The sequence below is a fragment of the Hevea brasiliensis genome, chromosome 15 (genome assembly GCF_030052815.1).
Source record: "Hevea brasiliensis isolate MT/VB/25A 57/8 chromosome 15, ASM3005281v1, whole genome shotgun sequence".
Lineage (NCBI taxonomy): Eukaryota > Viridiplantae > Streptophyta > Magnoliopsida > Malpighiales > Euphorbiaceae > Hevea > Hevea brasiliensis.
In genome coordinates, this window is record NC_079507.1 from 49262494 (window position 1) to 49406672 (window position 144179).

The 144179-nt window shown below is 33.3% G+C and overlaps 7 protein-coding genes across 13 annotated transcripts; 2 read left to right on the forward strand and 5 right to left on the reverse strand.

Annotated features, from left to right (window-relative positions):
- Nucleotides 1–23596: 23596 nt before the first annotated feature.
- Nucleotides 23597–30198, reverse strand: LOC110649252 (uncharacterized). Of its 2 annotated transcripts, XR_009144102.1 has the most exons (10): nucleotides 29901–30184; nucleotides 28813–29040; nucleotides 27656–28718; nucleotides 27268–27332; nucleotides 26754–26815; nucleotides 25582–25685; nucleotides 24789–24861; nucleotides 24442–24622; nucleotides 23850–24151; nucleotides 23597–23754 (listed from the first exon to the last, which is right to left on the reverse strand). XR_009144102.1 is itself a non-coding variant. In XM_021803749.2 (9 exons), the coding sequence occupies exons 2-9, from the start codon at nucleotides 29009–29011 to the stop codon at nucleotides 24066–24068; spliced, it is 1833 nt and encodes a 610-aa protein (XP_021659441.2). In that variant the 5' UTR covers nucleotides 29012–29040; nucleotides 29901–30198; the 3' UTR covers nucleotides 23597–24065. The 2 variants fall into 2 exon arrangements, 1 of the variants encoding a protein (XP_021659441.2); XM_021803749.2 differs by having other exon boundaries at nucleotides 23597–24151; nucleotides 29901–30198.
- A 7242-nt stretch (nucleotides 30199–37440) lies between these two features.
- Nucleotides 37441–47316, reverse strand: LOC110648887 (peptidyl-prolyl cis-trans isomerase PASTICCINO1). Of its 4 annotated transcripts, none has more exons than XM_058136177.1 (21): nucleotides 47138–47316; nucleotides 46914–47026; nucleotides 46730–46814; nucleotides 44326–44395; nucleotides 44017–44114; nucleotides 43554–43676; nucleotides 43302–43334; nucleotides 42622–42680; nucleotides 42434–42515; nucleotides 41976–42134; nucleotides 41143–41200; nucleotides 40689–40837; nucleotides 40457–40554; nucleotides 40244–40313; nucleotides 39839–39898; nucleotides 39659–39715; nucleotides 39095–39163; nucleotides 38898–38975; nucleotides 38067–38168; nucleotides 37913–37984; nucleotides 37441–37794 (listed from the first exon to the last, which is right to left on the reverse strand). In XM_058136177.1, the coding sequence occupies exons 2-21, from the start codon at nucleotides 46973–46975 to the stop codon at nucleotides 37519–37521; spliced, it is 1860 nt and encodes a 619-aa protein (XP_057992160.1). In that variant the 5' UTR covers nucleotides 46976–47026; nucleotides 47138–47316; the 3' UTR covers nucleotides 37441–37518. The 4 variants fall into 4 exon arrangements, with proteins under 4 accessions (XP_057992160.1, XP_057992162.1, XP_057992161.1 ...); XM_058136179.1 differs by having other exon boundaries at nucleotides 37441–37826; nucleotides 47138–47314; XM_058136178.1 differs by having other exon boundaries at nucleotides 47129–47313.
- A 10426-nt stretch (nucleotides 47317–57742) lies between these two features.
- Nucleotides 57743–61225, reverse strand: LOC110648883 (pentatricopeptide repeat-containing protein At1g32415, mitochondrial). The gene has a single exon (XM_021803248.2). The coding sequence runs from the start codon at nucleotides 61223–61225 to the stop codon at nucleotides 58988–58990; it is 2238 nt and encodes a 745-aa protein (XP_021658940.2). The 3' UTR covers nucleotides 57743–58987.
- A 163-nt stretch (nucleotides 61226–61388) lies between these two features.
- LOC110648885 (transcription factor MAMYB) lies at nucleotides 61389–62593 on the forward strand. Its single transcript, XM_021803250.2, has one exon. It carries the CDS (start codon nucleotides 61389–61391, stop codon nucleotides 62370–62372), a length of 984 nt encoding a protein of 327 aa, XP_021658942.2. The 3' UTR covers nucleotides 62373–62593.
- A 3003-nt stretch (nucleotides 62594–65596) lies between these two features.
- On the reverse strand, nucleotides 65597–69949 carry LOC110648888 (phosphoacetylglucosamine mutase). Of its 3 annotated transcripts, none has more exons than XM_021803254.2 (9): nucleotides 69808–69949; nucleotides 69454–69716; nucleotides 68924–69043; nucleotides 68624–68766; nucleotides 68275–68523; nucleotides 66882–67300; nucleotides 66633–66808; nucleotides 66272–66368; nucleotides 65597–65897 (listed from the first exon to the last, which is right to left on the reverse strand). In XM_021803254.2, exons 1-9 carry the CDS (start codon nucleotides 69866–69868, stop codon nucleotides 65740–65742), a joined length of 1686 nt encoding a protein of 561 aa, XP_021658946.2. In that variant the 5' UTR covers nucleotides 69869–69949; the 3' UTR covers nucleotides 65597–65739. The 3 variants fall into 3 exon arrangements, with proteins under 3 accessions (XP_021658946.2, XP_021658948.2, XP_021658949.2); XM_021803256.2 differs by having other exon boundaries at nucleotides 69454–69726; nucleotides 69808–69938; XM_021803257.2 differs by lacking the exon at nucleotides 69808–69949 and having other exon boundaries at nucleotides 68887–69043; nucleotides 69454–69598.
- Nucleotides 69950–92144: 22195 nt separating this feature from the next.
- LOC110648882 (uncharacterized) lies at nucleotides 92145–96233 on the reverse strand. Its single transcript, XM_021803246.2, has 2 exons — nucleotides 95946–96233; nucleotides 92145–94562 (listed from the first exon to the last, which is right to left on the reverse strand). Exon 2 carries the CDS (start codon nucleotides 94445–94447, stop codon nucleotides 92498–92500), a length of 1950 nt encoding a protein of 649 aa, XP_021658938.2. The 5' UTR covers nucleotides 94448–94562; nucleotides 95946–96233; the 3' UTR covers nucleotides 92145–92497.
- Nucleotides 96234–121551: 25318 nt separating this feature from the next.
- LOC110642879 (uncharacterized) lies at nucleotides 121552–122201 on the forward strand. The gene has a single exon (XM_021795062.2). It carries the CDS (start codon nucleotides 121627–121629, stop codon nucleotides 121912–121914), a length of 288 nt encoding a protein of 95 aa, XP_021650754.2. The 5' UTR covers nucleotides 121552–121626; the 3' UTR covers nucleotides 121915–122201.
- The last annotated feature ends 21978 nt before the right edge of the window (nucleotides 122202–144179 follow it).

The following is a 144179-nucleotide window of genomic DNA, read 5'->3' on the forward strand; positions in this document are numbered from 1 at the left end:
TGTTCAAAAGGACGGAAAAAAATATACAGACAAGAGGCAGTAACTATAGTGGAATAACTCTGAAACTTAATTCAGTTTGTTACTTTGCTATTTTTTTTGGTGTTTTCGTAGAAAAAACTTTTGAAACTAGGTTTCTGAAGTGTTTTCTTACAAAAGGGATTCTTGAATACTGAAATTTTTCATTTTCAGTTCGTTCATTATCCTGTGGCACTCTCACTTTCTGTCTTTGTTATCCTCTACTTCCATGCATATTGTCTAAGCTCAACTCCACTCAAGCTTGGTTATTTTGACCTGTTTACATTTTAACAAAGAACACTTCATTTCGAGGCAAACCATAGTCCTCCGGCTGCCAACCTGCAATCTTGCTACTTTTTGCGATTCTGTGGTTAGTTCAATAGACTCGACTCCCTACAGGTCAGTGTTAATATCGCCATTTTATTAAGTCTAGTTCTAGTTTCACGTATTTCCTTTTGTCCTCTTTCTTATGCCTGTTGTTTTCTTTAAGTTCAAGTCACGCTAAAAAAAATACAAAGGAAAGAGATGCTCTAGTTTACTCCCGTGCTGGCTAACCCACACTTTTGTTAATCTTTATTATTTCTGAACGCAAGTCATTTAGTCCCGAGTTACGTAGAAGTAGCTAGGCAAAATGTAGGTAAGTGTGTTTAAAGTGTCTCTTTAAAAAAGAGGGTCTAAATAATACGTCAGGGAAATAGCAAAATTGAATCACTAGGCTGACATGGAAGGCGATCCGGCATAATGCCATAAGGCGGAATAAAAAAAAATCAAAACTCAGATAAGTAAAGGGGTACAGATAGGATACTGGTAAAGTGACCTCAGGGGAGGTCAGCAAAATTCAGTCCGGCGTCCCTCATTTAGTCTCAAAATACCAACGAGTTAAAAGAAGTCTTATTTCGACCTTTGGCACCTTTAAATACTAGAACTCTTAAACTTAGACTCCTATGATATATGGCTGTGTCCAAATTTCGAAGAGGTCGGAAGAGAGTCTTTATCCGTTACTCAAACAAAATTTTTAACAAATAGTTTAAAAGAGATCGGAGGAGAGTTCTTATCCGGTTCTCAATCTAAAATTTAAAATAAATACTTAATATAGATCGGAGGAGAGTTCTTATCCGGTCTCTACTCAAAATTTTAATAAATATTAAATAGAGATCGGAGGAGAGTTCTTATCCGGTCTCAACTCAAAATTTTAATAAATATTAAATAGAGATCGGAGGAGAGTTCTTATCCGGTCTCAACTCAGAATTTTAATAAATATTGAATAGAGATCGGAGGAGAGTTCTTATCCGGTCTCAACTCAGAATTTTAATAATTATTGAATAGAGATCGGAGGAGAGTTCTTATCCGGTCTCAACTCAGAATTTTAATAAATATTGAATAGAGATCGGAGGAGAGTTCTTATCCGGTCTCAACTCAGAATTTTAATAAGTATTAAAGAGTTTGGAGAAGAGTTCTTATCCAATTCTTAAATTAAATTTTAATAAAATATTCCTTTCAAATAAAATTAACATACAACAGTAACTCACTAAGATTGTCTCATTTACTTATGTATCTGGGTGATCCAAATTTAGTAAAAAATCAAATGTTCCTTTAATCAAAAGGATCAACATGTCCATTCAAGCCCTCCTAACTAATGCAAAATTAAATCTACTTACCCTTATTAAGGGACGAGGTGGGGTGCCTAACACCTTCCCCACCCGTTTATGGACCCCGAACCTAGAATCTCTCTCTTGAAGTGGTTTCATTTCAATCTATTTTCACAAATGGTTTTCTTTAGTTTCCCTCAAAACTAAGGTGGCGACTCCTCACTCTTTCCCACTTCGGTGAGGGTTCGTTCAGGCGACCGCAGAACTCCTTGCGACATTCGTTGGGACCCGATCCTTCGGGGGTAGTCACGGCTTGAGTTCTTCGCTGGGACCCCGATTTGATTTATTAAGCGAAAGTCCGGCTTGAGTTCTTAGCTGGCACCATGTTGGATTTAAGAGAGCTGTATAGGGGATCAGCTCCCATATATTATGATTGATATTACTGGGTGTGTGAGTGCTCCAAATTACCTTTTTGTTGTTATGATGTGATAATATTGCTGATGTTGCATTTCACTCCACAGGGTGCATTAGTTTTAGATAGTTATAGAGATTATGGTTAAAATTGATATTTTACTCTCTAAGTCGAACGCTCACTCCTGTTCAATATTTTTCCAGGTCACAGGAGGAGTTATTTTACAGAGCAACCTGTTTTTTTCTTCGCAGGTTTAACGTCGATTATTTAATTGTTTTACTATCTTTTCTAAATTTAAAATCTAGAACTCCGCATGTGTTAGTAATAGTGTGGACCTTATTAAAAATTATATTAAGTTAAATTTTTGAAATTTATAAATGAAGAATTGTATGGTATTTAAACAGTTTGTAAATGAGGTAACAGGGTTGAGCTGGGCTCCCTTGATTTTAGTTTCTGGAAATTTATGGGTTAAGTTAGCTCAAAATATAATTATAACAGTTTAATTTAAATTATTTTATATGCATATTGGGCCTGGTTATGGATTTGAGGAATAGTTAGGCTTACTACAGGCCTCGGGGGCTTTAAGCTGACCCAGGTCCTAGTGTCGGTTCGGCCCATAGGTTGGGTCGTGACAAAGTTGGTATCAGAGCTTAGGCTCTAGATTCATGGGAAATAATATAAAAGGGAGTGTAAAAAGGAGTCTTGTTAGGATGTTACATGCGGAGTATAGGATTCCGTTTTGTCTTTTCTGTAATTCTTTGTTTCTAAATTCTGCGTTATATCTCGGGAAATATAAAAGTACCTCAGTTAGTGTCTTGATTTTCGTGGAGTACATAGAAACATGATATAGATTTAGCAAACTTATTGAGGTCTACCTTGGAAACACGTACTTCAACAAATACTATATTTTTGTCAGTATGGGTTTAAATGGTGTGCCATTTCGTGCAAGGCACGAGTACATAAAGGTGAGTCTTGAAAGTACAGTTGCCCTAGATAAGGATGAGTATACCACTGCTGGCAGTCATCAGTGGATGACCCAGTCATATTAAGTTTATGATAATAGAAAATTCAAGAGAGATAAGAGATTAAGAGACCTAGTCGGTTAGGACGTATCGTAGTAACTATACAATGTTCTCAATGTCTGCTCTGTAAGCTGCAGATTACAAGACCGACATGAGATTATTGTGTAGAGCTGCGTGCATCCCCGTGGTGCTCCATGATGAAGGTGTTTGCGAATGGCTTCTGTTTTGGTATAGTTATGCCAGAACAGAGTTTTATATCTGCAAAGGAGTTGGGAACTCCTGGTTAGGGATCTAGAGCTAGAATATCGAAGGTCGCAGTTGGGTGATAACTAGAGTCAGTGACTCAGTTACAATAGCATGAGCTAGAGTTACAGTAAGAGTTGCCATCAGACCAGAGGTTTCGGACTAGTTGCAAAGTAAAGGTGACACCTATAGAGTGAGACCATCTAGTCTTTGGTATGGAATTTTGGATGGTTTTTGCAAAATGACAAACGTTTTGCTTAAAGCTTAGTGAGAATAGAATACCTTGTGTGTATTAGCAAGGTGTAAAGTACAACCCTCCTACCTAGGGAAGGTCGAAACTATGAATTGGTGATTCACAGAGCTATTATATGATAGGAGAGTCATTAATTTGACATGGTTTGGGCAAGGTGGTAAATGTAGTACCTTTGTTGCAGTAAGTTAGGGTATAGTCCTATCTTTTCAGAAGGGATAGAAGGTTATTACTAATAATGGTGACCAACCAAATAGTGCCCCAGATGGGACTGTAGAGTGTGGTAGAGAGTAGTTGGCTCGGGTATCCTGCAGATGATACAAGTTCCATTATAGGAATCATATATAATCAGATCACGATGTATGTAAATCCTTTGAATTGGATGACGGGTTTGGGTGCCCAGAATCTTAAGTTTTGGCTAATTGAGTAAACATGGAAAATAATAATAATAATAATAAATAAATAAAATTATTGTAGAATCAGTTCTCGAGGTAGTAAGGGTATTATGTAAGCTAAAGGATAAGAATAGAAGTCATACGATAAAGGTATGACTGTAATTTCCTGAGTTCCTTTCTAACTTTATATTATTCAAAACAATAGTATAATCTAATTATAATAGTGTTAAGAGTAATAAATTAGCGAAGATAAATCACAGAAGACCAATGGCTAGAGAAAGTGCAGAATGAAAGTTTGGACAATTGATTGCAGATGCAATATAATCTAAATGCCAATGGAAGTACTAGCTAGAGTGGTCAAAGGACCAAATCTGAGTAGCACAGATATGTGATAACGCGGTAGAGACTCTAAAAGATATAGTCAGCAAGTACAACTATCATGTTAGGAAGAGGAATGGAACTAGGGATAGAATAGTCAAGTTTTATTTTGGGATAAGACAAAGGAAATAAATGAAATGACAACCTGAAGAGCGCATAATAAAAGGAACAAAGTTAAGATATAGGGTAGGCTAAGTGTTATTATTGGCAAGGTGAATGACAAGGATGGAGAACTCAAAATGGGACCATATTAGTGAGAATAGTGATGGAGGTGTGGAATCTAGTAATGTGATACTCATAGTAAGATGTAGTTGAGGTAGTGCCAGGGGCTAAAATATGGAGCTTGGAGTTTCTTGATTGGATCATACTCTATCTATTCCCTATTTCTAAAGTGAAGTGGATAGCAATGGGGCAAGATTCTTTTAACTTGTTAACAGTATCAAGAAGATTAAGCGAGGAATACAATAATAATGAGCAAAAGCTAGAAGGTGTGCAATGGTATTGCAGACTATTTAATTAGGCAGAGAAAAAGAAGCTAGTAAGCAGTAAGTTGAATAAAAGTTAATCTAAAGGATCAAATAGGTATGATGAGTGGAAAGAATTATAGATAATGACACATAGGCTTTAGATTAGACTTTTGAGATAGTGAGAAGGTAGTTAGAGGTTCATTATGAATGTCAGGCAAACATTTTTAGTGTGATCAACAGAATCACTTCGTAGTGAAGCAATAACGACAGGACAACAGTAGGGGTAGAATGAAAAGTGACAAAGTCTGGGTGGTTATAAATCACTAGAAAGTTAAAGGATCAAATTAATGACCATAGATAAGGGTGGAATTAGTGTTGGAAGAATCTATTAGTAAGAGAAATCTTTCAGGAATCAACAAAAGTTAAGGGCATAATATAAACGATGATAGATATGAATCATAGGTCGAGTATAAGTAAAGTTAATAAATTATAAAATATTATATCAGGAAGGACAATGGTACGGTAAAGGGTTCATGTAGATGATGCATTATGGGTAGAGCACAATTGTGGTAGGAGATGATGAAATTTGGAGAGAAAGACCAAGAAACATAGGTTAAACGTTGTTATATGGACAATCGGGCGTAATTAAATATAAGAGGATATTTTTCTTTCTTTTCAAGTTTAGCTTGTGCTTTTGGTTCTAGAGGGTTATATAAGGAACAGAGACTGAATCAAGGAGACCTAGTTATTTGAGAGTTTGGTAGGCACCAATTCATACACAATTTCCTGATATGAGAATGACAGTAAGTGCATACCTAGTGTTAAGCATGGAAGGACGATCAGAGTAATGACAGGAGTCAAATTGAGTTTGCTACTAAGGCTTGTGACTATTTTAAATTATGAGCTGGAGGAAGTGCTAATTGCTAATGAGTTACAGTGAATAGAATTGTTGCTAATGGGAAAAGTGGAGACTGAAGTTTGGAAAGCTATGGGCAGTATATGTGATTATATTAAGGAGAATGAACATGTGAAGTATTTTGTTTAGAATTAAGGCATGGCACACATTTCCCACAGCCGTGTTAGTTCAGATGGAACTTATAGTTTCTGGGGCTCATATCCATCCAGGATAAGCAATTTCCTACTAAGGCGGGTAGGGAATGATAATGTTCTGATAGTTAGGTTGGAAAAAGGGGATACAAGAAAAATTTTCTATGGTTAACTACAAGTGTTACATAAGGTGAAGAATGTGCTGGTAGGAGTAAATCGTAAAGTTAGAATTCCCGGAGTAATAGAACTAGTAATCAAGATAAGACTCAGAAATAAGATGAAAGTTAAAGTTGATGATGGGATGGACATCCTTGAAGGAAAAAGGTGTAAGGGTGAAATAGGATTAAGATTAAGGAATAAGTGTAGCAGGTCGAAAAGATATCAACAATAGCAGAAATAGGAAAAGGAAGTGGATAAGATCCAAAGGATAGGAAGAAAGCTCGATAGAGCTAGTTATAATGATGAGGATAAGGAGGAATAGGTATGCTAGGAACACACTAAGAGATGTTTAAAACAAGTTATTATGAGATGATAGATTAAAGGAGTAGTAGAGCCTCGATCTAAGTTCTAATGTGTCAGAAGTAGGCCACATACTAAGAAGCTAAAGGAAGAAGTCTAGATATTTCCATTCCAGAGAAGGATTGAGAATTGATAAAGTCGCATGGATTGAGTTATCAGGGAATATAAACACTTTTGTTACCTAGAAGGAGAGACCCAGTTTACTTTCCAATGTTGATAAATGATACACTTGACCCTTGGAGGAGACTCTACCTGACTAATTACATAAGATGGATAGAGGTTGGTCTAAGTACCTTAGTAATGACACAAAAAAGATTAAAAATTTGAAGTATCATGGGAGTGAGAAGATTTATAGGTATTGACCACTGAGGTCATAAGAAGAGTGAAGATCTCAAGCAAGATGCCTGGTTTAGGTGCTACAGGAAAGCTACTCATAGGATACCATGGAATAAGGAACATAAGTTATGTCATTGGGGAACAGAGATTATTGAAACAAAGGAATGATGACTGAAGTCACCAAGAGACATGTTAGGGCGCAATAAAAGTGAGGTAAGCACCAAAGTTAATTGAAGTTATGAGACATCAAGTCAAGAACAGTGAGGTATGGCGAATACTTGAAATGTCAGAAAAATGGTCAATGAATAGTTACAAGATAAAAGCCCTCTAGAAAGAGATGATGACAAATAGGATACTATAGTAGAATCAGAGAGCGGTAGAATGTCATATATAATATACGAAGAGTTTGAAGAATAAATGTTTTACTAATCTCTGAATAGTTGGAGGAGTAATGATTGCACTTGTTCTAATAATCTTCTTTTCTTATTTCTTTGTTTATTCGAAAATTCGAGGATGAATTTTTCTTAAGGGGGGAAGAATGTAACATCTAGAAAAAAAAAAAAAGAAAAAAAAGGGGGGGGGGGGAATGGGACTTTGGCGTGTGACAGTGGGTTACCATTGTCACAGCCAGCTTTTTTTAAAAAAAAAAAAATGTTGAAAATCGGGAGGCGGAACCCCCCCCCCCCCCAATTTTCTCTTCTCTCCTCTCCTTCCCTCTCTTCTTCTTTTTCTTTCTTTCTCCGATGACCGGCCGGCGACCTCCCAAGCGGCTCCCCACCCGGCTGCGACCCTCCGGCGACCAGAAACGGCGGCAAGAGAGGGAGAAGAGAGAGAAAATGCGCGCACAGTGGGCAGCGGCTTTCCAGCGTGATTCCAGCTTCATCCGACGTCCGATCGAGGCGATTCAGGTGGCGTTGGAAAGCTGAGCTTTCTTTTGATACCAATTTTGCAGCAAATGGAGATCGGAAGAGTGAGATATGGAGGAGAGAAGTTTCAGGTTTTTCAAGCTTTTTCGTCAGATCTAGGGCGATCTGACCGTTGGATCGATGATCTGAGACCACTTATGGACTGAGGAAGAGGAGAGGAACATAGTGGTATGATCAGATTCGGCAAATGTCGCCAGCGACCGGCGGCCGACCACCGTGCGCTGTGGTTCCGGCGGTGGCTCCGGTGGGCTATGGAGATAATTCAACTTCCAAAGGCTTCCTGATAAATTTTTGGAATTTTTGAGACACAGATAAACTTCGGGTAAGACAATTTCTATTATTTCTCTGTCTGTGGAGCATAAATATAGTGTTTCTTAAACAGAAAAAATTGGAGAAAAATTCTAAGAAATATATATGATGAAAGTAAAATTATTTGGAGATATTCTATGGTGTTTGTTGAATTTTTGAGTGATTATAGAATATTTTTGAAAATATAGATGGATTTTAGTTAGATTTTTAGCATATGGGCATATAAGATTATTTGACATCAAGATAATTAAATTTTATATAATTGGTTGAAACTTGAGGATGGAGGTTTAAATATGTGAATATTTAATTGGGTTGAATTAAGAATATGTTAGATGTTGAAAACTTATGGAATCGAGTAAAATTCTTGAATAAAATATTCATGGTTGATTAGAAAATTTCAATTCATTTTGAAATAGCCTTATAATATTATTAAGGACCGCGGGGTAAAATTTTAGAATTTTTAGAGCTTGTTTGAGTGGATATTTGAAAAATGTCAATTATAGGGACTAAAATGTAATTTTTAAGATTTTGAGTATTGTCTGATTTGGAGGGCCCAGGAGGGGCCATGTGATATTGATGAGATGTGATTGTAGAAATTGAGAATTTAGAAGTGTTATTTGAGCCTTTTTGTAGGTTGGGTAGGTCCCAGGTATAGGGAAAACTCTGCCGGATTTCCGGCATGAATTAGGTTGTCTATTGCCTATTTAGAGTTTTATTTTGACTTAGTACTAATAAATTTATAATTTAATTATTAGGTGATCGATGTCAGCTATTTTCCTGCATCCAGCAGCCACAATAATCATCGGTGTACTGTGAGTAAAATATTAATTTTAATTGTAATTTCAATATTATTATATGTTCAAGCATGCCCATGCATCACCTATATGCATATATCTATGCAGTTAGACTCTAGGCACGTTTTATATTGCATTCACAACTGTTAAAGTGCCATGTATGTTGTTGTGGTAATTTGGAGCAGTGTGCGTGCGTTGGCGTGCGTGTGATGTGGTGTTGGCTATGGATAGGACGGGTAGTCACGGCTTGAGATCTTCGCTGGGACCCGATCCTTCGGGGGTAGTCATGGCTTGAGTTCTTCCCTGGGACCCCGATTTGGTTTATTAAACGAAAGTCTGGCTTGAGTTCTTGGCTGGCACCAGGTTGGATTTAAGAGAGCTGTATAGGGGATCAGCTCCCATATATTATGATTGATATTACTGGGTGTGTGAGTGCTCCAAATTACCTTTTTGTTGTTATGATGTGATAATATTGCTGATGTTGCATTTCACTCCACAGGGTGCATTAGTTTTAGATAGTTATAGAGATTATGGTTAAAATTGATATTTTACTCTCTGAGTCGAACGCTCACTCCTGTTCAATATTTTTCCAGGCCACAGGAGGAGTTATTTTACAGAGCAACCTGTTTTGTTCTTCGCAGGTTTAACGTCAATTATTTAATTGTTTTACTATCTTTTCTAAATTTAAAATCTAGAACTCCGCATGTATTAGTAATAGTGTGAACCTTGTTAAAAATTATATTAAGTTAAATTTTTGAAATTTATAAATGAAGAATTGTATGGTATTTAAACAGTTTGTAAATGAGGTAACAGAGTTGAGCTGGGCTCCCCTGATTTTAGTTTCTGAAAATTTCTGGGTTAAGTTGGCTCAAAATATAATTATAACAGTTTAATTTAAATTATTTTATATGCATATTGGCCCTGGTTATGGATTTGAGGAATAGTTAGGCTTACTACGGGCCTCGGGGGCTTTAAGCTGGCCCAGGTCCTAGTGCCGGTCCGGCCCATAGGTTGGGTCGTGACAAAAATTAGCAACTAAATAATGTGTCTTAGTTTATAAATTCAATAATTACTTAGGCTTAATAAAGTCCTAAAAGGAAAATACACAATTATTACTGTAACGCCCTCACTTTAGGATAGTCCGTACGTTTTACTGTTCCGGTAATCAATGTCTGACCGAACAGCTAGAATGTCTAGAACTATATTTAGACCAGAGTGAGGAGTCATCAATAGACCAAATAATGGTAAAAAAAAATAATGGAAAAATTTAGGAAAAATTTTAGAAATGAAATACAACAAAGTTAAATGAGCCGGTGCCCTGGTGATGGGTGACCCAACGGGAAGTTGTGGTGAAGACAGCGAGTAGCCCTAAACCCAAGAGAAACCCAGTGAAATAATTTCTGGGATGCTAGAGAAGAGTTACGGCACCCTAGGTAGCATTAGAATGGCAAGAAAAGGTTAGAAGAATTTTTAAGATTGGTACAGACAGTTTTGGCTCTTTAAGCAAAACGGAAAGCATTTTGGTCATTTCGCCTTCAGAAATAATTTTTGACCAACTTGTTCATTTATGTAAGTGAATTATATGATAAAAAATATGAATAAATATTGCTAAAAATTAAATTGAAAATGAGTAGAAAAGAAAATGAATTAAAATGGACTTATGACATCACTATGATGTCATTAAAAACTCTCCACCCAATCACAATTTTACAAAAAAATTAAAGGGATAAAAATGAAATTTAAAACACAAAAATCAGCCCATCTTCTTCATTTTGCTAGCCTTGGCCGGTTCGTCTCTCCCATCCTCCATAGCTTTGTTTTTTCAAGCTTTGATTTGCTTAATTTCACACCATAAAACCCCTTCCTATCTTCACTAAAATTTATCCTTACCACTAGAGCAAGCTTGAGGCAGCAATTTGAAGAAGAAATTGAGAAGAATTACAAGTTAGTGCTATATCTCTCCATTTTTTCTTTAAATTTGAAGTTAGGTGTATGGATTTAGTTAGAAATTTATGAAATTAGAAGAACATATCCATGTATGGACCAATTAGAATTTTCAGTAGCCTTAGTGATGGAAGTGTTGATGAGTTTTGAATGAATTTAAGTTGTATATGGGTGGTCTTGAACATGAGTATGAGACTTAAACATCATTAAGTATGTTGAATTGATGTATGTGCATGAATTGAAATTTGAGAATTAGGGTTTGAGGCATGAAGTTAAGGTTTTGTTCATGTGTTAGTGAATGGAAGTCCTAATGGTCAATTAGTGACCATTTGGCTATATTTGATGAGGAACTGAAGTGATTTATGCCAATGGAATTGAGGTTAGGTATGCTGCCTTAGATGACTTGCAGGGCTGGATATGAGTCCAACAAGTTTGGGCAGCTGTAACTTGAGAGATGTAAGTTCAATTGGTGCAAAGCCAATTGGACATGAAACTAGACACATAATGACACAACTTTGATGAAAAAACCTTGCCCAGAAAACAAGCTTATGATACCTTAAAAATTGACCAAATCCTGGTAACACACAAGCTGTCCCTGGGAAATGACCAAATGAACAGTATTTGTTCATTTGGCCATAACTCAGTGTAAAAATATCTAAATGACCTGAATTTTATATCAATGGAAATATTAGACAATTTAGAACAACTTTCATGAAGAACATAACTCCAAAGTTTGACCAGAACTTAATAAAATTGTCTACTAAAGTTAGGACACTAAAACTGCCAGAATTGGTTCTACCCAGAAATTCTGGGTAGGAAGCAATCCGGCCAGCCCTAAAGAAATTAGCATACTTGAGCTAGAAAACTCCAAATGGAGTGATTCGAAAAGGAAAATTAAACTAAACACAATAAGGAACAACTTTGATTAAGAATATTTGGCCAAATTCTTACTATAGAATTGCCTAATGGAACAGTGAACTCTAGCACCCAAAACTGAAATTTTTGATTTATTTCCTATTGGTTTGAAGTATTGATTGGCAACAAATGCCAACACTTTTGTGAACCAAAATGTGATAATTTCATGTGGTTAGAACTCATGTAACTATTATGTAAGAGAAAGTCAACTTTTTGAATAAATAGTATGTGACTAGTAACCTCAAAGACATAAGAAATAATAATAGAAATTAATACCTTGCATCATTAATGGCATATGAGAAACAAGAAGAATGTTTTGAGTATAATGGTTTATGAGAACCATTGATGAGAATTGTGATGAGTATGAATAACATAATGAATGAATAAATGAATCATATTAATGTATGAATGAGACATTAGTTCTCATTGTTGTAGAAAGGAATAATACTTTGAGTACAATAGTATAGAAGGATAATTGATGTGAATTGCGATCATATGAATGATCAAATGAATGTATAAATTATAATGAATGCATAAATTATGTAGAATTATATTTTAAAAATTTATACTTCCGTTAGGAATAGAATTGAAATATTATAAATTAAATAATGAAATAATAGAACATAACAACACTTAATGGTACTTATGTGCCCATGTATTGCCTAGACACGTGTGTCAGATTGGATAGATTGGCATGCCAATAGGGTATTATTTTAGCAGTACTGCGTAAGGCTTTATGCCCGCACTCATGACTTTTATGCCCGATTATATGTTATCATAGCTTTTAGCCATACTGATATTGTCACGACCCAACCTATGGGCCGGACCGGCACTAGGACCTAGGCCAGCCTAAAGCCCCCGAGGCCCGTAGTAAGCCTTAACTATTCATTTACCCAACTCTAAGGCCCATTTGGGCCCAATTTCAAGAAACCAACCGGACAGAGTCCAGCCATAAAATGGACCTACCAACGGGGAGTTTTTGACTCACCCGACCTGTAAACACAATAAACAATCCATTGGGGAGCTCAGCTCACCCTCCACATACTCATATTATCATAATGATAAATGGGAGCTCAGCTCCCTCATCCAGTCCATCAAACATGCATATAATAATTTTACAGGTCCACAATAATAATTTAGTTTACAGACCCAAATCAAATAAACATTTCTAACACATGCGGAAATTTTAGGAGTTTATAGAATTACACAAACATAAATAAATGACCTGCGAGGGAGAAAAGCAGGTTAACCTCAAAAATATCCTCCTGTGGCCTGGAAAAATATTGAACAGGAGTGAGCGTTTGACTCAGAGAGTAAAATATTAATTTTAACCATAATCTCTATAACAATCTAGAACTAATGCAACCTGTGGAGTGAAATGCAACAGCAACAATATTTTCACATCATAACAGCAAAAAGGTAATTTGGAGCACTCACGCACTCTGTAACATCAATCATAATATATGGGAGCTGATCCCCTATACAGCTCTCTTAAATTCAACCTGGTGCCAGCGAAGAACTCAGCTCGGACTTCCACTTAATAACCAAATCGGGGTCCCAGCGAAGAACTCAAGCCGTGTCTACCAGAAGGACCGGGTCAATGAAGATCTCAAGCGTGTCTACCCGTCCTATCCATAGTCCACACCACATCACACGCACGCCAACGCACGCACACTGCTCCAAATTACCACAACAACATCCATGGCACTTTCACAGTTATGAATGCAACATAAATCATGCCTAGAATTTATCTACATAGATATATACATATAAGTGATGCATGGGCATGCTTGAACATATAATAATATCGAAATTACAATTAAAATTAATATTTTACTCACAGACTTGACAACGGTCCTTTGTGGCGGTGGCGGAGGAAGAAGGTCATCGGCTCACGACAATTACATTACAAATTTTTAATATAAATGACTCGATACAATCAAGAAAAGACCAAATCGTCCTAAGTCGTCAGAAAATCCAGTGAGTCTCCCCTATACCTAGGACCTACCCAACCTGCAAAAGGGCTCAAAACACACTTATATATTCACAATCCATATATCCACAACTCAATCACATCACACAGCCCCTCCTGGGCCCATCAAATCAGTCATTCATCACAATATGTAAAATTTCAATTTAGTCCTTATAATTGATCATTTTTGCAAAAACTACCCAAACAAGCTCTAAAAATTCTAAAACTTTGCCCCGCGGTCCTTAGCAAAATTACTAGGCTATTGCAAAAAGAATCATAATTTTCTGAGCTACCACGAATATTTTATGGATTTTTAATCCTATTTAAGCACTAGAAAATTACGAAAAAGCAAGGTTCGGGTTTACCTTTGCCGATTCCGACTTTGGGAACGCGCTCGGGATATCTGAAAATGGGGGGGTAGCCAAAATCTTGGTCCAATTCGGAGACTTTTCCGGTAACGGGTCTGTCTAGCCCGAAATTTGCAGATCCGGTCAACTGTCGAATTTCCGCGAATTGAGGATACCTACACGAAGCCCACAACACGGGGGTTAGTACATAAATTTTTCAGAATTTTCTAAGCTCATTTAATGCTCGAAAAGACACTGCAAAGTTCCATGGGACCCACCAAAAAACGGTGTCGAAAAAATTTGAAATTTATGTCGCCGCAAAGCTCTCTGGTACTCTCGGTTTTCTCGTGGGATTCACGGTTTGTGAGAAATCTAGCCCGAAAGTCAAAATGGGCTAAAACTTCTCGGGCAAAAATTGGACAAACCGCTATATGGATTTCGGTGTTCTTGGTGTCTATGGAAAGCTCTCGTCGAGTAGATGATTTAAGACACAAGACCCGGTCCAATTGGTGGCCGGATCGGCCAGATTTTGGTCGGGAAGTCGAAACGTCGCGCGCGCGCTGCGCGTCCCTTCAGAGGCCGTTTTCCGACGTTCCCGGCGGCGGCCGGCCGTGGGGGAGGACCGAGGTGAGGCGCCGGCGAGGTGGGATGGTAGGGGTGGTGGCGGCGCGACAAGGGGAGGAGGGAGGAGAGAGAAAAGAGAGAGAGAAGGGAGAGAGGTCGACGCGCGCGGGAGGAAGAAGGAAGAAAAAAGAAAAGGCCGGTCCGATTCGACCGGTCCGATCCGGTCCGGTTCGATTCGGCCTGTCCGATTCAGGATACAAAATTTTGAATTTTTACTTTGCCTCGGGACCGAAAACGAGGTCCAAAAATTCTGAAAAAATTCCAGAAAACTCAGAAAAATACGTAGACTCCAAATATATTTTTAGTTTTGCCACGTGGTCTTTACATTAATTTTTAAAAATCATCAAAGTTTATATTTTAAGAAAATCGAACCCGATTTTTAAAAATCCGAAAAATCTCAAATAATTTCTTAAAATTTAAATAAAATTAAAATACCAAAAATACTCATAAATAATAAAATTTAAAATCTTGGGGTGTTACAGATATGTTATCATGGCTTTTAGCCATACTTATTGCATACGTGGTTGACGTTCCGTATTTCACTTCCCATGGTATGAACGGCCCGAGGCACCGCTGTGTCTAGTGCTAACGACCCGTGTTTGTTGGTTTTACAACCACCGCAAGTGCACGGATCGCTAATAAGTAATAAAGTGATGAGTCGAGTATCGTTCCCACGAGGACCATGTTGAGTACCAAACTATAGTGATTTTAATTATCTAGACGATTGAATTGTAGAGAAATAATGATTATATCTAAATTGAAAGAAATAAAATCTAAATAATTAACTAAAATAAAATACTAATGGATGAAGGCATTCTAGAGCTAGGGGTTCACACTTCAATCAATTATAGAATCAATCTGATTCATTCAATAAATGGGAGATTATTACTTTGATGGAAATTAATCCTAAGTTATCTTAAGTCCTCTCTCAAGGCACTTAAAGTGTATTTTAATTAACATAAACCCTACTTTCGTGGTGATTAAATTAATTAAAACCCTTTAAGATCTTTGATTAATTTTGGAACTCCACAAAGGTCATCAGCCTATCTCTAGGTCAAATTTCCTAGGTTCAAAATCCTGATTTTCTAATATTAATCTTCACCTTTAAGTCCTTCAATTAATATCTATAATCAATACTAAGTGGGTACCAACACATAGCTTGCATTAAGATCACAAGAGATTGAATCAAAGAATAAAATACCCAATGTATAAAATCAAACCAGATCCATAATGAAATTGAGAGTGCTACACCCTAACCCTAGAATAAAGAACCTACTCACCCATGGTGAGTTTTATAATCAAGATTATAAAAAGATAAAGAGAAGATATGAGAAGAAAATAGAGTGAAAGAACCCAGAAAAAGAATTGCAGTCTTGGACTTTTGGAACTTCAGCTGAAAATCCCTTCTAGCAATCTTGCAGATCTTGTTTCTCCCTTGCTTCCCTTGAGGTTGATGTGCCTCCTTGAATGTAAATTTGCTCTTGAATGTTAATTCTCCTCCTTGGATGCAAATTCTCTCCTTCCCTTCAATTCCTGACTTGTTCTATTTATATCTGGTGTAAAAACCCTAATTTCAGGGTTCTAGAAGAATTAGGAGTCCATCCGGGTCGAGTTGGAGTGAAGAAAAAGTCGCATTAGAATTGCTGTCAGGGGACTTTACACGGGCCGTGTAGTGATACACTCCCTGTGTAAATTTCTGCCACTTCATTTTTCACATTTTCTTCAGTCCAAAGAGTTATATGGGGTCCAGGAAGTTACACGGGGCAAGTTACACGGCCCATGTAATGTTTTTGGCACTGTATTCTTCATGTTTTGACCTCCAAATCTCTTCCAAACTCTTCTTTGATTCTAGAACCACATAAAAACACCTGATAAAATATAAAAATCAATGAATTCAGTTGGATTAATATGTTTTCTAAAATAATAATGAAGACACATAAAAGTAAACATAAAAGAATACTAAATACTAACAAAATGCAATGGATGTTAACCTTAAATGTCTATATAATTTGATGCAATAAAATACCCCCAAACTCAGACCTTTGCTTGTCCTCAAGCAAAATAAAACTTTATAAAAACTCATTGGGGTACTTAGAAACATTAAAAAAAAATAAAAAAATAAAAAAATAAAAAAAACTTAATTTACACATAATTAGACACTCTTCAACCTTCATACCAATTCCCACTTTCAAGGCATAGGGACCTCAACAGTTGCCCTGTAGAACCTCACCCCCTTCATGGTATTTCAACTAATTATTTCTCTATACAAGGCCATTAATAAGTCACAAATAACTTATTTTATCAAGATAGACTTAAGAAATACTTACTTCCCCAAGTTGCCTCTATTGAGAATCATTGTGGTAAGTTTGATTTAATTCCAACCCCATAGGCATATCTCAATTTTCTATCTCCACTAATGTAGCATACACTTTTCCAAATATCAAAAGGTCTTTAAAAGGGTTGTAATAGGGCTAAAGGGATAATGACTTGATTGCCAATGAAAGGTTTTTAGGGAATGCAAATATGAGGATAGCATCTATGCATAAAATATCAAGTATACTAAGTTTATTCTACTGATTTTGTATGGAGAAAAGGAGCTTTTGATTTTTTTATAGTGCCAAGCATGCTTCCATGATACTTATCTTGGGACTTCTTCTTCTTCTTTTCTCTCTCTATTTTTTTTTTCTTTTATATCCCTTTTGTCCTCTCCCCCAAACTCATTACTTTTGCTGAGTTGGAAAGGCAAATTTTTCTTTGATTTCAATTGCACACTTTCACTCTTTCTTGAGTTCTACATCCTGTCTCCACATTATTTTTGTTGCACTTAATATACTTTTTACTTATGCATTTAGCCTCCTCAAAAGGGTAGGATAGGTGTTTAGGCTAGGGGCTAAGTAAATAATATGGGTAAGCAATAAATTCTAAGGGATAAATATAGGCTTCAAATTGGCTACAAAGGATATATATTTTAATTAAGGGTGGTTAAGGCTTAGTAAGGTTATATCAAAGAATACCTTAATCATCTCTTCATCAAGCATATACTAGGATTTCGCCTTGATAGGTCCAAGAGACATGTTCTAGAGCTGGTGAGGCATTTTTAGGTTTGCTTGTATTTCAAAAATTTTCTCCTAATTTTGCATGTTCAATGTAACAGATTAATGGCTATGAAGGGGTTTAACTAGTTTAACTCCACTTAGGTGATTTAGCTTTTCACAAACAATATATTGAAGCCTTTTTGCCCATCCAGTTACCTTCATTCCTCTTTCCTAGAGAGTCTAATCATTAGCTCATCAAGGTTTTAGTTATAATTCTAAGTTAAAAGCCTTTTCAAAAAGTCCAAAATTTTCAAAATTTGCAAAAATTTTCTAGATTTTTGACACACAAATATAATAAAGATATAATAAGGTGATGAAATATAATATATAAATGCAATGCATGAAATGCACCCCCAAACTCAAATTTGATATTGTCCTCAATGTCATCAAGATATCATAAAGAGGTCAAGAGCAACATCATAAATGTAATAACAAAGAAAAGCTAATGGATATAGAATACTCCCCCTTGAAGCGTGCCTTCCCTTGAAGATTCGTATGATTGTTCCCCATTGCTCCTTCAAGTGCTTCTTGAAACTACAAAAAGAATAATCATCAAAACAAGTTTGGAAGGGTGATAAAACAAAATAAATAAAAAAATGCAAATATTAAATTTAAAACTTGGGTTGCCTCCCAAGAAATGCAAATTTAAGGTCTTTAGCTTGACCCCTTTTAGAATTGCTGATCAAAAAGCGGTTTTTGCCCATAGTAGTTGTCATGTAACACCATATATGGGTCTTGATTTGTGGTACCCTCAAGATTGGCAAGATTTGGAATAAGATTGCATATAGCACGAACAACACATGGTTTAGAGTTATATGCTTGGGAAGAGGACTGTTTTAGCTCATAGAGGACATATGATAATGTAGGAGGTGTCCATGATAGAAAATGGTCTTCTGGTAGTGTATGTGTAAGCATCATTAATGAACTTAAATTGATAGTCTCATCAATTTCTTCATTCACCACCTTTATCTCTTATTTGTCTTTATGGAAGCACTCTTCCAATGATCCCCTAAGTATAAAGGAGTTGTTTCCTTCAGCTCTAGGTTCCACTTGTTCTTTAAGTAACTCCTGTTCTTGTGGGAATTATACTAGTAATTCATCTTCAAAGGAATTTTGTTATTGAATCTCAACTTCTTCTCTAGGTTCAAATTCCCATGAAGCTTCTTCATTCTCCCAACTTTGTTCATATAATTCCTCTTCATAAAGTGGTAGCTCATTGTTCACCATTAGGTTGTCAAAATTTTCCAATGGAGCTATCGCCTCTTCAAGTCCCCCACTCTTCTCTAATTGTAATGGTTGGTGTGGAATGTTAGGCTGATAAATGTATGGGGGATATTGATGACTCCAACCCTGCAGTGAAGGATCCCAATGCCAATGATAATCAAAATCTGCCATGTCATTCAATAAGTGAATCATATCCTCATGGTTTCTTTGAAGAATGTGATCACTGGTAGCCCAAGCTCCATAATCTACCGAATTCCTTGTCACTTCATCCAAACCATTGTAGAAATTGAGAGTGAGTTCATAATTTTAAAGACTATAATTGGCAAACTGCTCTACCAATTCATTGAATCTTTTCCAAGCATTGTAAAATGGTTCATTGTGTTATTGAATAAAACTTGTGAAGAATTGTTGATGAACATTTTAATGTACCTCACAAGAAAAACAAGTAAAAATAAAATTAGACAAGAAATAAACTATAAAAGAAATAAGAATGTCTAGAGTAATCAAATCACTAATCATTCAATATCAAGCACCGGTCCCCAGCAACGGCACCAAAAACTTGTTTGCTGGTTTTACAACCATCGCAAGTGCACGGATCGCTAACAAGTAATAAAATGATGAGTAGAGTATCGTTCCCACGAGGACCATGTTGAGTACCAAACTATAGTGATTTTAATTATCTAAACGATCGAATTGTAGAGAAATAATGATTATATCTAATTTGAAAGAAATAAAATCTAAATAATTATCTAAAATAAAATACTAATGGATGGAGGCATTCTAAAGCTAGGGGTTCACACTTCAATCAATTATAGAATCAATCTGATTCATTCAATAAATGGGAGATTATTACTTTGATGGAAATTAATCCTAAGTTATCTTAAGTCCTCTCTCAAGGCACTTAAGGTGTATTTTAATTAACATAAACCCTACTTTCATGGTGATTAAATTAATTAAAACCCTTTAAGATCTTTGATTAATTTTGGAACTCCACAAAGGTCATCAGCCTATCTCTAGGTCAGATTTCCTAGGTTCAAAATCCTGATTTTATAATATTAATCTTCACCTTTAAGTCCTTCAATTAATATCTATAATCAATAATAAGTGGGTACCATCACATAGCATGCATTAAGATCACAAAAGATTGAATTAAAGAATAAAATACCCAATGTATAAAATCAAACTAAATCCATAATGAAATTGAGAGCGCTACACCCTAACCCTAGAATAAAGAATCTACTCACCCATAGTGAGTTTTACAATCAAGATTATAAAAAGATAAAGAGAAGACATGAGAAGAAAATAGAGTGAAAGAACCCAGAAAAAGAATTGCAACCTTGGACTTTTGGAACTTCAGCTGAAAATCCCTTCTAGCAATCTTGCAGATCTTGTTTCTCCCTTGCTTCCCTTGAGGTTGATGTGCCTCCTTGAATATAAATCGGCTCTTGAATGTTAATTCTCCTCCTCGGATGTAAATTCTCTCCTTCCCTTCAATTCTTGACTTGTTCTATTTATATCTTGTGTAAAAACCCTAATTTCAGGGTCCTAGAAGCATTAGGAGTCCATCCGGGTCGAGTTGGAGCGAAGAAAAAGTCGCATCAGAATTGCTGTTAGGGGACTTTACACGGGCCATGTATACACGCCCCGTGTAAATTTCTACAACTTCATTTTTCACGTTTTCTTCAGTCCAGAGAGTTACACGGGGTCCAGGAAGTTACACGGGGCAGGTTACACGGCCGGTGTAATGTTTTTGGCACTGTATTCTTCACGTTTTAACCTCCAAATCTCTTCCAAACTCGTCTTTGATTCTAGAACCACATAAAAACACCTGATAAAATATAAAAATCAATGAATGGAGTTGGATTAACATATTTTCTAAAATAATAATGAAGACACATAAAAGTAAACATAAAAGAATACTAAATGCTAACAAAATGCAATGGATGTTAACCTTAAATGTCTATATAATTTGATGCAATCAACCCGTTATCCAGTTTAGTCAGCCTGTGATAGGTTACTTGGACAGTGAAATTTATTAAAATAAGTGAAGAATATTAGCAATTAAAAATATAAGAAATTAAATAAATGAGTAAGACGACCTAAAATAAATTAGAATAGTTATTTAGTAGAAAGAATTGAAATGAACTGAATCGATATTAAGATTTACTTATTATGAAATAAGCTGAGAATTTTAATTATTATGAAATAATTTATGATAACCTAGAAAGTATTGAATGAAATGATAAAAAAATTTACAATAGAGATATAACTTAAATAAGCATTACAAATGTATTTTTTTTATAATAATATAAAGTTAAGAATAATAATAATATTCTTAGAATTTTTGGGGATTGTATATTACTACTATGACTTTAGGAATAAATTGCTTTTTAAGAGAAATAAATTAGAACGAAAGATAATTGATACTAGAAATATTATATTAAATTAGATTAAAATCCAGAGTATCCAAAGTATAATCAATTTCTTTCTTTATTTGTATATATTATTTTTTTTTTTGTTATATTATTGCACCACTAAGCAGAAATGCTTAGCGCGATGGATTTGTTTCCTTCGCGCAGGTACTAAAGATAAAGCCCAGTGGATAGTAGACTGAGATTTTTAGAGTTCGAATCTGCAGAAATGTCCTAAGTACTCAAGGTTGTCACCTCCTCAGCAATGCATGTAGATAGGGCTCACATTAGTCATATTATGTAATTTGTACATTATAATTATTTATTATATTGTAACGAAAATTAGAAAATTGTATGTAATATGCACCTGATGTAAATTATGAATTTATGCAATTAGTTTGCAAATTATGTAAACTAATGAAATTGAGAATTTTGATATATGTAATAAGCAGGAATGAATTTGTACAAATGAGTATGAATTTGAATTACATAATGATTTTTCAAATGATGATATGAGTATAGATGAATTATTGTATGGAAAATATTGTTGAGATTTTTAAACAGGTAAATAGTGAAATACGCCAAACGATAATAAAATAGGGGAAATTCAACTGGTTTCTCCTTAGAAAAATAATTGATATTAAAATATAACGAGAACAAAATTATTAAAGGAATAAAATAAGATAAAATAGGGTACTCCGACATCGAGTGTGACATATCTTGCTCGGCTACACTGTAGTCGGGTGAGGAGTGTCACAATCTCCGAGCAAATTATAAAATTAAAAATGAATAGCATAATTATAATCAATTATATTTTGAGACTAACTAAATTGAATGACTACTTAGGGTAATTCCTGCCATTGAATGTGAACTGTTGTGTTGTATGGTCAGTTGAAGAACTTGGAGCAGTATCAATCTCTGCATGTTTTGGATAAATGGCATGTAAGGGGTCGCCACGATTTAGGAATTGTCGGTTATGATTTTTGAATCATCGGTTTAAGTTTAATAAAATCATGAATTTGAACTAAACTGTCATGAAATGCTTTGGAAGACGATTCCTGGATCACTAGTTTCGATTCAAGCTCCGGTTTAAAATGGTTTGAAGAGCGGTTTAAAAAAAGATGGTTCAAAATAATTTGAAATGTGATTTAGAGACGGTTTAACAACTATTTAGAGGCGATTTAGACAAAAAAAATTGAATAAAAATTTTATTGATTTGAAATTATGTTATATTTGTAAAAATACTTTAATTTTTCTTAGAAATCTATCAATCAAATAAAATAAGAAAATAGAAAATGAAATTAATTTATTTAAAAAAAATTAAGAAGAAAAGACTTAGACTTAATTAAAAAATTAGAGATAAATTTTTTCTAAAAGAAATTAAAAAAATGTGTATAAACTTAATTTTACTTACGTATTCTCTTTGGATTCTTTGGATTTAGACGAATCAATGTTTTAAGTTCTATTGCTCGCCCTTCTTCTAAAAATTGTAAAATAAAATTTAATAATTAAAAAAACACAAGAAAAAAAATAAAGGGTATTAAAAATTTAATTGAATATATAAAATAATAATAAAGTAATTAAAATAGTATTGACAATTTTAGTGAGTATATAAAATAATAAATTAAAGAAATTAAGAAAGTATTAAAATTTAAAAAGAGTGTAGAAAATAATTATTTAAAAAATTTGAGAGTATTGAAAATTAAATAAAATGTAGAGAATAATTGTATAAATAATTTAAGATTTATATAAATGAATTAGAAGTGAGATGAGATATTTATTAAGTTTTTTTTATTTAAACTACCGGTTTAGTTCGATTTGAAACCATTGATTCAATTCAATTTCAAACCGACGATTTACGATTCCTAAAAAAATAGACTTAAACCAAACCGTAACAAGACGGTTTCAATCTTATTCGAAGCCAGATCTAGTTTTGACCGATTTCGATCTGATTTTGACCAAGTTAGTTACGATCCAGTTTTGGTTCGAAATCGAACCCCTTAATATTAGTGAATGACATTTTTATAATCTCATTGCAGTGACTGGGATTTTCAAAAGAATGATCTCACACACTACGAAACCAATAAAATTTCTTCCAGCCACATTTACCGAGTCATAGGCTAACGTTATCAAGATCTCCAATTCACTACAGCCCTGCTGGGTGGTCACATGGCAATCCTCCATCACTACAGCATTACATTATGAGTTTGACTGTCTAATAAATTGTTAACATGAGAAATCTCATGCTGGGCTGAACTTGTTCATGAATTTTATAGATTGTCTATATAATCAACTGAAATAAATAAATAAATAAAAGCAATGAAAAGAACTTTCCCCAAGTAAAATTATCAAACTCATCATGTAACTTGAATCTGGTTCCCATTTAGAATATAGCAATCAGAAGTGAGAAAAAAACTATCATCTTACAATATATGCGACAAATTCACTCCATATGAGCATCATGTTCACTGAAGAGGAGAGGGAGGAGGGGATGGGGGGAGAAATAAACAGAACAATAATCTGCAACAAGTGTGGCCATCAGTCAGAGAACAGATAGCTCATCTATTCACAGTTGATGCAAATGCAGATAAACTCATTAATGAAACTGCAGTTACCTTGATAGTTATTGCATGTCTTCTGCAGTTTAAGCTTGCGATTGATTTTTCATGGATCCAATTTTACCCACCAAATAAAAGCCACTAACCAATGAACCTCAGTCAAGCACTATCCCCAGGCTAATATGGTCTGGAAGAACAATTTGCCAGCTGGCAAAAGTAACATCTTCTTTACCTTCCACAAAGACGAGTATCCTTTTCAATCCACAACTCCAGTCACATATCAGAGACGGACCAAAGATAAGCTTCCCTTTCTGTAGCTCGTTTTTCATTTAGCCTTCGGAACATTTTTTTCTCAAATCCTACAAGACAAACAGCAGAAAAGATCAGTCTCAATAAATACACCATTTATTATCATACATTTGAATTCTTCAACCAGGTTCTCAGGAAGAAGAATCCTCATTTGACCATCAATCCCTCTGTTTCTCAAGTAAGCTGAAATAGGAAACAGCAAGGAATGTGATTGTCATATCAAATATGAGAGGACACCCCATAGCCAGGTGCCCAGGTCCATCACAGACTGATCTTTCTGAATGATAAGAAATAGTGAGAGAAAAGTAAGCAATAAAGTTAACTCAGGAAATGAACCTACCATTACTTCGATCAACCCCATCCCAGTGTCTTCCTGGCTTTATCCCATATCGATTGGGTGCAGCATCTAATCCTCTTTTTATCCAGCTGTGATTGGGAATCTCCTGAGGAATTATAAACCCCGATTCCTTCATCTTCTCACTATCTCCAAGATCTGCAAGAACAGGTCCAGAATGCTTTTTCTGCAACATTTGAAAAGAGTGTAAAAGAATGTTGAATTTGGTGGTATAAAGGTAACTACAATTTCAGTTCCATCTATCAAACTTATCCCAAAATAAATGTAAACCACATCATTCTCAACATCATATTATCTATAATCTCAACTAAATTAACAATCAAGTCAATTACCTTTACCAAATGCGCCATAGGATCACCAAATCTTACTCTCTCCTTCAGCATTTTGTCAAGATCAGGATCATCTCTGCAAAACAGAACACAAGGCAATCAATTGCCATGCACATGAACATGCTTCATTTTGGTTCTTTTAATCAGCTGACTGCATTTCTTTCCCCTAATATTATAGGCACAGAGCAGCCAACAACTTCATCCCTTTCTGTTTCATTTTCTTTTTCTAACCGTTTTTTTATTTTAAATCTCATGAAAACAACAATATTTAGAAGAAAAATAACCCACTACATAGATATAAAGCCATATATTCTTCAAGATGTAGAGAAGGGGAAAGTAACCCTAAAAGAAAACAACTAACTGAACAGGCAAATATAGAGATAATCAAATGACTTTTTCAGTTTCACAATAAATGCACAATGTGTCTGCAACAAAGAAGCCAATTTCACAGCCAAAAAACAAAAGATAAAGCCTATAAACAGCTAATCTTTCCTTGATATCTATTTTCATCCAATGCCTAGAAATCCATCAATGCCAACAACAATGAGTGCTTGTTAACTTCACAGATAATTTAGTTTGCAACAAAGTTTCATTTTTTGATTGATCATCACAATTGCCATGGAATAATATCACAGACTAAGCAATTTGATATAAAGAGTGATAAGAAATCAGAAAGAGTTGTGGTGCATCAAATGGTAGATTCACTGAATAAAATTTTCAAGTTATCTAACAATTATAACATTCCAAGCAATGATTACCACTCAAGTCATGCATTGTTTAGCATCTTTAGTCCTACCTGGTTCGTGCAAATGGTTTGTCCTTCTCTTGTTCTAATTCTTGCAGCCTCGCCTCAGCATCTCGCTTTTGAGCCAAGCCCTTACCCCACTCTAACTTCTTCTCCTGATGAAATAAAACAATAAAAGAGCGCAAGTCACAAGCTTAAAGAACCAAAAATAATAATAAAAATAAAAATGCCCTACAAGCTTGAAGAATAAAATAAATAACAAACATTCAAATGCATTGAGGGAAAAGAACACAGTTGCCAAACCATACAAAATAACTTGTAGCTAGAACTTCAAAAATTATGATGCACATTAATTGCCAAAGTCTCAACCCTGATGCATGTAACTTTTTGTCCTAAGAAGGTTAATCACGTCCCTGGTTTTAGCAACTTCTCATATTCATTTTTTCTCAAAACCTTACTGGTTCAGAACTCCTGAGAAGCTTTATGATAAAATTTTTATTCCAATACCAATCATCTTCAGAAACTTTAAAAATTTTAACAAATTACAATGCCAATTGACACACACACAAAAAAATAAATAAATAAATAATTTTAATATACATCAGACTTTTCACTCATATTTTGTGTACTAAACTTTGCCAAAGCTAAGTTATGATTGCACGAAAAACTGAAGTCAAGCCGTTTAGCCCAGGAGATCAGTTGTGGCCAAATAACTGTGAATTCTCACCACTGTTTGAATGACATAAAATGGTCAGTTTCCATTGATTGATAAAGAAATAAGTGCTGTCTAGCACTTTTGACAAACATAATTGACTTGGTTTCTGTGCATATCTTCTTCTTCTTATTATTATTCTTTTTTTGTATGTTGGAAAAGCCCAATGGCCCGGGCTACAACAGCATGTATTCACTAGAATCCTAATGAACTTACATAATGTAATTATTCATTAAAATAGAAATTCACATCTTGAGAATCTTCTTTTACTTCTTTCAAATTCTACGATTCTGCAAAGCATAAACCTTCAGAAACTGCAAAAATTAATAATTGTACAACAGCCTACAACCCTCAACAATAGTTCAATCTAACAATCAAAGGAGCTCGCTTATCTCAAAGCATCATATAAATCACAAGAAAATAACCATATGCAAAAGATTGTAAATCATAATGATAACAAAAACAAGACAACAGTTTTAGTGATTTGACACTAGCACCACTCAGGAAGTACCTTAGGCTTTTCCTCAACTTTTTGTTTTGATTTCAAATACTCCTCCTTCGATATTCGCTGTCCTGCAGTTTGGATAAGTAAAAACTTTCACAAAGCATACATATATGTACAAATTAAACTTAAACATCTCATGTAGATTGGACATGCTAGATTTCCAAATTTGACATTCTTGTTAAAACTTGTAGTGATGGTAGACCATGAAAGGATTATTAACAAAGTTATTTTAGACATCAAATTCATAATTGCAACTATTTTGGTAGATTATCCTCAAGGTTTATTTTACTTACCAGATCATTGGGATTTTATTTAGTCAACTTTACTATTTCATAGCTTGGTGACTGTATAAAGCTAACAAGCTCCTTTTCATATAGAAATTAGGTTGCTATGAATTGGATTTGAAGTAGGTTTTAATTTTTCATAATGGTATTTTTCTTTTATTTTGAGTTCCAAGTTGTACTTTGTTTTACTTTTGCATCAACGTCATTTAAGAGTGGTTTTTCCCCCCTTAACTAACCTTTCTTATCACGAAATATAGGTTCAGCACCCCGACCACTCAAAGAAGGATCCATCTGTTCAAACCTGCAAAAATACATAAATGCTACATTACAAAATGAAACTTGGATAGTGAGGCATAAAGACCAGCTCCATTTCCTTTCCATTTAGTTTAAAATTTTCATACTATTGAAGGTGAAATAAATTCACAACAAAAAAAAAAAATGAAGTATTTGCTAAACAAATGTCACTTGTGGCGTGCACTTTGATGAACCACGGTTGACATGAGCATTTAAGCAAACTTTGCAATGATGAAGAACAATAATAATTCACTGACCAGCAATGTGACCAAATCAACAGAATAAACTAGCATAGAAACCAAGTATTTTATATGCTTATGAGAGTTTTACCTCAATAAATCATCCCTCTTAGTTTTAGATATCTCCTGCATGATATCGTGGCCAGTAATCAAACCAGTTTTTGGTCGCCCCTTTGAGGAAACAGGATCAGATGGCTCCTGGTTTTTCCTTGTTAGCGAAATGTCTTGATTCAAAGATGCATGTGAGCTACCATTCACAGTTGTACTTGAATGCCTAGGCAAATGCTGAGGAGAAAAATCTGGTGATCCTGATTGCTCAACATTCATTCTGTTTTTCCGTGGGGGTGAAAGATCTGACCCTAGGGAAGTACGTGCACCACCATGAGAAGACCTATGATCAGCTCGCCTTGGATGAGATATACCTGACTCAGGTACTTCAGATTTCCTCCTTTCAGAAGTCTGAGCATGAGATCGGCGAGGAGGGGACATATCAAAATTTTGGACAGGTTCAGGAGATGAAGCATAATGACGTCTACGCTGTTGTCGTGGAGGAGACAAATCAGCATCTTTTCTTTCAGTAAATTCAGTTAGTGGTGAAGATGTGTTGTTCCTTGCCCCTGGCCTACGGCGTGGTGACAAATCAGCATGTGGACTGCCAGAATATTTGTGTTTTGTATCAGATCCAGGAGATGGGGAATAATGACGTTTTCGTCGCTGCCGAGGTGACAAGTCAACAACTTCTCTCGAGGACGGCTTCAAGGATGGGTCTGGTGAAGGAGTATCATTTCGAGCCCTTTGCTTACGAGGAGGTGACAAATCAGAATTCAGATCAGTCAAGTGTGCAGACCTTGTATCAGATTCAGGTGATGGAGTATGGTGGTGCGTCCGCCGCTGCCGTGGAGATGAGAAATCTGCTTCTATCCTACCAGCATCCACAGTCCTCTCTAAAGGCTCAGGTGACGGTGTGTCATACCTCTGTCTACGGGGTGGAGACATATCAGAATTTTGATCAGTGGCAATGGCATGTTTAGGAGAGAGTGAAATCCATCCACTTCCATCCTCAGCAATTGTATTATAAGGGCGTCTGGATCTAAGTTGCTCCAGCCTCTTCATCCGCTTAACTTCTATGTCTTCTTCAACTTGAGGTTTTTCATCTGTGGAACAGGAAAACACACACCTATTATGATAAAAAATTGCATTTTACAGAAGACACAAGATCATCAAATTTTGGGTAATGACTTCTTTTACCTGGAGAATCATTGTCTTCTTCTTCCTCAAGTTTTACTGGCCTCTGCCAAACAGGATCTTCATCCACAACCAAAACACCCGGCCCATCAGGTTTAACTTTCTTCTTCCTCCTTTTCTTTTTCTTCTCTTCTTCATTGTTAGTTTCATAGCGTTTCAAATATTCTTTTAAGGACTTGGTTCCTGAAGCTTCAGCCGCCATAGTTTAGAATTGATACCCTCCCCCAATTCCTGGCATCACAGTTAAACTACATCTCAATACTCATAATAGCCAAACTCATATTTAAAATAAATAAATAAATATGATTTTAAAATTAATTATCACAAAAACAAAATTACATCTCAATACTCATAATAGCCAAACTCATATTTAAAATAAATAAATAAATATGATTTTAAAATTAATTATCACAAAAACAAAATTAACCAGAAACACAACAAAATTAACTAGAAACACAATATTCTCCATTAATTTTATAATTCAATTTCTCTTTGCCTTGATTTCACTCCAGAATAAATTTAAAGTTTAAATAAAGAAGAAATAAGTTGCCTGACCATTCCCCCATATAAGCGCATAGGCACATATAGATCATACTAGAAGGGAGCAACGGTTTTTGTATAGCTTCTACACTAACAATTATAGATGGTTGAAGGAGTTTTCCTTAGAATTCTCCCTATTTCCTCAGGCTTGGCTCATCATATCTTTTTCAGCTAGAGCTTACCTCCTTTGAATTTTGGTAAGCTCCAGCTCAAGCTCTCGTTTATTTAAAATGAGCTTAAGCTTAAATTTACCTTGTTTAGGCTCGAAATTGGGCTCAAATTCAACTCACACCAGCTTATTGAAATCAAAGCATGGAAATTGAAGAGCTAAATGAATAACAAAATTCAACAAAAATGGGACATACCCAACAATTTATACTTTATAGAATCTCAGCCCAAACAGAAACACCATCAATAAATTTTTGGAATAACGAACCAAAACAAATCTATGCAAACTGAAATGAATCAGCAACATCAAAAATTTCCAACAACCATGAATCCACCAAGCATCGGCATCAAAACTATGAAGCAAAAAGTCTTGGAGAGCTTACCTCACTCACACTAAATGGCAACGTATAGAGAAAGGGGAGAGGGATAGGCAACTACTTAGGGCTTCAAATTGGTGAACAAAACCGACGGCGTCGGTGATCGAGAACGGCAATGGTGAATGAACAGCGATGCCTATATGAAGGATAACTGTAAGCCGGCGAAAGAAAGACACGATGACGGCTAAGGAGAACGGCAAGACGACTATGAAGGGAACAACGGTGGTGGAGTCAGAGCTGTGCGGCAATTTAAGAGAGAAAAAAGTAGAATCGATTCCACGGGATGTAATCAATTAAAAAAATGAGTTAATTCTGTTCTAAAAAAAATAAATTAATTCTATTTAAATATAATTTAAAAAATTAAAATAATAATAATAATATATAATTATTGTAATTATATTATTATGATAATATAATTATTTTATTTTTTGTGACATACATATTATTTATTATTTTTATATTAAATTAATAAAAATAAAAATATATTAATAAAAATAAAAAATTATTTTAGTGTAAATTTAACTTATTTATTATTTTGCTAGTTTATATATTTTTTTATTAAATTTTTTTAATAATAAAATGTATGAAGTTATCAAGATTAATCAATTTTTAGTATTATATAATTTTTTATAAAACACATATAATTAGTATGAAAAATTTAAATTTTTTCTAACACAATTTAAGAATCTATTCATATAATAGTAAAATAATTTAATTTAATATAATTTTAAATACGTTGAATTTTAATTATTTTTTATTTAATTTTTTAATTTTATTTAATAAAATTATCTATAATACCCGTATCAATAAGTATTAATATTATTAATTTTTATTTATATAATTTTATATTTCTTATCATATAGATAAAAATTTTAAAAATAAGATTAATAAATATATTAATATAAATAAATTATTTTTAAATAATAAATTAATAATTAAAATTTTCTTGTCATATAAAAAAAATTATTGCTAATAGAATAAAAAACATTGACTTTCATATATTATTATTATTATTAATTAGAATGATTATATTAAAAAAATATATAGATAATTGTTCAAATTATAAAAAAATATTTTATCAAATTAATTTATAACATATTTTTAATTTAAATTTTTATAATTATTTTTTTAAAAGTAAATGTTAAATTTCAAAAGAAAATCATTAAGTTCAAATAAGTATTAATATTATTAATTTTTATTTATATAATTTTATATTTCTTATCATATAGATAAAAATTTTAAAAATAAGATTAATAAATATATTAATATAAATAAATTATTTTTAAATAATAAATTAATAATTAAAATTTTCTTGTCATATAAAAAAAATTATTGCTAATAGAATAAAAAACATTGACTTTCATATATTATTATTATTATTAATTAGAATGATTATATTAAAAAAATATATAGATAATTGTTCAAATTATAAAAAAATATTTTATCAAATTAATTTATAACATATTTTTAATTTAAATTTTTATAATTATTTTTTTAAAAGTAAATGTTAAATTTCAAAAGAAAATCATTAAGTTCAAATAAAAAAAATTCTATTAAATATTGTAATACTTATATTTATAAAGGATAATACAGTCAGAATAAAAAATAAAATAAAATCAGCTATCAGCTATTGAGAAACAATTCTAAAAATAGAGTTAATACAAATTACAGTCGATAGGTATTATATCAGTTATCTATCAGCTATCAGCTTTATTTTTTTAAATTTACCAAATACTCTATATTCTTGGTGCCTATGAGCTATATTAACTGCATCCAACAAATAAACTAAACACTACGTAGTATTCTCAAGAACAGTAAGAAAACTATTTTGCCACTCCTAAATTGATTTCTGTCCACTTGATACTGTTTATATTACTTTCTTTATTTTTATTTTTCTTTTATGAAAAATGTTATTGAATGAAAATGTATAAAAAAAATTCAATATACAAATAATTTGAACGATTAAATGAGTGGGATCCACATTGAAATGAGTAAGATACATTCATTTAACTGTCTATATTTTTTAGTGTACTAAATTAGTGCAAAAATTTTTACACTGAATGATATCATTGTTTCAAATAATATATTTATGAGAAGATTACTATTTACATCCTAAGTTGATTGTTACACAAGAAACAGAAAAGATTTAAGCTAAATGAATTTAGTGGCTTTTTTATTGTTGCTTTAAAGTTATATTGTATTTAAAATTTTGTACTCTCTCTTTTTTTAAATTAACATAGCATATAAAAAATTGACTACACAAAAACTCTAATTATATATTTTATTATTTCAATACATATTTTAAAATTTTTTATTTAATTTAATAAAAAATAATAAATTTCTTTTAAAAAATTATAAATTAATTTATCTTATTTTTTATCTCACTTCTCCATTTATTATTACATAGGCCCAAGGATAGTTATATTTTTTTTACAATAATATATATATATATATATATATATATATATATATATATAGAGAGAGAGAGAGAGAGAGAGAGAGAGAGAGAGAGTGAGAGAGACTCTTTAGCAAACATCATTTTCTTTCAGGTGATTTTTTATTTTATGAAATTTTTAGACTCTTTGATTTTTTATCTTGTTTTTTAATTTTTTAATTTTTTTTTTCTTTTTATTTTTTTAACTTTCATGTAATTAAACTTATTCAATATTTGTATAAAAAGATAATATTATTTAAATATTTTCATATAATTCAAATAAAATCTAAAATTATATATTTAATGCAAAAAGGCTTTTTTTTATCTTTTTTCATAAATAAATATTTTAACAACACAAATTTGTAAAATGTAATTTTTTTAATTGATAATAAACTATATATATATATATATATATATATATATATATATATATATATATATATATATATATACTACTTTATTTTATGATAAAATATTTTAATTCATACATTAATATTATATAATAAAATATCAAACTTCCATTTCATTACAACAAAAATATAATAAAAATAAATTATTATTTTAATTAGTATTATTATATTTATATTATTATTATTATTATTATCTCAAAACGTTAAAAAATTATTCATAGACTTTTTTTATCATACCGATTTAAAGTTTTTTTTTTTAAGTAATATCCACCCAGAATTGTTAATATATTAAATGTGCAAATTTGATTTATAAGTAACAAATAATTAAATTTCTTTACTTTTAATTCTTGATGAAATTTATAATATATTTAATTTATTTTTTTATTAATTTTTAAATATTTTAAAATAATGTGCATATAATTATTTTTATATACTAAACTTATTAATATAAGAATAGTGTTAAGCTATTTTTATATGGATTAATCATTTATTTTTCTTAATCGATGTTATTATTATCTTCTTTCATAATTAGATTTAAAATTAAATATTTTTTATTATTAAATTATATTTCATTTAATATATTATAATAAGTAATTAATTAATATTGTATTATTAACATTGGTTTGTCTTAAAGTAAACTATATATGCATAATTAATATGCAATAGAGTAATATGCAATAGAGTGAAGGAATATAATTTTATTTTAATTGAATTGACTAAGTATTTTAATAATTATTGATAAATAATAATTTTATTTATAATAAATAAATATAATATTTATATTATTTTAAATTAAAATTGAATATATTTTTTATATAAACTTTTTTAATTAAATACATTAATAAAATAAATATAAAAAAAATTCCGCAGCATTGTGCAGGTTTTTGAGCTTGTTACATACTAATTAAATATTTTTTTATAAATCAACCAAATATGATTTTTTTAATACTTTTCCACATATATATTATATTATATTTATATTTTAGTTGGAAATAATTTATATATTAATGCAATAATTAAGAAGTTTAGAAATATACCTATAATTAAAAAATATAAATTTATTTTATATGAAATATTTTTGAAATGTATTTATAAGAAATTAAATTAAAAGAAAACTTCAAAAATATTAATAAAAAAATTCAGATATTTGACTGGCTAAAATTAATTTATTTTTCTTGTTTATTTATGTAAATTCAAATATAATTGTATTAAAATATTTTTATTTTAATAATTATTAGATAGAAATAGAAATACATTAGCATTCATTAAAAAAAAGTTATTTATATAAATAAAATATCTTTTTTTTAAATAATATAAATATTTTTACAAAATTTTATTTGAAATTATGTTATAATAAAAATTTAATTAAATAGAATTTAAATATAAGTAGGACTAAGAATTTTAGATTATATAAACAGTAAAGTTATATAGACAATTAAATTTTAAGTTCTAAGAATTTTAATTTTATATAAATTGTAAAATTAAACTAAAAAATAAAAAAATATAATTGTGAATATTATAAATAATGAAGGGCAATTTGGACAAAGTTAATATTTCTCTCTCTTTTCACACATTTATATATTTTATAAGTATAGATAAAATACCTTTTTATTTTTATAAATAATATAAATCATGAAAATATTTTAAAAAAATTTTAATTTAAATTATATTATATTAAAAATTCAATTAAGTAGGAAAGGGTTTTAAATTTATATAAATTGTAAAATTATATAAACAGTTAAATTTTAAATCATAAAAATTTTAAATTTATATAAATTATAAAATTAAATTAAATAATAAAAATATAATTGTGAATATTATAAATACTAAAGGCCAATTTGAGTAAAGCCATTGTTATCTCCTCGCTTCAAATGTTTATATACTATATAGATTAGGAAAAAGTAAAAAAAAAATATTATTTAATCTCTATATTTTAACGAAATTAATTATTTAATATTTATATTTTAAAAAATATATTATTAGTCCATAAATTATACTTCTGTTAAATTATTTAGTCCATGCATCAAATTTTTCGTTATTCATGTTATTTAAATTATTATTTAATCACCCTATTTTGAAGAAATCAATTAATTGATTCCTGTATTTTAAAAAATATTATTATTTAGTCCATCTATTTTAATGAAACTAATTAGTTAGTCAATATATTTTAAAAAATATAATATTTTGAAAATTATTTTTTTGGATAGCAATAGAAATTTTGCTATGTTTAAATTAAATTTAAATTTATATTTTTTAAAAATTTCAATTTATTGAATATTATTTTTATGTTTTCTCAATTAAAAAATAATTTTCTTTGATTATTTAAAAATTTAAAGAAATTAATTAATTTTTTTAAATAGATAGCTTGTACCATTTTTATCGGAGGATGAAAATAAAGAGAAAATAATGGAGAGTGTAAAAGAGAAAAAATATGGAAAGAGAAAAATAAGGGAGGATAGAGAAGGATAAGAGAGAGAGGGTCAGAGTAGTTTAAATATAAAAAATAATTATAGGATTAAATAGTTAATGAAATTAAATTATAAAGACTAATTAATATATATTTTCAAAATATAAGGATTAATTAATTAATTTTATTAAAAAAAAGTAGTTAAATAATAATTTAATTAATATTATTTAATAAAAAATTAATAAAATGATTAAATAATTTACTGAAAATAAAATATATAAAATTAATTAATTGATTTATAGCTTGTATTTTCTTTTTTAGCAAATATGTTTTAAATTATTAATTATTATTAAATAAAATTAATATGGTGAATACGTATAGTTACACGTGACACTCTTATCGCTGATGTAACAACATGTTAGCACTTTGCATCATGAATTTTAAGTGTGATATGTTGCCAAATATGTCATGTGACGACACACCTACACTATTTTAAAATTGTTAATCGATCATTATTTGAATCACAATTACTAATAAAAAAAATACAACACATTGGTTTAATAAAAGTTATAGTTCAATTTCTTATACATCAAAACATGAAATTACAATGTGTTTTTTTTTTTATATAATTAATATTGATGTAATAGGGTTTATTTATTTTTATTTTTATTTTTAAAATATTTTTATGTCATTTAAAATTAAGTTAATTTTAATTTTAAAATATTTTTAATATAACAATTTATATAACATATAAATTTATTTTAACCATGCATAAATTATGTTTTAGTATTTAATTTTAAAATATTATTTTAAATGTTGTATGTGAGGAAAAGTAAATAGGGTAAACATCAATAATTTCAGTCTTAAAAAATAGAAAAACCTGAAAAAATTAAAATTATGGAGAAAATTAAATAAACAAAATCAAATTATGGAAAAAAAATTAAATTAAATTAATTCGATTTATTAATTTGGATTTCGGCTTAGATTTTTTGGCTTATTTTTATATTATTTTAGACTTAAATTCAATTATATTTCTTGTTTTTAATTCTAATTTTAGATTTAATAACAATTAATTTTTAAAAAAATATTTAATAGATTCAATTCTATGGTTTTTCTTAGAAAATCAAACCACTCTGAATAGATTAAATTTCTCGAAATCAAAAACTGAATTCAACTGATTTGCTAAAAAAAATTAAATCAAATTTCTTATTTGAACCAAAATTTGTTAATCTTTTAATCTTTATTTGGCCGAATACATATTATTGAACTTGTTCTTTTTAACTTATCACAACTTACAAATTTCATGACAATTAAGAGAAATTATTAGGTGCATTCAGTGCTCATGTGCCATCTCTAACAATCATATGAAATTCACTATCTATATTGTAAAAATGACCTACTTTTCTGTGAGAGAGAACACTATTTTTTAATGCTCTTGGTGCATCTAATAATTAGCTGACAATTAAACACAATTTCATCATATTAATTAAACCACTCACAATTAAACATTATTCAGGGAAGAATTTGAGCAAGGCTTCCCTTTCAACTACTCTACATCTTCAATTCCCTTGCCCTTTTCCGAATTGAGCACTCGAAAGTTTAATCTTTAGGAACTTATGTCAATCTGGTGTTTAAGGTTTCAAGCTAAAATGATTGGATGAGGGATTTTGTGCTTTTCTTTATTCAATCTGATTGATGAATGGACTACATCATCTGTTAGTTACCAAGAGATTAGGGCGAACTGCTGGGACTTCTAGTTCAGGAGAATTACAAGTTTAGGCATGCTTTAGTGATTAGGGGATTTAAGATTGTTATTTTAATGTTGATAATGCAATGTACTACCATAAAAGCAAATAGATTGAATTCGAGAACTCACGTACTTAGAAACGAATATAATTTTGGCTCAATATAAATATTATCCATTAAGAATAAATATCTCACCTTATCAGAGATTCTGAATCTCATTCAAATTGAACTTCATTTAAAATAAGAATTCTACTAAATCCTACTATAAAACTGTTATCTTTAGCCAATTTTTCACTCGGTTCCCCATATTAGGCACATTGAAGTTGTAGTTAACTAACTCACCCGGTATTCAGGGTGTTTTCTTAGAGGAGAGATTTTTCTCCATCTTTCTTGAAAGAGATAAAGAGGAGAGAGAGAGGCAGAGTGATCTATTAATGACATGCATGCACGGAACACAAATTACCTTGTTGAGAAGAGGGCAAATTTGTGTTTAATTGTCATGGAGTGTGACAAGTAAAAACGAAAAAGTTGATATGCTCTTGGCCAATATTTATCTCCTCAGAAATGAACTTCTTTTGCTGAATCCAAAAGTACAAGAAGTTGGATCCCAAAACAAATTATTCCATGTCACAATATAGTACATCTTTGAAAACCAAGAGCAGAAAACAGTCTTCTACCAGTAGGCCACAAGTGGGAGAACCAGCCTACTCTAGGTGCATTGGCTGCATCTTGATCTTGAAGCAATGCCTCTTCCTCGATCCCATCTGAATCCTCCTCACCATCTTTCGTCTGATTTTCACTTGTACTCCTCTCTTCTGTATCTTGAGTTCCAACATCTGCGATTTCCCCTGGCTTCTTGTCAAATAGTCCTTTGAATTGTTTACGTGCCTTCTTCTCAACTTCCTGCTTAATAAATGGTAGTCATACAGAAAGATCTAAAACATTAAGCTACCTTGCTATCTCAAATAATATATATATATATATATATATATATATATATATATATATTCATTTAACCTACCTGTTTCTTCTGCTTCAGTTTTTGAAGTGCTGCCGTTGCATCAGGTTCAGATGACTTGTCAACTTTCATCATCTAGCAGCATCCACAAGCATTTTAGAAAATGAATGTCAAGAATTTTAATATGTTCCATTAAAAAGAAAAATACAAGGGACACCTTTTCAAAATCATTTTTTGCTTCCTCAAAATCTCCATCTGTCATGTAGGCCATTCCACGTCGGTACAGAGCCTTTACATGTGCAGGATTTGCATCCAAAACCTGAATAATTTTATGAGGACCCAAATTCAAAGATGTAGGTTGAAAGGAATAATAATGACCTACGAAGTTACAAAGAAAAGAAAGAATGGCATTTGAACACAAACTCAATATTTTAGCAATAAGAAGGGAAACTTTTCTACACCATTAGTCTGCATTGGCATCATGAGCCTGCCTTTGAAACCTATAAGGGATAATCTTAGATGATTACAACATATCACAACATCATCAATTCCTTATTTCTAACTGGAAGCCCATATCTCATATGCTAATGGGGGAACTATGAGCAGAAAAGCCTAAGCTTGAGCTTGATATTTAACTCCAGTTGTGCATCAAATGGAATTCCCCATCCCAAAGACTTGCCAAGCCTTGTGTCCCATATCTGTTTCTAGCACATCCGACTTGCAAAAGCCTGAAACCCTGTATGATTTGTTTTCTTATTTACATCTGATTAAGAAATTACGAGAATTACTGATTTTGTAATCACAGTGACATCCAGCTTACCCATAGAGAAATAATCCTATCACCAAAATACTATTCCATTGGAAGGAATAGCAATCATTTATGCCAATTAAGCAATTACCAAATAAGAAAGAAAAAAGAAAAGGAAAAGGAAAAGGAAAAGGAAAAGGAAAAGGGGAATTTTAAATAAATAGCATAGCAAAATTAACTGTGACCACACTATCAAATCCAGAACATATGAATAGAAACTACAAATCTCCCAAAACATACCTTATTGCAATACTCAATGGACTTTTTGCAATCTCCCATTTTTAGGTAGGATGCAGCCAAGTTCAAATTTAACAAGTTCTTCAAGCATCCAAGAAAGCCAAAAAAAAAAAAAAAGAAAAATCACATGAGCCAAGATACTGAAAATATATATTTCCAAATAGCTTGTTATGGTTATTCTAAGTAGTGAAAAAACTTACTCTAGTATCTACAAAAACCTTCCCTTCTTCATCATCTTGTGGATTTACGTGATTAAATTCCCTAAGTACCTGTTGAGCAGTTGCCAGACAGCATTGTATGAGGACTTGAAAGGTGCACACATACAATCCAGATATTTTTAGAGCCCAAAAAAGGGATCCATAAAACCATTTAAATAGACAGTACACAGCATAATGGCATAAGAAATAAAAATGAACCATTTTATCTTGTACAGCCAATATTATCAAAGACAAGAACTTCAGAATCCATAAAAAAATGGTACTATACATATAGAAAACACATAAAACTTCAAACATTTTCTTCTTTTTTTTTTTTTTTTTTTTTACCTTTTTCAGTTCAATGGGAAAAAAAAAAAAAAAACATGATTCTAGGCAACATCACCAACCAAGCAATGCTAATACACAAGCGTTGCCAGCAAATGGCTTCACTCTGTATTACGAGTTTAAGGCAATGTAAATTCACCTCAGTACAATCCAAAAACATCAAAAGAAAAAGGTAACACTCCAAAGATGCTCAACACATATGACTGGGGGTGAATATATTACCTTCTCATATTTTGCCTTTGCAAGTTCAAACTTTCCTTCTTTGAAGAGCCTGTTTCCCTATATAACAACCACCACAATGTTTCCAAGTTTATATCAACAATCAAGAAATGTGTATATGAAGATGAAGTGATATTACAAGTGGTCAAAGACAGCACTGAATGAATAAATACAATTGCATACTTTGTTTCTAATCTTCTCTGCTTCACCCATTATACTTGGAAAATCCATACCAGTCCAATCCTGCAATAAGAATTCATGTGAACCTTTCTAGTTTCTACATATAGTGATAAAGGAAATTCCTAATTAGTATTTCCAGTTATTCAAAGCTGAATCAAGTCAAAAATCCCATAAACTCATAGCAATTTCCAATATCATTCCAAAGTCCATTCCTGCCCAAAGCTATTGATGGCTAAATGAATGCCAAACAGAAAAACCAATATGGACTGAACAGCTTACTTGCTGACATGCCACTAACAAAAGTAGTTTTCAAAAAGATAAAGACAGCATATTGAAATTCTAACAAAGTTTATATAAACAAATTAAATGGTCTGGCAATTAAAGTGCAGAGAAATATATGTTAGTTACCTTTGGCATCTCAAAACCAAGTAGCTCAATTTCCCATTGAATATGAACACCTTCAGGAACATTAACTGGCCTAATAATAGGGGATTAAAAAAAAAAGGTCACTTCATTTCAGAAGGAATAAAATAAAGTAAGAATAATGCAGCAGTAAGTAAAATCAATGTGTTTCTACTTTTCATAAAACTGGATATGTTAAACAAGATTTTGAAAAGCAACCTCCGGAACTTGTCATAGGCATAATCAGGAGGACAAGTGACAAGAGCTATCTCTCCAGGAAGCATTAAACGAACACACATTTCAAATCCTTCAGGGACCTGAAACACATGCAAAAGTTAAAGACATCAGCTGTGCTGCAAACTACTGATTGAGATTGAGCACAAGAATTTGGGCCAAATATCATTATTTCTACAAACTAGTAAATTGAGCTTTATAAGGAGGAATAACTCACTAGCCCTTCTCCAGAACTGAACTCCAAAGGCTGACCATCATTATCAACTCTTGTATCATAGAAGACCTTCTTTTCCTCATTAAGAAGCATACCCTTGTAATGTACTCGTAGTAGACTGTCATGAAGGGGGCAATCCATGGGAAATTCACCTAATTTTTCAGAACAATTCAGATCCACATTGTATCATATGTAACATAATATTAATAAGCATGTAATTATGCAGATAAATGGTTAGCCAGTTTCCAAATAAAATAAAAAAAAAAGAACCAGAAGTTTTACGTTAACCTAGGATTCTTTTGGATAGAATCTAAATTTATGAATCTGTCAAAGCATCCACATTATATACATAAAGATATCAGACAATAAGTACTAGGAAAATGAACGAGAAAACATCAATCATGTACACGGATACATGGGGCTGCTTGGGTTCATAAATGAATTTATACACACAGACCTCTTCCATCACAAAGCCGACGCTTTATCAGGCGGCCATCTCCAAGCATGTCCCGCACCTGTTAACACTAAGCTAGAGGGTTGAATAACACCATTACGAATTTCACAATTTACCATAGAAGTGAGTGCAATTGTCATAAACAATAAATCAATAAACAAATAAGGTACATGCACATACACAAATATAAACAATATTTAATCAGGATTTGGCTATAAATCAGGCACAAATTAGCATGTTTCCGCCAATATAATTTAAAATGCACATATGTGCATGTTAAGTTCCAAATGCTGTACATATGTGTAAGTCCAGAAAAACTGTATCTCGTCTCCATTAATTATCACAAACATCTTTTAAATTTCAGACACTCATGATAAAGAGGAGCTCATGAGAACATCCATGATGGTCACTGTGTCTCTCATCAACAAACATCAAGGCTCCCAACCAACCATACAGAACAAGGCAACTAATCATGGGTTGGTACTTTGTTTGTTTCATGTCTAGATGTAAACTTAACCACAGTGGACAATCAATGTAAAGAAGTATTGCAATAAAAAGAAGAATGACGGTTAGACATGTATTATGATCACACAAAGACAAGATGATACAGTTTTTCACATCAATTAGAATTTCAGCAAATTGAATTAACAATGAGATTATTATCTAATTATTAATAAAAACTCCTCAACCAACAAATCTCAGTTTTTTTTTAAAACTCCTCAACCAATAAATCTCAGTTTTTTTTTTTAGTCCCATTAATGATGACAACCAAGGAATGAGTATGCAAATGCAAGAGTATACAATGATGATGTACAATCTTGGAGAACTTTGCATACCTGAGTGAAATGGACAAGCTCCACTTCAAAATGAACTTCATCAAAACCTTCCACCAGAGAGAGCAGAGGAGACTCGGTTAAGTACTGGTTGTTAACATATATTACTGCTTTCTCTTCTCGTGACATTGTTCCCATCCCCATTTCAAGGCCCTTAGGTACCTAAATAATTATGAACAATGATAAATACTTTAGATGTCAAAAGCAACGTCCATGAGTACAAAATATTAAATGGATAAAAGTTTCTCCACATTTTATGGCTTAAGATTCTCAAGCTTAACAGATTAATATTCTATGTTGCATAATGAGAAATGGGAATAAAATTACAAACTGATTGTAAAAGATGCACTGAAAGGAAAGTCCAATAGAGGATGTTATTAGATGCAGGAGGCATGTTGCAAACTTGTAATATAAAATATAAAGAAACAAGGACCATAAAAAGTTCAGAGCATGTAACAAACCTCAGATTTCCCAAAAGTAAAGCAATATGGTTCTTGTGTATGTGATAAAATTACTTTCCCATTGCCCGTCTTTGCAGAAATCCTTTAAACAGAACACATTTTCCATGAAAACTTCAGATATTTCATCTTACAGATCAATATAAATGAAAAGCAAAGGGAAAAAACATGGACTAGAAACAAGTTTATACCTAGCCTTTACTTCATAAGGTTCCCTTGGAGATTCCCAGCCCAACCCTTCATTTACTACCTATCCACAAAATAAGCAGATTATATATGACTCAAATTTTGAATATGAATCTGGAAAACAAATTCATGCCATAAGCATCTTTCCTCATTCCAGTACAGTAAAGCATTAGGCCTCAAACCCAGGATATCTACCCAAATTCCCACTCCTTCAACCACATGTACTAAGCGATTTGGACACATCTTCCTTGTTTTACACAGGATTGGGTAACATAAAATTGTTTCAATACCATGCCTGGTTCCTAGTTCCCATGCTTCCCTTCTCTACAATGGTTTAACTTTTGCAGAGTTGTTTTCCAATTTCTCCTTTCCCTTAGCATTTGGAGTCAGGATTATATGCATTGTTATTGCATAGAAAAAGAAAAAAAACCATTCTTGAATATTAATATAGACTTGGCTCTCTAGTAAAACAAAAAATACTTCTTGAGATTCTAGAATGAAAGTACTTTACTCCTAACATGAAATACCAACATGAGAGCCAACAAAACAATCCATTGACCCAGCTCAGGCTGTTAATCCTAACCAAACAAAAGAAAACATCTGCTGGTGCTTACAGCCAGCAGTTAGTAAGGTAGACGAGTAAGATTTATCATAAATATAATTTGATAGTCTACATTCTCAATACCTTCTTTATAACTCCCAAATCATCACTGACAACCTGAAAATTAACACAAATGTGATTAATAACTCACAATTATAACCAAAGACATGAAAATTGCCAATTGAGGAATTTCACAATCACACACAAACAGATCTTCAACATATTCCAATTAACATATAATTTGACATCTTGAAAATTCATATTTTGAATAGAAGTTATATTATGTAAAACTGTAGCAAACAGAAAGGAAATAAATTTAAAATTTAAAAATCTTGCCTTGACTTTAGAAAAGTCTATCATCTCAATCTCAAAATGAAGTTCATCTTCCTGTGGAAAGCTACTTGGAGGTGAAACTGGACAATCAACCTCGCAATAGTGCATTTCAGGTTTCATCTTGAACTGAAACAAAAGATAAGACCAGCTTTTAAAATAATAAAACAAGAAAAAGCAACACAACTAACCTTTATTAAGTAACTTCTCAAAAGTTTTTATTTTCCAAAGTTAAGTTCTCCAGCCCAAGCAATTCTAAAAATGGAAATGCCAAAAAAGATCAATTCGAGTAAACAAAGACACAAGTCAATTCTTTCCACGTGTGCAGAATTTATTTGGTCCACATTTGACCTTTTCATGCATATTTTTTTTTCACACCTAGTTTGTTCATTTTGCCATACAAAGCAGACATATAAATTAACAGAAGCACAAGCACCCATATCAAATTGCAAATTGTAGAAGCCAGTACCAATGCCACTTCACCCTTCAGCATTGTTGGAAGTCCTTCCAGCAATCCTAGTATCATCTTACTTTTTCCCAAAACTTGTCTTATTGGAGTGTCCTTGCCTGTCATATACAAGGATAGGCTTTTTTAATCCAACTACCATAAAAACATAACATACTTTATCATAAAAATCATCTTATTAATGGCTCAAATATTAGAATTAATTAAACCTCAGTATAATACATAAATCTATGAGAAAAAAAACATTTTCTACATGGCAATGCATGTATGAATCATTCAATAACCAACTTGACAATCATGGAATCAATCCACCTCCATATTCCAACCTAGTAGACTCTACAGCAACTCCATCCAATGTTCTAACAGTGCAATGGTATATGACCTGCAAAATGTCAAAAATTCAAAATAGTTAATAACTTCATTAAGAAAAATGTTAGAGCCCAAGATAAATTAGAATTAGGAAATTAGATAAAATATGAAGTTTAATAGAATTTAAATTATGAAGTTTAATAGAATTTAAATTATAAAAATTAATAATTAGAGTCCTAAAAGGATTAGGTTTTAATAGCATATATATATAAATAGTTGGTTGGCCATTATATTGTATTGTAGAGAGCTTATGAAGAGAAGAGTATTGAATTTTGTGAGTTTTGTTTGAGTAACTTGTATGGATAAATAATTAGTAGTTGTAATTATTTTTCCTTTATGATAGATTTGTTGGTTGAGTAAATTTACGCCAAACCACGTAAAATTTTGCGTTCTTTAATTTGTGTGGGTGTGTTTTTCATAACAAGTGATATCAGAGCTATGGTTCAATATGTCAAATATGGTGAACACAAAATTAAGGTTGAACCATTTGATGGGAAAAATAATTTTAGTCTGTGGCTCCTTATACAACAATGATTAATTAAAATATTGAACGAAAAGCAACCGATGACCATTAAAGATGATGATTGGGGACAACTTCAACAAAGGGTGGTGAGCATGATTAGATTGACGTTAGCCCTAGATGTGAAGCACAATATCTTGAAGGAGATTTCGCCAGTTGTTCTGTGAAAGAAATTAGAGAGATTGTATATGTCAAAATCACTTACAAATCGCTTGTGCTTGAAGAATGAGTTGTACCAACTTAAAAATGGACGAAAGTACTTATATGAGAGATCATGTCAATATTTTTAATAATTAATTATCCAATTAGCTAGTGTTGGTGTAAAGGTAGATGATGAATAAAAAGCTCTCTTGCTTTTAACTTCTCTCCCATAATTTTATAAATGATAGCCCTAACAGTTGGGAAGGAGACTTTGAAAGTGCGGGAGGTTACCGCACTGCAGTTATCTTGGATGATGAGGAGTTCAAGAAGATAGGTAGTAACAATGAAGGTGAATCTTTTGTTGCTGACTCTTGTCATGGTAGAAGCAATCACATAAAAACAATTGGAGAGAGAATAGTAAATCGAGCTCGAGACTATAAATAGACCTTGAAGATAGAGAATGCTACTATTGTCATAAGAATGGTCACATTCAATATCATTATATGAAAATGAAGGAAGATCTTGCAGAGTTTAAATAATTTAAGAAGAGTCGCAGGAAAGAAAAAGAAAAAACTGTTACAATTGCAATTAATGATGGTGTTAAAGGTAAATGTTTGAATGCGGATAATGATAAGAAAAAGGCAAAAGATCCATTACAAGATAAGTAGTTAATAGATTTTACTTGCCCATTTCACATTTGCTCAAAAAAGGAGTAGTTCAATGTGATTAAGGAGAAAAAATGAGAGAAAGTGAAGCTAAGCAATAGAAAGAAAATGAAAGTTGAAAGTGTTGGAAAAGTGAAGATCAAGCTGCATGGTGATCGTGTGAAATTGTTCCATGAGGTATGTTCCTAAATTTGAAAGGAACTTAATTTCTTTGGTAAACTGGATTCTTTGAGTTATGAGTATTCAATTCATGGTGGAGTTGTAAGAGTTAGCCAGGTATTCTTGTGATCATGAAAGGTGAGAAGGAAGCATATTGATTGGAAAAATGCAAGTTAAGATAAAAAGCAATATTAATAATCAAGAGTGCAAGGAAGTACCAAGAGAAAATTGACTTTTACAAAAGTGTTGAAGATAAATTCCATTTAACTTGGAGGCAAAGATTGTTAGAGTCCAAGTTAAATTAGAATTAGAAAATTAGATAAAATAAAAAGTATAATAGCATTTAAATAATAAATTTTAATAATTAGAGTATCAAAAGAACTAATTTTAGTGATATATATATATGAATAATTATTTGGGTATTATACTATATTGTACAGACATTATATTGTATTATAAAGAGTTCACGAAGTGGATAAGTAAATTAAAGTTTTATTTAAGTGACTTGTAAGGGTGAGAAAAATAATCAGTAATGTAATTATTTTTCCTGAATGTATTAGTGGAATAAACTTACACAGAAACACGTTTTCTTTAATGTGTGTGGGTGTTCACAACAGAAAAGCACTTGCAATGGATCATTCACATATTACCCACGTCAAAAACTGATACAACCAAAGATGTGACGAAGGAAATTTCTTGAGAAAGTGACAGAAAAGAGATAAGAGCGGTAGAATAAAGAAGAAAGACTAGAGAGAGGATTTCAACAAAGACAAAAGACTAGTTCATTGTATTATCAAGCTTGGGGATACATCAATGATTGTATTAGAGTTCAATTTCTTGAAAAAGTCACAACAAGAGTAACCTGGTCACCATCTGATGGTCTAGCATCACCGCCACCCGGTCTCATCTCAGCTTTCATCAAACTCCCAGGCACAATTTTCATTCTCCTGATTTCCAGAACATATGAATGCTTTAATAAAACTTGTAAAAGGAGCCCAATTCTCGGTTACAAATTTTCCGCTACTTAAAGATTACAATCAAAATACCTCTTCTCGTTTTCAGTGGGCTCTTTCTTCTTCTTTGGTACCATTTCCTCGTCTACAGCCATGGCCGACAAAAGAATTCAAGGAATCAACGAGAAGTATAGATTATCCAATCACTGGGATTACAAACAGAGGAAGCTTATATTAATTCAAAAAAACAAAAATGAACAACATTATGTTTGAAGAATGAGTATATGAAGGATGAATCAAACCCTAACTGAACTCACAGTATCAAATTACAACCAAAGGATGAGTTAATGGAAATTATTGAAAAATTGGGCATAAATTGACTTGGGATAGCTGCAAGGTTCACGCTTCACAACCAAATAAGCGAATTAGGTGAACAGAAATGGGAAATGGAATGAAGGTAGACGACAAATGGGGACTGATAGACCAAAGCTGTTTTATTCTGAATTTCTTACTCCCATAATTGCATAAATAGGATAATAATGATTATTATTAGGAAGTCTTTATTACTTAAAAAAAATTTAATTAATTAAAATTTATTTAATGTTGTAATTTCAGTTATTGAAAAATATTATTTTAAAAATATATAATAAAAATTTTAAATTTTAATTTGAAATATTTAATAATAAAAACTTTAAATATAAAAAATTTTTTTATATTATTTTTTTATAATATTAAGAACAGTATTTTCAAAAAATAATTTTAATTTTAATTTAAATAAACTCCTTGACATTTGATTTAGTGCATATAATTTTTTTTCATTTAATTTCTTTTTATACATAATTAATTTCAATTGAGATGATGCTTATACTATGATAGATACTTAAACTCAAATTTAATTAATATTTTTAAAAATTAAATTTATCTTAAACTCAATTAAAATTTATTTTCAAATATCTAAATTAATTCAAAATTTTATTAAAATTTATTTTCAACTATAATACACAAACCCATTTTATTTTATATATTTTAATTAATAATCTTTATAAAAAATATTTTTATTAATAATTTATATTTAAAAATTTAATAATTTTATAAAATATTTAAATTCTATTTTATATAAAATAAAATATATAAAAATTTATAAATATTATTATAAAAATATATATTTTATATTTAATTAAATATTTATATAAAAAAATTTATTAGAATACGGACATGTAAAACTTGAATCCTACTTATAACCGTCACAGCAAAATCGAACCTGTCTTAATCCATTTATATGCTATCAAATCAGTCTTATTAGGGTTCGAATTAAGTACCCACAAAAATTTAACCAATTGTCATTCCTATTTATAACTTAAAAGTGGATTGGAGTGAAAATAATCTCTCTATTAAGTAGAGAGCTAAAGCAGTATACAGAAAAAAAGAGAGAAAAAAAAAAAAACATTTATCTTTATTCTCTTCTTGGACTTGTAAAGAGGAACAAATGAAACAGAACCAATAAAGATGGGGGCAACAGCAAAGTAGTCCTGATAAAAAATATAGGATGTACTGTATGAGACTATGAAAATCTAAAAAAATAAAAATAAAAATAAAAAAAGAACGAGCTAGTGCACGAAGCATTCCATATTTGTGGGCTCTAAGGACTTTGATAAGGTTGATGTTCGTAGCCTTACCTCTGCTCTGTAAAGAAGTTGTTTCCGTGGCTTCAACCTGTTGCCTCCAAGTAACAAATGAAGTAAACATCAAAGCTACCCTCCTCACTATGAAAATCTATTCTCATGGAAATATTCCTCTTAGAAGGCTAAAGCTTATTCACAGGAGAGAAACAGCAAACACTGATAAATAGTTTTCACTGACAAAGACACATTTTGAGATTGGCTTAAACCACATTATCTAATGCTAGCACAAGATACATGGAAAATCACAAATAGAGAGCTATTTCAATAAAATTGAACAATCAGCAACAGGCCTAATGGTTCTATAAATATGACCAGGCCAGGAAAAGTAAAGATGATAGTGGTAAAGTGGCCAACTCATATTGGTAGAGTAAGGAATATTTTATCAATAGAAAGTTAACTCAAGTAAGAGCAATATAGAAACTGTGATTGATTGTATTAAAGTAATATAAAGGTTTGATAGACTTTCAGCACAATACACCCCTTTGGAAATACAATTCCATTGATGGCTTCCACTATAGAAATAAAAGTCAAGAAAAAGAGATAAAGAAAGATAAAAAATGGCTGGTGACCCAACCCCCAGGATGACTCCTGTGCAGAAACAATTCTGCCCAATTTTTACCCAATTCCTCCACACCTTCTACTCTATTCTTCATTCCTTATATTCTGCTTTGCTCTTATTACTGTAACTGCTTTCAGCTACGTGTCCCTTCCTCCATATTTCTCTCCAACGTCCATTTCCAGCTGTGTAGTACTCTCCTTGTCTATTTGCAGTAGTGTAGTACACTCCTTATCTCTTCCTTCCTTCCTCCTTCTAGTATAAACTTTGAATGGTCTTGGGCCAGAATGAGTAATAGCACCTGGGCCTGCTGAAACAAAAACATCTCTATCAATGCCACCCTGTTGAGAATTAGCCTTGTCCTCAAGGCTGAAATTAGGAAATTGTCCCTTGAAATCAGATTCATCCAACCGGGTTGCTTCATCTACGGATTGTCCTTTCCATTTAACAAGTACTTGTGGCACGATTTGGTGGTTACGAGTGATTTTACGCCTTTGATAAATAAGTTCTGGTTCCACCATAGGTCCTTCTGCTTCCTCTAAATTTGCAGGCAGATCGGTAATAACAGGGTGATCTCCAATGGCTTTCTTAAGTTGAGATATATGAAATACAGGATGGATTTTTGAACAAGTAGGCAGCCTTAGTTTATAAGCAACAGCTCCGATCTTCCCAATTACCTCAAATGGTCCATAATATCGGGCAGCCAACTTTTGGTAAACACGATTGGTTACAAATTGCTATCTATAAGGCCTTAGTTTCAAGAAAACTTTATCTCCAACAGAGAATTGCATATCCCTTCGATGCTTATTAGCATATTTCATCATTAACTGCTGTGCTTTCTGCAAATTAAAGGTGAGCTGCCTTAAAATCTCGTCACGATCCTGCAAATTTTGAACTACTGATTCTACTCTAGTTTCTCCTGGCAGAAACCTTTGTAACACTGGAGGTTGTCGCCCATAAACCAGTTCGAAGGAAGTCTTTCTAGTAGAAACTTGAAATTTGGTATTATACCAATACTCAGCCCAACATAGCCACTTAGACCACTGTTTTGGTTGCTCAGATGAAAAGCAACGAAGGTAGGATTCCAGACAGCGATTCAATACCTCTGTTTGTCCATCCGTTTGTGGATGATACGCTGTACTAAACTTGAGTTGAGTCCCTTGCATTCGAAACAACTCACTCCAGAAATTACAGAGGAAAAGTGGATCTGTGTCACTCACCAAAGTTCTTGGAATTCCATGCAGTTTTACCACCTCTTTAGTAAAAATTTTAGCAACTGACTTTGCAGTGTATGGATGGCGCAAAGGAATAAAATGCCCAAACTTGGAGAGTCTATCCACAACAACTAGTATACAGTCAACACCATATGATTGAGGCAGCCCTGTTATGAAATCCAATGCCACATCTTCCCAAATTTGTTTCGGTATGGGAAGAGGTTGAAGTAATCCCGCTGGAGATTGCGCCTCATATTTGTGTTTTTGAGGCATGCAGCAACATACTTTTGGATTGCTCCCATCATTCCTTTCCAGTAGAAATTCGATGCCATTCGACGATAAGTACGGTAAGCCCCAGAATGACCACCAGAAGGCGTATTATGAAATTCCGAAATTAACTTAGGAATCCATTGAGATTCTGAAGGAATAGCCAACCTGCCCTTAAAATACAATCTATCTTGGATAAGAGAATAATTAGGATGCAACTTAGTTCCACTTTTTAGGTCTGTGATAATGCCTCCTAAGAATACATCAGCTGCCACCTCTTTTGCAATTTCATCCCAATCAGCCCACTGAGGAATAGATATCAATTGCAATTCTACATCCTCCTCCTTGCGTGATAGAGCATCCGCCACCTTATTGCTAGAGCCAGACTTATACTCTACCAAGAAGCGATAACCCATCAACTTAGAAATCCAATATTATTGTGCAGGAGTACTGACCTGTTGGAACAATAGATACTTGAGACTTCTATGATCTGTTCTCACAATGAATTTCTGGCCTATTAAATAAGGCCGCCAATGTTGAATTGCTAGCACCAAGGCCATTAATTCCCTTTCGTATGCTGAACGGGTAATAAACTTATCAGAAATGGCTTTGCTGAAGAAAGCAATAGGCCGATTCTGTTGCATGAGAACTGTTCCCACTCCACTACCTGAGGCATCGCATTCAATAATGAAAGGTAGCGAAAAATTTGGCATGATGAGAACTGGAGAAGAAACCACAGCCCTCTTTAATGCATCAAAAGACTTCTGAGCATCAGAATTCCACTGGAATTGGCCTTGGTTCTCCTTTTTGAGTAATGTCATTAAAGGTTAAGCCAGTTGACCATAGTTCAAAATGAACCTCCTGTAATATCCTGTCAAACCCAAGAATCCTCTCACTGCCTTAACTGTCTTTGGTGCTGGCCATCTCAGTACACTGGATACCTTAGCAGGATCCATCGCCACTCCTTTAACTGAAATTACGTGACCAAGATACTCAACAGAAATCTGCCCCAAGGAACATTTTTTCCGATTTACATGTAAATGGTTCTGACGAAGCAACCCAAGGACTAATCTCAGATGCTCCAGATGTGAATTCCAATCTCGGCTGTAAATAAGAATGTCATCGAAGAACACTAGGACAAATTTTCGTAGATAAACACGAAATATGTCATTCATCACTGCTTGAAAAGTAGCCGGTGCATTCATTAGACTGAATGGCATTACTACAAATTCATAGTGGCCAGAGTGTGTCCGAAAGGCAGTTTTATGGATGTCTGGGGAAGCAACTCTTATCTGGTGATATTCGGATTTCAAATCGAGCTTAGAAAAATAGCAAGCTCCATGTAGTTCATCTAACAGTTCTTGTATCACCGGAATTGGATACTTGTTAGGAATTGTAGATTTATTTAGTTGCCTATAATCCGCGCAAAATCGCCAGTTTCCATCTTTTTTCTTTACTAACAACACCGGACTTGAAAAAGGACTACTACTAGGACGGATCACACCAGCGGAAAGCATTTCTGAAACAAGCTTCTCTATTTCATCTTTTTGCGTATGACCATATCTATAAGGTCGCACCGAAATTGTTCCCACTCCAGGTTATAGTGGAATTTGATGGTCAGCTTGTCGTACTGGTGGCAAGGCTTGTATCTCAGTAAAAACATCATTAAATTCTTGTAAAATATTCTGTAAAGCAACCTTCTGTTCACCATCTAATTCATTCCTAGCTTCTGTAATTTTTGAATTTGATTCCATAGGCCACAACATAGCTGAAACACAACATCATCAGTTTTATGTAAAGAACGCATAGAGACTTGTAACCTATGCAAAGAAGGATCTCCCTGCAACAATATAGTCTGACTATTGGATTGGAATTGCAAAGTCATTTTTCTCCAATTGGCCTGTACATCTCCAAGGGTTTGTAACCAAGCTATTCCCAAAATCAAGTCAACCCCACCCAAAGGAAATACATGACAATCAACACAAATATTGAAATTAATCAAATTTAATTCGACTTGCTTGCACAGACCTGTTGAAGAGATTTTACAACCATCGCCCAATTTAACATTAAAAGTAGGTGTTGCTGAAATAGGTAAATTAAGGAGTTGTACCAGCTGGGTAGATATAAAATTGTGGCTAGCGCCGTTGTCCACCATGACCACTATCGAATGCCCAGCAATACTTCCTTGGAATTTCATGGTTCTCGGTTGTTGTATATGTCACACCTTACCCCTCCGTAAGGCATAACATGATCCCGTAGAATACTTAATGAACTACCGAACTTCATCTACCGATAACTCATTAAGTACCCTACAAGGGATTTTAAAACAATTTCTTACATTTTGGAAGTGGTGAGCATTTTGATAAGAATTAAAAATCATTTATTCAAAGTTTAATTACTAATAAAAATTTTTGTCCATTTAAATTTTGCCGCAAATTTTATAAAAATTTTGACAGAGTTCCCTCTGTATTTTGAGAAACCAGTTCTTCAAATACCTGTAAAAAGCACTTTCAAAAGTTTTCCATAACTCCCAATCTCCAATAAAACTCAAATCAACCCAATTCAAATCACTTCAAAGCAATTTCCACAATTTAATCAAATTTGGTCATCACAAAATTTTTAATACTTCATTAACAAGGCATAAAGCAGAAAATTCATATTTACAAATATTAAATTTACAGAAGCAAACCCAAAATAATATTATTACAATTTATTTACAATTGCTCAATTTACATTGATACTTATGACATTACAGTATTTACATCAAAATAACCACAAGGGTATAAAACAATACCCGTACAAAAGGGATCAAGAAGTTCTTGTCAATCCCGCAGCTCACTCTGCTGCTTTCTCCTTGCTCTTATCTGCGACAGTAAATTAAACTATCGCTGAGTATAAACATACTCAGTGGTGTACAATAAAAATTTAAAATACGATACATAAATCATTTATTGATGAAACATAATTTGAATACTTCACAATCACATTTCACAAATATCAAAGCTCATAACAACTCATTTTGTCAAATAATATATTAAACACAGTTTAGTCAAACAATTTCATAAACACAGTGTTGCCAAAATCATACACAACTTAAGCCATGACACAAAATTTTCGATCAATGCCGCGTTGTACACCACGACAAAGCAATCTACAACCCCATTAATCGAAATCAATGAGGGAGGTGGCTAGCTAGCTAATGAGTACTCATCCGATCTACAACCTCAACTGGCAAGCCAGAGAGGAAGGAAAATAAACGATCTCAACCCCATAAATGGAGGAGAAAATGTGATACTGTCATGCTAAGTGTGAATCCAAAATCAATTTAAAATAATTATTTTCAATAATTTATGATAGATCCCAAACAATTTTCAAAGTCATTTTTATAGTCACAAAGTGGCAACACAATTCATAAATACCACAGCGACTTCATAAAGTATAGCAATTCAAATTTTCAATTGGAAAACAATTACATAAATTTATTGTGCACAAACCTGACTGGAGTCGCCTCTAGGCCTTGACTTAGTCTCTCCGAGCTTCCAAGTCTTTTTCAGCTGAAACACACAATTTCATAGTGTTTCAGTACCATAACTTAACATAAGTCCAAAAATAAATTTAACTTCACTTTAACTAGCTCTATTGCGTTAAATTCGACGTTCTCGAAGTTTTTGTGTTTCGGGTTACTATTCACTACACTATTCAAGTCAAATTATTGACTTTTTAAGGATTAATAGGTATGGGAACTCCAACTTCACCCACATACCACATTTTGGTCACCAAACTTGTTGGTTTTGGTCATTTTTTCAAAGCTTAGGTCATTTTGGCAAAATTGCCAATTTTCGATTTTGGTGCTCCGAAGTTGCACTGTTCCATTGGTCGATCTACTGTTGGAATTTGATAAAACTTCCTTCATAGAAAATGTTCCTTATTGTCTTAAGTGTATTCTCATTTTTGGATCACCTCAATCGGAGTTTTGTAGCTCAAGTTATGGCCAAAATACTATTACTGTTCACGTGCACTGTTCATGCTGAGATTTTGGATTCTGGCAGATTTTGATCCAACTTCGTTCAGTAATTTGATCAAGTTAAGTTCATAATTTGGTCTCACTTTCTTCATATGAAATGTTCTATTATGTCTTATGTTTCCATCGGTTCAAGAACCACCTAAATCAGAGTTTCCTAGAGAGAGTTATAGCCCTTCAAACATTACTGCTCAATGGTAATTCTGCAGAATAGCAGGTACAGTAGTTTAAATTTGCTCAATGATTTTGAAAGGGTTAATGGCATAATTTGGGTTTGTGTTCTTCATGAAAGTTTTAGATCTATATCTTATCTAATTACGGTTAAAATTTCAGGTCAATTTGACCTACCTAGCTCGAGTTATGACCAAATGAACAGTTACTATTCATTTGGTCAGTTTGGTGCAGTGGCAGCCTGCTCTCATTTCACTTTGGTCAATTGTTTTACCAAGTTTTGGTCAGTTTTTTGCCATAGTTCCTTAATGAAAATTGTGCTATTTTATGTCTATTTTCATCCCCAATTGGTGGCATATCAATTGGACTTGTAAAATTCCCGTTTTGGTCCTTCAAAGTAGGTTTGGTCATGCTGCCAGCAGCATGACCATTTGACCTACGAATTTAACTCCCATTCTAATAATTCCCACACATTTCCTTTGGTCATTATTGACCATTTTTCAGTCCATAATTGGTCAAAGATATCATTTATGCATTTCTCCAAAATTTGCCTCTAACCCTAGGCCTCCAAACCCTAATTTCACTACTTTGTTGCAATTAATCACACTTAATGGTTTTAATACTAATCATTCAACTAAGGAAGGTTTCTAAACTCATTCAAATGTATCATATTCATGCAAATCATACTTCTCTCAAGCTACCCAAAAATTCAGTTTGATTCTTCCCCCATATTTGTTTCATTTAGATCAAGTTCTAAGCTCACTTAAATACCTAAACATGCATTTGAAGTAGAAAATTGAAAGTTAGCACACTAACCTTTGCTTTGGATTCTAAATCTTCAATTTTCCTCTCCTTTTCTTCTTTCTTTCTTGTGCTTGAGTTGAGATTGCAAGGTCTAGTGAGGTATTTAAGGGAGTTATGTAGTTTGGGTGAAGGAATTTAAGCTTAGATGTAGGCTTAAATGAAGGATTTTCATGGAGGGTTTATGGGGGAAGGATGGGGCGGCAACCAAGGGAGAAGAAGACCTTTTTCTAATTTTTTTTTTCTTTTGTTTCCTTTAATCTTATCCCTTTTTGAAGACCAAAATTCCCAAATTAATAAAATAATTTAATTAATCTTTTATGACATCATTCATGATGTCATCACCTTTGACTTTTCTAACTTCTTTCTTTTTTTTTTTTCTATTTATTTTTTTCTATTAGTTCTTTAATTTAATTCTCGATCCCGAAATTTCCTTTTCTCCAATTTTATTTGACAGTTAGGTCAGGAGTCAGCTCTCGGGGTCAATTGACCAAATTGCCCATCGCCGGTTCATCCCGGTTTGCAAATAACTCCTTATTTCTTCTGGCTCCCTGACCTAATTATTTGACTGGCTTAACAGCTCTTTTTTGTGATTTTCTCTTTTTCACTGTGTTTATAAGGGTCCTAAGGACCACAGCGTCACTTTTTACGGTTCGAAATTTGAGTTTAAAACGACTTCGTAGTCGTTCCCGAGAAGGTCACCCAACGCTATGACTCTCGGCTCATTTAACTTCTTATGTTTTGTTTTTCTTATTTATACTTAACTAATTGAACATTACTAATTATTTGTGTTTATGGTTTCTCTAGTTGTCTTAAGTATGGTTCTAATCCCTTAATTGTCCGGACCGGCACCGGTCACCGGAACAGTGAAATCTACCAGGCTATGCAACGGGGGTGTTACAGTATACCTCCAACTGAATACAAAGGCAACTCTAGGTGAGAAAAGTGGGCTTCATCTAGCTCCGTTGTAGTACCCATTCCACTAACGTCCTCCATCTCGGCAAATTCCCCTTCTTCCGTTACAAATTCATCTTCTGCACCAATTAAAGCCCTTAATGACTTATTGGGACATTCATGGAGAGGCGAATATGGTAGCTTGCATCTAAAACAGAGCCCTTTTGCTCTAAGCTCTTGGTACTCTTGATGTGAGTATTGTTGAGTGCTTCTGGATTTAGCTTGCGGCGTCATAGATTTTGAAGGAGGCATTGGTAAGGCTAAGGGTTTGTTTGAGGGAGTAATAGACTTGTCAGGTGGTTTATTTGAAACACCATCTTTTCTTGGGTAAAAGAAGGCCCAGAGAAATTTCTTTGAGCAATTGGGCTTGAATACTTCGATCCAGATCCATGAGAAGAAGCTGTCATCCCTGTCCCTTCTCCTTGCATGCTTTTTGCCCTGCCTTTGGAAAAATGCCAGTGTTCCAGTTCCACTTCTCTGGCTAATTTCATTGTGCGGTATAAATCCACTGTATCATAGGACCGTAGCCTCACTCTAATATCCTCTTTTAGTCCACTTAAGAAATATCCCAAACATTGCTTATCTGACATTTCTGGAACTTGAGAAGCTCTAGCTACAAACTCATCTACATATTCAGCAACAGTCCTTATTTGCTTTACAGTAGCTATATGCTCGTATGGGTTTTCAGCAAGATCGTCCCCATAGCGTTGCACTAGTTCTCTTCGTAATTGCTCCCAAGTCAACTGTGGATTGCGTTGTCTCAACCATCTGAGCCAATGTAGCGGTGCGCCTTCCATGCTAACAAGGGCTAACGGTACTTTTAATTCGTTTTGAACACCATGAATCTCGAAATACTGTTCGGTCCTCGCAAGCCATCCTACTGGGTCACTCCCATCAAAAGATGGCATATCCACCTTCTTTGCAACAGTACCAGCATCTTCAAGCAACAAAGTTCTAGCAGTGGGTTTAACAGTAGAAGCGTCTCCTTGTAATGTTGTTTGAGTTGATGGATCTATTGTTTCTCCCACCACAATAGTCGTTTTGTCATTAGCCATTGCTGCTATCATATTTTCCAATCGACTGAATCTCTGTTCTTGGTCTAGGCGCATAGCAGTTATAGCTTCCTCGATGGTACTTACCTTCCTCTCTATTTGTTCCATTCTTCCCTCCATTCTTGTTTTTGGCATATGGATCCAGCAGGTCGAACCACAAATGGTAGAGTAAGGAATATTTTATCAATAGAAAGTTAACTCAAGTAAGAGCAATATAGAAACTGTGATTGATTGTATTAAAGTAATACAAAGGTTTGATAGACTTTCAGCACAATACACCCCTTCGGAAATACAATTCCATTGATGGCTTCCACTATAGAAATAAAAGTCAAGAAAAAGAGATAAAGAAAGATAAAAAAATGGCTGGTGACCCAACCCCCAGGATGACTCCCGTGCAGAAACAATTCTGCCCAATTTTTACCCAATTCCTCCACACCTTCTACTCTATTCTTCATTCCTTATATTCTGCTTTGCTCTTATTACTGTAACTGCTTTCAGCTACGTGTCCCTTCCTCCATATTTCTCTCCAACGTCCATTTCCAGCTGTGTAGTACTCTCCTTGTCTATTTGCAGTAGTGTAGTACACTCCTTATCTCTTCCTTCCTTCCTCCTTCTAGTATAAACTTTGAATGGTCTTGGGCCAGAATGAGTAATAGCACCTGGGCCTGCTGAAACAAAAACATCTCTATCACATATGTAATCCAATTCTCAGTGAAAATGGTGGTATATATGCTACCAGGTTAGACAACTTAACATACATTGGCAAGGTGGATGCCAGTGTTCAATTTTCACTAACGTTAAATCATCTCCCCCAATTGTCAAAAAGTATAATACATTTGCAAAGTATAACCAGATCACCTTTCTCAATTTCTACAAACACACTGCTCTAATGTTTTTTTTTCTCCTTTTGAATTTTTTTTTAATTCTTCAGAATTTCATGTGGAGAATGCAACATCCACTGCTTGACATGTTTCAATATTGCATGAATCATGAGAATCTTGAGAAAAATCCCCAAAAAGAAGTAACTAAACTTTTTCCCCTTTTAATTTCCTGTTTAACAAGCACACTCTTCCAGAAACATTAGAGATCCATCATAAACTGCTGTACATATTGCTTCCAGATCTTCTTTCCTTGTTGGGATTAACACTTCTCAATTTTATACACAAGAAATTATATTCTAGGATTCAAAATCTCTAGTCAGGTTATTGAGATTGTAAATGTACATGGGTCGGCTACTATTATATATATATATAAGCATCCTTCCGAATACAGTGAAAATAAAGGCAACTTGATTCTCCTCCAGTCAACAATGTGTCTGGAAAGTGGAAAGTAAGACTATCCATTCACACAGCTACGTAGCAAAATTCCATTCTCCATGTTGTGGTCCAAACATTGAAAATTTCATACCTTCTATGATCTATCACTAAACTGAAAATTTCTTACCTTCTTCTATGATCCATCACCAAAGTGAAATAAAAATGATAGCATTTCATTCCCCCGGGAGTCTAATTTATCTCCTGAAAGAAACATATTAACTCTTCCATTTTGCACTATCCAACTGCATCCGGGGACCTTCCTCACACCCTTCAAACACATCTCTTTCCTCAAATTTTGTACCTCAATATGTTGGCCACTTGCAGCATAGATATTGGAGAGCAGTACATGGGCAGATGCATTCAGTGGATCCATCTCAAGGAGTCTTGTGGCAGCTCTTTTAGCAATGTCTGCATTTTTCTCACTAAAACGACATACACCAAGCAATGCACCCCAAATAGCCTGATTTCTTTCAACAGGCAGTCCCAAAATGAATTCTTCTGCTTCTTTCACTTTCCCTGCTCGGCCCAAAATATTGATCATACAAATGTAATGTTCCAAACCTGGTTGAATTGCATATACATCACTCATTGCATTATATAATTCCCATCCTTGACTGATGAATCCTGCATGGCCACATGCTGATAGGACACCCAGAAAGGTAATCGAATTTGGATGAGTTCCAGATTCCAGCATGACTTCAAAAACTTTTAGCGCTTCATTTGCAAGTCCGTGATGTGAAAATCCCATGATCATGGAATTCCAAGAAATCAGATCACGAGAAGTCATGTGTGAGAATATTCTATATGCACTATGTATCTCGCCACATTTTGCATACATGGAGATCAGAGAATTATCAAGAATCAAGTCCATGTCAGATAGTGTCTTTATCAGCATACCATGAAATTGCATCCCCTGATCAAGACATGACATTGCACCTGCAGCTCCAAAGAGAATAGCATATGTAGAACTTAGAGGACTAATACCTTGAGTCTGCATCTCTGAGAACAAATAGGTAGCTTCATCAAAAAGCTCATTTTGGACATGCCCTGAAATCATTGCTGTCCATGCAACTGCATCCTTGTCAGGCATGTTACGGAATAGATAGCATGCTTGGGATACATTTCCAGTGCTAAAATATCCATCAACCATTGAAGTCCAAGTGATCTTGTCCCGGACAGGCATGGTATCAAACAAATTTTGAGCCTTTTCCAGTTGGCCAATTCGAATATAACCATTTATCATGCAGTTATAAGACTGGACAATATTATTATTTGAGTTCTTATTAAATATAAAGTGTGCAGAATCCATGAAGCCAAATGAAGAGTACATGTAAGTAAGGCTCTTAGATAACCTGCCATCATAATCATCATGATCTAACCCCTTAATTATCAATTGAGCATGTAACTGCTTGCCAAGACGATGAAATCCAACACCAGCACAAGCATAAGCAAGTGAAATGAAAGTCTCTGCATTTGGTATTATGTGGGTGCTCCTCTTCATCTCAAGAAAAAGCAACAATGCATCTTCATAGAAGCCATTCCATGTGAATCCTCCAATCATAGCTGTCCAAGAAACAACGTTTCTCTTCGGAGTCCTCTGAAACAAAAAATATCCCTCCTCTACTTCACCTGCCCTACAATATCCTGCTATCATGCTTGTCCAAGTAATCACATTCCTATCTTCCATCTCTTCAAATAAGGCCCTTGCTTCCTCTATTCTATCATTCTCCACGTACCCTTCGATCATGGCGTTCCAAGAAACCACATTCTTGACTGGCATCTTATCAAAAACCAACCTTGCATCCTCCAAATCTCCATTTCTGATTAACCCAACAATCATCGCATTCCATGAAACAACATTCCTTTCCGGCATCTCCTCAAACAACCTTCTTGCCTCACAAATCCTTCCTGCATCCGCCAACCCATAAAGCATGGAAGTCCAGGAAACAACATTCCTCTCTGGCATCTCTTCAAACAACCTGCTTGCCTCACTAAGCTTCCCACACCGCAAAAACCCTGACAACATTGCATTATAACTGACAGTATTTCTCTCAGGCATTATTTCAAAGAGCGCTCGAGCTTCATCAATGAAGCCATTTCTCGAGTATTTTGTCAGCAACGAAGTCCAATAAACAATACGGCTATGGGGGCTTCTCTCAGGCATTTTGTTGAGAAGGTTGTTTGCATCTTGAATCCTACACTGGGATAGGCAATGGAGGAGTTGGTACTCATTGATTGTGAACTGAAGGTAATGGGTTTTCGAAAATGTTGTCGGGGAATTGAAAAAGCTAACATGGAGAGAAAAGAAACGAAGGTAAAATGAATTTCTTGGAAGAGAGAATTTAAGGGCTCTGAGACAAAAGGCGGGCATTAACAGGTTTGCAAAAGGAGAAAGTTAAAAGGTTGCTATGAAGTAAAATTTTGTCGAGGGCCGCGTAAGAGTCAAAGCATGTGCCTTTAAAAGGAAAATAACAAAATTTCAGTCACTTTCCTTTCGGGGTCTCTATATCCTCTCCCACTGTGAGCAACCAACCATGGAGTTCCTGGATGAGGACGCAAGACCCAGATTCTTCTTCCAGTCTCGCCCAATTCCTTCTTCACTCACCGATCAGGAAACCCAACAAAACCCCATTAACAAACCCCTTATCTTCATTACAGTTTCCTTCTCTTCCCTTCTATTGCTTCTTTCTGTTCTTTACATCCAAACTGAACCCTTCAAATCTCTCCTCTTTTGGGTCTCCATCTCCTTCATCATTGGTCCTTTTGCCCCGTCTCGAGTCACTGGCGGTGACATTCGCGTCGGTCAAGGCCCAATCGTCGAGCCCCTTGATGAAGAACCTGAAATCGTAACTGAGAAGAGAGCGCCCAAAAAGAGATCGAAAGCGATCAGATCTGAAGAAACTGTTATGGCTCCAATTTCTGCGGTAGAAACGATAAATGGGTCGTCAATTAAGGAAAGAAAGAGAGAAGTTTTGGCAAACAGTGGAAATGGGTTGGTGACGAATGAGGGAGAGAAAGAGTGGAGTGAAGAGGACCTGGAGATATTGAAGAAACAGATGGTGAAGAATCCTGTGGGGAAGCCAAGGAGATGGGAGGTAATTGCACAGGCGTTCAATGGGAAGCATAGAGTGGAGAGCGTGATAAAGAAGGCAAAAGAAATGGGGGAGAGGAAGTTGGAGGATAATGATTCATATGCAAGATTTTTGAAGAACAGGAAACCATTGGACACAAGAGTTCAATCTGAGATTGGTGAAACTAAGAAAGATAATGATGGTGGTGGTGATGAAACTAAGAAAGATGGTGACGGTGACGGTGACGGTGATGATGGTGGAGTGGGGTGGAGTGCAGGGGAGGATATTGCATTGCTAAAAGCTTTAAAAGCATTTCCTAAGGATGTGGCAATGAGGTGGGAGAAGATTGCAGCTGCAGTTCCTGGCAAGTCAAAGGCAGTTTGTATGAAGAGAGTTGCTGATTTGAAAAGGGATTTTCGGAGTTCAAAAGCTGGTGCTGAGAGTTAGATGAAAAGTTGGATATCTTGACTGTTTACAGAATTTTGAATATGAGGTAGCACTGGGGAGGAAATACGTGATTTGATATCTCCTTACTCTTGTTCTTCCCTCATTTTTTTTTATGAGGAAAGTTACTTCAAATACTATTTGATTTTTGTTCCACACATGATGTTTCCTAAATCTGTTGAAACTTGTTATAATAAAACTGAATGCCTATTTGGTTATTGCAATATCTTGGTTGATGAGAGTCATTTGGTTTTCCTCGTCTCTTATGCGTACTAATTATTTTTAGCACACAAACCAGCTTTGCTAGGGCCAGATTCTGTGGTTCTTTTGGCTTCCTTGATGAATATCAGTCAGACTGTTGATCATCTGATCAATTTACTCATTGGTGAAATTAAGTGAATTAATCTTCTTGGTATTGGTTAGGTTGGCTAGCAAAAAATTGCAATCTTATGTTGTTAGGGCAACCATCCTGTACCATATAAAGGATTTTCTACGAATACGCTCACCCTCTTAATCGTTCATCAATTCTCCATACTGCTTCATCTTCTGTTCTGTTAACTGTTGTGCTCCACAGCAAAATTTTATTTATCAGAAGAAAGATAATAGCTTGTTTGCAATTTCTATGGGGAAATTTGCGAGTCTGAATATCAGAATATGGTATTCCAGTAAATGTATTTGCTTTGGTTTAAATATAAATTAACTGCAGCTTTTGATTTTCATATTTAGCTTTCTATTTTGCAATTGCAGTCCATGTAGTCTGCCATATCTTATAAAAACATTCAAAATCCATCATAATGCTTCTTTTTGTGGAAGCTTATGTTGGCTTCATCAAAATCCTGGTGCTCTCTCTCTCTCTCTGCTCCACATGTTAGTCAGGCAACTCACTTGTTCTGTTACAAGCCACTATAACCACAAAGTAGAGTACTGTACTTGAAATCTTTGGTCCAAAAAGGTTGTTTGATTTCTTATTGAACCATGAAAGGGATCCATAGTTGGATGTATCAGCTAATAGATAGAGCCTGATAAACATATAGATGCATTTCAAGGAGAAATTAAAAAAAAAAAAAAAGAGCTTCCATTTTAATTTGAATAATTATGGATTACCCCTTGGTATTGCCATCCTTCGGTACTCACTTTTATAGTTTGCACTGTGTATCAAAACTTGAATACAGGAAGTTAAATTATGTGAAGCTTCCTGCAAATTAGAAAAAAGCAGTTAATTGATTCTGCTAATAGTTATAAAACCCAACAGCTATCTAGATCACAATTAGTACGGGTTGAATTCCCTTTGCTGAGCTTCTTAACCATCCTCCAAGTCTATTTGTTGAATGTTTGGAAAAGATGACTCCAAAGAAAAATGATGCAAAAAGTGGTTTAAGGTTTCTTTATCATCATTGACAATAGCATTCTTCTAAAATAATTTTGTGTCAGGTCATTGAAGGATTGGCAATACGGTTTTCTGCCACTACTTACCATTTGCTTTTTGCAGGGTGGTGGAAGTTAATAATTAGGCATCTAAGGTTGTATTTGAAGATGCATTAAAACTATGGAATAAGGATCCTTTGGAGGAGTTCCTATTGGTTCAGTGGCTTATATGGAGCAGTTCATTGAATTTTTAGGTGATTACATCAGCATGATTAACACGAAATGCTGTCATTGCCTATTATGAGAAATGATAAACTGGTTGAAAACAACACGAAATCATGGGAATATATAAATGCCTATTAAGAGCGTTCTTTTCTGGCCTATCTGCATATTTTCATTTTGGTTTCACTACATTGGTGAAGTCAGTCGGAGAAGGTACAAAGAATTTTTCTTGGAAGATATACGTTAGTTCATTGGGATGATAGTCCTTTATCTGTTCAGATGATGGCTTGTGAGGCATTTAGTTATTATTGAATGTGTTTTGCTTGGTAAAAAGGTGATAGCATTTTACTGCAGAAAGTATTTTATGCAGCATATGTCTAAATAGCTAGGAGACTGGATAGGACATTTATGCATTTAAAGCTTTGTATGGTGCCCTAAAGAGCTTTTGAGATTCCTTCCCTGACTTATTGCAGGAAACAAGGAAGAGTGAACTGTCTAATTATGCTAGAATTCCCTAGTTTCTAATGGAACACTTGATGCTTGCTTTTTTAATAACTGCAGAAAACCAAGATTAGAGAGTAGGTGATTTTTCTCTTTCAATAATAGCAGAAAGCCAAGGTTAAAGATTAGGTGATTTTTCTCATGATGGCACAAGACTAAGAACAAAGGATGATAACACAAGACTAAGAACAAAGGATGATTATTCTTGTAGTCAATATCCAACGCGTGGGTGATTATCCTTTATGCCAGTGTCCTGACTTGAGGAACAGACTTTGAAAAAACAACTAAGATATGAGCTAGCCAATTCAGTTACCCATTGGATTAATTGCTTTGTGTTAGGAGTCCTGCAACATTCCTTTACAGCAAGAATGATATTAATTAATGCCAAAAACTTGCCTGTTGGTTCTAGATTCTGGATTCCATGGAACACCAATATGGCTGATCAATGCATTTTAACAGCGTATATTTAAACCTGTGATTGAGGGACAGGTAACATTATTTTTTTATAATCTCATTATTTTGTTCCATAGTTGTGATTAAAGCTGCATTAGATGTGCTCAATAATCATGGATTTGGATAAATTTCCAATAAGGTGGAGTTTTAAAGGACTTTCTCCACCAAAGAAACAACTCTTCGGCTTAGCTCTGATGAATCAGACCGGAAAATCCTGATTTCTACCTCTAGATTACTGGTTCTTAGTGTTCTTGTTCTCATTCTGCTTGCAGAGCCACAGAGGAGATTTACACATGATAAAACTAATTCAGACTTGTGAAGTTTCCTTTCAATACTTTCAGAAACAAATATCAACTTTTGGCACTTTCAAAAACAAATACCAATCCTGGAATCAATATACAAATCGGTGCATTCAAGGTTCTATCGTCTCTAAAATTTTAATTTTTTAATCGAAAGTAGGTTGGATGTTGGCCCAACTAAAGACTTAAACCCGGTGAAAAGCTTCACTAGGTCTGTTAACTTCACTAGTTCTAGATTTAAACGTTGGCATCTGTAATTTCCGTCCATTGAATTTTTATAATGAAATGAAAATTTTAATAACTCAGTAATTTTCAACATACACATACGTAGGCATGTTTAATGCTAATTTGACTCATTCCATGATCTAATAAATGCACAAATCAAACCCATCTAAACTGCTGTGTGAAATTAAGATGAGCAAAAGTTGGAAAACAATTATTAGACTTACAACTATCCAGTGATCAACGATAAAAACTCCAATTTGACTATATGACAAATTAGTCATTTTGTTTAAAATAAAATAAAAATCCTATCTGGAGCTGCCAAATCCTAGGAACTGGTCCACAAGTTTTGCTACAGAGCTAGCAAGGCTGTCTGCTGCTTCTTGTGTTGATGCCTCTGCATATACACGTATAACATCCTCTGTGCCAGATGGCCGTATGAAAGATCGGCCTTGGGGATATTTGGCTGTATGACAAGTAAAAATCCTAGTTAGTTAATTCAATATGGCACACTCGCCAAAAAGATAAAGGAAAACTAGCAACTGCTACTTAGGAAGTTTCATTCAAGCATGCGTGAAAGCACACACCACCATAGCCACTCTGAGTGGTGAAAAATATAACATGTTGCAAATAGTGCGCACTTCATGGAACTCACTTTAGCAAGTGACATCATTTAATCATAGATTACATGTTTCTGTTTGCTCTATTTTTCTACTCGATGCTCATTACACAACTGTGCATACTATTAATCAAAGGTTGAAGATGCAACAAAAGAATGCACATAAAAATCCTGATAAACAATATGCCAGGTCTAAAACATCAGGTTTCAGAGTATTTTACCGATCTCTGCATTGATGGCATCTTGAATGCCAGGTGGCCTCACAACCATAGTCTCTGCATTTGCTGTTACTACAGCAGTTCTGTCTACGACTTTGACCTGACATCATGGAAGCAATAGAGGCATCAATTTCTGAATTCAAAGGAAAAAAGAAATATCACATGGACCATAATGATTATAAAATGAAGCCACCGAATCTCCTCACTACTTTAGCAAGATTCTTCAATCAGCATTAAAAAATTGGAGGGAGCAGCATTGAGGATGGATGGTATATCATGACAAAGGGAACAAGATGAGAACCAACAAATTAGAAATAGTCTTCCTTAAAAAAATTTTAAAAAAAAAGGACAGTGGGAAACATACCTTAAGCTGTCTGCTTGGTAGATCCTGATAAAGCTCAGCCCAGTTATGTATTGACCATCCCATATGTTGTAAAATGGCTTCTACCAATAGCAAACCACTTAAAGCATCTCCAACAGCCTGGTTGATCAGCTTACTAACAGCTAATAATCTCAAAGCAGCTTTATGCTGTTCCGATTCTGAGTCAAACAAAAATCTCAAGCTTCAGCCTTGCAAATAAGCAATAATAGTGCAAGATTCTATAGAAATAACCTTTATTTTTGGAAGACAACTCATTATATCTGCTTTCCAACCAAGATAAGAAGCATTCTGAGAACAAGATTGTGCCATGGCCATTGGCCTCAAAATAGATCCCAATATCATACCGAGCAGCTTGCTCATGCAAATATTTCACTCCTGTTGGGGTAAACACAACTTCAAGGCCTAACTGTTTGAGGTAATCTGTGGATGCTCCATTTGCATAAGCCGTCTGTATAACACCAAATCGAGCTTGATAGTTGTCACCGATCTTTTCATCTCCCTCCGTGCTAAGAACACTCAATTGCTCCTTGATGAATACAGCAAACAAAGATAGTATCTTGTCACCGTCAACAAGATCAATGACGTTGCTATTACTTGATGGCACAGAAAAATAAACAAGTCGATCAGCATCTCCATCCAAACTTGCACACCTATAAAACATTCATGCAGTTAGCTCCTATTCCCACCAATCAGCATCATAGTCTATATAGATGATCGCATATTATAAAATTTTAAAGTTTCAACACATACTCCCCTTGTTTGGAATGTAAAATTTTGTAAGAATTTAATTCAATTGATTTCTTTTTTACTAATTCTCCTGTTTAAAATGAAAGAATTCAATTTTTTTAACGTAAAAGATTTTTCATTTTAAAAGAAATAGAATTCATGCATGCTTGTGTGAGAATTCTTTTGAATTCTTGCAAATGATTTATTCCAAATAAACCCACTCAATTTGACAGGCCAAGAAGTTAAGAGTTCATAGACATCCTCCATCAACAGCCATAATAGCTATTCCATCAATTGGCAAATATTATTTTATCCTGGTTCAAAACAAAAGCCTTTTCAACAAAAGATAAATCTTCTGCTATTAACTATCTAACAACCATTGATTTACTGCTATTAACTGTCTAACAACTATTAGCCACGCTATCAAGCACTGAATACATGTTGACAAAATTCAAATGGCAACAAATCCATGCAGCCTACTCTTATAATGACAGAAAAAAAGAAAATGACAGTTGCAAAAATGTGAATTGTTGTCTGATTATGTTCCAAAAATGCCTCAGCACAGAAGGGTGATAGGTTAGTACGAGAAGGAGAGAGAAGGGAAAGGTGAAGTCTAAGATGACGTAGAGGGAAATAATATCAAAAGATTTATAAGTCTTGGATTTTGATGCGGACCTCGTGTCTAACAGAGCTGAATGGAAAAAAAAAAAAAAAAGAAGAAATCTATATAACCGACCCCAACTAGTTTGGGATTAAAGCCTTTTTATTTTTTTATGTTGCACCTTTCTTCCTCATCCAACATACTATAAAGCAGGCATGCCAATAAGCAGAGCAAGCAAAACATAAGGATTTTTTTGCATGAATAACAACCACACTATCAAACAATGAGATGGCTGACCTTGTCCCAACATCCTTAGAGCCAAATCCTTGTGGAACAACCTTTTCTTTCTGAACATAATCAGCGCCAACTCCTTCATTGAGTATACCTCCTCCTTTCCCGGAATTGCGAACCTCAATAGGCAAACCATTCAACATTTTCTTTAAAACTTCAATTTTTTCTCCACCAACGCCATTAGCCCCATCTATGACCAATTTGTCATCTATCTCCTGGAATTTTTGTCCATTTGGAATCAAATCAATCAAGCACCTAATAAAACATAAAAACCTCAAATGAAGCCATTTAGCGATGACCTTAATTCATTAACGATCACCTCTAACCAGGAAATACACTTATATCTCAAACAAACCTGAATGAACCAGCAAGCTGCTCATAGTAATCAACTTCAGTTGCTTTCATACCCTTATTTCTAGCACGAACCATCCAGTGTAGCTGTGGAGTCGTTAAAATTCCCATGTCAATAGCAAGAGCATCAACAATTGAATTGATTCCCTTCAGTGAAACAAAAAGCACAATTCAATTCAGACTATTTCTCAAAGAGATGAATTAAAAGGTTCAAGATCACAGCTTCAACCCTGTGAAAAAGGAAAAAAATTAGATGAACACACGCACATGCACAAGTTCATAACAGATGAGGGGAGGGGTATACTTGTTTAGCGGCTTCAAGAAGAGATTCACCACTAGGCCTTGTGTCTCTTCCCAACAATATCTCTGCTGACCGCACTCCATCAAAAGGGATGTTTTCCTTCTTTACAAATTCATCTATCAACTACATAGATAAATAAATAAATAAAAACTAAAAAAAAAAAACAACACATAAGTTCAATCTTTTAATTTAGGCACTAGAAAAAAAAGAACAAAAAATAATGATTGAAGGATAATTAACAACAGCATAAAAACAAACCACAACTCTTAAACCAACATTGCATCAACTAAAGAAAAAAACAAAATATAAGCAGACACAAACATTTCAGTCCCATTCTAGTAGGAGTCAGTTAAAAATTGATTATTTTTCTCTATATTCTGTTAAGCTAAAGATCAAATTTCAATTACAAAATCAGCCCACTTCAATTTTAGCCTTCCTTCTCATTAAGACAGTGTATATGTGGGTCTTTCTTGGACAAAACCATACCATCTCACAATCTCGACAAAAACCTTGTATGGGTATATATTACTGACCTGAAGAAGATGTTGGGGAGTGGCAGCATTGGCGATAGCATCAGCGAAAGGTTCCCAGTCTGGAGTGAGCATACCACCACTTGGGTCAGCAACTTTGATTCCATTATCGCTGGCTTTGTTGTGTGATGCAGTGATCATCAATCCAATCACTGAATGGGTTTTTAGAGATCTAAGAGCTGCCAAAATCCCAACTCTAAACACTGTCGATTGGAGAAGTGATGCGTCTGCCCTGAAACCAGCTGTACCATAGGATAGCCTCACTCCTGCAATGAACTGAAAATGGAATCAGAAACTAACTCTCCAGATCGAAAAGCTGAAAAGAGGTTAAGAAAAATTGTAATTGGGAATTGGGACCATGGGGAGGTGGAAAGCGAGAGGAGGAGTTGAGGATCAGAGATTTTTGATGTTCGTCCATGTCGTTGTTCCCAGGAGACAGTTTGCGTTCTTTGTTTTCTTCAGAAACCAGATTTTTACCTTGTTCCAAAATTCGCCGTCGCTTTTATATTTTTGAAATTAAATAATTTAATCTTCATTTAAGCATTGTCAAGAATAGAAATCTTTTCATCCAATATAGCACTTAATTTAAGTAAAAGGTAAATATAAATATATTTATTCAATTAAAAGAAATTTAATATTTAATTCTTAAATTTTGATAAATTTAATATTTAATTCCTAAATTTTGATGGTATTATAACTTAATTAATGTATTTTGAATATTAAATAATTTAATCTCTATATTTAAAAATTATTAGAATTATTAAAAAAAAATTTCTTACTAACTTTATTTTTATTAAAATTTTGTGAATTTTTCTTATAAAATATAAAAAATTAATTTATTTATAACAATTTTCCTTAATTAAAAAGAAACATAAATGAAAAATTAAATTGTTTAATTTTTAAGTATAAAGGTCAAATCGTAACGTCATCAAATTTAAAGGGTTAAATAGTAATTTTTTTTAATTGAATAAAAATATATTTATTATTTTCATTTAAATTAATAATAATATTAGACAAAAATCTTTATAATTTTGATAAAATTATAAGTGAGAGATTAAATTATTTAATTTTTAAAATATATAGATCAAATTATAACATTAATCAAAATTTAACGATCAAATAATAAATTTCTTACTTTTAAATATGATATTTTACCTCAAAGGCCTTTTCTTATTCTTCTTTTTCTTATATTCATTTGACATCATAAGTACTTAAAAAAAATAAAACTTTTTATTTCTACAAAATGAGAGTCAATCTCAAAGCAAATTACAAAATTAAGAAAATATTTAAAAGTTAGAGGATTGCAATTAAAAAATCACTAAAACGAACACATAAATTTTGATTATTTTAATAAAAGAATCAATTTAATTTAATTTTTAATTAATAATTTATGAAAAATTTAATTTTTCATTATCAACTGAGAGTGATGGAGGTAGAACTCAACTTTATTTATAAAGTTTTATTCACCGACAACTTGTTTGGGAGGAAGTTTTTGGAGGTAATTGATGAGTTTTTAAAGTACTATATCTATTTAAGAAGAAAGTTTTTTAAAGAAGGTAAAGTTGATGTAGTGGGAGGGTTAGAGCAATTAGATCTCAATAATTAGAGTTAGAATAAGGTGATTAGGGTTAGAATAAAAGAAAGTAATTAAGTTTAAAGAAAACTTGTGAATTAAAATTCTGAATTGAAAAATATGATAGAATACAGAAATTAACTATTGCTGTCCTATTTATACCTATTAGGACAAATCCTAATCTTAAATGGAAAAGTATTCCTAATGAAGTAAAATATTTTACTAAATAGGAATCCTAGATAAAGAAGAAAACTAAATAAGAATCCTACATAAAGAAGGAACACTGAGAAAAAAAAACGAAATCCTAATTTAATTCGAATGCTTCTGCATCATTCTCCCCAGGTCAGAGAAAAAGTTGGCTTTGATGAGTAAACCTTGACTCATATATGGTTGGATCAACTAGATTCAACTCTTCTTAAGAAATCCATGTACTTTCATTTGTTGATTTACCAAGCCACATTACCAAGAGTCATCTACAAGGGTTCCCTAGTCTAGATCGAACTTCCCTAACATCCAACACTTCTTCAATAACATCAGCCTTTGCAGCTGGTAGTTCCTGAATTGAAGTATCAATGAAAGATGCAACATCATCAAATCCATAAAAAGGATATAAGTTTGAAACATTAAATATCGGATTAATTTGAAACTCAAGTAGAAGCTCAATTAAAAAGGCATTTGAGCTAATTTTCTTCAACACCTTACAAGTCCTAGATTTCAGGTTGTGGTAAGTTCCTTTAGGAAATCGTTCTCATCTCAAATGCACAAGTACTTGATCACCTTCTTCAAATTCCTATGTACGACGATGTTGTTTGGTAGTAAAAGAATATGTTGCATTGTTGGCTTTTAAGGCAACTTTTACCTCTTCTTGAATCTTCTGAATGTGATCAACAAATGCTTCCCCTTCATCACTTACTCTTGGCAAGAGTAGCAAATCAAGCACATGTTGAGGTTTCAACCCATAAGCAGCTTCAAAAGGTGTCTTCTTTGTGCTTCGATTGACAAAATTGTTATAACCAAATTCAGCTTGGGGTATGACTAAATCCCACTTCTTTGTGTTGTTTCCTACAAGACATCTTAAAAGATTTCCCAAGCTACGATTAACAACTTCTGTTTGGCCATCAGTTTGTGGATGGCAAGTATTAGAATATTTCAATTGTCCCAAATTTTCTCTATATAGTCCTCCAAAAGTACCCCATAAACTTTACATCTCTATCAGAAACAATATAAGTTGGTACACCATGTAGTCTAACAAACTTTTGAAAGAATAATTCAGCAATATGAGTTGCATAAAAGGTTTTAGAACATGGAATATAGTGTGCCATTTTTTAAAAATGATCTACCACAATAAAGATAGAATCAAATATATTTGCTGTCTTTAGAAGTCCCAAAACAAAATCTATATTCCATGGTGCATTTGATTTAGGTAAATGAGTATACAAACCTGTGTTTTAACCACCTCCTTTGCCAAATAAACAAGCTAGACATCTCTTTACCAATTTCTCCACGTCCCTTTGTAACTCCACCATTAGCAACGATTGGCAATCATTGCGAAAATTTTGTCCCTATCGAAAAGTCCTCCAAAACCATTTCCATGACATTGTCTAATAATTTGCTCCTTTAAAGACCCTTCTGGAATGCATAACTAATTTTCTCTAAACAAATAATCTTCATGTAATGTAGAAGGCAAATTTTTAGCTTGTAAGGAATGTTGCAAATCAACAATTATTTTTCTAAAATAAGGATCAAAACTATACTGATTTTTTAATTCCTCAAAACTTGTGACTTGAGTGTTCATAATTGACAAACGTAAGGATCACCTACTTAAAGCATCAGCTACAATATTAGGTTGTCCTTACTTATATTTCAAAAATTACCTTACTAAAATATTAGGTTGTGAGGAATGTTGCAAATCAACAATATCTTACTAAAATAAGGATCAAAACCACACTGATTTTTTAATTCCTCAAAACCTGTGACTTGAGTGCTCATAACAAACAAACGTAAGGATCACCAACTTAAAGTATCAGCTACAATATTAGGTTATCCTGACTTATATTTTAAAAAGAAGTTAAATTCATCAAGGAAAGAACTCCACTTAGCATGTTGATCATTTAGCTTTTTCTGAGACTATAAGTATCTCAAAGCTTGAAGGTCAGAATAAACCACAAACTCACAATAGGCTAAGTAATGCTGCCAATGATTAATTGCTCTTACTAAGGCATAGAACTCTAGGTCATAAGTCGAATAAAATCTCCTAGAATCAGACAACTTGTCACTGAAAAATTCTAGAGGCTTTCCATCTTGACTTAGAACTGCTCCAATTCTTACATGTGAAGCATCACACTCAGCGATAAAGAACTCAAAATCTGGTAGTGCAAGAACTGATGCTTCAATCATCAAAACTTTCACTTATTCAAAAGTTTTTATGCAGATTTAGACCACTCAGAATCACCCCTTTTCATTGATTCAATTATAAGACTAATAATAGAACTGAAATTTTGAATAAATCTCCTATAAAAAGACTCCAAATCATAAAAACTCCTAACTTTTTATGGATTGAGGTGCTGGACCCTCAGTAATTACACAAACTTTTTTCGGATTTGGTTTTAAACCTTCTACCAAAGAAACATCACTTCTAATTGCAGGAAACTACATTTTTTTTATGTTTATATACAATTGTTGAAGTACTTTTAGCACTTGTCATAAATGTTCTGAATGTTCTTCCTTAGTGTGGCTATATATCAAAATGTTATCAAAATATACCACAGCAAAAGAATTCAAGAAAGGCTTGGGTACATTAGCCATGACCCTTATGAATGTACTTGGCGCATTAAAAAGGCCAAATGGCATCCCCAACTATTCGAATAACCCATCTTTCGTCTCAAAAGCTCTCTTCCATTCATCTTTGCGCGGTGATATCCACTCTTCAAATCAATCTTGGAAAACATTTCGAAACCAGTCAATTAATCAAGCATATCTTCCAATCGAGGAATAAGAAAGCGATACTTGACTATAATCTTGTTTATGGCTTAGCTATCCACACATATTCTCCATGAACCATTTTTCTTTGGAGCTAATAAAGCTGGACTAGCGTAAGGACTCTTACTTTTACGCACCAAACCCTTCTCCAATAACTGCTTGACCTGCCTTTTTATTTCATCTCGTTGCATAGGAGGCATTCTATGTGCAGGCAAATTTGGTAAAGTTGCTCTCGGTACCAAATTAATAGCATGTTGAATGCTTCTTAAAGGTGGTAAGTTTTTTGGCCCATCCTCACTAACTAACTCTTCATATTCCTTCAACATCTGGTGGACTTCAATGGGATATTAAGGTGATTTTCCAAACTGGTTAGTTTTTGCCACTTTTTTTACTAATGAATATATGCCTCCCATATCTCTACTTTCAGCTTCAAACTTTTCAGCACTCAAATATCCATTTATGGTGCTGGTTGTAGAACTCTTAGTTACTAATTGCTTTGATACAAAGTGTGCCTCTTGTTGTCTTTGTACAAGGAGTAAGTATTTGGCTTTGTCTTATGAATCATATCATGATCAAACAACCAAGGTCTCCCAACAAGAATGTGCCCAACATCCATTGGTACAACATCACACAAAGTTCCATCTTCCAAGTTACCTCCCATGGTGAATTTCACCAAACATTGAGAAGTTAGTGGTATCTCATGCCCCTTTTTTTAGCTAACCAACTTTGCACGAGTGAAGATGTTTTGTTGTAGGAAGCTTCAGTTTGTCCGCAGCTTCTTTAGATATGATATTTTCCCTGCTTCCTCCATCAATGACAAGATCACCAACCTCTACAAATAACACATGTATGAAAAATACTATGCCTCCTCCAATCTTACTCATCATCTTTGATTGTCATCATCATCACCCTTTGTGCCACCAAGGTTTCAACTTGGGCTGGATGAACATCAATTTCCTCTATCTCCTCATCATATTCATCAAAAATTGGATCTAACTCTTCCTCAAAACTCGGTTAAATTCACTCTCCTTTGAGGGCAAATGAATGAAGTATGTCCCTTCTCTTCACAAGTAAAACATCGGACTTGAGTATTGCTACCTCCTTTAGCTGTAGATGAACCAAAATTAGTTTGTCTACCATAAGGTGCTATACTTTTCTCTTTATTGCTTCTTTTAATATTTGTTGCACCTCTATTGTTTTTTATTATGCACAACAACCTCCTTCTAGTTTTATTGGCCAATTTGATACTCATGTCCAACCCCCAATTATTTTGTCAATTTGTTCATTACTTTCAGATAAACTAACTCGAATTGATAGGTTATTAAATTCTACAATGTACTCTTTAATGAACATGTTGTTTGCTTCAAACAATGGCACTTTTCATACAATTCCTTTGTATAATTAGAACGCAAAAATTGCTTTCATATTTTAGTTTTCATGTGCTCTCAATTGCTTATTTTAGGCTTACCTTGTTGCGCATGTTGCTCTTCAACTCTCTTCCACCATTGAAGTGTAATTCACTTCAATTTAAGCTTTACAAATAACAACTTTCGATTTTCAGCTATGGGTTTCCATTCAAAGTAATTCTCCAAACTAGCTTCCCAATCCAAATAATCCTCTACACGTAACTTTCTATGAAAATCAGCTACTTCATTTTTCACTCCTCCACCATTCAATTCAAGAGCATGTAGTAAATGTTGTTCTAATCCACTTGTACCACTTAATTTGCAAGTCCTACTTCATAAAAAAAGTTCACGTTCTCAATCTCCTCTTCAATCTCAAGATCTTCTTTAATCTCGAGTTCTTTGTGGTTGCCTTCTAGAATCTCCATTCAAGCTTCTATAGGTTCCTGACGCTGCAAGGCTTATACAGCTCGAGTCAAGTCCTAAATCATCCTCTGCATCTCAGTCAACTCTGTTTGTTGGGGTTGATTGCCTCTACCTCGATCTCTGTCTGCCAACCATAATCAGAACTAGAAAAAAAAAATCTTACAGTAATTTAGGACCTTTTTTCGCTTTAATACCACTTGATATAGTGGGAGAGTTATGGCTTGAAAAAAAAAAAAACTAAAATCCTAATTTAATTTGGATGCTCTTGCATCAAAAGTTTTCGAAGGGTTCTAAAACCTCCAAAACGCTCACTTTTTTAACTCACTTTTCAAGCCATTGAATTAGTGGATTTGAAAAGTTTTGCAACCTTACCTTCTATTATCTTACCTTACCTTATTTTATAAAACATTTCCTTACTCCATCCAAAAACATTGTAAGGTAGTTATCCCTTATTCCATCCAAAAACATTATAAGGTAGTTGTTGTGCTGTCTAAATGGGGATATTTTTTCTAGGCTTTATCATGTAGTTCAGTTGTTTCAGCTCTTGTAGTCTTTCATTTTCATCTAGAGAAGCATAATTTTGATGGGTTTGATGTTGGAGTTTCATATGCGTTGCTATTTGGTGCTATAGGATTGCATACAATGTCTCTTCTCATGACCATTTTCTCTTATTGGAGTTGTTTCAACAATTTGGCAGTGATGATTTTTCGCAAATTCCTCAGTATCAAGAGGTCAAAGTGGTGTGGCTATGAGATAAAACCTGTTGTAAAATTGACAGTTCTGGTTACCCCCCAAGAGTAGCTAGTGTGGTAGTATGATCAAGAAAGTCCATCAATACATGAGCAATCGCATGAAAAGATCATTCAATTTACAAACATGGAAACACCCATTAAGAAGTTAGGCAATCTCAACTACAAAATTATTGGTTTCATGGGTCTCAATGACTTTGTAGACGAGATAACACATGTCTTAATTGAGCCATTCACCAAGGAGCTTTGAGAATTCATTTTTAGTGAGCTAAAAAAGAAATCACTTAAAGCAGATGATCTGAAAACCGCCAAGAGGATATGTTCAACCAGAGGAGATTGGGTTTTCCAGGATGTTGATCCATATCAATGTCATGGCTTAATGCCTTATGTTTCATAATGTTGTTTATGATTAGAGCCTTTTATTGTGGCATATTACAACTGACCTCCTATACAATAAGAAACTGATGATAAAGAAAATTCAAAGAGTTATAGTCACAGAAAATTCTACAAGATTTTATCAGATTACATGTTGTATCTTCTAATTATGCAACCTACCATAATGGCAGCCAAATTCAGAGACACCTGTGCCATAGCTGACAGATTCTTTAAAAGAAGGGGCCTGAGATCCAATGAGGAAAAGGAAGCATGTAAAAGCATTCTCGCAGTAAATACAGAAGTTAAGCCTATTATCGTGTGATGAGAATCATCATGGAGCACCACCACCCTTCAAAGGGGCAATCACTAGGGCAAGAGCTAAGCAACTTCAAAGCATGCTCATGGACCATAAAAGGATTTTCGGCTTAAGAGGGGAGCTGCAGAAGGAAGGCCTAGCTTGCTTGCTCTAAGAATCTAAGTGGATCACAATGTGCCAAGCTGGAGCTTCCATTACCACGTCACCAGCCACGTCAAATTCCATTGCCACATCACTAGCCGCGTCACCAGCCACTTTCGACATGCCTCATGCCACCTTGGAGTCCACTTGGCAGCCACCTAGGTGTTTGTAGGGTTCACGCCACGTGGAGGGAGCTCATTGGTTCATTTGAATTAAAGAGAGCTACTTTTTGACCAAGTGGGCCTCAATATTCTGCCACAAAGAGGGACTAATTGCTGCCACCTTCTGCCCTTTTACAATTAATGCTGCTGCCATCTTTTGTCTTTATAATTAATACACTTACTATTCTTATTAGGATAGCCAACATGGCACGATTATTTGTAACTTTTGTCTTAACAATTTTAGCTTGTGTTTCTGTAACCCTAGGTTTATAAGAAAGAGAATACCATCTTCTTCCTTCAGTTTTTATTTTTGCTATACATGAGAGCCTCCCTTAGAGAGAGTTTGAGTCTTCTTTCTTGCTAGTTTCTGGAAGAACTAAAACTTAGGCAACTTGATCACTTGCCTATTTTACTTAATGATCAATGTAATCTCCCACAAGTTGGGTTATTGTGTTGACACTTGATCTGTTCCTCTTTGAAATATATATTCTGGTGCTTCTTTTTCCATAGAGATTGCATCTTATTTTGTTCAAAGAAAACTTGTTTTGGTGTTGATGATTCTTGGGTTCCATTAGAGGTTTGCATCCTTAGGCAATGTTCATTTGGGTGCTTATCACATTGGTATCAGAGCATTAGGGCATCAAATCAAGTAAGTATCCTTCATTCCTTATCTTCCTTTAGTTGATTTTTCTGTTTAGTTTAAGCTTCTAAGGCATTCTGCCAAAGAAGACATTTCTAGGGTTTTTGTTTTTCTTCATCTTCCATGCTTTTCATTTTTGTTTCTAATACTTGCTGCTGAAATCTTCATCTAGGGTTTTAGAGAAGTTTCTTTAGATCTGTCTTTGATTCTAGTTTTGTCTTAGGGTTTAATCTATATTCTAGCTTATACCATCTTTGTGCTAGCTAATTTCTTTGAACTCTTGCATAATATCAAGCAGGTTGAGCCTACTACAGTAATTTTGATTTATGAGAGATTGATGAACTGATGACTGAAATTGGGAATTGACATAATTAGTAACTGATAGCAATGCAATTTTGATGATATATCTACTGCCCTATTTGAAGTTCGTGGTGTTTGTGCTGGAATTGTGATTTCTTACCATTGGGGGAAATTATAGAAACGTAGGGTTAAAGTTTGAATTTGGCTTTGAAATTTCACTAGAATCATTTGGGTATAATTATTGTGCTTCATACCAAATTTGGGGTGAAAATAGTACTGTTTGCCTATTGAACCAAATTTTGCGTAGAAACTAGACTATTTTTAGTTCACATAGCAAACTAACCCAAAAAACTCTGAAAATTTACAGGCTTTTTATACCTCATTTCACTAGTTCCTGTGTCAATTTTGGGAGTTTTTTTGACATTGTTTGCCTAGCAAACCAAAATTTTGCGACAGACCTAATCAAATTTAGTTCACATAAGAAACCAATCCGAAAAACTCTGAAAATCTATAGGCTATTTATACCCCATTTCAGTAGTTCCCATGTCAATTTTGGGGGTCGTTTGATGCTGTTCTTTTATCGAACCAAAATTTTGCGGCAGACCTGATCAAATTTAGTTTATATAGTAAACCCCCTTAGAAACTGCTAAAATTTTACCAGTTGTTGGCCAGTATTGGGTTTCCAATGTGTAACAAATTTCAGATCAAAATATAGTCGTTTGTGTGGTGAACCGAAATTGGAGTATATTTTTAGTAAATTATGTTAACTGCTGGTATCTGTGCTGCATTGATTATGAAATTTGATATTTGAGCTTGATATCATTTCATTAGGTTGTCTTCATTCCAGTTTACTAACTCTTCATTTGGTGTCTATATCTTATTTTGACCCCAATGTCACATTGCTTGTTCTTGTGTCACGTCTTGTTCCTTGTCGTTTTTATCATTTTGTTTAAAATTTATGAGTTTTTGAATTGCCATTGGTATCTTAGTTCCAAGGGAACCAAGCAAGAAGAAGTGAGTGGTAAAAGGCTTGAGTGTGTGAGTGCATTAGAGGGTAAAAGCCATCTGTTTGTGTGAAACACCGAGAGAGGGTTAGCCATTTCCTACTAACTTGTTTTCTTGCAACTCAAAATCATGTCAAATGAAACTGGTAGTAGTAGGGAGAGAGTCCTAGTTGATGAAGCTATGTATAGGGACATCGTGGCTGCACAATTTGAGAGGTTGACTTTGGGCATGAATACATTGAGGGATGATGTGAATAGGATTTTGGAGGAGATGAGAAGGGATAGGGAAGAGAGAGCAAGGGGTAGAGATGATGCTAGGGACAGAAGGCAAGAAGTAAGAAATATAGGGGAACCAAGAGTGGAGAACCTTGAGGGTGAAGTGCATGTTGAGGAAGAGTTTGAGGAAGCAATAGAAGAAGAATTTGATGTTGGGAACTACAACTATGGTGGTAGGGGTTATAGACCACCTAGGGCCAGGGAGCTAGAGGTAGAAGAGGAGGTAGGTTGCCTAGATTTGGGGAGTATAGATATGGTGATTATGGATATGGAGGCCCAGAAGAGAGGGTAGACACTAATATGGGTAGTATTAAGATGAAAATTCCTCCCTTTCATGGGAAGGAGAATCCGGATGCTTACATGGAATGGGAAAGGCAAGTTGAGCTAATTTTTGAGTGTCATAACTATAGTGAAGAAAAGAAGGTGAAACTTGTAACTGTAGAGTTTAAGGAGTATGCTATAGTGTGGTGGTACCAGTTGATGGTTAGGAGAAGGACTTTAAGTCTTAGACCCATTGCTTCTTGGGAGGCTATGAAATAAGCAATGAGGGAGAGATTTGTTCCCCAACACTACTTTAGGGAACTCCACCAAAGGTTGCAAAGGATGACACAAGGAGGGAAGAGTGTAGAGGAATACTATAAGGCAATGGAGATAACCTTAGTAAGGGCACAATTAGATGAACCTCCAGAGGCTACTATGGCACATTTCCTAGCTGGTCTTAACATGGAGATTGCACATGTTGTTGAGTTGGACTCTTACACTAATTTGACTGAGTTGGTGCACATAGCCATTAAAGTAGAAAAACAATTGAAGATGAAGAGAGCTTTAAAGTATGGTAGTGGTGTCCATTCAGCTCCAAAGGCCCCTTGGAAACCAAATGTAGATAAGACTTCTAAGTGTGAGAAAGAAATTCCTAAGTTTAGGAAAGAAGAGTGGAAGGGAAAGAAAAGGTAGAAAGTAAAGATAAGGAAAAGGGAGGTATGCCACTACTAAGACTAGAGATGTGAAGTGTTTCAAGTGTTTGGGATACGGGCATTATGCTTCCCAATGTTCTAACAAGAGAGTCATGGTGATTAGGGAAGATGGGGAGGTAGAGAGTGAGGAAGAAAATGAATTCGAACCTTTGATGTTAGTTGAGGGGAATGAAAATGAAGAGGATGTGCACGTTGAAGAGCCATCCGATGGGTATGACTTTGCATTGGTTACCATGAGGACCTTGAGTGCTCAACCTATTGTAGATAGTGATGAGTTGCAAAGGGAAAACATCTTTCATACTAGGTGTGTAGTGAAGGAGAAATTATGTAGCATGATTATAGATGGGGGTAGTTGTTGCAATGTGGCTAGTTCCTTACTTGTGGAGAAATTAGGATTGCCTACCCTTAAGCATCCTAAACCTTATGGGTTATAATGGCTAAATGATTGCAACAAAGTGAAGGTAACTAAGCAAGTAGTGGTACCTTTCACTATAGGGAGCTACCATGATGAGGTCTTATGTGATGTAGTGCCCATGATAGCTACAAATATCTTGCTAGGTAGGCCATGGCAGTATGATAGGTATGTGATTCATGATGGGAGGAAGAATCACTACAATTTGAAGAAAGATGGCCGCACACATGCCTTGGTGCCCTTGTCACTATCACAAGCACATGAGGACCAAATGAGAATATTGAGGTCTGTTCAGGAGAGAAAAGAGAGTTGGAGAGAAAAATTAAGAGAGGACGAGCACAAGAGTGAAGAAAGTAAAGAAAAGAGTGATGGGAAAGAGAAAAAGAAAGAAGTGAAAGAAAAGAAAGTGATTGTAATGGAAAAGGGAGAGGGCTTGGGACAAAAGGAGAGAAGAGAGAAAAAGATGAGCTTGTATGTTGGGGAAAGGGAGTTGAGAGGAGCTTTGAGGGGTGGGATGCCATTGTGCATTCTCATGTATAGGGAGAATTATTTAAATGTTTCTGACCTTGACCCCAATCTTCCTTCTTCTGTTGTGTCTCTTTTGTAGGAATAGCAAGATGTGTTTCCAGATGAGATACCTTCAGATTTACCACCTATTAGGGGTATTGAACACCAAATAGATTTTATTCCTGGTGCTCAAATTCCTAATAGACCAGCCTATACACTATAAGAAAATATCGAAATAGAAACCGAATTTAGAAATGGAACTATATCGGTTTGTGATTTAAAACGGCTTTTGAAACAGAAACTGAATAGAAATGGTTAATTATGTCAGAGACCGATTAGCAACCGATTTGAAACTGAAATTTGAAACGGAACATAATCGGTTTCTAATTTTTGTGCCAAGATTTGGAGGCATATTTAACATCGGTTTAAAAACCGATTAAAAACCGATATTTGAAACTGAATTATACTCCGTTTCTAATTTAAATATTCAAAACTAGTCAATTATATTTAAGTCATATTAGAAACCGATTCTTGTCGGTTTCTAATTCCTACTTAGTTTAATTTAGAAACCAATTGCCTTTGGTATCAAAATAAAGGTATTTTCTATTTATAGTTAGAAACTGATTTATATCGGTTTCAAAATTAATATAATTTTTATTTTATTTATTAAATTTTAAATTAAAATAGAAACCGACACCTATCGGTTTCTACTTTGTATGTTTACACTTAGAAATCGATAGCGTTCGGTTTTAAAATTTATCTATTTTATGTTTTATTTTATAAATTTTAAAGTCAATTTAGAAACCGATTTTAGTCAGTTTCTAATTTATTTAAGTTCAATTTAGAAACCAAGATTTCGGTTTCAAAATAAAGGTGTTTTCTATTTATATTTAGAAACTGATTTATATCGGTTTCAAAATTTATGTAATTTTTATTTTATTTATTAAATTTTAAAGTCAAAATAGAAACCGATAACCGTCGGTTTCTAATTTTATATTTGCCTTAGAAACCGATAGCTTTCAGTTTCAAAATAAATTTTAAAGTCAATTTAGAAACCGATTCTAGTTGGTTTCTAATTTTATTTTTTTTAATTTAGAAACCGATTGCTTTTCGGTTTCAAAATGAAGTTGTTTTCTATTTATATTTAGAAATCGATTTATATCAGTTTCAAAATTAATATAATTTCTATTTTATTTATTAAATTTTAAAGTCAAAAATAGAAATCGATAGCTGTCAGTTTCTAATTTCTATATTTACATTTAGAAACTGATTCTAGTTGGTTTCTAATTCCTATTTCTTAATTTAGAAACTGATTGTTTTCGGTTTCAAAATGAAATTGTTTTCTGTTTATATTTAGAAACCAATTTATATCGGTTTCAAAATTAATATAATTTCTATTTTATTTATTAATTTTTAAAGTAAAATATAGAAACCAATAGTTGTCGGTTTCTAATTTTTATATTTACACTTAGAAATCGATTCTAGTTGGTTTTTAATTTCTTTTTCTTTATTTAGAAACTGATTGCTTTCGGTTTTAAAATGAAATTATTTTCTGTTTATATTTAGAAACCGATTTATATCGGTTTCAAAATTAATCTTGACCAGATTTATATCGGTTATCCAAACCAAATCTTGACCCTCTAATCTCTACTATAAATTGACCTTATTCTTTATAGCAAACCCTAACACTTTTTTCCCTGTAGTGTTGTGCCGCCTTGTATGTGCCATGTGCTCTCCCCTTTCCTAACTAGAGAAAAAAACCTCAAGAATCATATGTTACTTTTTTTTTTTTTCTGTTTTCTGGAGTACACCATCCCTCGAATCCCATCCGGATCAACCATAAAACCCAGGGGTCTATAAAAGCCAAGAACTCAGGGTTTTGAATACAAAGCAATGTTCACAATCCCCTTTTCTAACAACTCCTGTACAAGTCTCTTCATCACAGCTTTCCCTAATCCAATCCCCTGATATGAAGGATCCACCACTATGTCCCAGATGATGGCATTGAAAACATTGTCCCCTGTGGCTCTAGCAAATGCAACTAGCTTCTGGGTTTTCTTGTGCTCCACCTAGAGGAGTAAGTTCGTGCACTCCAATGCCAGTTTAATCTTCTCCTATTGCCAGTTTGATTCCCATATAGCAATTTTTTGTTTTTGGTTGACGGGGGAATTTTTTGAGGGTTCTCATTTGAGGAATTGTTAGGTTGAATGGGGATTGAGACAAGTCAGGCTAACAAGAAGGAAAAGAACTCTTATGAATTGGAGAAAGAAAAGAATCCAATTTTGGACCCGTATCCAAATCCGGAAACCAATACGAATACCAAAGGGAAGAAGAGCCAGCGACAGCACCATAAGAGGGCGGTGGTGGTATCGCCGATTGAAAAACTGTATGTTTGCTATGCTAGCTCTTTCACTTACCTTCTTGTTGTGTATTCTCCTTGGATCAAAGTGTTGTTATTTCCTTAATGTTTCTGCCTTTTGTTTATTCTGCCACTTTTCAATTTTATTTTAATAGCAATTGCCATTATATATGTTTTTATGGATGTGAGATATATTTGAAATTAATTATTTGGTCTGTTTGAAGTTTCTTTTTTAGCCATTTGTCTATAAAATTTACAGAATTGAGAATAGAGCACAGATCTTTGGTTCTGATTCTACAAAATTAACTTTATTGTTTTCTCATTTACTTTGTAGTTGATTATTTAATGGCTGCTTACTTATCTCTAGATAACATCAAACCAGAGGATTTTGGTCTAAGTCCAGAGATGCCATATTTTCGTGCACTTGCTACTGGGAGAACCCCTAAAATAAAATACCTTCATAACCATATATCTGACAAATTCTCGGTGCATAGGGCTTTGAGGTGCATTTATAGTAAATTTGAGACTTGGGGAAGTATGTTTTAATTTGGGTTCTCTAATTTTTCTATTGTTACAGATGGGTATCTTCTGCTTCCCGCCATCAGGTGTGATACCCCTTCATAATCATCCTGGAATGACTGTTTTTTGCAAGCTGCTATTTGGGAAGATGCACATTAAATCGTATGACTGGGTGGTTGATGGCCCTTGCAATGTGTCTGCTGTGGCGAATCCTTCTGATGGTGAATGTCTCTCTCTCTCTTATGTGTGATTATTCATACCTTATGTGTGACATTGGAACCTTATAAATAGAAGGTGCAAGAGCAGCTTTAAACCTTGGTAGAACGATGCTAGGTTACTATCCTGTTAGAGTGTTACCTTCAAAAAATGCCATACTTCTAGTGAATCCTACATTTCTGCCTAGGGTATGAATAACTTTGGCCCTTTTTGGTTGTGTTAGCTTATGTTTTTTTGTACTGTCTTAGCATGTACTTAAGGTTGCATGACACAAATGGCTTTGCCATTTTGCTATAAGGCTTACTGATTGCAGCTTGTTTCTTCAGACTTATTTAATTTTCTAGTTAATAATTCCATTAAATCTGCAGGCTTCTCAGGCTGAAGTAAAAAATTTCTTTGAATCAACCTGTGGTGAGGTGAGGGCAGAAATAAAAGATATCCCCTTCCCTCCCCAAAAAGAGTTGGCTGTAAGGAGCATTCCAATGTTTGACTGCCCTTTTTTTCTTGTATATTTTTTCATTCATAGGTTATCCGCTTGAGGCTTTTGGGGGATCATGTCCATTCAAGTCGCATAGCTTTTGTTGAATTTGCCATGGTGAGTTTGTGTTTACAGCACTTAAATGAGTGTAAATTCTGAGAGCTGCATTGTTATGGGAATTTTGCTTGTGCTTAGTTTTCCTTGTGCTTAGTTTTCCTTGGATTTTAATATGTCTTTCTTCATTCATCCATTTTTGCTTCTGTTTATCTGTTTGTTATCATAGCTACCTTAACAATATCATTACCATAACTTTTTACTGCATCTTTAATAGATTTTGAAGTGTAACATGAGTTACTCCTCTCTCCATGTGTGTGCGCGTGCGCGCGTGTATTGAATAATAGCTGCCTTGATGTAACAGTATTTGGCATTCATTAGTGCTAATTTGAATGAGCTTCCCTTAACAATATATTCTAGCTTATCATCTTCTTTGTGGAGGGGGTACAGAGGTTTGGAAGGTTGCTTGACTATTTTGAAATCTATTTTTAAAGTTTCAAATTTTACCTTGTTGGAGATCTAAGTAAAATTCAATTTTCAACATTCTATACCTAGTTAGATTTTACTAGGTATAGAATGTTAAAAATTGAATTTTCATATTTAAGTCCTTTATATTGAACTAATGGAAAGGGAATTGTCCTGCTTTCTATTTGCTTAAGAGTAATTTTGCATTCACTTTTACTCATTAAGGTGTTTTTCCTTGATGCAGATTATGGCTTTATCCTTGATTTGACTATGGGGCATAATTAATGTTTGAAGAGATATTATTATGGGACCAGAATATTCATGAATAAATATGGAGTGGAATGGTCCAGATCTTCTTGCTAGCATGGGTATTTACCGAGAAAATATGGCCAGACATGACTTGGTTCACTTTTGTGATATTGTAATCTATATTTGTTGTGATATAATTATCGCCCAATACTAAAGTTTGTAGGTTGGAGTCTATATTGGATTTATTAGTGTTTCAATTGCATTGCAAGTGTATACTTTTCTTTGCATATATTAAATTTATGAACTTCATAATTTAATAAAGATATCATTTTCTCCAATGTTTTATTTATTTTATCTATGATAGAATTTTTTATTTTCTTGTATTATTGAGATTTGATAATATATTATTTGCTTCAATATATAAAATAATGCATTAAATAAATAAAAATAAAAATTTTTACAGTAATTTAAAACGGATTAAAAACTGAATTTCATTTTTAATTTGAAATAGAAAAGTATTTGGTTTCAAAATAAAATGATTTTATTTTATTTTATTATGCTTAGAAACGGATTTGAAAAAGAAATTATGTTTCTGTTTAAAAATCGAATATATTTTGGTTTTAAAAAGTATTTTATTTTTGTTCCAATTAGAAACTGATTTGAAATGGAAATCCGTTTCAGATTATTAGAAACCGATATATTTTGGTTACTAATTTGAAATAGATTTAGAAACCGAAGTTATTCGGTATCTAATTTTAGAATGAAAATATCTGTTTCAAATTGGTTTCAGAATTAGAGACGAACGTCATATTCTGTTTTTAATTTATTTAGAAACCTACGAATTGCAAACCGACTATTTCGGTTTCAAATCGGTTTCTAATTGAAATTAAAAACCAATCTTCAATGTTTTGAAACCGAATTTTCGGTTGTTAATTTTCTTTTTTCTTGTAGTGATAGGAGTAGTCCATCTGAGACTAAGGAGCTTCAAAGACAGGTAGATGAGCTTTTGGCTAAGGGATATGTCTGTGAGAGCATGAGTCCTTGTGCGATTCCTGTTTTGCTTGTGCCAAAGAAGGATAGAACATATAGGATGTGCGTGGATTGTAGAGCTGTGAATAAAATCACTATAAAGTATCGCCACCCTATTCCTAGATTGGATGATTTGTTGGATGAATTGCATGGGTCTTGCTTTTTTAGTAAGATTGATTTGAAGAGCGGTTACCATCAAATTAGAATGAGAATTGGTGATGAATGGAAAACTGCCTTCAAAACAAAACATGGCTTATATGAGTGGCTAGTGATGCCTTTTGGTTTCTTTAATGCCCCTAGTACTTTCATGAGGCTTATGAATCATGTTTTGAGAGCTTTTATTGGACAGTTTGTTGTTGTCTACTTTGATGATATACTTGTCTATAGCAAAAACATTGATGATCATTTGCATCATTTGAAACTTGTGTTTGATGTGTTGAGAAAAGAAAAACTATATGCAAATGTGAAAAAGTGTTCTTTTTGCTTAGAAAGAATTGTGTTTTTGGGATTTGTTGTGAGTAACAAAGGTGTTGAAGTAGATGATGAAAAGATTAAGGCAATTAGAGGTTGGCCAACACCTAAAAATGCATCTGAAGTTAGGAGCTTTCATGGATTAGCAAGTTTTTATAGGAGATTTGTACCTAACTTTAGTACATTGGCTACTCCATTAAATGAACTTGTCAAAAAGAATGTGACATTTGTTTAGGGTAAAGAACATGAACATGCATTTGCCATGCTTAAAGAGAAATTGTGTTTTGCACCTTTATTAATTTTGCCTAATTTTGACAAGACATTTGAGATTGAATGTGATGCATCAGGTGTAGGGATTGGAGCTGTTCTCATGCAAGAGAAACGTCCAATTGCTTACTTTAGTGAAAAGTTGCATAGTGCCACATTGAATTATTCTACATATGACAAAGAATTGTATGCATTAGTTAGGGCATTAGAGACATGGCAACATTATCTATGGCCTAAGGAATTTGTCATACATTCTGATCATGAGTCTTTGAAGTATATCAAAAGCCAACATAAGTTGAGTAGGAGACGTGCTGAATGGGTAGAATTTATAGATTCTTTTCCTTATATTGTGAAATATAAGCAGGGCAAAGAGAATGTGGTAGCTGATGCACTCTCCCGCAGCTATAATCTTCTTACTACTCTTGATTCTAAATTATTGGGATTTGAGTATGTTAAAGAATTATATGAGCATGATGATGACTTTGCTACCATATTCCATGCATGTGAGAAATCTGCATTCCAAAAGTACTTTAGGCATGATGGATATTTGTTTAAAGAAAATAGATTGTGTGTGCCTAAAAGTTCTTTGAGGGAATTGCTTGCAAATGAGAGTCATAGTGGAGGCCTTATGGGGCATTTTGGTGCTGCTAAGACACTAGATGTCCTTCGGGAGCATTTCTTTTGGCCCTACATGAGAAAAGATTTTGAGAGACTATGTGTTAGATGTGAGACTTGCAAGAGAGCAAAGTCTAAGGTGATGCCTCATGGGCTATACACACCTCTACCCGTGCCTAAGCATCCTTGGTTTGATTTGTCCATGGACTTTGTCTTGGGATTGCTTAGGTCACAAAGGGGTCATGATTCAATTTTTGTTGTTGTGGATAGGTTTTCAAAAATGGCTCATTTTATCCCATGTCACAAAAATGATGATGCTACATATGTTGCTAATCTATTCTTTAGGGAGGTTGTTAGGTTACATGGTATACCTAGAACCATTGTGAGTGATAGGGATGTCAAGTTCTTGAGTCATTTTTGAAAGGCTCTTTGGGGAAAATTGGGAACTAAGCTACTTTTCTCTACTACTTGCCATCCCCAAACTGATGGCCAAACAGAAGTAGTGAATAGGACCTTAGTCACACTTTTGAGAGCCTTAGAGAAACAAAATTTAAAGTCTTGGGAGGAATGCATACCATACATAGAATTTGCATATAATAGGGTTGTGCATTCATCTAGTGGATACTCTCCTTTTAAACTTGTTTATGGTTTTAATCCACTTACTCCCTTGGATTTGTTACCATTGCCTATTGATCATGTTGCTTCATTGGATGGTGAGAAAAAGGCTGAAATAGTTAAAAAGATGCATGAACAAGCTAGGTTGCTTCTAGAAAAGAAAAATGAGCAATATGCATCTCATGCTAATAAGGGGCGAAAGCCTATGATTTTTGAACCTGGTGACTTGGTATGGATCCATTTGAGAAAGGAAAGGTTTCCTAACCAAAGGAAATCTAAGTTGCATCCTAGAGGTGATGGCCCTTTTCAAGTGCTTGAAAGAATTAATAATAATGCTTATAAGATAGAATTGCCTAGTGATTATGGTGTTAGTAATACTTTTAATGTAACTGATCTTACTCCTTTCCTTGGTGTAGAATCAAATTCGAGGACGAATTCTTTTCAAGTGGGAGAGGATTATGAGAATCATCATGGAGCACCACCACCCTTCAAAGGGGCAATCAATAGGGCAAGAGCTAAGCAACTTCAAGGCATGCTCATGGACCATAAAAGGATTTTCGGCTTAGGAGGGGAGCTGCATAAGGAAGGCCTAGCTTGCTTGCTCCAAAAATCTAAGTGTATCACAATGTGCTAAGCTGGAGCTTCCATTGCCACGTAACCAGCCATGTCAGATTCCATTGCCACATCACCAACCACGTCAGATTCCATTGCCACATCACCAGCCACTTTGGACATGCCTCATGCCACCTTGGAGTCCACTTGGCAGCCACCTAGGTGTTTGTAGGGTTCACACCACGTGGAGGGAGCTCATTGGTTCATTTGAATTAAAGAGAGCTACTTTTTGACCAAGTGGGCTCCAATATTCTGCCACCTTCTGCCCTTTTGCAATTAATGCTGCTGCTATCTTTTGTCTTTATAATTAATACACTTACTATTCTTGTTAGGATAGCTAACATGGCACAATTATTTATAACTTTTCTCTTAACAATTTTAGCTTGTGTTTCTGTAACCCTAGGTTTATAAGGAAGAGAATACCATCTTCTTTCTTCAGTTTTTATTTTTGTTGTACATGAAAGCCTCCCTTAGAGAGAGTTTGAGTCTTCTTTCTTGCTAGTTTCTAGAAGAATTAGAACTTAGGCAACTTGATCACTTGCCTATTTTACTTGATGATCAATGTAATCTCCCACAAGTTGAGTTATTGTGTTGACACTTGATCTGTTCCTCTTTGAAATATATATTATGGTGTTTCTTTTTCCATAGAGATTGCATCTTATTTTGTTCAAAGAAAACTTGTTTTGGTGTTGATGATTCTTGGGTTCCATTAGAGGTCTGCATCCTTAGACAATGTTCATTTGGGTGCTTATCACCGTGAAGGGAGATAGAAGCAATTCTGTATTGTTTGATGGAAGTATGCTTGCTCAACAACTGGATAAGTTAAAGGAGACGAAGTCGGAGATACTGAGCAAACGGTGGATGGACTTGTAGCCATATGCTGCTACTCATTGCAAAGCAAACGCCCATGCACAAAAGGTAAGTAAAGGTGGAGAGCTTATCACTTAGGTTTGGTTGTTGATGGCTCATTTTGGACTGGGGGACCAGTTCCAAATCAATGAGGGTCATGCAAGAGCAAAATTGATTGTTGTCAAGTAGCTGTATCAAATATCAATAGCAAAAATGAATCTTGTTTTAACCTAATGTATGCCATATTAATTAGATGGGCATTGCTCTTTGAATTATGTTCTCTATTTGATTTTTCTTTTCTGCTTCTATGCTGGCTGAATATAACCACATAATTTTCACTCAAATGTTGCATAATGGACTGTTGCCAGGCTACACTTGTTTCTGCAGGAAACAAAGTTAGCTTGGGAGAGAGGACTTCTAATCAATCGTCAAGACGCTATTAAGTTTAGGGCAAAACATTGTTCAAATCCTTGTTGATCCCAATACTGGAATACATATATTATATACAAGTGTTTGCTCTTTGTGCAACTAGACAGGCAATATCAGAGTAGCAAATATTGCACAATTCCTAAAACCTAAATAGTCGAGATTTCCTTGCATTAACAACACATTTGAGAAGAAATTGGAGTAGGTCTTTTCCTAAAGCTTTGGTGAGAAAATCAAGCTGTTGGCTTGTGGATATATGAGCTTTATGGGTGATCTTTTAGTTCAATTTATCCCAGACAAGGCTTGAAGGTACATATGAGACAGTGTAAAACAAATATGAGACACTCAAAAATATATAATAGAATGATGATGATTAAGACCAGAAAATACAACAAGAGAAAATAAGACAAAACAGACTGTACCTGATTGATATCTGATCCAGCTGACTTAAATAGAATAGAAAATTTTTTAGGAACAAATAGATAATAGATTATATTATTCGAAATGGAGAGTTCTTTTTTCCATTTATGCAGTGAAAAGTAAAACCAATAAAAGACCGTCTCTCAAGAGAGCACTGGCGACAACAAGCAGTCACAACTCACAAGACTTTATTTCTTGGCATATCCACTAAAGAATCAGTAAGCCAAGACAGAACAGATCACCAAAATTAAAAGAAATTGTCCAATTTTTCATAAACTACATGTCCAAAAGACCTGTTTCATTTGGTGTGAAAAGCTGGTGAAATGTACTCTAGTTAAAACATAGAATTAAAATTAACTACAGATATAACTCAACTCAACTCAACTCAACTCAACTAAGTCTTTATTTCAAAAAATTTAGGGTCGACTATATGAATTCGCTTTCTTCACTCTAAACGATTTTGGATTAAATTCTCAAAAATGTGTAATGCTTCTAGGTTAAATTCTCAAAAATATGTAATGCTTCTAAGTCATATTGTTTTGAATCCATATCATAAGGTGTGACAAAATTTTTACGCTGGTTGTCACCTACCGCAACCCTCCTCCTTTATCCGGGCTTAAGACTGGCTAAGCACAAACTATTTAGGCAGAGTTTTAAAATTAACTATAGATGAAGTAGGAAAAACAAAAAGGAAAAAAAGAAACACCTGAAATAAATGAGCTCACCCAACAAGTAACTTCGAAAGAAACTAGTATCGCTTTTTCATTTTTCAAACCATATTATATATATATATTCTTTTAATCCCAGTGCAACATAATGGAACCAAAATCCTGTACTAATAAGCATCATCTGGGCAAAAAATTACATTATATTCAGCAGTGATTACCGAAAAACTTCCTATCCATGGCTCTCCACCTGAAATGTGAAACGTCTACAGTAAAACATGTCAACTGTCATAACAGAAAAAGCCAGTTGATAAAAGCTTGATGGTGAGACTAGAGCCTAGAGATAGCAATTACTCTTTTCTCATGTACAGCATCACTGATTCCTATCCTGGAGGAGGAAAAGAATGGAATCTAAAGTAAATAAAGGGATAATTGATGACTCGGTGACTATCTCATGCAATTGTGTCACCTCATGAACTACCTTAAAGGCCCATCCAACAAACTAAACTGCATTTTTCTTGTTTCTGAAGCTTTCCTTTAGCAACGCAAATTTTTTCTTGCACTGATTCACAGTCTTCCCAGGAACAGCAGCTGCAACTCGCTCCCAACGCTGACTGGTTTCCTTTGGGAAGGTTTTTAGAGCCTGAACTAGTGCCCTTTCTTGTACAGTAGACCATGCATCTTGATCTGAGCTTGAAGACGACCCATTCTCAGCAAACCCTTCATCAGGATTCTTGTTATTTGCAGATCTACTTGAAGATTCCTCTGAATCATCCAACTTCATAGCACTGCTTCCAGGCCCTTGTTTAATTGCTGCTGATCCTATTTCCTCCCTAGTTGTAAGTGGAGATGCAATGGATTGTGCAGGCTTCCTCTTCTCAAGAAAAGAATCAAAAGCTTTAGCGGAGTCGGGCTTCTGGAGGAGGACAGTTTTTGTTGCCTTCAGAATTTCCTCAACAGATCTTCCCGTACCAATGTACTCTGAAATAACCTCCCACCGTCGAGATGTGCCTTTGGGATATTTCTGCATTCCTTTTCTCAGGAGCTCAATTTCTTCCTTTTCCCAAGGCTTCTCTTTCCTTTCAAAGCTGCTTAATGGGACAGTTCCATTCGATACCACAGTGTCATTCTGTTGTATATTTTTCTTCTCATCTCTTTTATTGCTGTCAGAATCATGACTTGATCCACTTGCATCTCTGAGCACTTTTGCTTGCTCTAGCACGTCTTTACCCTCCATCTTACCACATATATTCCTCAGCTGGTCAATATCCAATGACAAACAAAGATTTTCCACATCCTCCTCACCAAGATCAAGCAAACGCTGGGACAAAATAGTTGCTGAAAGTGTTCGAAGACGAGTTCGTTCTTTGCGCAGAAGTTTCTTCTCTTTCTCCTTCACCTTCTTCTGTTGTAAAGCAACTTCAGCAGCACGCCTTTCCTCCTCCTCTTTAAGGCGTTTCTCCTCTTCAGCAGCCCTCAAAGCTTCTTCCTCCTGCAACTTCTTTGCCAAAATTTTAGCTTCTTTCTTTCTCTGCTTTTCAGCTTTTTCCTCTTCCTTTCTTCTCAATATTCTTGGATCTCTTCTATAAGCATTGTCAACAAGAGTACGAATCCGTGCATATTCTTCCTTCCTTGCCTTCTCTGTGAGTTTTGCATTCTGCCTTTCCATCCACCTCTTATGTTCACGAGACTCAGCTTGCTCAATATCAAACTCATCAGCATGCGGGAATTCTCTCCAGCTCTTAAAGCTGTACCAAAAATCATAAAAGCTTTCAACTTCTTTCAAAGAAGTGTTGTCATCGCCAAGAGATGGAATTGGCTGGTTTACCGACCACCGTCCATTTCTCATAAAAGCAGGACCAAAAACCCTGAAGAAGTCCTGCAGTGCACAGTCGGTGGGAATTTCATCATCAAACTCATCTGTGGAGTCATAAATTCTTCTCTTTAGAGGATCAATCAAAACTTCATATGCTTCTTGGATGGATTTGAAGTGGCTCTCTATTTCATCCTTTTTTGCTTGTTTTGCAGCCTCAGTTTCCTCAGCAAGCAGAAGAGCAGCCTGTTTGTCAGGATGATATTTCAAAGCAACCTCACGATAGCTTTTTCTTATCTGTTCTTCTGTGGCAAGATATCTCAAATGGCCCAAACCTAACAAGGCATAGTGATCTTGTTGCTTATCTCCAGTACCAGATTTCTTTTTACCTTTGCTGCTATAAGAATCATATGATGGTATATATGCCTGTTCCTTTTCATTGGACACTTTCTGATCTTCACCATCTGCATCTTCCTCCTCACAGCCAAGAAGTTTGAGAGCAACAGCATGAAATGAGTGCCCAGCAGGTTCAAATTTTAATGCCTTAATTGGAAGGGAATTTGAAGAAACATAGACTGGCTGTCCATCTACAAGCTCTTGTGAGTAGGAAATAAGCCGGGATCCAGAGTGGACAGCCATACTGTTTACAACTGGTCTTGGAATTCAAGAATAATTAGGCCAATATCAATATCCAAGAACAGCTCACTCAACTCCAGAACCCTGTTTAACAGTACAGGTCCTACCAATAACCAAGCTGCACCAACAAGCAAATTTCAATCAATAAAATCCATGCAGAAGTAATTACATTGAGATATTATTCACCAAAATATTTGTAGCTATAACAAATTCTGTTGAACATTCAAGAAATGTGCCTCAGGCAGAAAGTGGCACCGGAGACAGCAAGCACAAGATTCCAGTGGACTAGAAATTTAAGTAGCACAAGTCATTGGGCAGGGTGCAGGGAGTAGTGACATTGGCACATGGTTTTTAAATAACAGCCGTTACGTTACGGCCGTTATTTATGAGTTTTTCAAGGGGCCGTTACCCTTTACCCGTCATTTAATGGAAAATGCTGAGTTGCATTGGTTACAGTCATTACCATTTCTACATAATGTTAACAGTAGTTATTTACAGTTAAGTAACGGTCACCACAGTTACCTCAATAATTCAACAGACAAAAAACACATGCATGCACTATTTTCTTTAGTTTTTCTCTTTTTTTTTTTTTTATTCTGTGTTCTAACCTTCCAAATACTATTTCAATCACAATTTCTCAAAAATTTCACCTGAACTCCCCCTTCTTTCTACTTATTTAAGGTAAGATCATTATAAATATTTCTATTCTCCACAACTTCTTCTCACAAAAGGTGAGTATTATTTGCTTTTTTTGCATATTTGTTGAAGAAAATTTTGTTTGATGTTAGGTTTATTGTTAAATTTTAGGATAAAGCATTGGCTTGCCCGATTTATAGGTTTATGTGTTTTTTTTTTTTTCTAATTTGAATTATTTTTCAGAATTAATTTGACTAAAATCATTATTAATAACATCTAATTTGATTTGATGTATTTATGCTTATTATATAGATATGAATATTAGTTTTACTTGTATCAACCAGTATCTACTCATGAACTTTGCATATTTTTCAAAAGAATTTGGGTAATGCCAGGCGGTTTCCCTTGCGATATGGCCGTTATAGGCCTGTTCCCAACAAAAAAAAAAGATATGGAGTTTCCAGCATCTTGATTCATTTCAACATGAAAAAGGATTTCTGAAAATAAGTTATTATTGGAGTTTAGAGTCTTAAAAAAATTTCCCATAACACTTTTTTTACCCAAAACAGATCAACTTATTAGATTGTAGAGAAATAGGCCAAATTTCCACATTCATCATTCTGATCAAGCAAAATAAATAAATAAATAAATAATCAAAACAAGACAATAAAAGATGTAATGTTATCACTTCATCGGATTAATTCATATTTGATTCACAACAAAAATAACAAAGGAAAGAAATAAAAAAAAAAAATCAGACAATTTTTCTCACAAATTCAAGAAATAAAGCAATCACCATCCCATCAAATTACGAGGCATCATAGCACAGAAGAAACAACAAAACTACCAAAAATAAAAATCGCACCTTAGTCCGGCGGTGGGCTTTGTTTTTCTTTTGTATTTTTTTAGTTTCTGTGAGAAATGATCGGTTTATGGACCTCCTCCGCGTGTGTCTGGGGATGGGCAAAATGGCCAGCGTCGGCGGTGATAAATGCGGTGGCCGGCAGCTTCTTAGGACAATAGAAACATAAAAGAGAGAAAGAGAGTAGGTTTGGCGGTGGACAGAGGAGAGGTGATTAGGGCGGCAGTGAGCACTCGGCAGACAAAAAGTTGGAAAGAGACGGGGAGATATAGAAAACCTAAAATCAAAAGTTGAGATCCACTGAATTGTACTCATCTAATGGCCCAAATCCAACAGTTAAAACTGGGAGTTTCTATTTGTTTTCTACAAAATAAATTTTATTTTATTAATAATTAGTACTAAAAATTTAAAATTTTTGTTTTATTTATAAGTATATAAGTCAGCTTCGATCAATTAAGTTATTTATATTTTTATATATTAATAAAAAATTTAATAATTATATTATATTAATTTGATAGTATTTAATTAAATTTAAAAAATTAACTGAATTAAAATTTTAAATTGATAATTTCCTTATTCATTAATATTTATGTATATATTATTGTTTTTTACAAATGGACATAAGAAACATTACCTTCTATCATACTACAAGCTTCTTTAAAGTCATCCAAATGATTGTCTACGTGGGTTCATAAGCATTATCAAGACTCCTCATTGGTAGAAGATGTGTGTATGGGTTTATAAGCGTTATCAAAACTCCTCTCAGTTAATAATTACCTGAGAATGATTATTGATACAGTAAGTCTTATATTTTCATATGTGTATATCTATCTAATAACAAAAAAAAAAATAATCGTTTACGTTTATTTTCACTTGTGACTTCTCATCCCCTTTAAGAAACTTTATTTAAGATATTTGAAGCATGTCTATCATATAATTTATAAAACATAATTATTTTATTTATATGTTTTAATTAAATATTAAGTTAATTACTTAAATTAAAATTTATAGTAACTAATGTTATAATTTAATTAAAATAATATAATATATAAATATTTAAAATGTTTTCATATCTGTTATTGTTACCATAATTATTATTATAAATTTTTCTAAAGTTACAAAATAAAATTTTCAAAATATGATAATTTTATTTTCATTGATAATTATATATCGTGTGAATGCAAATTTAAATTTTCATGCATATTAATATATTTTGTGCTAAATAATTTAACTATAAATTTTTTGTTGTAATATATATATATATATTTATTTATTTATTTATTTATTTATTTATTTATTTAGTAATGACATATAATAAAAATAAGTGAAATAATGTCACTAATATCATGACAAATTGATAATCAAAATGAAAAGGAAAATTTATAATTTGGTCCCTAAATTTTACTCTATATTATACTTTAGTTCCTAAATTTTAAAAAATTAATTATTTAATCACTGGGTTTTACACTATATTACATTTTAGTCCCTGAATTTTTAAAAATTAATTATTTAGTCTCTACATTTTACATTATATCATACTTTAGTCCCTGTAATTTTGTTATATAAAATAATTTAGTTTTGCTATTAATGAATAAAATTGCTGTAAATAATAAAATTACACGGACTAAATTATTATATATATTAAAATTAAAAAGACTAAATAATTTATTTATCAAAATACAGTAAGTAAAGCGTAATATAATGTAAAATTCAATGACTAAATAATAAATTTCTCCAAATTCAAGAACTAAAGTATAATATAAGACAAAAATCAAAGACTAAATTGTAAAAATTAAACTTTACATACATTACATATTAGCATGGTGCATGCAAGATTATCATATACACAAATTATATTATTTCACTGGCATTAGAATTTTCAAAGAGTTAATAATTTTTATGTAAATTTATGTTGTCTATAACTTCAATTTATAATATAAAACTTTCTAGATGTAACATATTTTTGCTAGATTTGTTTATTACCATGCCAACCTAATTAACATTGATATGAAAAAATAAACATAATCTAAGTATCGAGTTTCTCTTTTCTTTTTATCTCTCACTTTCTTTTTTTTCCTTTATCATTCTCTATTTAGTTCTCTTCATCATTTCCATCTCTTTTTCTCTCTTTTTCTTCAATCTCCCTCTCTATTTCTCTATATCTCTATTGTAATAATTTTTCATTAATAAATATAAAATTAAACAATATAAAAGTATCCCTAATTAATAGCGATATATTATCAATATTGATTAAGTATTAAAATTGATAATTTATTGAAAAAAAATCATGAGAAACTAATCATACTAGTTAGGAATTATTAGGGGTAAGCACTCTTCTGATGACCTGAATAAATCGAATCGAACTGTCTTAATTCGGTAATTCAATTTAGTTTTTAAGATAATTTGGTTTGATTCAATTTTACATTTTAAGAATTTTAGTTATTTCGGTTCAGTTCAATTTTGGAGGAAAAAATAGTTGAACCGAACCGAACTAAATTATTTTATTGATTTTTAAATTGATTTATTTTTATAAAAAATTTATGAATTATATGTAATTTTACATATATAAATTTGTTTAATTTCATTGATAAATGGTTATTCGGTTTAAACCAAGGTCAAAATCAGATCAAATAATTTGAAAATCAAGTCTAAATTAAAAATATTAAAATTCAAAAATCGATCAATTCAAACCGAATAGAACAAAAATAGAGCGATTCGATTTGATTCGATTTTTTATTCATTTTGATTTAGTTCGATTTTTAAAATATAATAATTATGTTAATTTAATTCTAATGGTTTGATTCAGTTTGAACCGAATGTTCAATCCTAAGAGTTATGGAAGCTTAAACCATAAAATTCACTTATGTGATTATAGTAATTATAACATTTATTTAAATATATGTAAATGATTATATATATATTAGTTGGAGTTCATCAAAATTTTTTAAATTAAAAATATTATTTTTATTTTAAAAGTTAAAAAATTAATATTGTAATTATATATACATTTTTAGGGAATTATAAATACTAATTCTAATATTATTTAATCTTCTAAATAATAATATTTATTAAAAATAAATGATATTATAAAGTAATAATTCGGTCAATTTTAGATTATATATTATGATTATTTATTTTTTAAATATATTTCCATATATAAATAGGATATCATATTTTTAATTAGTATATATAATGAAGCTTATGTGTTTTAAAAAAGTATTTAAGAATTTTTTAAAACAAGTATGTAAGGAATTTTATAAATTTTATTATTAAATTTGGAATTCAACATTAATATTATATTTATTTTTAATATTATAAATAATTCTACAATTAAGAATATTTTCATTCTTTCTCAAATTCCCCTCTCTTTTTTTTTTATAAATTAAAGTAAAATATTAACATAGAATATTTAAATAACGAAAATTTTAAAATTATTATAAAAAAAACAATGAAAATTTAATTCCTTCCTCTCTTTGGAATTTTTCTGAGCATTAATTTTATTTAGCTAAATAATATATAATTTTTATGAATTAGCTACATAAAGGTGGCCTTTAGATTTGTCGATGGTTATATGTTTTGTTATAATCAACAATTTAAAATAAAATTCAATGGTAAAATTAAAAATATAAATAAAATATAATTATAAAATAAAACTCATTAATTTAAATGCAAAATGAATTAAATTGATAAAATGTATTTATAAATAGAATTTTATTTAGTTTAGAATTGATTATTAAGTCAGAATGAAATTATAGATAAAATCTTTTATTAATAATTATAAATTATTAATAATTAGAATTGTAAATAATTTAAAAAATGGCAATTTTGTCAATTCACAAATTCATCAACTTATTTATTTATATATATTAGTTTTTAAAATGTATGCATTGCACATGCATCAAATTAATAAAAAAATCAAAATATAATATTAAAGTGCATATAATTATATTAAAATCATATAATATATCTAAAAATGAAAAGTCTACTTTTTACGTATTTTTTATTTATTTTGGTTTAATTTTTTATTCAATTATTAATAAAAAAATAAGAATCATATTAAAAGTGAAAATGAGTTGGATCAATATTGTTCATTTCTTATAATATCTTTTTTTTTCCTAATTTTTATTATTATCAATTCAGTTTTACAGTATGGTTTGAAAGAATCAGGACTATGCATAATTAATTATTGAAAGAAAAGTTTAGAATGAAAACAAATTCTTTAATGAAAATATAAGAGATAATATATATATATATATATATATATATATATATATATATATATATATATATATATATATATATATATATATATTTAAGTCTATATATGCTTGTGATTTTAAGCATTAATTTATATTAAAATTGATGAGATTTTTCTTTAATGCATGGGATATAGCTCATTGAAGAATCATGAGAAAATCAGTGGATTAATTAGCAAAATCTTGGAAATGATTTAATGATTTATTGATAGCATTTTATATATATTATGTATCTTCAATTATACGTATAGAGTTATAAGTATTATTGATGACATACAACACAAGTAAACAAAATATGGCCTTTTATGAGGTTTTGTATCTATGGATGTAACACCCTTGATTTTTTATATATTATTATTGGGCTACGTGTAGATATCCTCAATTCGCGGAAATTCGACAGTTGTCCGGATCTGTGAATTTCCGGCTGCATGGACACCTACCGGAAAAGTCTCCGAATTGGATCGAGGTTTTGGCTACCCCACCATTGTCAGGGCATCCCGAGCGTTCTCAAGTCGGAATTGGCAAAGGTAAACCCGAACCTTGCTTTTTCGTAATTTTCTAGTGCTTAAATAGGATTAAAAATCCATAAAATATTCGTGGTAACTTAGAAAATTACGATTCTTTTTGCAATAGCTTAGTAATATTTCTAAGGACCGCGGGGCAGAGTTTTATAATTTTTAGGGCTTATTTGAGCAGTTTTTGCAAAAATGATCAATTATAAGGACTAAATTGAAATTTTACATATTGTGATGGATGATTGATTTGATGGGCCCAGGAGGGGCTGTGTGACGTGATTGAGTTGTGGATATGTGGATTGTGGATATAGAAGTGTGTTTTAAGCCCTTTTGCAGGTTGGGTAGGTCCTAGGTATAGGGGAGACTCTGCCGGATTTTCGGCACGACTTAGGACGTATTTGGTCTTTTTTCTTATTTGTATGGAGTCAAATTTATTAAATGATTGTAATAAAATTGTCAGGTGAGCCGGGATAGCCTTCTTCCTCCGCCCAGCCGCCTCCGTGACCACCGTCAAGTCTGTGAGTAGAATATTAATTTTAATTGTAATTTCGATATTATTATATGTTCAAGCATGCCCATGCATCACTTATATGCATATATTTATGTAGTTAAACTCTAGGCACGATTTATGTTGCATTCATAACTGTTGATGTGCCGTGGATGTTGTTGTGGTAATTTGGAGCAGTGTGCGTGCGTTGGCGTGCGTGTGATGTGGTGTGGACTATGGATAGGACGGGGTAGTCACGGCTTGAGTAATTCGCTGGGACCCGATCCTTCGAGGGGTAGTCACGGCTTGAGTAATTCGCTGGGACCCTCGATTTGGTTATTAAGTGGAAGTCCGAGCTTGAGTAATTCGCTGGCACCAGGTTGGATTTAAGAGAGCTGTATAGGGGATCAGCTCCCATATGTTATGATTGATGCTACAGGGTGCGTGAGTGCTCCAAATTACCTTTTTGATGCTATGATGTGAATTTATTGCTGATGTTGCATTTCACTCTACAGGGTGCATTAGTTTTAGATAGTTATAGGGATTATGGTTAAAATTGATATTTTACTCTCTGAGTCGAACGCTCACTCCTGTTCAAAAATTTTTACAGGCCACAGGAGGATATTTTTGAGGTTAACCTGCTTTCTCCCTCGCAGGTCAATTATTACTGTTTGTATAAACTTGTTAAATCTTAGAATTTCCGCATGTGTTAGAAATGTTTATTTGATTTGGGTCTGTAAACTAAATTATTATTTTGGGACCTGTAAACTTAATATGATATGCATGTTTGATGGATTGGATGAGGGAGCTGAGCTCCCATTTATTAATATGTTGATGAGTATGTGGAGGGTGAGCTGAGCTCCCCAATTGACTATATATTGTGTTTACAGGTCGGGTGAGTCGAAAACTCCCCGTTGGAAAGTCCATTTTATGGCCGGACTCTGTCCGTTTGTTTTCTTGATATTGGGCCCAAATGGGCCTTAGAGTTGAGTTAATGAACAGTTAGGCTTACTACGGGCCTTGGGGGCTTTAGGCTGGCCCAGGCCCTAGTGCCGGTCCGGCCCATAGGTTGGGTCGTGACAAATGTGGTATCAGAGCTTAGGCTCCAGATTCATAGGGAAAAATGATCTAAGTGTTGGAAAGAGTCTACTAGGAGTCACATGCGGAGTATAGGATTCTGTTTCGTCTTTTCCTGTAATTCTTTATTTCTAGATTCTACGTTATACCTCGGGAAATATAAGATTACCTCAGTTAGTGTCTTGATTTTCGTGGAGTACACAGAAATGTGAAATAGAGTTAGTAGACATGTGAGGTCTATCATGAGGATACGTACTCCAAGAAATGTTATATTTTTATCAGTATGGGTTTAAATGGTGTGCCCATTTCGTGTGAGGCACGAGTACATAAAAGTGAGTCTTAAAAGTACAGTTGCCCTAGATAAGGATGAGGATACCACTCATCGGCAACATCGGTAGATGAACCCGTCGTAATAAGTTTGTGATAATAGAAGATCTGTGAGAGATAAGAAATTAGGAGACTTAGTCCGTCAGACGTATCGTAGTAACTATACAATGTTCTCGATGTCCGCTCTGTAGTCGCAGACACGATCGACATGAGATTATTGTGTAGAGCTGCGTGCATCCCCGTGGTGCTCCATAATGAGGGTGTTTGAGATGGCTTCGCTTTGGTATGCTTATGCGAACAGAGTTCTATATTTGCAGAGGAGTTGGGAACTCCTGGTTAAGAGTCTAGAGTTAGAATATTGAAAGGTCACAGTTGGGTGATAGCTAGAGTCAGTGACTCAGTTACCCCAGCATGAGCTAGAGTTACATCAAGAGTTTCCATCAGACTAGAGGTTTCAGACTAGTTGCAAAGTAAAGGTGACACTTATAGAGTGAGAATAGTATACCTTGTGTGTATCAGTATGGAATAAAGTACAACTCTACTACCTAGAGAAGGTCGAAACTATGAATTGATGATTTATAGAGCTATGATATGATAAAAGAGTCATTAACTTGACATGGTTCTGGCAAGGTGGTAGATGTAGTACCTTTGTTGCAGCAAGTTAGGATATATTCCTATCTTTTCAGAATGGATCAAAGGTTATTATTGATAATGATGACTTATGGAATAATGTCCCAGATGGGACTGTAGAGTGTGGTAGAGAGTAGTTGGCTCGGGTATCCTGGAGAGGATACAAGTTCCATTATAGGAATCATATATAATCAGATCATGATGGATGTAAATCCTTTGAATTGGATGACAGGTTTGGTGCCCGGAATCTTAAGTTTTGGCTAGTTGAGTAAACATGGAAAATAATAATAATAATAATAATAATAATAATAATAATAATAATAATAATAATAATAATAATAATAATAATAAAATTACTGCAAAATTAGTTCTCGAGGTAGTAAGGGTATTATGTAAGCTAAAGGATAAGAATAGAGATCATACAATAAAAGTATGATCAGAATTGTGAGTTCCTTTCTAATTTCAAATTATTCAAAACAATAGTATAATCTAATTATAATAGTGTTAAGAGTAATAAATTAGTGAAGATAAATCACAGAAGGCCAATGGATAAAGAAAGTGCAGAATGAATGTTTGGACAATTGATTGCAGATGTAATATAATCTAAATGCTAGTGGAAGTATTAGCTAGAGTGGTCAAAGGACCAAATCTGAGTAGCACAGACATATGATAACGCGATAGAAACTCTGAAAGATATAGTTAGCAAGTACAGCTATTATGTTAGGAAGAAGAATGGAACCAGGGATAGAATAGTCAAGTTCTATTTTGGGTAAGACAAAGGAAATAAATGAAAGGACAACCTAAAGAGCGTATAATAAAAGGAACAAAGTTAAGATATAGGATAGGCTAAGTGTTATTCTTGGCAAGGAGAATGACAAGGATGGAAAACCCAAAATGGGACCACATTAGTGAGAAAAGTGATGAAGGTATGGAATACAATAATAATGAGTAAATGTTAGAAGGTGTGCGATGGTATTGCGGACTACCTAAATAGGTAGAGAAAGAGAAGTTAGTAAGCAGTAAGTTGAATAAAAGTCAGTCTAAGGGATCAAATAGGTATGATGAGAGGAAAAGAATGATAGATAATGATACATAGGTTTTAGGTTAGACTTTTGAGATAGTGAGAAGGTAGTTAGAGGTTCATTATGAATGTCAGGCAAACATTTTTAGTGTGATCAACAGAATCACTTTGTAGTGAAGCAATAACGACAGGACAATAGTAGGGGTAGAACGAAAAGTGACAAGTCTGGATGGTTATAAATCACTAGAAAGTTCAAGGATCAAATTAATGACCCTAGATAAGGGTGGAATTAGTGTTGGAAGAATTTATTAGAGAGAGAAATCTTTCAGGAATCAACAAAAGTTAAGGGCACAATAAAAACGATAATAGATATGAATCATAGGTCGAGTATAAGTAAAGTTAATAAATTATAAAATATTATGTCAAGAAGGAAAATGGTACGGTAAAGGGTTCATGCAGATGATACGTTATAGGTAGAGCATAATTGTGCTAGGAGATGATGAAATTTGGAGAGAAAGACCAAGAAACTTAGGTGAAACGTTATAATATGACAATCGGGTGTAGTTGAATATAAGAGGATATTTTCTTTCTTTTCAAGTTTAGCTTGTGCTTTTGGTTCTAGAAGGTTATATAAGGAACAGAAACTGAGTCAAGGAGACCTAGTTATTGAGAGTTTGGTAGGCACAAATTCATACATAATTTCCTGATATGAGAATGACAGTAAGTGCATACCTAGTATTAAGTATGAAGGGACGAACAGAGTAATGACAGGAGTTAAATTTAGTTAGCTACTAAGGCTTGCAACTGTTTTAAACTATGAGCTGGAGGAAATACTAATTGTGGATGAGTTTCAATAGATGAAATTATTGCTAATGGGTAATTTGAGGTTGAAGTTTGGAAAGTTGTGGGCAGTATATGTGATTATATTAAGGAGAATAAACACGTGAAGTATCTTATTTAGAATTAAGGCATGACACACATTTCCCACAGCCGTGTTAGTTCAGATGGAACTTATAGTTTCTGGAGCTCCTATCCATCCAGGATGAGCAATTTCCTACTAAGGCTGGTAGGGAATGATAATGTTCTGATAGTTAAGTTGGGAAAGGGGTTACAAAAACGAATTTTCTATGGTTAATTATAAGTGTTACAAAAGGTGAAGAATGTGCTGGTAGGAGAAAATCGTAAGGTTAGAATCCCCGAAGTAATGGAACTAGTAATCAAGATAAGACTAAGAAATAAAAAGAAAGTTAAAGTTGATGATGGGATAGACATCTTTGAAGGAAAAGGTGTAAGGATGAGATAGGACTAAAATTAAGGAATAAGTACAGCAGGTTGAAAAGATATCAACAATACCAAAAATAGGAAAAGGGAAGTGGATAAGATGCAAAGGACAGGAAGAGAGCTCGATAGAGTCAGTTATAATGATGAGGATAAGGAGTGTCTAACCATCGCCTGTGTTAACACTACCTATGAGCGGTGAAGGATACACCGTGTACTGTGACGCCTTCAGAGTTGGCCTAGGGTGTGTTTTGATGCGGAATGGAAAAGTAGTGGCTTATGCTTCAAGGCAGCTGAAGAGGCATGAGCAGAACTATTCAACCCATGATTTGGAAATGGCGGCTGTAGTATTTGCACTAAAAATCTGGAGACACTACCTGTATGGTGAAGTGTGTGAGATATACACCGACTATAAGAGTTTGAAGTACATCTTCCAACAGAGGGATTTAAACTTGAGACAGAGGAGATGGATGGAGCTTCTGGAAGACTATGATTGCACCATCCAGTACCACCCTGGGAAGGCCAATGTAGTAGCAGATGCTTTAAGCAGAAAATCTTCTGGTAGTTTGGCACACATTTCAGCAGAGAAGAGACCGTTGATTCAGGAAGTACATGAGTTGATGGATCAAGGTTTAATCCTAGATCTTTCAGATGAGGGGGTCTTGTTGGCTCATTTTTCAGTGAGGCCAGACTTGCGAGATAGAGTTAGAGTTTCCCAACGCAGAGACCAACAATTAATGAAGATCATAGAAAGAGTACAGCAAGGTGAAGGTGGTGAGTTTGGATTTGCCAATGATAGCGCCCTAGTGCAAGGTTCTAGGATATGTGTGCCCAATGTGGACAACCTCAGGAATGAAATCATGCGAGAGGCACACTATACACTATACAATGTCCACCCAGGTTCCACCAAAATGTACCATGATGTGAAAGATAGTTACTGGTGGAATGGCATGAAGAAAGACATAGCAGACTTTGTGTCCAAGTGCTTGACTTGTCAGAAGGTGAAGTTTGAACACCAGAGACCGTCAGGGAAGCTACAAGAGCTCCCTATCCCAGAATGAAAGTAGGAAATGATTACTATGGATTTTGTGACTGGGTTGCCTCGTACCACGCGAGGATATGATTCGATATGGGTAATTATAGACCGTCTAACCAAATCAGCTCACTTCTTGCCTGTAAAGACTACATACTCTGTGGCACAGTATGCCCGGCTCTACATTCGAGAAATAGTCAGATTGCATGGAGTTCCTGCTTCCATAATATCTCGATGAGGGCCTGATTCACTTCTCGATTTTGGAGAAAGTTACAGGAGGCACTTGGCACACGCTTGAACTTCAAGACGGCTTTTCACCCTCGCAGACGGACAAATTGAAGGACAATCCAAACACTGGAAGACATGCTTCGCATGAGTGTTTTGGATTTTGGAGGTCAATGGGATGAGCAGCTAGCTTTGGTGGAGTTTGCCTACAACAACAGTTACCATTCCAGCATAGGGATGGCACCCTATGAGGCACTATATGGAAGGAAGTGTAGGTCTCCTCTGTGTTGGACGGAAATAAGGGAAGCAAAGGTGCATGATGTAGACCTAGTGCAGTACACTTCAGAGGTAGTTCCTTTAATCAGGGAACGACTGAAAACAGCTTTCAGTAGGCAGAAGAGTTATGCAGACCCCAGACGGAGGGATGTGGAGTTTGCAGTGGGCGACTATGTATTCCTGAAGGTTTCTCTAATGAAGGGAGTCATGAGATTTGGAAAGAAGGGCAAGTTGGCACCTCGCTATATTGGACCTTTTGAGGTTATGGATAGAGTTGGAGCAATTGCCTACCGGTTGGAGCTACCACCCAACCTTTCTCACGTTCATCCCGTGTTTCACATCTCCATGCTCAGAAAATACATTCCAGATTCTTCTCATATACTACAACCAGATGTAATAGAGCTAAAAGAGAACTTGACATTTGAGGAGCAACCTGTAGTCATAGTGGACTATCAAGTGAGACAGCTAAGATCAAAACAGATCCCTATGGTTAAGGTTTTGTGGATGAGCAAGTCAGTGGAAGAGTGCACCTGGGAGTCAGAACGGGACATGCGTAGCGAGTACCCTTATCTATTCAATGTGTAATCATGTACTTTATTCTGCCTTGTGTAAAATTCGAGGACGAATTTTTTTTTAAGGGGAGAAGAATGTAACACTCTTGATTTTTTATATATTATTATTGGGCTACGTGTAGGTATCCTCAATTCGCGGAAATTCGACAGTTGTCCGGATCGGTGAATTTCTGGCCAGACAGACCAGCTACCGGAAAAGTCTCCAAATTGGATCGAGGTTTTGGCTACCCCACCATTGTCAGGCATCCCGAGCGCGTTCCCGAAGTCAGAATTGGCAAAGGTAAACCCGAACCTTGCTTTTTCGTAATTTTCTAGTGCTTAAATAGGATTAAAAATCCATAAAATATTCGTGGTAACTTAGAAAATTACGATTCTTTTTGCAATAGTTTAGTAATATTTCTAAGGACCGCGGGGCAGAGTTTTATAATTTTTAGGGCTTATTTGAGCAGTTTTTGCAAAAATGATCAATTATAAGGACTAAATTGAAATTTTACATATTGTGATGGATGATTGATTTGATGGGCCCAGGAGGGGCTGTGTGACGTGATTGAGTTGTGGATTTGTGGATTGTGGATATAGAAGTGTGTTTTAAGCCCTTTTGCAGGTTGGGTAGGTCCTAGGTATAGGGGAGACTCTGCCGGATTTTCGGCACGACTTAGGACGTATTTGGTCTTTTTCCTTATTTGTATGGAGTCAAATTTATTAAATGATTGTAATAAAATTGTCAGGTGAGCCGGGACAGCCTTCTTCCTCCGCCCAGCCGCCTCAGTGACCACCGTCAAGTCTGTGAGTAGAATATTAATTTTAATTGTAATTTCGATATTATTATATGTTCAAGCATGCCCATGCATCACTTATATGCATATATTTATGTAGTTAAACTCTAGGCACGATTTATGTTGCATTCATAACTGTTGATGTGCCGTGGATGTTGTTGTGGTAACTTGGAGCAGTGTGCGTGCGTTGGCGTGCGTGTGATGTGGTGTGGACTATGGATAGGACGGGGTAGTCACGGCTTGAGTAATTCGCTGGGACCCTTGATTTGGTTATTAAGTGGAAGTCCGAGCTTGAGTAATTCGCTGGCACCAGGTTGGATTTAAGAGAGCTGTATAGGGGATCAGCTCCCATATGTTATGATTGATGCTACAGGGTGCGTGAGTGCTCCAAATTACCTTTTTGATGCTATGATGTGAATTTATTGCTGATGTTGCATTTCACTCTCTGAGTGCATTAGTTTTAGATAGTTATAGGGATTATGGTTAAAATTGATATTTTACTCTCTGAGTCGAACGCTCACTCCTGTTCAAAAATTTTTACAGGCCACAGGAGGATATTTTTTGAGATTAACCTGCTTTCTCCCTTGCAGGTCAATTATTACTGTTTGTATAAACTTGTTAAATCTTAGAATTTCCGCATGTGTTAGAAATGTTTATTTGATTTGGGTCTGTAAACTAAATTATTATTTTGGGACCTGTAAACTTAATATGATATGCATGTTTGATGGATTGGATGAGGGAGCTGAGCTCCCATTTATTAATATGTTGATGAGTATGTGGAGGGTGAGCTGAGCTCCCCAATTGACTATATATTGTGTTTACAGGTCGGGTGAGTCGAAAACTCCCCGTTGGAAAGTCCATTTTATGGCCGGACTCTGTCCGTTTGTTTTCTTGATATTGGGCCCAAATGGGCCTTAGAGTTGAGTTAATGAACAGTTAGGCTTACTACGGGCCTTGGGGGCTTTAGGCTGGCCCAGGCCCTAGTGCCGGTCCGGCCCATAGGTTGGGTCGTGACAATGGATATTGACTCTCTGTAGCTCAACCACATGAATCATTCTCTTGCTACTCTTTTCATATCTTTTCTATCATTCTAAATTTCAATATGATATCAAAGTGTAAGTTGAAGTTCCTACTATTTTTCTCCTTCATTAGAGACAACGGTTGAAGTTTCTATTCTGTTTTTCTCCTTTATCAAAGAGAAGGGTTGAAGTCCTCACCTTGTTTTTTTCTTCCTTAAAGCCAAGGGTTTTGATGTCCTTACTCTATTTCTTCCATAAAAAAAAAAATTAAAAAGAATAGAGAGATAATAATTTGAAAAAAAAAAAATCAGATTTAAGAAAAAAAAGAAAGAGAAGACAACTTACAAAGAGAAAGAGAGATAGAGCTTAATGATGAATCCATGAGTTTAACAAAAATTTTATCGTGGGGAGTTTTGGAATTGATAAAAATTTTTCTTAATACATGGGATATGTCCCATCAATGAATCCTTGAATATGAAAAAAATAATGAGATTGATTATTAAATGCATTCTATGTATATTATATATTTTTTCATAATAAATATAGGGTTAATTTTCACCTACTGTCCTTTAACTTTAGGGGTTGTATCAGTGCCATCCTTAAACTTCAATTTGTATACTTGAACTTCAATCTAACACTACCCAAAATCCCTTAGGCCATTTTCCAATGATATCTTCGACTAGATGTTTACATGTGCATGCCTAAGTGGAATAAAATCTATAAAAAGTTATTCCATTATATAACAGGTGGCATTTTACTAGCAAAAAGATATTTTTTTCTCTCTTTCCATGATCTCTCTTTATTCTCTATGTTTAATTATTGTATCTTCACCTTTTGAACAAAGAAATTGCTTGTGGCACGTGATCTTGCAAGGAGCCAAGATGGGAAGAAAAATTTTGATGAAAGGAACGAGGCACATGATCCTCCATCAACCTTCACTATCCTCTCAATTGATCCCCAAAATACTAGCATTTCCTTTCCCTTGATTCCTCTCTTAGCTCCTTAATAGACCCATCTCCTCGACGATAGCATTGATTGAGCACCTTACCCTCACATAACCAAAAAACCAAAGACTGACTAACATTACAGTGTCGTTGCCTGTAACACCCACTATTTTCTGATGTCGAAATATTTGCCATTGATGGAATATTATAATGACGAGTAAGATTTCATTAATAAGAGAGTGGTAGTAAGAGGTAAGAATATGATCATGTTTGTATGTTTAAAATGTTCAAAATATATTTAAGAATGAAAAAATATTTTAAGGGTTTTGTTCTTTAACATTTTTAAAGAAGTTGTTTTGGACAGAAGGAGTTTCAGCTGCAGAAGGATAGACTTTCGACAGCCAAAGTCCTTTTTATGGTTCAAATATCCATTTGGGTAGAACTGACTCCGACAGTTGATCAACAGCCAAAAGTTGAAGTTTCAGCAGCCTAAAGTCTCTCAACAGAGAGGGTATAAAAGGGACCTCAGTTTATTTTCTGCCCAAAACACTTAGGTTTCTTTCTTTCCTCTCTCTCTCTCTCTCTCTCTCTCTCTCTCTCTCAACTTTTGAGGTATAAAAGGAGCTCTTTGAAGAGATTTCCTTGAGTTTTGAAGATCTAGAGGTAGATTCTTCCATTTGGAAGTGTGAAAGAGTATATTCAAGCTTTGAGACTTTGGTTCTCTAACCTCCAAGCTCTAAGAAAAGAGATAACATTCTTTTCTTCTTAATCTAATAAATAGATCTAAGAGAGTTGATGAGGAATTAGGTTTCTGAAGCTTTAATTTTATGAAAAGTTATTTTAATTAAGTTTTTAATGAAGTTTATGCATGTGGGCAAGGGGGGAAACCTAGGATTTGAGTTTTGATGAATGTATGTGGGTTTTAAGTATTTTTTTCTAATTGTTTTAGGCCCTAAAGATGTGTATATGTGATGAGATTATACTTTGAAATGAGTTTTGAGGCTTTTACAAGAAGAGATTTGCAGGTTTTCAACTTGGAAATTATGGAAATTCTTAAGTTCGACTGTCAAAAGCCAAAGGTTTGATAGCCAAAGCTTATATTTTCTCAAAAAATCTGGAAGTTTTTCAGGTTCGGTAGTCGAAGTCCTAGACTTCGGCAGCCGCAGTGGCTACTGCCCAAAATTTGGGTACCTAATGTTCTAAGGTTCGGTAGCCGAAACTCAAAGCTCCCACAGCCAAACTTGGTTCTATCCACTTATTTTCTCCTTTGATTTCAAAACCTAATTCATGGCTCTTAAGGGCCTATAATAGGATGTTTATGTTATGTATAGAGTTTTAGAGCCTTGTATTACACTCTAGGGTATGATTTATAGGATTGGACTTGAGGGACTCAGAAGAGTAAAGATCTGAGGATAGCTCCCATTCAAGTAAGGAGGTTGCAGGCTCCAAGAGGTGAATAACTCACACCTTAATAAAATAGAATAGTAAAGATTCGATAATAGCTCCCGTTCGAGTAAAGAGGCTGATAGGCTACAAGAGGTGAGTAACTCTAATATTAATAAAATAAAAACTATTTACAGGTAATTAATAAGTATCATCATGTATCATATCATATTTATTTAGGATGTATGTATCTAGAACATGAAGATGTTGCATAATTGTATAAATTGCTGTTGGTGCATTGATGGATATTGATGACCTGTTACTCTCCCCATGTTATGTTATGTAATGTTATGGATCCATATGTAAATCCTAAGGGGAGATCTTGATGTTGCCCTTCAAAGGAGTTTTAATAGTTGTCCCTGGGTACATGGCACAGGTCATATTTAAAAGGAAAGTTTGGGGAGTTCTTAATAATAATGTCCATCTTACGTGAAATGTTTGTGATGTGAAAATCCATGTAAATGATGCATTGCACACATATAAATGAATGATAAAATTAATAATGATTAGTTTAGTCACTGAACTTGTGTAAGCTTACCCTATTTCCCTAGCCCCCAGGTGCAAGGTTGTAGGACTAGAAGAATTCTTAAAGAGAGAGCTTCAGGGGTAGTCTTAACCCTTCCTTATGTATAATAAATAGGTAGATAGACATGTAACCTATAAATGGATGGTATTGTTGTGGTGATTTAAGGAAAAATGTAATAATTATTTAAAGTATAATGATGTTTATGTTGTGTAAACCCTTTTGAGGGTATGCATATTGAACTATTATACTTTGAATCTTATATATGTTAAAGTTTAAATTATGAACCATTTTTATGCTATGAATGTTTATGTATGGATGACAAAACTAAATGTAATGGTTTGATGTATGTTAAGATGGTGAGATATAGGAATGTATGTATGTTTCATGTTTGAGGCTTGTTACGGGTTCTGGCAGCCTTAAGCTGACCCGATCCCTACTACCTGTAACAGTCCCTAGTTTGGGTCGTTACATTGCCTCTATCTCTCTTGGGCCATGCCCACGCACCACTCCCAAACCCATATCACCGGCTACTTTACACCATGGAACCTCCACAGTAGATCAATCATACCTATCTAATCCCATAAAGAATGCCACACTATAGCAACACCTTGGTCAGGCCCTGGTTATCCTATTCTCGAGCTCTAATTGCTCCTCTACCATACACACCAGAGGCAGGTTTGTGAGGACAAGCAAGTTGAATGAGGTTTAGGTCTCTATTTTATTTAGAAGAGAATCTAGGTGAGAAGTTGAGATGGGTTTATAGTGCCAAATATTTACATAATGCTATAAATTCAAGAGAAAGTGCAAGAGAGGCAGTGGGAGAAAGAGAGATAAATATCAAATAGGTGAAGGGGTTTAAAATTTGAATATCACAATTTTGGGTTTCATTCACTTCATCTTTTTTCTTTTAGTAATTATGTGTTTTGTTTATATGGTAATGATAGGACTACCATGACAGTGTTGAAAGATACTTCTAAGCCTCCGGCAACAATTGATGTTAAGTTTGCAAAATGCATTTGTTGGGGTTTGACAGAGGAGTGCAAGCTAGCATACATTACTCATGTGCACAAGAGGTATGACGTTTGCTGGATTTATGGTCTCTACAGTGAAGCTGTTAAGGATGACACTTACCGATCCTAAAGGGATATCGATACCGACGAAGCATTAGAATGCCAACCAATCCTTTGAACCAATCCCTTAAAGGATTTGAGGTTTTGTTAGGAATTTAAATTTTCATCTCCTCCAACCAATCCCTCTTGATGCCTTATGTGGGTGTTGTGTGGCTATGGTTGTTGTGTAGGGTGAATGTCAAATAGGTGGGTATATTGTAAGAAAGAAGGCTGACGGAGGAGGGAAGCAGTGTCAAGGAGGGGCAGTGATAGTGTAACACCCCTATTTGCATAGCCTAGTATATTTTAATGTTCCAGTAATCGGTGTCGGTCCGGACAATTAAGAGAATTAGAACTATGTCTAAGACACCTAGTTAAACCCTGAACACAAATAATTAGTAATTGCCAAATAGTTAAGTATAAAGAAGAAAAATAGAACACAAGAAATTAAATGAGCCGGGAATCACAGCGATGGGTGACCTTCTCGAGAATGACTGCAAGGTCAGTTTAAACTCAAATTTCGAACCGTAAAATGTGACGCTGCAGTCCTTAGGACTATTACGAACACAGTGGAAAAGAGAAAATCACGAAAAAAAATTGTTAAGCAGGTCTGTGACACCCCTTACCCGTGTACAGTATACCCGAGTAAGTAATGCCACACGGTGTACCGGCACACTCTAATATACCTTAATTAATTTATATCATGCTTGTGAATATAATTTGTGAAAGATAATTTATTTTAGCCATTTATCAAAAGTATTATTTATTTGACGTTCCGAAAATTTTAAAGAAAATCCGGCGGAGTACCAGCTAAAAATGGAGAAAACAGTTCTTCGGATCCTGTTAAAAAAACTTCCAAATAATTTCCAAACAATCTCAATATCATAATCTCAACATTTTTTTCAGTTTCAGTTCTCAACCATCATTTCTCAGGGTTCTCATAAATAAACAACAATTAAATACTCAAATTACTTCCATACATAACCATAAATCTTTATTATTTACATGAACCTCAAAATACATTACATAAATCCAAATACATATGAGAAAATAAAAATTTAGTTACAAAATGACAAAATGACACCTAGTGCCCTACCAATGCACTGCAGGTAGTGAGGTGACACGGACACTGTGCAAAGCTACAGGATGAACTCACCCAGTCTGCGGTCTACTGGGCTCACGATCTGTATCTCCAGAACCTACGCGTGGCAAAAGCAACGCGCTAAGCAATAATGCTTAGTGGTGCAATAATATAATAAAAGAAAATAGCAGAAAATAAATATGTATAGAATGTGTATGATTTGTTTGTTTGGTATTGGTATATCCATCATTTCATTAACTTTGTTCACTTTCATTCATTTGGTTGCTCAAGTAACCTACACTAGACGACTGGACTGGATAAACGGGTAAACTGGCACTGGGTATCAAGTACCTCGGGTCGTCACACCATCGGTCACATATGCATCTCCTGCAGGCAAATGTAATGCCTAACAAGTCAGAATAATATCAGGCACAAGGCCAAGTCTCAATGCAAGGTCAGAATGGCTAAAAGCCATAAAATCACGGAATGGCATATTGCCATGTGCAGTACTGCTAACTGAACCCTATTGGCATGCCAAACTATCCAAACCAATCTTGTTAGGTATACTAGGGCATTTGAAACTTTTAAATTCTTCAATTTGTAAATTTCAAGTTTTGGTGTTACTATTCACCTCATTGGTCAACAAAAATGTTGACTTTTGGATAGACAATATGTACATTGACTTTGGCACTCCCAATATACCACATTTTACATTTAAAACTTGTTAGAATTGGTCACCATTACCATTTCTAACTTAAAACCAAGAGGGCAGAAAATTTCAGTTTTTGAAGCATAAGTTTACTGTTCCATTAAGCACTGTTGTAGTGGGAATTTGAAGAAATGACAAACATGAAAGTTGTTCCTTATTTTGTCTAGTTGAATTTCTTTTTTTGAATCACTTCATTTGGAGTTTTTTAGCTCCAGATATGGCCCAAAAACCACAGCTGGCCGGATTTCCAAAACTGCAGAATTACCACATCTATAGTACCATGAACAGTGACTGTGATTGCATATTTGAATAGGTTCTGGCCATAATTTGGGATAGGTTTCTTCATAAAAGTTGTTTTTCTATGTCTTAACTTGTTGCTGTAAAAATTTCAGGTCAATTGACCATATCTACAGTAAGTTATGGCCAAATGAACAATTACTGTTCATTTGGTCATTTCTGCAGGTGCTGTTGCAGGGTATCCGGATTGGGGCCAACTTTTGGTCCTCTTGCTTTGGTCTTTTGGGCATGGTTTCTTCAGCAAAAATGTGCCATTATAAGCCTAGTTTCATGTCCAATTGGCCAAACACCAATTGGACCAACATTGCCAAAGTTATGGCTGTGTAATTGGACTGAAATCTCAGTCCATTGCTGCTGTCCCTAGGCAGCATAGTCATTCACTTTGCCATGCTATTTTTCAGTCCATATTATGGTCAAATCTCCTCAAATGGTCACTAATTGACCATTAGAATGTTCTTTAACAATTGCATAAGCCAAGTTCACATTTTACTCCCAAAACCCTAGTTCAAAGTCATAATTTATACAATTTACCTTAGTTAGCTACTAATTCACTATTCTTATGTTTATAAACTTCAAACATGGTTTCTAGTTCACTTCAAGCTCATCAAAAACACTCATTCCTATTCCTTCAATAGGGCAGCCGAAATTCATGTACACATACACATGAGTTTTGTTCATTTAAATTTCATTTTCTTACTATATTCAAGTTCCTATTCATGAAATTAAAGAGTTTTAGGTATATAGTGCACTAACCTTTAAGTGGCAGAATTTTCCCAAGTTAAATCTTCACTTTCCTTCACTTTCTAGGCTGCCAAAAGGTTGTTTAAGGTGTGGGGTAAAATTTTAATGAAGAGAGGTTAGGGTTTTGTGGTGAAACAAAGGAAGAATCAAGCTTTTTTATTGAAGATTAATGGAGGGAGAGGGGAAGGGATTTCGGCTGGTTTGTCCAAAGGAAGAAGATGATTTTTTTTCCTTCTAATTTCAGCCTCTTTTAGTTGTTTTAAGTGAATTAGTTGTAAGGTGATTGGTGGACCATTTTAAATGACATCATAATGATGTCATTATTTGCATTATTTTGCATTTTCTTTTCTTTTCTTTCACTACTTATTTTTAATTTAATTTTTAGTAATTTTTATTCATATTTTATATCATATTAATTATTTACTCAACTGGACAAGTCGGCCAAAAATCACCTCTGAAGGCGAAATGACCAAAATGCCCTCCGTTTAGCTCAACGGGTCAAAATTGTCTGTACCGATTGAAAATTTTTTCTAGGTATTTTCTTGGCATTCTAATGCCATGGGAACCTCAATTACCCTTCTCTGGAGTCCCAAAAATTATTTTATGAATTTTTCCCCCGGTCTAGGGCTCCTCGTTATAGAACCGCAACTTCCTCTCAGTTACCCATCGCTAGGGCACCAGCTCGTTTAACTTGGTTGTATTTTATTTCTAAAATTTTTACTAAATTTTTCTTATTAATATTTGAGTTGATTTTGGTTCTTCACTTTAGTTTAAATATTTTTCCGGACATTCTAGCTGTCCGGATCGACATTAGTCACCGGAACAGTAGGATGTACGGAGTAGTTACCGGGGGGTGTTACAAGGTCAAATAATTAGGTTAGGGATCCGAAAGAAATATCAAATAACTAGCAAATCGGATTGAATCAGCGATGGGCAATTTGGTCCATTCACCCCTAGAGCTGACTCTTGACCTAAATGTCCAATAAAATTGGAGAAAAGAAAATTTTGGAATCTAAAATTAAATTAAAGAACTATGGAAAAATTTAGGAAAAAGAAAAAGAAAAAAAGAAGGAATAATGACATCACCCCACTTTCATCACCATGACATCATAATAATTTTTAATTATTTAAAAAATTGACCAAGTCAAAAATGAGATAAATAACAAAACAAAAGAAAAAAATGGGTCTTCCTTTTTATTTCCTTGCCGTCCACCCTCTCCTCACTTTCTCTTTCTAATTTTCCTCCATGGAAGCTTGATTTTCAAGCTCTCTAAAACCCCTCAAATTATCCATAAATCCCCCAAATTCTCCACTAAAACCTTGTTATTACAAGTAGAAAAGAAGATTTAAAAAGGAATTGGGAAGGATAGTGGAGAGATTTGAAGATTAGGAATTCAAAGAAAAGGTTAGTGAATACTCTCTTAAATTTCTATTTCAAATCATGTTGATATAGTTAAAATAATTTGGAAATTGAAGAAAAAGGAAACAAATCATGTATATCTACACTTACATAAAATTTGGCCAGCCTAGTCCCTTAGGATTTTGATGTTATTTATGTAAATTAAACATGTAATTAGACTTAATTAAGTATGTAGAAATAAATGTGTAGATGTTGAATAATAACTTTAATTGCATTAATTGGATAAATTCAAATAGTTAGGGTTTTGAGCATGTGAAAAATTGAAGAAAAATTTGAGAATTGGCCAAATGATGTTATTGACCTTATTTGAGTTGAGAAATGGTCAATTGTGACCATTTATAGTGTGTATGAATTGTTGGAACCAAGTTCCAATTCGGATTGGTGAGGGTCAATCTGTAGGCAACTTGACCTAGGTCCCTTTCAGGGATTAAAATTGAAAATTTATCAACCCAATTGGTGTGAGGCCAATTGGAAATGAAACTAGACACAAAATGGCACATTTTTCATTTAGAAATCATGCCCATAAAGTGACCATAACTTAGTGACAATTAGGCCAAATCCGAAATTGGTAAACTAACCTATACAAAAATGACCAAATGAACAGTAGTTACGTAAATGACCATAACTTGGTCTAGGAAGGTCCAAATGACCTGAAATTTTACCAGTAGAAATCTACGACATAGCCCTATAACTTTTATGAAGAAAATAAACCCAAATTTTGACCATAACCTGTTTGAAAAGCCACCTGCAATCAATTTACAAAAACTGCCATTATCCAGTGAATGCCCAGAATTCTGGAAAAAATAAAATCCGGCCAGCCATGTTCAAATGGCTATAACTTAAGCTACAAAACTCCAAATGGAGTGATTCAAAAAGGGAAATAAAGTTAAGACAATAAGGAACAACTTCTATGAAGAAAACTTAGCCAAATTTCTACAGCAACATGACCAATGGAACAATACAAAATAGGACACCAAAACTAAAAATTTGAAATTTGTGCCTAAAAGACTTAAAATTTGAGAAAACAACCAAAACCAACAAAATTGGTAACCAAAATGTGGTATGTGGGTATAATTGGATTTCCTGTACCTTTTAAGCATAAGAAAGTCAATATTTTGACTTGAATAGTAACATGAATAGTAACCCCAACATGAAAATTTTCAAGAACGTAAGTTTAAACATATTGTGGCTAGAATTGAGCATATATGAATTTAATTATTGGATTTATTGTGAGATAAGATACTGAAACACTGTCAATTGTATTTTTCAGCTGAAAAAGACCCGAAAAATCTAAGGGATTGAGTCAAGGCTTAGAGACGACTCACGTCAGGTTTGTGCACAGTAAATTTATGTAATTATTTTCTAAGTAAAAAGTTGAATTGTTATGCTTTATGAAATCGCTGTGTTGTTTATAAATTGTGTTGCCATTTTATGACTGCAAAAATGACTTTGGAAATTGTTTGGGATCTTTCCTAAATTATTTGAGTACTTTGTTTTGAATTGATTTTGTGTTCACACTCAGCATGACAGTACCACATTATTCCTCCTTTATTTATGGGGTTGAGATCGTTTATTTTCCTCCCTCTCTGGTTTACCAATTGAGGTTGTAGATCGGATGAGTACTCATTAGCTAGCTAGCCATCTCCCTCATTGATTTCGATTAGTGGGGTTGTAGATTGCTTTGTCGTAGTAGACAACGCGGCATTGATCGAAAATTTTGTGTCATGGCTTAAGTTGTGTATGAATTGACAACATTGTGTTTATTAAATTATTTGACCAAAATTGTGCTATAATGAGTTTTAATAATTTGTGAAATATTTAAATTGTGATTTATCAATGAATGTTTTATGCACTGCATTTTAAATTTTTATTGTGCACCACTGAGTATTTTTATACTCAGCGATAGCTCAATTTACTATCACAGATAAGGGCAAGGAGAAAGCAGCAGAGTGAAGTGCTATTGAGATAGAAGACTACTTTGACCTTTTTGCTACGGGTATTTATTTATACCATTGTAGTTATTTTGATGTAAATATTGTAATGTCATATGCATTAATATAAAGTTGAGTAGTTATACAGTAAATTGTAATAATATTATTTTAGATTTTCTTTTTGTAAATTAAGACCTGTATATGTAAATTAAATTTTAAATGCAATGTGAATGAAATTATGAAATATTGTGAGATGACAAACTTTGATTGAATTGTGGAATTGATTTGAATTATGTTGAACTGGGTCATTTTGGTGGTTGGGAGTTGTGGAAATAATTATTGGAATTGTTTTTACAGGTTTTTTAAGAACTGTTTTCTCAAAATACAGACGGTACTCTGCCAAAATTTTTCTAAAATTTGAGGAAAAATAAAAATAGAAAAAAAATTTTACTAGTTTTTAAACTTCAATTAAATGTTTTTAATTCCTACTAAAATGCTCACCACTTCCAAAAAGTAAGAAAATGGTTTTAATGAGTTATCAGTAGGTGAAGTTTGGTAGTTCATTAGGTATTCTACGGGATCATGTTATGCCTTACAGATGGGTAAGATATGACAAATAGAGAGAAAGAAAATGAAGAGAAAGAGGACAAAGAGAATATAGAAAGAGAGAATATATATATATATATATATATATATAGTTAAAATGCCACCTATTAGAGAAAAGAACATTTCTTTTATAGATTTTATGCCACCTAGGCTTGTACACGTAGGCATTTGGTCCAAGATAGCATCGAAAAATGGCTTGAGGAACTTTGGATAGTGTTAAATTTAAGTTCAAGTACTTTTATAATACAAATTAAAGTTCAAAAATAACGCTGATACAACCCCAACAATTCAAGGATGGTGGGTGAAAACTAGCCTAAATATGGAGTTATTATATGCATTATGTAAGACACAAGTGAATAACATGTAGCCCTCACAAGGTTTTATGATTTTGGAACCTTGTTCCACAATAACTTTTAAGATAGAGTTTAGTAGTTTGACCCTAATTAAAACATTACCTCATTTTTTTATATTATTAGGTGGCGTAGTTTTTATACTAGTGTTTAGAAGTTAAGAGAGTGGTATCCTCTTCGCTTTTAAAGGTTGAGGGAATGTTTTGATCAAAATCAATAAAATGATATTATTATTTTTATATTTAATAGTTAATTCAACAATCATTTTAACCAAATATTTCTATTTTAAATAACTACATAAGCAGTTAACTATTAATAACTAATGTCTAACATCTAACAGCTAGTAAAATAATTTACACTTATTAAAATAGTTTACAACTATTATAATAACTAATATTATCGAATAGGGCCCGAACCACATAAATAATTCTTTTACTACTTTTTTCTTTCTTTTTTATTATTCTAAATTTCAATGATCTAAATAGTTAGCTAAAATTAAAATACATTTAAAAAAGTTAATATACATAAATTAATCATTGAATTATATATAAAAAAAATTATGTCTAATCTTTTATTTCAATTTATTGCACGATTTTAATTTTTTTATTTGTGTAATTAATAAGTTTAAAATTTTAAATTTATTGATAAAATAATTAAATATATTATTTTATATTTTTTTAGTCTATATTGAATTAAAATAATAATTTATTTAAATTTAAAATATTATATTTATTGATTATAAAAATAAAAATAAAAAGTGTAATAAATCAAAAATAAAAATCAAGATATAATAGGTAAAACAATGATAACGGTGGATTGGATTTTATTTTCTTCAAATAATTAAAGACTAATTTATTATTAGGACTAAAAAAAAAAATCAAACTATCATTCAAAGGTGAAGGTCATCTTCGTAATTTACCAAAAACAAAAAAAAATCCCAAAATCCTTTTATCAAGACATAACTTTGCCACCAAAAACCCTAATCTCAAAATTCACACAGAAAAGAAAAAAAAAAAAAATCCCCAAATTAAAGCAATGGGTCTCCTCTCCTGGTTCAAAGGCAGCTCCAAGCCTGAATCCAAATCGTCTCCGAGCTCCAAACCGGAATTCTCAGCCTCCGAGGTCCCCGGCATGAATGGCGCCGTGCAAGTACCCCGACCCGCCAAGAACGTCACCGTGTTCGAGTTTGGCTCCATCGCTGCTTCGACCGATAAGGTTACTCTGGCCGGGTACTGCCCGGTGTCTGACGAGCTCGAGCCTTGCCGCTGGGAAATCCTCCCTGCTAGTGATGCCGATGCGCCGCAGTTCCGCGTGGTGTTTTGATGAGAGATTGAGGAACTATTGATTACTGTGTGAGGATAAGTAGTGAAACCAAATTGAAAAAAAAAAAAAAAAAGAAAAGGAGTTCAAGAAACCCCCTTTTAGTTGGATTTTGAGATTTACTCTATTTGTTGAAAAATGGGTTTTGCTTAATCTTTAAGAGAATGAATATAATTTCGCTGGCAATTGTCTTCATCCCTGTTGGATGTCAGGTTGTTGTATTGTTAAATTGGTCGCTATATTTTGTTTTTGGGAGTTTTCTGTGCATATAAGTGGGTGTTTGCTATGAAGTCTTGAGTTCTTCCCTTTTGTTTTCTGATAGTTGCATTGGATGCTTTTGAAATATATAGCATAGGATAAATCTTATGGGTTGTTCATGTTAAGTTTAGCTTTCCCTCAGTGTTTTTGGTATAATTTTCCTCCGGACATTGTATGATCTGTTGACAATATTGTTACTGGTAAAGGTAGCAATGAATGATTTATGAGCTAAACTTAGTTTTAGTTGTTTGCTAGTTTGAAAAGCAACATGTAGACTTGGGACAGAGTTCTGAGTTAAGGTGCTTTTGTTTTTTAAGTAGCAAGGTTACGTATGGAAGCCAGGCTCTAACCAACAAATATGAATAAAAAATTAGAATAGTTGGGTTTTGATTTGAGTCCCTTTTGCATGCCTTGTTGCCTTTCATAGGCATGAACAATAGGTCTAACCCAGATTTTATTTACCTTTTGTTTGGATCGATGGAAATGTAAAGAAGAGAAAAGAAATGAAATTTGATTTCCATCAATTCTCTTGTTTGGAGATTAATTTGAAGAGAGAAAAAAGAAAAAAAAAGAAGAGAGAGGAGGAGAAAATGCGTTTCTCCTCTCCGTTGCATCTCCTCCAAAAAAATTTCTCTCTAAATTGGAGAGAATGGAGGGAAATTGTTGTTGTTTATGTGAAAAGTACTTCAATACCCTTTATTTACTTTAGTAGAAAAATCAGCTCTCTTTTGTTCCATTTCTACTCCTCTTTGCTGCAGAAAGTGTTTTTCATCTTTCATTATTTTTGCTCTTTTTTTTGCAGCAGAAAGCTATGTGAAAATGTTATATATATCATTTTTTTCAATGATACTTTCAATAAGTTTTATAGTATAATTCAGTTATGAGTTTTACCATATGGAATTTACTTCATGCTGAAAGTTGTCTAAATTCTTATCAGAGTTTCAAAACTGAAAATCAAACAAGTTTGAAATCATAATAATTCATAACTCTTCACCCCATTCTCTTCTCCTTATCACTCCATGACTACTTTATTGCTGTTTTTGGTATGCGCTATGCTTAGTGGAATTTAACCTCTTAAACTTCTTTCTCACAATTTAATGTTCTACATGCAATTTAAGTATAGATAAATATAATCAATGTATATGTAGGCTGTCATTTTCTCTGTGATATGAGAAAACAAATAAAGGTATAAAAGATATTTTTCATCTTTTCATTTAAGGGAGAAATTTCATTTCTCTCCCATTATAATAATATATCCAAACATCATGAAGGAAATTAAATTTTTTTTCTTTTCTCTTCATTTCTCTTGTTTAATTTCTCTCCATTTCCCCTGCGCAAATAAGGATCCAAACAAAGGGTTAGGATTATGAAGTTAGGCACTGTGATTTGTTCTAGTTGAATAATACAAATCCTCTGCAAAGTTTCTGTTTAGTGTGGACTGTGGGTGATTTTGAAGAACTTTTATAGGAGAAAAGGAGTAGCAGAAGAAAAGCACGGCAGAATACCTGTCACAGTATGTTTCAAGTTGAACTATTATCTCATCAATCAATGATAATGCTACTGTACTTGTTTAATAAACTAATGTGTCTTCTCAGGCTATTAAGTATTTGAGATTTTGATGTTCTGGTGAATTAATTTGCAATTCATGTTGAAAATCACAACATGACTTTGTTTTTACCATGCTTTTTAAATTATTCCACCACTCGCACGTTGCGCTTAATAATTTTAAGGTCAATCGGATAAAAAATATCAAACTATTATGTCAATTCATATTTATATACATAATTTTTAATTCACATTTATATTCGTAACTTTTAATTTTGTGTGAAATAATCTAACTTTTAAGATGTTGAAATAGTGATAAATTACAATATAATAGCTGAAGTTTTATTTGATTAACAAAATAATTTATTGACTAAACTTTATATTTAAAAGGATGGGTAAAATAAATTCAAATTTTTACGTGTATTGTTTATTGTATCTAAAACTTCTAATTTTAGATAATTTTTAATTTTTTTATTTGACTAATCTTTAGTGTTACTATGATTTTTATAACCACCAAATAGGGGTTAGCATTATTCGGTTCAAACCAAATAAATCGAATCAAACTACCTTAATTCAGTAATTTAGTTCGATTTTTAAAATAATTTAGCTCGATTTGATTTTATATTATAAAAATTCTAGTTATTTTGGTTCGATTCAATTTTGAAGAGAAAAAATCGATTAAATCGAACTGAACATAATAGTTTTATTGATTTTTGAATTGATTTATTTTTAATGGGAATTTAAGAATTATATGTAATTATATATATATAAATTGTTTAATTGTATTGATTAATAGTTATTAGGTTCAAATCAAGGTCAAAATTAGACCAAATAACTTAAAAATCAAGTCTAAATTAAAAAAAATAATCAAAAATCGAAACAGATCAGTTTGAATTAAACCAAACCAAAATAGAGCAGTTCGATTCGATTCGATTTCTCATCCATTTCGGTTTGATTTCTAAAATATGTAATTCGATTTTATGATTTAATTTAATTCAGTTCGATTCGAACCTAATGCTCACCCCTACCACCAAATCTCTTTTAATGTTAGCTAAAAAAAACTTAGTTTTTCTCAGTGTGTACTAGGTGGTATAAACTTGTCTTGTTCCTTTTTCTTTCTTTCCTAGCAAGGTTAATGCCATTATTAGTTGATTCATTGTCCCATCATTACAAAGAAACTAATGCTCGAATTTGGATGGGATGAGAAATTGCCAATGTTTGATAGCCATAGAGAGGGAGAGGGAGAGAGAGAGAAAAATTAAATAAAAAATAAAAAATTATTTAAAATTAGAAGTTTTGGATAAAATTAGCAATATAAGTAAAAGTTTAGATTTATTTTGTAATGTCCTGAAAAATTTTAATAAATAAATTATTTATTTATTTAATTCTTTACTGTTATTTTATTATTTAAATATACTTCTATAAAAATTATTTTAAAAGTTTTAAAAACTTAATTTTCAATTATTGAACTTGGGGTGAAATTTAAAATTAGAGATTCATTGTCCAATTATTTTAATGGCATATTTCAATGGAAATAATTTAAATATATTTATTAGATTCTATTGAGATAATATTTTGAGTATATTAGGAATTTAAATTAAAATAGAAAAGCTATATATTATTATTATCATTATTATTGTTGTTATAAAATATTATTTTATATAAGAATTTTATTTAATTAAAGTATTTATATACGATATTGATTTAATTTAGATTTAATAAAGTTTTATTATTGACATTGTGATTGTATCTAACATATGTTACTGATTTGAAATTTACTATATTATTATAGATGTTACATCAGTATTATTGTTATTCTAGTTTAATATATATATATATATATATATATATATATATATATATATATATATATATATATATATTAACTTAAAAAAAATTAAAAAACTAAAACTAATAACTTCTCAAAGAATGTGCAACGCTCGTCCAAATTCAAAAACTGAATTGAACCTCCCATATCTGTTTTTTTTTTTTTTTTTTTCTCCTTTTTTATTATTTCTAGAAACACAGCCCACCTCCTCCGTTCATCCCTTTCGGCCAACTCTTTGAAAGAAAAATATATCAAAATGCACGTTAAGAAGCATGGTTAGCAATTTTAAAATTTTTTAACAATAAATTTCATGCAACATATAAACTCTTTATACTATTGCAAAAACACTTAGTTTTTGCCTTAATCAATTGCTAACATACCTAATTGGTCATTAAGAAACAAAGCCCCAAAATTTACAAAGTTAGGGTTTTGAAGAATTCTTACTCAATTAGGCGCAGAATCAAATTCTAACTACCTAATTCCGAGAGTGAAGACTATCAAGTACTAGCCCTCTAGCTTGTTCACACAAGTCCTTGATTAAACAACCTTTGATCCAAGCAAAACCTCTAGGTTTCCTTTCCACATGATTCGGCCAAAGTGAAGTGAAAGGAGAGAAGAAGATTTCTTGGTTCTAAAATAGATAAAAGTAGTGAGAAACAATTTCTCTTGATTTAATTCAAGAATTCAACACTTGAATCTCTTGAATTTTAAGCTTGGAAGAAGAACATTTCTTTGGCTATGGAGAGGAAGGTTTCAGCCAAGCTTAAAATGAGCAAAAAGACAACTTTCTTCCTTTTATATTTATCTCATAATTTCCTTAATTAAAATTATAATGACAAGTGTTAAAATCTCATTCAACTTTTGTATGAGTTTTCCAATTTTGATTGGTCCATATGTCATTCCCTTAATCTTAATTAAGAAAATTAAACTTAATTAATTAATATTCTTAATATTAATTAACTAATTAATTAACCGTTAATTAATCACCATTTCTCCTCCCATCTTTGACCAAGTCAACCTTAGTCTATGTAAGCATATGTTAACCAAGTCAAAGAGTCAAATTTTGCAAAGTCAAACTAGCCAAATTTTGATTTTTTTCCTTTATGTCAAATTTGATCAAGTTTATATTTAAACAATTTAAATATTAACTTGAATACTTCTATAGGTAAATTTAGTTTCAAGTCATACTAGGGACTTTGTAATCTAATTACAAACTAAATTTATTAATTTAATTAATTAATTAAACTATTTAATTAATTAATCAAATTAATCTTGTTTTGATCAAGTTGCTTTTATGTGTGTGACTTACTAGGTTCATTACTAATTGACAATAAGAATAATATTAACTCCTTAATATTATTGAAACCATTCCAAACTTAAAATGAAATTCTCTTTTCATTTAAGTTCTCATAAGTCATACTTAACATCTAGCATAATGTGCTATGACTACTCAATTAGTTTTGAACTAATTCCTCAATTAATGAACCTTGATCATACATACCATATACTAAAACATATCCATTACAAAATCCCAATTCTAGCTAGAGTCATGGTTTATATCAAACTCTTATGCTTAGAATCATATGTCCTTTTAATTCTAATTCTTGATTAATGAAACTTTCCCTATTAGAAACTCTTTTCTGACTAAGTTTATCTGTCCTAGCCAGGAACTTGAGTTCATCAAGAATAATTAAATGGACATAGGATTTTATTCCTATTTACTTAGGGTAATGGATCACATCTTAACTAATACTTATCTTTACATATAACTAGTCGGAGCCAACACATGTCTATATATCCATACATAGTATAAGTATGAAAGCAGTATCAAACTCAAACCATCTATATATAAGATAACTGTGTTATCTCAGATCAAGGGATTATATAAACTATTATGATCTAGATGACTTTGTATTAACAAGAGTAAACTTCATGTACAAGTCATCTTGTATCACTGATTTGACCTATTTTGTCTTATAAGTGCCCACCATATTTGTCTTATGGCATGAGACTTATCATTTCATCCTATTAGTATGTAATACTAATCCATGGACACAAATATAAGTAATAATCTTTCCGGATAAGTCATGCTCAATGAAGTTGTAACACCCCTAAGTTCGGTAATGCGTTCTACTGTTCCGGTGACTAGTGCTGTCCGGACAGCTAGGATGCCTAGAACTACACTTCGATATGAGTGAGGAGACATAAAATAATGAAATACAAGAAAAGGAAATAAAGGAAAAACAAAGGAAAAATAATAGCAAAGAAATGTAACCAAGTTAAGCGAGCCGGGAACCCTAGCGATGGGTGACCGCACCGGGAAGTCACGGCGTGGACCGTTGACTAGCCCTGGACTGCGGGGAACTCTGGAAAATATTTTTAGGACTTAAAGAGACATCAATTGAAGTATAAATATCATTAGAAATATCAAAGAAAAATTAAATAATTAGTACAAAGAAAAGTGAGAAATCGAAAAACAGACAAAACCCGGTGTTACCAAAAAATCGGGAATGCAACCCGAACAGGGGCATTATGGTCATTTGACATCCTGAATTGTCTTTTGACCTAAATGTCCATTAAAAATAAATAATATTACACTTAGAAAATAAAATGAAAAATTAATTTGGTGGTACCTAAAGTAAATAACAAAAATTAAGGGTTTAATGTGAAATAAGTGGGAATTAAACTTATTATATGATTAATTTGAGTGAGTGGGCCACTAAAGAATTAACTAAAAGCTAAATGGGGCAGGTGTACACCCATTATACCATCAGCAATTTCATCTTCCTCACTTGGATTCAACCATGCCGAATTGAGAAGAAAGGGAGAACTCCATTGCCGTTTTGCATGAGCTTGATCCATTCCTTCATTTCACCTCCAATCACCTAGGTAGCTTCACTAAAAATTGTCCTCATATCACAAGGAAGAGCTTGATACCAAAATCAAGAAGTTTAGTGAAGGTTTAACAAGTCCCAACCAAAGGTAAGTTTGTATTTTTGAACATTGCTTTGTTAAACTTTGTATACTTGTTATGGGTGTTTGAATTATGAAGAAAATTTTCAAGTTTGAGGAGTTCTTGATATATCAATTTTGGACAGCCATGGAATTGTATGTTTAATGAAATATTCATACATATATTTGATGAGAAATTATGTTGATTAGGGTGATTTAATGTCCTAGTAAATTATTCTACATGGATATGGTGATTGTGCACTTGGAATGGAAATTGATGAATTGTAGGACACTTTGGCATTGTGGAACAATTCGGTAGCCTTGGGACTCTTTGATAAATGTATGAGTTCATGAAGATATTGGCAGAATTATGACATTGAGGATTGATGGATATGTATATAAATTAGTTGTGTAAAGTGTATGTAAAAATTAGAAATGTTTATGTGCATATGTGATTGTATTTGGACTTTGTGAACTAGAGTTTTATTTGGTGTATTGAGGATGTTTGTAATCTGCCCAAAGTTACTTTAAGGTAAAGTAGTAAATGGTTTTGGTGATGTACCAAACCAGAATTGGTAAGGGAAGTGGACTTAGAATAAGGTAAATGTGTAATTGCTACATGTTTAAGCAAGGTAATTAAGGGCAGTGTGCATTTTAGCCTATAACGCTAAATGTGTGACTCCAATTGGTATGAGACCAATTGGAGGTGAAACTAGGCACAAAATGTGCCAACTTTCATTAAGAAAGCATACCAAAATTCTGCTTGCAAGGTGACATGAAAAATGACCAATTCGGATTAAGTGCAAGTGAAACCTGAAAACTGACCAATTGGGCAGCAGTTAGTGTTTAGGCCATAACTCACTCAAAACAGGTCCAATTGACCTGAAATTTTAACCATGAATAGTTAAGACCCATACCTACAAGTCTTATGAAGACACCAAAGCCCAGAAATGACCATAAGCAAGTCAAACAGCTTGCACAAGTTTGGGTCCAAAAACTGGCCGAACCAAAGTTGACCAAATTGACCTAAAATGACCTAATTTGATGCCATTTGACCAGCAATAGTAAAATGACCATAACTTGGTCTACATAACTCAGAATGACATAAAATTTTGCCCCGCGTTCCATAAGACATAGATCTACAAGTTTGTAGTTTTGACCGAAACCCGAAAATTGAGGGAACTAGGTCGTCCGGCTAGGTCAAACTAGTATCCCGGAATCCAGCAAGTTGCATTAAAATGCACTAAACAAGGAAATGAGTTTGGTAAAACGTACCAACCCTAAAATACTATCGAATGTGACACATTAGTAACGTTAAAATCTAATTTACCTAGAACGCATCGAGGGTCGACATATATGGGTTGATTAAGTAAATAAAGGTATTCAGTGAATTACTTATCGAACATTATCATTAGAGACAATTTAATTTAGTACTGAAACACTTCGAATTGTGTTTCTCAGTTAGCAAAGACTCAGGAAAAGGGAAGGAAATACTGAGTCAGAGCCAAGAGACAGTTATCAGAGGTTTGTGCACAACTAGTTTTCAACTGATTTTACTCTGAATAATATTTCATATGATTAATTGTATGTTATTGTTTTAAATTGTGTTTGTGCACAACTAGTTTTTAACTGATTTTGTTTTGAATATTTTATATGATTAAATGACATATTTTCTTATGTATTATGTTTAACAAGCATTGGATTTAATTCAATGATTATCGAAATTGTTATAGTATGTATGAATTTAGCTTTGTGAAATGGTATTTCCACAAGTATTAAGCATTGTTATGGATTGAATAAATTATGTTTTGAGAAAATTGTGATAGAATATGTTTTGAATTGTGATGGTAATTTTCATGGAAAAATGCAAATTTATGATTTAAATTGTGATGAGCATAAAAATTATTGGATATTGGAATTGAATTTGAATCGAATTATATTGTGATTTATGCTCACTAAAAGGATTGTGATATTGTTTTATATCTCACTATAGATGCTTGACTAGGTTATTACCCGTCTCTCTCATTTGTTGAGAAGACAATGGAGTTAGTTGTGTTTTGATTACCATGGTACGTGCACAGGCTTAGATTTTCCTCTGATTTGAGGTTAGATCTAAGTTTATTTTATTGTTATGGCCCTTGCGGAAGATTCATTATTGTGATGGTACTGTGCACGATGATTCGACCTCCCCGACCATAGGGAGTTAGAATCACATCGAATATGGCCCTTTCGGATTAGTCTTGCATAGTTAGTGAGATAAAGAATGAGTTTTGAGATCTGATATGATTTTGAGATCTGATTATGATTTTTGAGATACAACATGATTTTTGAGATACATAATGATTTTTGAGATACAGAATGGCTTTTGAATGGTAAGGGATTGTGATTTTAATTATGGTTTATGTATAATTGATTTTGTTAGAATTACTTAAATGGATAGTCATGATTTGATAAATTGAATTTTGTGACCAAAGTCATTTATACAATTGATTTACATTATTGGCAATGAATATTTTGAGTTTTGGAATTTGATGAGTATTCAGATTTCCAAATTATTTATCAGAATTTTGTCAATGTATATTGTACTATGTTTTAAATTATAGTTGTGTACCATCGAGTTCACCACTCAATGATAGCTTTGTATCTTGTCATGAGTAAGAAGAGCATAGAGCAGTGAGTAAATTTCTTTGAAGATACATTCAGATCAGCTCCAGGTATATCATAGATATACCCATGTACATAGGTTTTGATGTATGCATGTAATAATATGTATGTAAATTATTTGAGCAGTTGTATAAAAACTCTTGTAAAACATTTTGGTATGTAATTAAATGTAAATTATTGTAAATATAAATTTGAGATTTCATTTACTTGAATAGTTTTGTATTATAAATTTTGAGTCTTGTAATTAATGAAATGTTTCTTTATGATGAGATTTGTTTGAAAATGAATTGATTGTTTATTAAGAATTGAATTGTGAATTGAAATAAAGTTTATTGGAGATGTATTTGAGGAAACATATTGGGAGCATTTTCTTTTGCAGGATTGAAGAACTGTTTTCTCAAAATACAGCCGGCACTTTGCCGAAATTTTGAAAAAAATTTTATAACACCAGATTTTAATCTCTGACTTAAATTTCACGAAAATTGTTTTTAAAATCCCTTGTAGTATATCTAATGGGTTATCGGTAAGCGAAGTACGGTAATTCATTAGGTGTACTACGGGATCATGTTACATCTTACAGGGGAGTAGGGTGTGACAGAAGTATCCTAGATTGTGAACAGAATTTATAATATCTTATACTAGAATATTCTGTTACTCATATTCTTAATAACTTAAGAATAGAATATCTAATAAGAAATTAACGAACTTTTCAATTAAATTCAAACCATTTGAATATGAATGAAAAGAATAACTGCTATTAAATGGGAATAAATGTTTACAATACATGAAACAAAGGCATTGCTCTAGGGCATACTACTAACACTCTTCACTGCTAATCAAGCTTTCAACAAGTATAGCAATTTGCGGTGACCTCAAGGAGCTGTGAACCATGATGAGTAGACATAAATCCAACTGGATATGAAGAGAGAGGGAGAGAGAGAGAGAGAGAGAGAGAAGTGAGAGAAATGGGTCACCAAAATTTTAGAGCTTGATTTTTTATGATCCCGATGTCCGATCAAAGTGTTTTAGGTGGCTATGGACTCCTTGTGGGATGGGCTTTCAGATGTGATCAATGGTGCTTGGAATGGTGGCTGGAATTTGGCAGATTGAAGTAAGGAAGATAGTGGCTTTTCGGACATTTTTTAGTCAATTCGATTATCGGATCGATGATCCGAGACCACCGATGAACTCAGCACACCCAAACCTTCAAGATGGGACCAATCCCGCTCTAATCGGACACTGTTTGGAAAAGATGATCATTGGATGGTCCAGATTGCTTAGTCAGAATTATGAGATTTTTCGATGCCCATAAATTAAATATAATTATATAATATTTATTAATAATTTATATACTTCATTTATACGCAATCGGATCGATAATAGCTTACTAACACTCAGGATCGATTTTTTAAGCCAATTTAGACGCTTGACAGGCTGTCCCAGAAGGTGGTCAAGTTTATAGTCATTTCTAGCATTTTAAAATATTCTAGACGCATTTCAAGTAGTAAAATTTGCAAAAGTAGTCCCTAACTCAAGCTGTATAATTTTTACCTTAGTTAAACTAGCTGGTTAAATCTGTAAAATATTTTTGGTTAAGTAAAATTAAGTAAAATGAATTTAATTAATACAAGGACAATGTAGAGAACTTTCAGAAATATTTTAATAATTTTTTTTGAAGTACTAAAAATAATTATTTAGACTGTGAAGGAGTTAGATACCCAAGCTAGAGATTGAAGATTTGGATTTTAGATTAGGTTCTTGTAGGCCCCAGATGGATATGTGATATTGTTGTTGTGGGCCTGAGGCCTTGTGTGTTGCTTTTTACTGAGTTTTCTTGCAGAGGGTTACGTCCAGTTATAGGGAAGACTCGGTCAAAATTTCGGCAAGACTTTAAGATTTATTGTTGCTTCTGTAGATTAAATTAATTAGTTAATCCTATCAGTCAATTAATAAAGGTCAGTGTGTCTGTATAGAAGATTGGGGCTGGCCATCTTCTTCTTCTAGCTGGACTAGCTACAGTAAGGTTCTCAGCTCTTTGAGTTAGATATTGATTATATTTTTTAATTTCAATATTATTTATATTTTTTTTTTGCCATGCTTATACATTTTATAAATATATTTTCATGCTTAGTTAAATAAATTAGGAGCACTTTTATTGTTGCATATTTATTTGTTGATAATTACTTGTGTTTGCTGCCCTGGGAATAATTTAGAGCTGTGTGTGTTATATATATATATATATATATATATATATATGATATATGATGGATATGGATTAAACTAGTAGTCGCAGCTTGAGGTAGTCTTGCTGGAACCTGGTCCTTATAGATATGAAAAGTCGGGGTGAGGCACGGCTTGAGTTGATCTCGTTAGCCCTCGCACTTGGATATAAGCGAAAGTTTGGCTTGAGTTGAGCTCGTTGGCGAGATTTGGATTAAGAGAGCTGTATAGGGGATCAGCTCCCATATTTATGCATGGATGCATGAGTAGTTCCAAATTATCTTCTCGTGTGAATATTGGATGAATTATTGGTTACATGTATTAGATGTGCATTTGATGGTAGAACTGCATTAGTTTAGGTAGTTATTGAAATTGCATTTATAATCAATATCCAAGCTTCTTAGTCGAATGTTCACCCCTATTTAATTATTTTTTCCTCAGGTGACAGGTGGATATTATTTTAGCAGTGAACCTGTTTTATTTCTTGCAGGAAAGCTTAAACTATTAATATATTAGCTGTATTTATGTTTTTTTATATCTAAAACTCTACAGTGTATGTTTTAGATGTCCTTGTGATGTAAAAATTAATTTATTAAACTTAGTATGTGATTGTGATATTAGATTTTAAGGTGAGCTGAGTACCCATTATGATATTGGATATGAATGTAGTTTGAGAGGGTAAGCTGAGCTCTCCAATTTGTGAGTTTTCATTATGTTGTAGGTTAGGTCAGTTTTCCTTGTCACACCTTACCCCTCTGTAAGGCATAACATGCTCTCGTAGTACACCTAATAAATTACCATACTTCATCTACAGGTAACCCATTAAATATACTACAAGAGATTTTAAAACAATTTCTGATCATTTTTATAGAGGTGAGAACGTTGAATATTTATTAAAAAGCCTTTAATTGAAATTTTGGTCATGGATCAAATTCTCGATCAAAATCTGGTGTTACGAAAATTTTTCAAAATTTCGGTAGAGTGCCGGCTGTATTTTGAGAAAATAATTCTTCAAAACTTGAAAAGAAAAACACTTCCAATATGTTTTCTCAACCACAACTCCAATAAACTCAATTTCATCTCCCAATTCAACTCAATTAACTCAATTCAATTTTCAAGTCATACTTTTCATAAGGAAAACCATACATGGATTTCAAAACTCTGGAAGAAATTTAAATATCATACTCATTTAGGTTAATAAAATTAATATTACAATAATATACAGGTAAATAAAATCGCAAATTAATATTACAATAATTTACATTTTAATTATATACCCAAAATAATATTATAAAAGTTTTCGTGCAACTGCTCAAATAAATTACATACATATGATTACATACATACATCAAAATCTAACATACAAGGGTATACCTATGATATACCCGGACCTAATCCCAATGAGTCTTCAAGGAATCTTACTCAGCTGCTCTATAGTCCTTTCACCTGTGACAGCATACAAAGCTATCACTGAGTGGTGAACTCAATGGTGCACAACTATAAGCTAAAGTATATATAAAAAATATATATACAGTGACAATTTAGAACAAAAATTGGAAATGTTGATTTCTTCAAAAATCATAAAATTAAGTCAATATTTTCAATGGTACAAATCAAATAATTAAGTGATCTTAGTCAATAATTAAAATTTTTCCAATCGTAATTGGTCATTTGAAACAATTCCATCGATTATGAAAATAGTTATTAAAAACAAATAGTCTCTTTCAAATCAATTTTACTCAAATAACAGTTTAAAATCACCATTTCTCACTTTCCAAAACTATTATTTATCTCACTAACTATGCCGGACTAATCCGTAAGGGCCATCTTCAAAGGGATTCTAACTTCCTATGGTCGAGGAGGTCGAATCGTGATTCTAACTCCCTATGGTCGGGGAGATCGAATCATCATGCACATTACAATACCACAACAATGTAACTTCTGAAAGGGCCAAGAGAAACTTAAATCTACCTCTAATAAAAGGAGAATCTAAGTATGTGGACGTACCATGGTAATCAAAACAAAGCTAACTCCAGTGTCTCCTCAACAAATGAGTGACAGGTAATAACCTAGTCAATCATCTATAGTGAGATATAAAACACATCATGAATCTCTTTGTCCTTTTTGTGAGCATAAATCACAATAATTCAATTCAAAGTTAGTTCCAATATCCAATAATTTTTTTATGCCTATCACAATTCAAAACATCTTTAATCGATTTCCCATGTTAAGTATAAACCAATTTTCAAATCAAATTTTCCATGTAAACCATGTAAACGTATTTCAATCAAAATTTTTTCGAAGCCAGTTTCATTCAATTCATAACAAAATAAAATTATAATTAATTTTATTTTCTAAAACTAAACTCATTCATACCATAACACATTTCAATAATCATTGAAATAAATTCAATAATTGGTAAACATAATACATAAAGAAACTAAAATCATTTAATCAAATAAAATATGTAAAACATGAACAATTTAAAACTAGTTATGCACAAACCTCTTTTTGTTGACTCAATTTACTCAAATTTTTGTTTCTACTTTGAAGATCACTTTCCAACTGAAACACATAAATTTAAAGTGCTTCAGTATCTATTTCTAATAATTAAATTCTAATAATTTCTTTGTAAACTTATCCTACTCATTACGGTTTATAAATTCGGGTCATTTGCATTTTTGTGTATAGTGGCACTATTCATGATACTATTCAAGTCAAAATGTTGACTTTTTCATACTTAATAGGTTTATTAATTCTAATTGCATCCATATACCACATTTTGGATGTTAATTTTATTGGCATTGTTTGCCAATTCAATTTTTAATTTCTCTAGGTTCAAATCCAAAAATTCAGTTTTGGATCATTGTATTCTACTGTTCCATTGGTCTAGTCACTGTGGGAATTTAGCTAAATGTCCTTCATCAAAGTTGTTTCTTATTATCTTATTTTTAATTCCCTTTTTGGAATCACTCCATTTGGAGTTTTGTAGCTCAAGTTATGACAAAATGAACAAATACTGTTCATTTGGTCATTTTTGTACAGTGACAAAGTGCCAATTCCGGGTTTGACCTAATTGTTCACTAACTTAAAGTCATTTTCAGGGCAGGGTTTCTGCATGAGGATTGTGACATTATGTGTCTACTTTCATATTCAATTAGCCTCACACCAATTGGAGTGGCAGAATTATAGTTTTGGTCCCTGAAGTGGACCTAGGTCTGGCTGTTTAGAATTGACTCTCACCAATCCGAATTTGATTTCAATTCTCATCACTCCAACACACTCCATTTGGCCCCAATTGACCATTTCAAGTCTCAATTAGGTCCCATTGCATCAATTACTAATTTTCCTCAAAATTTCCCCTAATTTTTAATGGCCAAGAACCCTAATTTGTCCAATCATCATAATTTCATGAAATTTGATGTCAATTAACATATTAACCATACCTATCACATTATTTAAGCTCTAGTTTATGCTTAATTTAAATAAACACCATCAATTCCAACCATACCCAGGGCTGGCCAAATTCTCTACCCATCATTCATGCAAGATTATTTTCATTTTCTTCACAATTTCCATGCATCTCAACTCAATTTCAAGTAGTATTTAAGGATTTAAAACTAATTTATACATAACTTAATTTATGGATTATTTAATTCTCCAATTCTCCTTCTTTTCTTCTTCTTTTAGTTGCTAATCACTCCACCAAGGTCTAAAATTAAACTTTAATGTTGGAGGTTAGGGTTTTTATGGTGAGGAAGGGAGGAGAAACCAAGCTTTTAAGGGTTAACAATGGTGAAAATGTAAGAGAATTAGAGAAAGAGAGAGTGGCGGCAACCCATGAGGAAGAAGACCAAATTTTTACTTTTTCATTTTGTCTTATTTTTAGTATTTATCCACCATTTTCTATAATTAAAAATTATAATATTTATGAGGTCATGCTTATGTCATGGGGTGATGTCATTAATCTTTTATTTTATTTTATTTTCTTTTCTTTTCCTTTCTTTTTCCCCACTTCTTCAATTTAATTATATATTTTAAAATTTTTATTTCTCAGATTTTATTGGACAGTTAGGTCATGAGTCAATTCTAGGGGTGAATTAACCAATTTGCCCATCGTCGGTCTGACCCGGTTTACCAATAATTCTATATTTCTCCCGAAATTCTGATCTAATTATTTGACCTACTTCTCAACTCTTTTCTGTGGCTTTCTCATTTCCACTAGCTTCGCAATAATTCTTAAGACTGTGGTGTCACAATGCCCTGTACGAATTTAGGATTTCAATTGACCTCACAGTCACTTTCTAGTACGGTCACCCATCGCTGTGACCCCTGGCTCATTTAACCCATTATGCTTTGTTTTCTTCATTTCCATTTTTCCTTCATATAATTGCTATTTATTTTTGTTCAGGACTTTTCTAGGTGACTTCAATATGGTTCTAATCCTCTTAATTGTCTGGACTAACACCGGTCACTGGAATAGTGAAATGCACAGGACTATGCATGTAGGGGTGTTATAATTCTCACCCCCCCCCTTAAAAGAAATTTCGACCTCGAAATTTTGCCCACTGTCTGTCCTTAATCATTCGTATGTGTTGTTTTCTCATGTCTCTCTCACATTTCCATGTAGCCTCATAGTTTGAATGATGGTCCGTAGCACTTTAGCTAATCATATTTACATATTGTGTAACGATCGGGCTCCAACCACTAGAGGAATTGTCCGCTTTGGCCATAAGCCTCACGGTTTTGTCCCATAGGTGGAATGGAGAACTTCCCAGGAGGTCACCCATCCTAGGATTTCTCTCAAGCGAGCACATTTAACCCTGGAGTTCTTCTAACTCTCTAGGCCATTCCACCAAAAGGTGCCTCTAGTAATTAGTTCCTCCATTTTATATATTATTACTTTTTGAACCCAAGACCATCTCCGTGCTTTTTCAACTTCGAATAAATGATTTTAATACCTATTAGAAAATGCTCACCACTTATCAATAGTAAGAAAATTATTTTAAAATCCCTTGTAGTATATTTAATGGGTTACCGGTAGGCGAAGTACGGTAATTCATTAGGTGTACTACGGGAGCATGTTACATCTTACGAGGAGTAGGTTGTGACATGTTTCATTGGTATCAGAGCCGCTCACGTGTCCTCTTAATCGATGGTGGGGCAAACCTCAGCGAGGACGCTGAGTCCCGAAAGGGGGGGAGAAAGGTCCCTTAGGCAAATCCCACATCGGCAAAGCACAGAGATGGTCTTGGGTTCAAAAAGTAATGATATATAAAATAGGGGAACTAATTACTAGAGGCACCTTTTGGTGGAATGGCCTGGAGAGTTGGAAGAACTCCAGGGTTAAACGTGCTCGCTTGAGAGATATCCTAGGATGGGTGACCTCCTGGGAAGTTCTCCATTCCACCTATGGGACAAAACTGTGAAGCTTATGGCCAAAGCGGACAATTCCTCTAGTGGTTGGAGCCCGATCGTTACATATTGATTGCTCACCTCGTGTGCCAAGTTCCTTATGAGCTTCTGTCATAAGTTAAATTTGAATTTATTTCAATTCTAAAGATAAGCAAATCTGTGTGCTAATGGATCCACTCTTTCTAGGACCTCATATAATCCTATGAAGTGAGAACTTAGTTTTTCTCCTTTTTACATAATCTTATAACCTTCTTTTCTTTGAGTCTATGTAAGACTTCTAACAATCTAATACAATGTATAATTTGTTTGTATAATACTAATCTTCTCCTACTATTGTTCTATTTAATATTTCGATTCATGTTTCCTTATTGAATGACCATTATGGTCGTATTAGAACTACTTATCTAATTATTGGCCATAGATTCATAACTGTTATCTTGCCAACTTTATTTCGAATCTATGCCTATGTGCCATTTTATACCATCTTGTTTGTTTTTGTTTAACTTATTTCTTACTTAATAAAATAATTCAGGATACCATTTCGCGTCTTAAGTAGGTTGTTTGCCTTGATGGCAATCCTCAACTAGTGTTTCTCATTGTTATAACTTAAATGGATATTATCCCCATACTACCTTCTTTAACTTAAAATTGGGATAACAGGGATTAACCCTTATCCTATGCTTTTGAGCTCCATGGCTGGGTTCTTAACACTGTTCAAAGTTAACTTACTCCAAAGTTCACGCTTCTATGTTTTTATGCTATAATAAATATTTTTCCTAATGTCATTCCTTTTTACCATCCTCCTCCTTACTTTTCTATTTACTTTTTTTTTACCACTCTCCTATTCTCAATAGAACATCATTTTAGAAGTTTTGATTATCATCCATCACATCCTGTCTCATTCGGAGAACAAAATTTTCTTTGTGCCTTCTTTGTTATACTATTATAATCTTGTTTTTCGCTAGACTTTAGGTGAAGAATCCATAATAACACCAAAATAATTATAACCCTATATCCAAGACCGGATGACCTTGCCTATCAATGTTATATTAATTTATGACTATACCGAAGTCTCTAATCTTATAACAATTCCTAACGTATCGTAGTTTGGGTTAGATAACCGAGTCAATGACTCTAGCTATCTTATAACTATACCTTTGCAATATTCTAACTTTGGAGTTTTAAATCCCGGATTAGGATTTTCAAACTCATTTTCAATAAGAAAACTCTATCTTGTCATAACTATATTAAAATAGAAGCCGTTTGCAATTATTCTGATCTTGGTGTACTATCGAGTAGTACGTAGCTCTATACAATAATCTCAAGTTAATACTGTAATCTGCAGCTTACAATATTAACATCAAAAATATTGCATAGTTACTAAGATACATCCCAACAGATCAAATTTTCCTATATCTTATCCTTCTCGAATTCATATCTTATTCTTATTATGATACTCACTAATATCTATCGACGGTAATACCTTTGTCCTCATCTAGGACAGCTATATTATTATAGTTCACTTGTAGGTATTTTTACCTTGCACTAAATAGGCATACCAATTAATTCTATAATTTATCGTATTCTAGGGGACGTCTCTCCCTAGCAACTTCTCCAAGACTGATTTCAATCACACTTATTGTCGTAGTCCTTATCCTAAAGGACTAGTCACTAAAGAATAAAAATTTATTTCTATGCAAAGGAATAACAGTAAAATATATAATTCTAACGTTATCATATAAGTAAGTAGAGCCAGAAATCCAATAGTGTATAATTATTCCTTTCAAAAATTAAGAACGTGCTGGCAACTATGTTAGAAGTCTCCGCTTTTCTCTCTTGATGCGTGAGGTACACTTGGGTCAGTGTACTACTCCGTTCATATTGATGCCTCATGCCCTGGCTGTCAGTAACACTTCCTCTAACTTTACCTCTGCCTCCACTACTGCCTCCACTAACTATCTGTGAATCACTAAAAATAGAACCTTGGACTAATCCTTCTAGGGTAGTATGTAGCATAGGTCGACGTGCTGTAGTACAATCTCTGGCGAAATGCCCGATTCTTCCATAATTATAGCAGGTTCCAATGGCCTTACGATAAACGCCCCTATGTAACTTGCCACATACATTACAGACACAGATAGGGTAGGAACTTCTAGTTCTTTGACAACTGGTTCTCTATTGCTTCTGCCCTGAAGATCCGCTTCTATCATAGGAAGATAGCGGCTTTTCAGCCATTTTTCATTGATCCGACCGTCGGATCAATGATTGAACCACCGATGAACTTCGATTGCACGAAACCTTCGAGATGGGACCAACCCCGCTCCAATCGGGTACTATTTGAAAAAGACGATTATCGGACAGTTCAGATTATTTGGTGAAAATTTCAAGCTTTTTCGATGTTTATAAATTAAATATAATTATATTATAGTTATTAACAATTTATGGGCTTTGTCTAGGTACGATCGGATTGATAATAGCTCACTAACACTCTAAATCGAGTTTTCAGGCCAATCTAAACGCCCGATAGGCTGTCCCAGAAGGTGGTCAAGTTTACAGTTATTTCTAGCTTTTTTAGACATTCCTGACGTAATTCAGTTAGTAAAATTTATAAAGGTACACCTTAATTCAAGTTGTATAATTTTTACAATGGTTAAACTAGCTGGTTAAATCTATAAAATATTCTTAGTTGAGTAAATTAAGTAAAATAAATTTAATTAATACAAGGACGATGTAGAGAACTTTCAGGAATATTTTTATAATATTTTTTTAAGTGCTGGAAATAGTGATTTAGACTATAGAAAAGTTAAGGACCCGAGTTGGAGATTGAAGATTGGATTTTATATTAGGTTCTTGTAGGCCCCGAATAGGCATGTGATGTTATTGTTGTGGGCATGAGGCTTTGTGTATTGTTTTTTATTGAGTTTTCTTGTAGGGGGTTAGGTCCAGTTATAGGAGAGACTCTATCGAAATTCAACCAAGACCTTAGGATTGATCGTTGCTTCTATAGATTAAATTCATTGGTTAATCCCGTCAGTCAATTATTAGAAGTCAGTGTGTCTGTATAAGTGATTGAGGTGGCCATCTTATTCTTCCAACTGGATTAGCTACAGTCGAGTTGTCAACTCTGTGAGTTGGATATTGATTATACTTTGTAATTTCTCATGCGAATATTAGGTGAATTATTGGTTATATATGTTGGATGTGCATTTGATGGAAGAACTGCATTACTTTTGGTAGTTGTTGAAATTGCATTTGTAATCAACATCTAAACTCGCTGAGGTGAATGTCTACACCTGTTCAATTATTTTTCCCTCAAGTGACAGGTGGATGTTATTTTAGTAGTGAACCTAATTTATTTCTCGCAAGGGAACTTAAATTGTTAATGTATTAAATGTATTTATGTTTTTTTCTTTTATTAACTAGAACTCTGCAATGACTATTTTAGATGTCCTTGTGATGTAAAAATTAATTTATTAAACTTAGTATATAATTGTGATATTGGATATTAGGGTGACTTGAGCTGCCATTATGATATTGGATATGAATGTGGTTTGAAAGGGTGAGCTGACCTCCCCAATTTGTGAGTTTCAATTATGTTACAAGTCTAGTAAGTTTTCATCGCCGTTGTATTGTCTATTTTATAGTCCGTTTATTTTCTTGAGTTGGACCCTTCATTTTGGATTTAGTTGTTGGGTTGCAGTTGTATAGGCTTACAACTAGTTTTGGGGGTCTTATGCTGACTCATATCCCAGTACAGATTCGGCTTAAAAGTTAATCGTGACATATTCTATTATTTGGCCTTCTTTTTAAATATAAATTTTAGTTAATAGGCTATTATATTAATCAAATAAAACTTCAAGTATTATATTACGAAGTTTGTAAATTCTATATCTTAATAAAATAAAGAAGATAAAATAAAATGAAATTTTAAATATTTTAAAATTTATAAATTAAAAATATTTTATATTTTTAAAAAATTTATTATTTTTTAATTAGGCTAAATGCCAAACAATTATAAATACAGGTGTCAATTATTGTTTAACTAATTTTGATATATATATATATATATATATATATATATATATATATATATATATATTAATCACTTTGTCCACATATTTGCGCGAATTACTTTTATTTTATTTTAATAATATAATTTAATATTTATTTTTATATTTTATATTTTTAAAATTATACGTAAATTTTATTAATGTTAAAATTTTTAATTAATTATATGAAATATTATTAAAAATTTGAGCATTGGAGCTGCTAGATGATAAGAGATAAGAATGATAATGGGTATTCCTATGGGTGATTTTGCTTTTATTTCCTTATTTTTAAGTTCAATGCGTTTTTTTAATGTAATACTAATAATTACTAAGATAAAATTAATTATTAAATTAAATATTATTTAATATTAATAATTAAATTTATAATTAAAAAATAAGTGGAAATAAAGCTGTAAATTCAGTTAAACTTTATTAAAATAAAATAAAATATACTTTTAAAATAAAATTTCAAATATTTTATTTTTTAAATAAAATAATAATTTTTTAACTATAACTATAACTAATGGTGAATATATCAAAATTTTAGCCTCTTATATATATATAAAATTACTTTCACTTTTAAAATATTTTAAATATTTTTTATTTTTTAAATTTTAAATATTTTACATACAATAATCATTAAAAAAAGAAAAGAAATAACTTAAAATAAAATTTCAAATATTTATATTTTTTTAAATTTCAAACATTTTATATTTTATAAATAAAGTTATTATTTTTCTATTATGCAAAGTCTCAAAAAAAAGTTATTAAATTATATATATATAAGTACGAATAAAGGATGAATTTTTAAACGATTAAAATACACTTATTATTTTATTCTCTTATAATTTTATGTTTTTTAATGTTTCTATACATTATACAAAACTCTATTTCGTGCACCTAAATTAAAATTAATTTATTAAAATATTTAATTTATAAATAATTACAAATTTCAAATTTCAAATTTTACTTTATATTTTGCATAAAAATTTTTAAAATATAATATATTATTATAATTTTTTTTATATCTTTATTCTTTTTCGCATTGAAAGTAAAAGTGTGCACGATATTTGTTATTCTAAACTAAAATAAAAAAAATAAAATAAAAAAAATTGAATTAAAAAATGATATTATAAGAGCAAAATTATTTTAGATTAAATTTATTTTATGGTTTTGATAAAATTATGATCCTTCATCAATAATTAAACTTGAAACAATACTATATCAAAGCGTAGCAAATCGTATCAAATAAAATAATTGAAACTAAAATTCGTTTGTTTTCTATTTTTTAAAATATATTATATAAATTTAATGTAATTAATTATATATTTATACAT

What these genes read in the sequence shown, in the direction of transcription:
- LOC110649252 (XM_021803749.2), bottom strand. Translation starts at nt 29,011, where the DNA reads ATGGCGGCTGAAGCTTCAGGAACCAAGTCCTTAAAAGAATATTTGAAA. An exon ending in TATATTTCGTGATAAGAAAG is followed by an intron (nt 26,816 to 27,267) that starts GTTAGTTAAGGG and finishes TCCAAACTGCAG; the next exon opens with GACAGCGAATATCGAAGGAG. An exon ending in TGGGGTTGATCGAAGTAATG is followed by an intron (nt 24,152 to 24,441) that starts GTAGGTTCATTT and finishes TTTGTCTTGTAG; the next exon opens with GATTTGAGAAAAAAATGTTC.
- LOC110648887 (XM_058136177.1), bottom strand. Translation starts at nt 46,975, where the DNA reads ATGGCTGTAGACGAGGAAATGGTACCAAAGAAGAAGAAAGAGCCCACT. An exon ending in TAGACTTTTCTAAAGTCAAG is followed by an intron (nt 43,335 to 43,553) that starts GCAAGATTTTTA and finishes GTTAATTTTCAG; the next exon opens with GTTGTCAGTGATGATTTGGG. An exon ending in CCTTATGAAGTAAAGGCTAG is followed by an intron (nt 42,516 to 42,621) that starts GTATAAACTTGT and finishes TTCTGTTTAAAG; the next exon opens with GATTTCTGCAAAGACGGGCA.
- LOC110648883 (XM_021803248.2), bottom strand. Translation starts at nt 61,225, where the DNA reads ATGCCCGCCTTTTGTCTCAGAGCCCTTAAATTCTCTCTTCCAAGAAAT.
- LOC110648885 (XM_021803250.2), top strand. Translation starts at nt 61,389, where the DNA reads ATGGAGTTCCTGGATGAGGACGCAAGACCCAGATTCTTCTTCCAGTCT.
- LOC110648888 (XM_021803254.2), bottom strand. Translation starts at nt 69,868, where the DNA reads ATGGACGAACATCAAAAATCTCTGATCCTCAACTCCTCCTCTCGCTTT. An exon ending in TCGCTTTCCACCTCCCCATG is followed by an intron (nt 69,717 to 69,807) that starts GTCCCAATTCCC and finishes AGTTCATTGCAG; the next exon opens with GAGTGAGGCTATCCTATGGT. An exon ending in CTCCCCAACATCTTCTTCAG is followed by an intron (nt 69,044 to 69,453) that starts GTCAGTAATATA and finishes TTATCTATGTAG; the next exon opens with TTGATAGATGAATTTGTAAA.
- LOC110648882 (XM_021803246.2), bottom strand. Translation starts at nt 94,447, where the DNA reads ATGGCTGTCCACTCTGGATCCCGGCTTATTTCCTACTCACAAGAGCTT.
- LOC110642879 (XM_021795062.2), top strand. Translation starts at nt 121,627, where the DNA reads ATGGGTCTCCTCTCCTGGTTCAAAGGCAGCTCCAAGCCTGAATCCAAA.